At 50.0% G+C, this 138,232-nt stretch overlaps 15 protein-coding genes across 15 annotated transcripts; 5 read left to right on the forward strand and 10 right to left on the reverse strand.

Annotated features, from left to right (window-relative positions):
* The first annotated feature begins 4,683 nt into the window (after positions 1-4,683).
* On the forward strand, positions 4,684-5,577 carry LOC115946445 (mas-related G-protein coupled receptor member H-like). The gene has a single exon (XM_031048630.2). It carries the CDS (start codon positions 4,684-4,686, stop codon positions 5,575-5,577), a length of 894 nt encoding a protein of 297 aa, XP_030904490.2.
* Positions 5,578-10,171: 4,594 nt separating this feature from the next.
* Positions 10,172-11,077, reverse strand: LOC117436128 (mas-related G-protein coupled receptor member B2-like). The gene has a single exon (XM_034062331.1). The coding sequence runs from the start codon at positions 11,075-11,077 to the stop codon at positions 10,172-10,174; it is 906 nt and encodes a 301-aa protein (XP_033918222.1).
* A 4,779-nt stretch (positions 11,078-15,856) lies between these two features.
* Positions 15,857-16,741, reverse strand: LOC117436129 (proto-oncogene Mas-like). Its single transcript, XM_034062333.1, has one exon. The coding sequence runs from the start codon at positions 16,739-16,741 to the stop codon at positions 15,857-15,859; it is 885 nt and encodes a 294-aa protein (XP_033918224.1).
* A 7,925-nt stretch (positions 16,742-24,666) lies between these two features.
* Positions 24,667-26,212, reverse strand: LOC117436132 (proto-oncogene Mas-like). Its single transcript, XM_034062344.1, has 2 exons — positions 25,237-26,212; positions 24,667-24,677 (listed from the first exon to the last, which is right to left on the reverse strand). Exons 1-2 carry the CDS (start codon positions 26,210-26,212, stop codon positions 24,667-24,669), a joined length of 987 nt encoding a protein of 328 aa, XP_033918235.1.
* An 8,525-nt stretch (positions 26,213-34,737) lies between these two features.
* Positions 34,738-35,757, reverse strand: LOC117436133 (proto-oncogene Mas-like). The gene has a single exon (XM_034062346.1). The coding sequence runs from the start codon at positions 35,755-35,757 to the stop codon at positions 34,738-34,740; it is 1,020 nt and encodes a 339-aa protein (XP_033918237.1).
* Positions 35,758-48,111: 12,354 nt separating this feature from the next.
* LOC117436134 (proto-oncogene Mas-like) lies at positions 48,112-49,125 on the forward strand. The gene has a single exon (XM_034062348.1). It carries the CDS (start codon positions 48,112-48,114, stop codon positions 49,123-49,125), a length of 1,014 nt encoding a protein of 337 aa, XP_033918239.1.
* An 8,470-nt stretch (positions 49,126-57,595) lies between these two features.
* On the reverse strand, positions 57,596-58,501 carry LOC117436135 (mas-related G-protein coupled receptor member H-like). The gene has a single exon (XM_034062357.1). It carries the CDS (start codon positions 58,499-58,501, stop codon positions 57,596-57,598), a length of 906 nt encoding a protein of 301 aa, XP_033918248.1.
* Positions 58,502-61,562: 3,061 nt separating this feature from the next.
* LOC117436136 (mas-related G-protein coupled receptor member H-like) lies at positions 61,563-62,468 on the forward strand. Its single transcript, XM_034062358.1, has one exon. It carries the CDS (start codon positions 61,563-61,565, stop codon positions 62,466-62,468), a length of 906 nt encoding a protein of 301 aa, XP_033918249.1.
* Positions 62,469-66,771: 4,303 nt separating this feature from the next.
* On the reverse strand, positions 66,772-67,677 carry LOC117436138 (mas-related G-protein coupled receptor member H-like). Its single transcript, XM_034062361.1, has one exon. The coding sequence runs from the start codon at positions 67,675-67,677 to the stop codon at positions 66,772-66,774; it is 906 nt and encodes a 301-aa protein (XP_033918252.1).
* Positions 67,678-88,920: 21,243 nt separating this feature from the next.
* LOC117436139 (mas-related G-protein coupled receptor member B1-like) lies at positions 88,921-89,760 on the reverse strand. The gene has a single exon (XM_034062365.1). The coding sequence runs from the start codon at positions 89,758-89,760 to the stop codon at positions 88,921-88,923; it is 840 nt and encodes a 279-aa protein (XP_033918256.1).
* An 8,256-nt stretch (positions 89,761-98,016) lies between these two features.
* On the reverse strand, positions 98,017-98,873 carry LOC117436140 (mas-related G-protein coupled receptor member H-like). Its single transcript, XM_034062372.1, is given in 2 exon segments — positions 98,017-98,306; positions 98,309-98,873. Coding segments are annotated over 2 exon segments (855 nt in total).
* Positions 98,874-118,927: 20,054 nt separating this feature from the next.
* LOC117436141 (mas-related G-protein coupled receptor member H-like) lies at positions 118,928-119,833 on the forward strand. The gene has a single exon (XM_034062379.1). The coding sequence runs from the start codon at positions 118,928-118,930 to the stop codon at positions 119,831-119,833; it is 906 nt and encodes a 301-aa protein (XP_033918270.1).
* A 3,859-nt stretch (positions 119,834-123,692) lies between these two features.
* LOC117436142 (mas-related G-protein coupled receptor member B2-like) lies at positions 123,693-124,598 on the reverse strand. Its single transcript, XM_034062381.1, has one exon. It carries the CDS (start codon positions 124,596-124,598, stop codon positions 123,693-123,695), a length of 906 nt encoding a protein of 301 aa, XP_033918272.1.
* An 8,034-nt stretch (positions 124,599-132,632) lies between these two features.
* Positions 132,633-133,646, reverse strand: LOC117436144 (mas-related G-protein coupled receptor member X1-like). Its single transcript, XM_034062385.1, has one exon. The coding sequence runs from the start codon at positions 133,644-133,646 to the stop codon at positions 132,633-132,635; it is 1,014 nt and encodes a 337-aa protein (XP_033918276.1).
* Positions 133,647-136,491: 2,845 nt separating this feature from the next.
* LOC115946427 (mas-related G-protein coupled receptor member X1-like) lies at positions 136,492-137,505 on the forward strand. Its single transcript, XM_034062386.1, has one exon. It carries the CDS (start codon positions 136,492-136,494, stop codon positions 137,503-137,505), a length of 1,014 nt encoding a protein of 337 aa, XP_033918277.1.
* Positions 137,506-138,232: the final 727 nt, after the last annotated feature.

Consider the following 138,232-nt stretch of genomic DNA (forward strand, 5'->3'; position numbering starts at 1 on the left):
ATCGCAAAGTGAACACATGCTAGCTCTATAATCTGCAGAGTTTATTAAACAAGCACACTAAAGACAATGACACTAATGTGAATTAGGTAAATATCTCTCACTATCTAGAGTGAACAAGCACAGTAAAGCAAATCAGAGATATATGGATGTGTAAGGAAAGTACCAAAGAAACTTTGCAATGCATCAAATCATGACTGTATAGAGACAACAGAGATTAAGAAGAAATACATCACCAGCTACCACTGAATCATCATCCAGTGCCACACTTCCAGCTGGGAAGCCCCATTGCAGCTGATGCCAGGAGTCTCAGGTAATTGGGAAAATTCATATGCAGTGCGTCCACCCATAGGTGAGGCTTCTCCCATGGCCACCAGAGAGTCCTTCTTTTATACCCATACCAAAACAAGCGGCTTTATGCCAGATCTCTGATTGTTTACTCATGGGACTGTGCAGTTTCTCATGATCTCAGCATTGTCCACGCTGAGAGCGTTGTCCAGGCACCCCAGTGTGGCCAAGTGTGAAGGTCATAGAACAGCTGCACCCCTCTCTTTCCTGCCTCTTTCTGACAAACACTCACAATGAACATAAACGTGTGTACTCTACCGAACACCCTGCTGCAAACAACATCCTTTGTTCTGTCTCTCAGGCATGAGAGGGAGTCAACTCTCAGCTAGGTTCCCATCCATTACAGGGTCATTGCAAGGGGGAGCAGAGCTCAGGCCTCCCCCTGCCCAGCAGGGCCTTGGGCAGTGCTCTCCATGGGGATGCCCTCAGGCACGGGGCTCTCCTCCTTGCTCCTCGCTTTCTCTTCAAACACTCTGCGCAGGGCGGCTTGGATGGAGCCTTGGAAGCGGCGCTGCCGGCCAGCTTCCCCACCAGGAAGTAAATGACTGGATTGATGCTGCTGTTCAGCAGAGCCAGAACCAGAGTGGTGTTTTCTGGAAATAAATTACGCGAAAGGGACAAATCGAAGAAAACCTCAGCACTGAAAGGCATCCCAAAGGCAAAGAAGAAGATGACATTGAGCACAACAGCAACATAGAGTTTCCCCAGGCTCCGTCTCTGTGAGCCACATCGGAGCCTTATGACCATGGACGCGTTGGAAATCAACATCAATAATGACAATATCACGGAATAGGTAATGGCCACACTTTTAAATATTGTTACATGAATTTCATCAAATTTGAAGCAAAGATAAATGGACAACATGAAAGAGCCGATGCTGGCCCAGAGCACCCCACTCATGATGCCTGACAAGTGCTTTGGGCGGTGGCAGCGATACCAGATTGGGAAGATGACAGAGACAGAGCGCTCCGTGCTGATGGCTGTCAGGAGACCCAGGCTGCTAAGGACAAAGAAGTGGCACAGGAATTCAATTGCATCTACAAACTTTTCAAAGAAAGGATAAAAAGAATCCAAACCGTAACAAATGATTGTTAAGTTGAAATATGCCAATGTGAACAGAAAAAACAAGAGGAGCAGACAGCAGTCAGCAACAGCTACATTTAGGATGTAGACAGTGAAATGGTTCTGCTTCATCTGGAAACCCAGGAACCACAAGACTATCCCATTCCCCACCATTCCAAAGACACAGATCACCAAAAGGAAAGCTAGCAAGACCATAAGTCCACCCGATGCATGTAAACATTTACGTTCACCATGATCCACATTGCTCCAATTTCCATCACGTGTGTAATTCAGAGAGAGGTCTGTTGTGTTGGTGCCCTCCATGGAGAATGAGGCTGCTCTGGGTGGCCGCCTTCTCCCTCTGCCACCACCTCCTAGGAGACACAAGCAATGGGAAGGCAATGAGGGCCATCGGCGTTCCCCGCTCTCCCCATCTCTGCGCACAGCCCCACGCCAGCCCCAGGCTGCTCCAGGCAGGAGCCGTCCCCTGGCGTGGCCAGGACAGGCTCCCAGCCCTGCCCGCCTGGCCCTGCCCAGGAGCCATCTCCCACCTGCCCGTGCCCGCTCTCCTACCTCCTGCTGCTCCTGCCAACAGCGCTGCTGCAGGAGCTCCAGCACAGGGGCCTCCAGCCTCGGCAGCACAAAGCCTCTGGGGATGCTTGCGTGGCCACCGTGCTCTGCTCTGCCCTCTTCCTCGTGCCTGGGCACCACAGCTTTGCCCACACATCACAGCCCCTGCTCACCACACACCCCTCACAATCTGCCCCCATCGCTGACAGCTTCCCCTCACATGTCCCATGGCAGAGAGAGATCTTGTCACTAGGAGCTGGGCACCTCACCCCCTTCCTCTCTCTCCTCCCCACAGCTTTTCACCACCAGGGGAGGATCCTTTATGATCCCAGGACAAAGGCTCTCAGATTCCATAAAACAGCCTTTGGAACACCATTTGCTACATCCATACCTCTCAGGAAGGAGGGAATCGCTCACAGAATCTTATGCCCTTTTAGGTGTTGGGAACCCAGGATCTTGCACCATCAAACAGACCCATCCTGTCCATGGAACGTTATCCCATTCTGGGTGTCTGAGCTGTTACAGGGTTCCAGAAAGAAGAAGACAGCTCTTTCTACTGCCAAGCAAAACGGATGCTCACGTGAGAACTGCTGCAGCAGTCTCAGACATAGGCAAGCACACGCAGTGTGAGCTGCCTGCAGGCTGCCCTCTTGCCATCAGCCAAGAAGGTTTATTCCCGGCCAAGGCAGATGCACAGTGTGCACAGGCCTGGAACTGCTCAGCTTGGGTGTTCTGTGGATCACTCACTCCCTGAGGAACTCACGTGGGAAAGGTGGGATTGTAACACAGGAATGTCCATGAACCATTCCCAGGGATGGCGCATGGCAGAAAGGTGAGAGTGGGAGAGATCAACAGCGGGAGATCACTGAGGTGCAGACACGCAGCAGCATCAGGGCTCAGCTTCTTGTCTCTAATGCCATGGAAAGTGGTGCTCAAAGACTTCTTCCATCTTTCTTCCGGGAGGCAGCACCAGGAGCTAAAGGCTTTGCTTTAATGTGTCAAAGCATGGAACATAATACCTGTGGGACATTGGAGGCTACAAAGCCATAGAAGAAATCAATAAAGGGAAATGCCTTTCACAGTGGAGGTGAAGAAAGAAAAGCACATGCTGTCATTGTAGGACAAGCAGGAGCTGACATGTTATAGGCCCAAAAGTGATGGAAATGGGGATAAAGGGACCTCGTCTCCCGAGGCGTGACTGAGCAACACTGAACTGGCCATGTGCAGCTCTCTGATTCTCTTGCAGGCCCTGAAGGCTACAGCAGGCCTTATTTGCTCTGACCCACTGACTCATCCCTTGCCCCTTGCTGCAGGCCTGCACACCCACACTGCAGGACTTGTCCCTGCCTGAAGCCCTGTCTCCATCCCCTCTCATGGGTGGCCCTTCAGCCTGTGCTCCAGCCCTGATTCAAGCCTACCTTTAAGCCTTAACTCCTGCAGCTCCAGGCTGCAGCCCTGCAGAGACTGTGGAGCTTGCTCATTACCGTGTGTTCACCACATGAAATCAAGGGATACCCTTGGAAGACTCCAGCCTTGGGGGTGACAAGCACAGGCTTTGACTGCCAGAAAATGGTATTTAGAAGCTGGGAAACACAGCAAAGATGGAGAAAACTAAGCAATGAAAATGTTGTTCCATGTGCTGCTGAGGGAGGAGATTGTGTGGCAGGAACCACTTGTAGATAAAAGCTCATTTGCAACACTACAGACCCCACACAGTGTAATCTCAGAGGAGACACATGCACATCAGGGATGTGATTAGAGGCAGTGGGCAAAGCCCTTGTGATGTCCTCTATATGAGGAATGGTGATTTCTCATGGCAAGATGACACAAGGCCATGCTCTGCCTCATTGTCTGCATCTGCTGAAGGGATTCTCTTGACATCTCATTGCCAAATCTCTTCCCCATCATCTGCTTGCTGAAGGGACATAAGATTCTGTGAGCAATTCCCTCCTTCCTGAGAGCTATGGATGTAGTAAATGGTGTTCCAAAGGCTGTTTTATGGAATCTGAGAGCCTTTGTCCTGGGATCATAAAGGATCCTCCCCTGGTGGTGAAAAGCTGGGGGGAGGAGAGAGAGGAAGGGGGTGAGGTGCCCAGCTCCTAGTGACAAGATCTCCCTCTGCCATGGGACATGTGAGGGGAAGCTGTCAGCGATGGGGGCAGATTGTGAGGGGTGTGTGGTGAGCAGGGGCCGTGATGTGTGGGCAAAGCTGTGGTGCCCAGGCACGAGGAAGAGGGCAGAGCAGAGCGCGGTGGCCACGCAAGCATCCCCAGAGGCTTTGTGCTGCCGAGGCTGGAGGCCCCTGTGTTGGAGCTCCTGCAGCAGCGCTGTTGGCAGGAGCAGCAGGAGGTAGGAGAGCGGGCACGGGCAGGTGGGAGATGGCTCCTGGGCAGGGCCAGGCGGGCAGGGCTGGGAGCCTGTCCTGGCCACGCCAGGGGACGGCTCCTGCCTGGAGCAGCCTGGGGCTGGTTTGGGGCTGTGCGCAGAGATGGGGAGAGCGGGGAACGCCGATGGCCCTCATTGCCTTCCCATTGCTTGTGTCTCCTAGGAGGTGGTGGCAGAGGGAGAAGGTGGCCACCCAGAGCAGGCTCATTCTCCATGGAGGGCACCAACACAACAGACCTCTCTCTGAATTACACACATGATGGAAATTGGAGCTATGTGGAACATGGTGAACGTAAATGTTTACATGCACCGGGTGGACTTATGGTCTTGCTAGCTTTCCATTTGGTGATCTGTGTCTTTGGAATGGTGGGGAATGGAATAGTCTTGTGGTTCCTGGGTTTCCAGATGAAGCGGAATCCTTTCACTGTCTACATCCTAAATCTGGCTGTTGCTGACTGCTGTCTGCTCCTCTTGTTTTTTCTGTTATCATTGGGATATTTTATCTTAACAATCATTTGTTATGGTTTGATATCTTTTCATCCTTTCATCAATAACTTTGTATATGCAGTTGAATTCCTGTGCCACTTCTTTGTCCTTAGCAGCCTGGGTCTCCTGACAGCCATCAGCACGGAGCGCTCTTTCTCTGTCATCTTCCCAATCTGGTATCGCTGCCAGCGCCCAAAGCACTTGTCAGGCATCGTGAGTGGGGTGCTCTGGGCCAGCATCGGCTCTTTCATTTTGGCCATGTATCTTTGCTATCTCTTTCATCAAAGATATGGGACACTCTTTTCAAGTGTGATCACTGTCTACTCTGTGATTTTGTCATTACTGATGTTGATTTCCAACGTGTCCATGGTCATAAGGCTCCGATGTGGCTCACAGAGACGGCACCTGGGGAAACTCTATGTTGCTGTTGTGCTCAATGTCATCTTCTTCTTTGCCTTTGGGATGCCCTTCACCTTAAATGCTGTCCTTGCACTTTTACATAACGGTATTTCCGTTAATCAAAGAGTGGTTCTTGTTCTGGCTCTGCTGAACAGCAGCATCAATCCAGTCATTTACTTCCTGGTGGGGAGCTGGCGGCAGCGCCGCTTCCAAGGCTCCATCAAAGTCGCCCTGCGCAGAGTGTTTGAAGAGAAAGCAAGGAGCAAGGAAGAGAGCCCTGTGCCTGAGGGCATCCCCATGGAGAGCACTGCCCAAGGCCCTGCTGGGTAGGGGGAGGCCTGAGCTCTGCTCCCCCTTCCTATGAGGCTCCTGCCCCTGTCCCCCCCAAATAAACTGTGTGTGCTTTGGCTGAGCAGCCGAGTGTTGTGATGCTTTGGGGGAGCTCCTTGCGTGGGGAAGGTGTGAGAGAGAGGCCCTGGGGGAGCTGTGGCTGTTTCTCTGGTCCCAGGCAGGCAGGGCTCTGGCAAAGGGACTGCAAAGACAGGGAAGCCGAGGAGGACCACTGGGTTCATTCCTGAGGGACTTGGGGTGTGGAAGAGAAATCAAAGGGAAACCCTGCAAACTGGAGAGTGAGGCTGAAAGAGGGTAATGCAAGAGAAACTGAGAAAGAGAGAGAAAGAGAGAAGGCGACACAGGAAAACATATAAATTTGGAGAGTGGAAGAGAGAAGAAGAGGAACAGAAAAGGAGAAACAAGAAAAATTGAGAGTTAGAGAAAGAATGGAAGGAAGGAAGGAAGGAACAGGAAACAATCAACGAAAGGCAAAAATAAAGGAAAGGAATGGGAAAGGAAAAGGAAAAGGAAAGGAAAGTAAAGGGCAATGAAATGGAAGGAAGGCAAAGGAAGGAAGGCAACGAAAGGGTAGGAGAAATGTAAAGGTAAAGGCAAAGAGAACAGTGAAGGGAATGGCAAGGAACAGGAAGAAGACAAAAACGAAAAAAAAAGGAGAGGAAAGGGAAAGGAGGGAAAAGAAAGGGAAAGGAAGAGAAGGAAATGAAAGGCAAGGGAAGAGAAGGTAAAGCAAGGGAAGGAAAAGAAATGGAAGGGAATGGAAGGGAAGGGAAGAGAAGGGAAAGGAAGGCAAGGCAATGCAATGGAAAGGAAGGGAAGGGAAGACAATGGAAAGGAAGGGAAGACAATGGAAAGTAAAGGAAGGGAAGGCAATGGAAGAAAAGGAAATCAAGGGAAGGCAAGAGAAGGCAAGGCAAAGGAAAGGAAAGACAAAGAAGAAAAGGGTAGGGAAGGGAAGGCAAAACAAGGAAAGAGAAAGGAAGGAAAGGGAAGTCAAGGGAAGGAAAGACAAGGCAAAAGAAGGAAAAGGAAGGGAAGGGAGGGCAATGGAAAGGAAGAGAACGGAAGGCAAGGCAAGGCAATGGAAAGGAAAAGAAAGGAAGGCAATAGAAAGAAAAGGAAGGGAAGGGAAATCAAGGCAAGTTAATGGAACTGAAGGGAAAGGAAGGGAAGGGAAATCAAGGCAAGGCAAGGGAAAGGAAGGGAAAGGAAGAAAAGAGTAGGGAGGGGAAAGGAAAAAAGTGAAGGAAATGGAACTTAAAGGAAGGGAAGGCAAGGCAAGGCATGGGAAAGGAAGGGAAGATAATGGAAAGGGAAGGTAAGGATAGGAAGGGAAGAGAAGGCAAGGAAAGTGAAAGGTAGGGAAGTCAAGTTAAGGAAAGGGAAGGGAAGTCAAGGGAAGGAAAGACAAGGCTAGGCAAGTCTGGGCAAGGCAAGGCAAGAAAAGGAAAGGAAGGAAAGGGGAAATGAATGAAAAGAAAAAGGGGAAAGTTGAAATTAAGAAAAAGGGGAGGGAATAAGGGAACTAAGAAACAATGAAAGAGTGAATGTGAGAGGGACTCAGAGAAAGCAAACGAGAAGGAGAAACTGTCCCGAACAGGAGCCCCAGTCCCTCTGCTCACACAGACCCCGGGTTCAGGGGACGACAGGGTCACATCCAGCCCACGCCCGGCGCTGTTTGCACAGACATGTGCGGGGCTGGTGCCTCTAGATGGCAGGAGATGGGTTCTGATCACAAGGAGCATCCTTGCTCTTCTGCTCTGGTGTCCAAAGCAGCGGTGAGCAGAGCCGGCCGTGAGCTCCTGCCTGATGGAGAGGCACAAAGGCAGGCCGGGCTGGGCTGCAGAGCTGGGCAGGCAGCAAGAGCACGCTCCTTACATGGAAATGTGCCGCACTCTTCAGTGGCAGGGTTCGATCCCTCTGAGCAAAGGATGGGTTCAGCAGTGCCTCTGAGCAGAACGTTCCCGGGACTCCGGCTCGTGTACTCATAGTAACTCCACTGAATGCACCTCTGTGCCCATGACCAGTAAAAGCCTGAAATATGGAAATTAACATGAGCAGATGTATGGGCCACTTTATTTCGTACAAATCAGGAGCATCACACTTCTATTTGTGTGTACATTTGGTTCTCCAGCTCAGCATGAGGAGGAAGCCTGATGCTGCCACTCTGATCCTGGCCATGCCACGAGGTGCTGAACAGCTCTGCACAACTGTTTCAAGGCACGCAGCCACCAGGGGAGAGCAGCAACCAGCATGTGGCAGGGATCTGTGTTCACCCACCCATTTCCCTGCTTCTTTCCCTGTGGGAAGTTATCCATTCTTTCACCTCTGCATGAAGTCATGGAACCACAGACTGGTTTATGTTGGAAGGGAGCTTAAAGCTCATCCAGTTCCAAGCCCTGACATGGGCAGGGACACCTTCCACTAGAGCAGGTTGGATGATGCTCTGAACGCCATCCAAACTTTATTTAAACATTGTCAAGGACGGGGCAGCCACAGCTTTGTTTTCTTGTCTCCTTTTCCCCTCCTTTTCCCCTTTCTTTCTGCCTTCCTTTTCTCCAGTCTCCCACCGTCCCTTCCGTTCTCTCCCCACCTTTCTTTCTCCCTCCCTCCCTTCCTTTCTCTCTCCCTGCCTCCCTCCCTTCCTTTCTCCCTGCCTCCCTCCCTTCATTCATTCCTGCTTCTCTTTCTTTCTTTCTTTCTTTCTTTCTTTCTTTCTTTCTTTCTTTCTTTCTTTCTTTCTTTCTTTCTTTCTTTCTTTCTTTCTTTCTTTCTTTCTTTCTTTCTTTCTTTCTTTCTTTCTTTCTTTCTTTCTTTCTTTCTTTCTTTCTTTCTTTCTTTCTTTCTTCTTTCTTTCTTTCTTTCTTTCTTTCTTTCTTTCTTTCTTTCTTTCTTTCTTTCTTTCTTTCTTTCTTTCTTTCTTTCTTTCTTTCTTTCTCTTTCTTTCTTTCTTTCTTTCTTTCTTTCTTTCTTTCTTTCTTTCTTTCTTTTTCTTTCTTTCTTTCATTCTTTCTTTCTTTCTTTCTTTCTCTCTTTCTCTCTTTCCTTCTTTCTTTTTTTCCTTCTTTCCTTCTTCCTCCCTTCCTTCCTCCCTCCTTTCCTCCCTCCTTTCCTCCCTCCCTTCCTCCCTCCCTCCCTTCCTCCCTTCCTTTCTTCTTTCCTTCCTCCCTTCCTTCCTTCCATCCTTCCTCCCTTCCTTCCTCCCTCCCTTCCTCCCTCCCTTCCTCCCTCCCTCCCTCCCTCCCTCCCTCCCTCCCTCCCTCCCTCCCTCCCTCTCTTTCTTCCTTCCTTCCTTCCTTCCTTCTTTCGTTCCTTCCTTCCTTCCTTCCTTCCTTCCTTCCTTCCTTCCTTCCTTCCTTCCTTCCTTCCTTCCTTCCTTCCTTCCTTCCTTCCTTCCTTCCTTCCTTCCTTCCTTCTTCCCCACTTCCTTTCTTCATTCCTGGCTTAATTAATGGCTTTCTCTCTTGCCTTCTTCCTTTTCTTTCTATCTATCTCTTACTCTTTTCATTCCTCTTTTGCTTTTTTTCTCCCTCACAGTCCAATCTGCGATGCTTCCCTTTGCCTTCTCCTCTACACCACAAACCCCCCAGCACGCACCAGGGATCCTCCTTGTCTTCCCTGTCTTTGCAGTCCTTTCCAGAGCCCTGCTTGGCTGGGACAGGAGACACGGCCAGAACTCCCCCAGGGCTTCTCTCTCACACCTTCCCCACGCAAAGTGCTCCCCCAAAGTACCACAACACTCGGCTGCTCAGCCAAAGCACACACAGTTTATTTGAGGGGGACAGGGCCACAAGGGTCTCTTCTGCTGACAGGCAGGATACGTCGCAAAGTGACCACACGCTAGCTCTATAATCTGCAGAGTTTATTAAACAAGCACACTAAAGCCAATAAGCACACTAAAGACAATAAGCACACTAAAGACAATGACACTAATGTGAATTAGATAACTATCTCTCACTATCTAGAGTGAACAAGCACAGTAAAGCAAATCAGAGATATATGGATCTGTAAGGAAAGTACCAAAGAAACTTTGCAATGCATCAAATCATGACTGTATAGAGACCACAGAGATTAAGAAGAAATACATCACCAGCTACCACTGAATCATCATCCAGTGCCACACTTCCAGCTGGGAAGCCCCATTGCAGCTGATGCCAGGAGTCTCAGGTAACAGGGAAAATTCATATGCAGTGCGTCCACCCATAGGTGAGGCTTCTCCCATGGCCCCAAGAGAGTCCTTCTTTTATACCCATACCAAAACAAGCGGCTTTATGCCAGATCTCTGATTGTTTAATCATGGGACCGTGCAGTTTCTCATGATCTCAGCATTGTCCATGCTGAGAGCGTTGGCCAGGCACCCCAGTGTGGCCCAGTGTGAAGATCATAGAACAGCTGCACCCCTCTCTTTCCTGCCTCTTTCTGACAAACACTCACAATGAACATAAACGTGTGTACTCTACCGAACACACTGTGGCAAACAACATTCTTTGTTCTGTCTCTCAGGCATGAGAGGGAGTCAACTCTCAGCTAGGTTCTCATCCATTAGAGGGTCAATGCGAAGGGGGAGTAGAGCTCAGGCCTCCCCCTGCCCAGCAGGGCCTTGGGCAGTGCTCTCCATGGGGATGCCCTCAGGCACGGGGCTCTCCTCCTTGCTCCTCACTTTCTCTTCAAACACTCTGCGCAGGGCAGCTTGGATGGAGCCTTGGAAGCGGCGCTGCCGGCAGCTCCCCACCAGGAAGTAAATGACTGGATTGATGCTGCTGTTCAGCAGAGCCAGCACCAGAGTGGTGTTTTCGGGAAATAAATTACGTGAAAGGGACAGATCGAAGAAAACCTCAGCACTGAAAGGCATCCCAAAGGCAAAGAAGAAGATGACATTGAGCACAACAGCAACATAGAGATTCCCCAGGCTCCGTCTCTGTGAGCCACATCGGAGCCTTATGACCATGGACACGTTGGAAATCAACATCAATAATGACAATATCACGGAATAGGTAATGGCCACACTTTTAAATATTGTTACATGAATTTCATCAAATTTGAAGCAAAGATAAATGGACAACATTAAAGAGCCGACGCTGGCCCAGAGCACCCCACTCACGATGCCTGAGAAGTGCTTTGGGCGGTGGCAGCGATACCAGATTGGGAAGATGACAGAGACAGAGCGCTCCATGCTGAGGGCTGTCAGGAGACCCAGGCTGCTAAGGACAAAGAAGTGGCACAGGAATTCAATTGCATCTACAAACTTATCGAAGAAATAAGAAAAAGAATCCAAACCATAACAAATGATTGTTAAATTGAAATATGCCAATGTGAACAGAAAAAACAAGAGGAGCAGACAGCAGTCAGCAACAGCTACATTTAGGATGTAGTCAGTGAAATGGTTCTGCTTCATCTGGAAGCCCAGGAACCACAAGACTATACCATTCCCCAGCATTCCAAAGATACAGATCACCAAAAGGAAAGCTAGCAAGACCATAAGTCCACCCGATGCATGTAAACATTTACGTTCATCATGATCCACATTGCTCCAATTTCCATCACGTGTGTAATTCAGAGAGAGGTCTGTTGTGTTGGTGCCCTCCATGGAGAATGAGCTTGCTCTGGGTGGCCGCCTTCTCCCTCTGCCACCACCTCCTAGGAGACACAAGCAATGGGAAGGCAATGAGGGCCATCGGCGTTCCCCGCTCTCCCCATCTCTGCGCACAGCCCCACGCCAGCCCCAGGCTGCTCCAGGCAGGAGCCGTCCCCTGGCGTGGCCAGGACAGGCTCCCAGCCCCGCCCGCCTGGCCATTTGTTATGGTTTGGATTCTTTCCTGCCTTTCTTCTCTAAATACGTAGGTGCAGTTCCATTTATGTACCAATTGTTTGTCCTTAGCAGCCTGGGTCTCCTGACAGCCATCAGCACGGAGCGTTCTGTCTCTGTCATCTTCCCAATCTGGTATCGCTGCCACCGCCCAAAGCACTTGTCAGGCATCGTGAGTGGGGTGCTCTGGGCCAGCGTCGGCTCTTTCATGGTGTCCATTTATATTTGCTCTCGCTTAGATCAAAGGTATGGGACAGTCTCTGCAATTGTGGGCATTTTCTATTCCGTGATTTTGTCATTATTGATGTTGATTTCCAACGTGTCCATGGTCATAAGGCTCCGATGTGGCTCACAGAGACGGCGCCTGGGGAAACTCTATGTTGCTGTTGTGCTCAATGTCATCTTCTTCTTTGCCTTTGGGATGCCTTTCAGCATAAAAGCTTTCCATGATCTTTTGTATTATGGTTTTCTACGTGTCGAAAAAGTGACTCGTGTTCTGGCTCTGCTGAACAGCAGCATCAATCCAGTCATTTACTTCCTGGTGGGGAGCTGCCGGCAGCGCCGCTTCCAAGGCTCCATCCAAGCTGCCCTGCGCAGAGTGTTTGAAGAGAAAGTGAGGAGCAAGGAGGAGAACCCAGTGCCTGAGGGCATCCCCATGGAGAGCACTGCCCAAGGCCCTGCTGGGCAGGGGAGGCCTGAGCTCTGCTCCCCCTTGCAATGACCCTGTAATGGATGGGAACCTAGCTGAGAGTTGACTCCCTCTCATGCCTGAGAGACAGAACAAAGGATGTTGTTTGCCACAGTGTTCGGTAGAGTACACACGTTTATGTTCATTGTGAGTGTTTGTCAGAAAGAGGCAGGAAAGAGACGGGTTCAGCTGTTCTATGACCTTCACACTTGGCCACACTGGGGTGCCTGGCCAACGCTCTCAGCGTGGACAATGCTGAGATCATGAGAAACTGCACAGTCCCATGAGTAAAGAATCAGAGATCTGGCATAGAGCCGCTTTTTTTGGTATGGGTATAAAAGAAGGACCCTCTTGTGGCCATGGGAGAAGCCTCACCTATGGGTGGACGCACTGCATATGAATTTTCCCAATTACCTGAGACTCCTGGCATCAGATGCAATGGGGCTTCCCAGCTGGAAGTGTGGCACTGGATGATGATTCTGTGGTAGCTGGTGATGTATTTCTTCTTAATCTCTGTTGTCTCTATAAAGTCATGATTTGATGCATTGCAAAGTTTCTTTGGTACTTTCCTTACAGATCCATATATCTCTGATTTGCTTTACTGTGCTTGTTCACTCTAGATAGTGAGAGATATTTATCTAATTCACATTAGTGTCAGTGCAATAGTGTGATTATTGTCTTTAGTGTGCTTATTTAATAAACTGTGCAGATTATAGAGCTAGCATGTGGTCACTTTGCGACGTATCCTGCCTGTCAGCAGAAGAGACCCTTCTGGCCCTGTCCCCCCCAAATAAACTGCGTGTGCTTTGGCTGAGCAGCCGAGTGTTGTGGTGCTTTGGGGGAGCTCTTTGCGTGGGGAAGGCTTGAGAGAGAAACCCTGGGGGAGTTCTGGCCCTGTCTCCTGTCCCAGCCAAGCAGGGCTCTGGAAAGGACTGCAAAGACAGGGAAGACAAGGAGGACCCCTGCTGCGTGCTGGGGGGATTTGTGTTGTAGAGGAGAAGGCAAAGGGAAGCATTGCAAAATGGACTGTGAGGGAGAAAATAGTAAAAGAGGAATGAAAAGCGTAAGAGATAGAGAGAAAGAAAAGGAAGAAGGCAAGAGAGAAAGCCATTAATTAAGCCAGGAATGAAGAAAGGAAGTGGGGAAGGATGAAGGAAGGAAGGAAGGAAGGGAGGAAGGAAGGAAGGAAGGAAGGGAGGGAGGGAGGTAGGGAGGGAGGGAGGGAGGGAGGAAGGAAGGAAGGGAGGAAGGAAGGAAGGAAGGAAGGAAGGGAGGAAGGGAGGAAGGGAGGGAGGAAAGGAGGGAGGAAGGAAGGGAGAAAGGAAGAAAGGAAGAAGGAAAGAAGGAAAAAAAGAAAGAAGGAAAGAAGGAAAGAAGGAAAGAAGGAAAGAAGGAAAGAAGGAAAGAAGGAAAGAAGGAAAGAAGGAAAGAAAGAAAGAAAGAAAGAAAGAAAGAAAGAAAGAAAGAAAGAAAGAAAGAGAAAGAAAGAAAGAAAGAAAGAGAGAGAAGCAGGAATGAATGAAGGGAGGGAGGCGGGGAGAAAGGAAGGGAGGGAGGCAGGGAGAGAGAAAGGAAGGGACGAGGGAGAAAGAAGGGTGGGGAGAGAACGGATGGGACGGTGGGAAACTGGAGAAAAGGAAGGCAGAAAGAAAGAGGGAAAAGAAGGGAAAAGGAGACAAGAAAACAAAGCTGTGGCTGCCCCGTCCTTGACAATGTTTAAGGAAAGTTTGGATGGCGTTCAGAGCATCATCCAACCTGCTCTAGTGGAAGGTGTCCCTGCCCATGTCAGGGCTTGGAACTGGATGAGCTTTAAGCTCCCTTCCAACATAAACCAGTCTGTGGTTCCATGACTTCATGCAGAGGGGAAAGAATGGATAACTTCCCACAGGGAAAGAAGCAGGGAAATGGGTGGGTGAACACAGATCCCTGCCACATGCTGGTTGCTGCTCTTTCCTGGCGGCTGTGTGCCTTGAAACAGTTGTGCAGAGCTGCTCAGCACCTCGTGGTATGGCCAGGATCAGAGTGGCAGCATCAGGCTTCCTCCTCATGCTGAGCTGGAGAACCAAATGTACACACAAATAGAAGTGTGATGCTCCTGATTTGTACAGAAGAAAGTGGCCCATACATCTGCTCATGTTAATTTCCATATTTCAGGCTTTTACTGGTCATGGGCACAGAGGTGCATTCAGTGGAGTTACTATGAGTACACGAGCAGGAGTGCCGGGAACGTGCTGCTCAGGGGCACTGCTGAACCCATCCTTTGCTCAGAGGGATCGAACCCTGCCACTGAAGAGTGCGGCACATTCCCATGTAAGGAGCGTGCTCTTGCTGCCTGCCCAGCTCTGCAGCCCAGCCCGGCCTGCCTTTGTGCCCCTCCATCAGGCAGGAGCTCAGGGCCGGCTCTGCTCACCACTGCTTTGGACACCAGAGCAGAAGAGCAAGGATGCTCCGTGTGATCAGAACCCATCTCCTGCCATCTAGAGGCACCAGCCCCGCACATGTCTGTGCAAACAGCACTGGGAGTGGGCTGGATGTGACCCTGTAGTCCCTTGAACCCGGGGTCTGTGTGAGCAGAGGGACTGGGGCTCCTGTTCGACGCAGTTTCTCCTTCTCGTTTGCTTTCTCTGCATTCCTCTCTCACCTTCATTCTTCTTTGTGTCTTAGTTCCCTTCCTCCTTCCCCCTTTCCTTCATTTCCTCTTGTCTTTCTTCTTTCCTTTTCCTTCATTACCCCTTGACTTGCCTTGTCTTGCCTTTCCTTTCATTGACTTCCCTTCCCTTAACTTTCCTTGCCTTGTCTTGCCCTGCCTTGCCTTGCCTTGGATTCCCTTCCCTTCCTTTCCCTTCCCTCTTCTTTTCTTCCCTTTCCTTCCCTTCCCCTTAGCCATTCCCTTTGCCTTTCCTTTTTCCCTTCCTTTTCCCTTATAATTCCTTGCCTTTCCCTTCCTTCATTTCCCTTCCCTTCCCTTTCCTTTCCTTCCTTTCCCTTCCCTTCCCTTCCCTTCCCTTCCCTTCCCTTCCCTTCCCTTCCCTTCCCTTCCCTTCCCTTCCCTTCCCTTCCCTTCCCTTCCCTTCCCTTCCCTTCCCTTTCCTTCCTTTCTCTTCCTTCCCCTTTCTTCTTTTCTTCACATTCCTTGCCTTTCCCTTTGCTGCTCCCTTTGCCATTCTCTTTGCCTTCCCTTGCCTTTCCTTCCCTTCTCTTGTATTCCCTTGCTTTCCATCATTTTTCCTTTGCATTTCCTTCCCTTTCTTATTGCCTTTCTTTTTGCCTTCACTTCTGCCTTTTCTTTTAGGCTTTCTTTGATTTTTAAATTATCCTTCCTTCCTTCCTTCCTTCACTAATTCTCTCATTTTCTTCTTTCACTTTTTCATTTCCTTTTCAACTCTCTCTCACTCTCCATTATTGCAGTGTTTTCCAGTGCCTTCTCTCTTTCTCAATTTCTCTCACATCCCCTCCCTCTCTCTCTAATTTGCAGTGCTTCCCTGTGACCTGCTCTTCACACCACAAATCCCCCCACGACCTAACACAACCCCTTGGCTCACCAGGGGCTTTCCATCTCTTCCCCATCTTTGCAGTCCCTTTACCAGAGCCCTGCTTGCCTGGGACCAGAGACACGGCCACAGCTCCCCCAGGGCCTCTCTCTCCCACCTTCCCCACGCAAGGAGCTCCCCTAAAGTACCACAACACTCGGCTGCTCAGCCAAAGCACACACAGTTTATTTGGGGACACAGGGACAGGAGCCTCATAGGAAGGGGGAGCAGAGCTCAGGCCTCCCCCTGCCCAGCAGGGCCTTGGGCAGTGCTCTCCATGGGGATGCCCTCAGGCACGGGGCTCTCCTCCTTGCTCCTCGCTTTCTCTTCAAACACTCTGCGCAGGGCAACTTTGATGGAGCCTTGGAAGCGGCGCTGCCGGCAGCTCCCCACCAGGAAGTAAATGACTGGATTGATGCTGCTGTTCAGCAGAGCCAGAACAAGAACCATTTCTTCATTAAAGAAAATATCGTTATGTAAAAGTAGAAGGATAGCATTTACGCTGAAAGGCATCCCAAAGGCAAAGAAGAAGATGATATTGAGCACAACAGCAACATAGAGTTTCCCCAGGCGCCGTCTCTGTGAGCCACATCGGAGCCTTATGACCATGGACACGTTGGAAATCAACATCAAGAATGACAAAATCACAGAGTAGACAGTGATCAGACTTCCAAAGAGTGTCCCATATCTTTGACGAAAGACATAGCAAAGATAAATGGACACCATGAAAGAGCCGACGCTGGCCCAGAGCACCCCACTCACGATGCCTGACAAGGGCTTTGGGCGGTGGCAGCGATACCAGATTGGGAAGATGACAGAGACAGAGCGCTCCGTGCTGATGGCTGTCAGGAGACCCAGGCTGCTAAGGACAAAGAAGTGGCACAGGAATGGAACTGTATGTATGTACTTCCTGAAGAAAGGCAGGAAAGAATACAAACCAAAACAAATTATTGATGTGTTGAGAAACCCCAATATGAACAGAAAATACACAAGGAGCATAGAGCAGTCAGCAACAGCCAGATTTAGGATGTAGACAGTGAAAGGATTCCGCTTCATCTGGAAGCCCAGGAACCACAAAACTATCCCATTCCCCACCATTCCAAAGACACAGATCACCATACAGGCAAGGAAAAAGACCACATATCCATCAAATGAATCTCCACAACTATTTTCAGCATCCCACTCGTAGCTCCAATTTCCATCATATGTGTAATTCAGAGAGAGGTCTGTTGTGTTGGTGCCCTCCATGGAGAATGAGCCTGCTCTGGGTGGCCGCCTTCTCCCTCTGCCACCACCTCCTAGGAGACACAAGCAATGGGAAGGCAATGAGGGCCATCGGCGTTCCCCGCTCTCCCCATCTCTGCGCACAGCCCCACGCCAGCCCCAGGCTGCTCCAGGCAGGAGCCGTCCCCTGGCGTGGCCAGGACAGGCTCCCAGCCCTGCCCGCCTGGCCCTGCCCAGGAGCCATCTCCCACCTGCCCGTGCCCGCTCTCCTACCTCCTGCTGCTCCTGCCAACAGCGCTGCTGCAGGAGCTCCAGCACAGGGGCCTCCAGCCTCGGCAGCACAAAGCCTCTGGGGATGCTTGCGTGGCCACCGCGCTCTGCTCTGCCCTCTTCCTCGTGCCTGGGCACCACAGCTTTGCCCACACATCACGGCCCCTGCTCACCACACACCCCTCACAATCTGCCCCCATCGCTGACAGCTTCCCCTCACATGTCCCATGGCAGAGAGAGATCTTGTCACTAGGAGCTGGGCACCTCACCCCCTTCCTCTCTCTCCTCCCCCCAGCTTTTCACCACCAGGGGAGGATCCTTTATGATCCCAGGACAAAGGCTCTCAGATTCCATAAAACAGCCTTTGGAACACCATTTGCTACATCCATAGCTCTCAGGAAGGAGGGAATCGCTCACAGAATCTTATGCCCTTTTAGGTGTTGGGAACCCGGGATCTTGCACCATCCAACAGACCCATCCTGTCCATGGAACGTTATCCCATTCTGGGTGTCTGAGCTGTTACAGGGGTTCCAGAAAGAAGAAGACAGCTCTTTCTACTGCCAAGCAAAACGGATGCTCACGTGAGAACTGTTGCAGCAGTCTCAGACATAGGCAAGCACACGCAGTGTGAGCTGCCTGCAGGCTGCCCTCTTGCCATCAGCCAAGAAGGTTTATCCGTGGCCAAGGCAGATGCACAGTGTGCACAGGCCTGGAACTGCTCAGCTTGGGTGTTCTGTGGATCACTCACTCCCTGAGGAACTCACGTGGGAAAGGTGGGATTGTAACACAGGAATGTCCATGAACCATTCCCAGGGATGGCGCATGGCAGAAAGGTGAGAGTGGGAGAGATCAACAGCGGGAGATCACTGAGGTGCAGCAGCAGCAGCATCAGGGCTCAGCTTCTTGTCTCTAATGCCATGGAAACTGGTGCTCAAAGACTTCTTCCATCTTTCTTCCGGGAGGCAGCACCAGGAGCTAAAGGCTTTGCTTTAATGTGTCAAAGCATGGAACATAATACCTGTGGGACAATGGAGGCTACAAAGCCATAGAAGAAATCAATAAAGGGAAATGCCTTTTACAGTGGAGGTGAAGAAAGAAAAGCACATGCTGTCATTGTAGGACAAGCAGGAGCTGACATGTCATAGGCCCAAAAGTGATGGAAATGTGGATAAAGGGACCTCGTCTCCCGAGGCGTGACTGAACAACACTGAACTGTCCGTGTGCAGCTCTCTGATTCTCTTGCAGGCCCTGAAGGCTACAGCAGGCCTTATTTGCTCTGACCCACTGACTCATCCCCTGCCCCTTGCTGCAGGCCTGCACACCCACACTGCAGGACTTGTCCCTGCCTGAAGCCCTGTCTCCATCCCCTCTCATGGGTGGCCCTTCAGCCTGTGCTCCAGCCCTGCTTCAAGCCTACCTTTAAGCCTTAACTCCTGCAGCTCCAGGCTGCAGCCCTGCAGAGACTGTGGAGCTTGCTCATTACCGTGTGTTCACCACATGAAATCAAGGGATACCCTTGGAAGACTCCAGCCTTGGGGGTGACAAGCACAGGCTGTGACTCCCAGAAAATGGTATTTAGAAGCTGGGAAACACAGCAAAGATGGAGAAAACTAAGCAATGAAAATGTTGTTCCGTGTGCTGCTGAGGGAGGAGATTGTGTGACAGGAACCACTTGTAGATAAAAGCACATTTGCAACACTACGTACCCCACACAGTGTAATCTCAGAGGAGACACATGCACATCAGGGATGCACATGTGCATCAGGATGTGATTAGATGCAGTGGGCAAAGCCCTTGTGATATTCTCTATATGCTTCTATATGCTTCTGCTGAAGGGATTCTCTTGACATCTCATTGCCAAATCTCTTCCCCGTCATCCTCTTGCTGAAGGGACATAAGATTCTGTGAGCGATTCCCTCCTTCCGGAGAGCTATGGATGTAGTAAATGGTGTTCCAAAGGCTGTTTTCTGGAATCTGAGAGCCTTTGTCCTGGGATCATAAAGGATCCTCCCCTGGTGGTGAAAAGCTGGGGGGAGGAGAGACAGGAAGGGGGTGAGGTGCCCAGCTCCTAGTGACAAGATCTCTCTCTGCCATGGGACATGTGAGGGGAAGCTGTCAGCGATGGGGGCAGATTGTGAGGGGTGTGTGGTGAGCAGGGGCCGTGATGTGTGGGCAAAGCTGTGGTGCCCAGGCACGAGGAAGAGGGCAGAGCAGAGCGCGGTGGTCACGCAAGCATCCCCAGAGGCTTTGTGCTGCCGAGGCTGGAGGCCTCTGTGCTGGAGCTCCTGCAGCAGCGCTGTTGGCAGGAGCAGCAGGAGGTAGGAGAGCGGGCACGGGCAGGTGGGAGATGGCTCCTGGGCAGGGCCAGGCGGGCAGGGCTGGGAGACTGTCCTGGCCACGCGAGGGGACGACTCCTGCCTGGAGCAGCCTGGGGCTGGCGTGGGGCTGTGCGCAGAGATGGGGAGAGCGGGGAACGCCGATGGCCCTCATTGCCTTCCCATTGCTTGTGTCTCCTAGGAGGTGGTGGCAGAGGGAGAAGGCGGCCACCCAGAGCAGCCTCATTCTCCATGGAGGGCACCAACACAACAGACCTCTCTCTGAATTACACACATGATGGAAATTGGAGCTATGTGGAACATGGTGAACGTAAATGTTTACATGCACCGGGTGGACTTATGGTCTTGCTAGCTTTCCATTTGGTGATCTGTGTCTTTGGAATGGTGGGGAATGGAATAGTCCTGTGGTTCCTGGGTTTCCAGATGAAGCGGAATCCTTTCACTGTCTACATCCTAAATCTGGCTGTTGCTGACTGCTCTATGCTCCTCTTGTTTTTTCTGTTATCATTGGGATATTTGATCTTAACAATCATTTGTTATGGTTTGATATCTTTTCATCCTTTCATCAATAACTTTGTATATGCAGTTGAATTCCTGTGCCACTTCTTTGTCCTTAGCAGCCTGGGTCTCCTGACAGCCATCAGCACGGAGCGCTCTTTCTCTGTCATCTTCCCAATCTGGTATCGCTGCCAGCGCCCAAAGCACTTGTCAGGCATCGTGAGTGGGGTGCTCTGGGCCAGCATCGGCTCTTTCATTTTGGCCATGTATCTTTGCTATCTCTTTCATCAAAGATATGGGACACTCTTTTCAAGTGTGATCACTGTCTACTCTGTGATTTTGTCATTACTGATGTTGATTTCCAACGTGTCCATGGTCATAAGGCTCCGATGTGGCTCACAGAGACGGCACCTGGGGAAACTCTATGTTGCTGTTGTGCTCAATGTCATCTTCTTCTTTGCCTTTGGGATGCCCTTCACCTTAAATGCTGTCCTTGCACTTTTACATAACAGTATTTCCGTTAATCAAAGAGTGGTTCTTGTTCTGGCTCTGCTGAACAGCAGCATCAATCCCGTCATTTACTTCCTGGTGGGGAGCTGGCGGCAGCGCCGCTTCCAAGGCTCCATCAAAGTCGCCCTGCGCAGAGTGTTTGAAGAGAAAGCAAGGATCAAGGAAGAGAGCCCCGTGCCTGAGGGCATCCCCACGGAGAGCACTGCCCAAGGCCCTGCTGGGCAGGGGGAGGCCTGAGCTCTGCTCCCCCTTCCTATGAGGCTCCTGCCCCTGTCCCCCCCCAAATAAACTGTGTGTGCTTTGGCTGAGCAGCCGAGTGTTGTGGTACTTTGGGGGAGCTCCTTGCGTGGGGAAGGTGTGAGAGAGAGGCCCTGGGGGAGCTGTGGCTGTTTCTCTGTTCCCAGGCAGGCAGGGCTCTGGCAAAGGGACTGCAAAGACAGGGAAGCCGAGGAGGACCCCTGGGTTCATTCCTGAGGGACTTGGGGTGAGGAAGAGAAATCAAAGGGAAACCTGCAAACTGGAGAGTGAGTCTGAAAGAGGGGAATGCGAGAGAAACTGAGAAAGAGAGAGAAAGAGAGAAGGCGACACAGGAAAACACATAAATTTGGAGAGTGCAAGAGAGAAGAAGAGGAACAGAAAAGGAGAAACAAGAAAAATTGAGGGTTAGAGAAAGAATGGAAGGAAGGAAGGAAGGAACAGGTAACAATCAACGAAAGGCAAAAATAAAGGAAAGGAAAGGGAAAGGAAAAGGAAAAGGAAAGGAAAGGGCAATGAAATGCAAGGAAGGCAAAGGAAGGAAGGCAATGAAAGGCAAGGAGAAATGTAAAGGTAAAGGCAAAGAGAACAGTGAAGGGAATGGCAAGGAAAAGGAAGAAGACAAAAACGAAAAAAAAGGAGAGGAAAGGGAAAGGAGGGAAAAGAAAGGGAAAGGAAGAGAAGGAAATGAAAGGCAAGGGAAGGGAAGGTAAAGCAAGGGAAAGAAAAGAAATGGAAGGGAATGGAAAGGAAGGGAAGAGAAGGGAAAGGAAGGCAAGGCAATGCAATGGAAAGGAAGGGAAGGGAAGACAATGGAAGAAAAGGAAATCAAGGGAAGGCAAGAGAAGGCAAGGCAAAGGAAAGGAAAGACAAAGAAGAAAAGGGTAGGGAAGGGAAGGCAAAACAAGGAATGAGAAAGGAAGGAAAGGGAAGTTAAGGGAAGGAAAGACAAGGCAAACGAAGGAAAAGGAAGGGAAGGGAGGGCAATGGAAAGGAAGAGAACGGAAGGCAAGGCAAGGCAATGGAAAGGAAAAGAAAGGAAGGCAATAGAAAGAAAAGGAAGGGAAGGGAAATCAAGGCAAGTTAATGGAACTGAAGGGAAAGGAAGGGAAGGGAAATCAAGGCAAGGCAAGGGAAAGGAAGGGAAAGGAAGAAAAGAGTAGGGAGGGGAAAGGAAAATGTGAAGGAAATGGAACTTAAAGGAAGGGAAGGCAAGGCAAGGCATGGGAAAGGAAGGGAAGATAATGGAAAGGGAAGGTAAGGATAGGAAGAGAAGACAAGGCAAGGAAAGTGAAAGGTAGGGAAGTCAAGTTAAGGAAAGGGAAGGGAAGTCAAGGGAAGGAAAGACAAGGCTAGGGAAGTCTGGGCAAGGCAAGGCAAGAAAAGGAAAGGAAGGAAAGGGGAAATGAATGAAAAGGAAAAGGGGAAAGTTGAAATTAAGAAAAAGGGGAGGGAATAAGGGAACTAAGAAACAATGAAAGAGTGAATGTGAGAGGGACTCAGAGAAAGCAAATGAGAAGGAGAAACTGTCCCGAACAGGAGCCCCAGTCCCTCTGCTCACACAGACCCCGGGTTCAGGGGACGACAGGGTCACATCCAGCCCATGCCCGGCGCTGTTTGCACAGACATGTGCGGGGCTGGTGCCTCTAGATGGCAGGAGATGGGTTCTGATCACACGGAGCATCCTTGCTCTTCTGCTCTGGTGTCCAAAGCAGCGGTGAGCAGAGCCGGCCGTGAGCTCCTGCCTGATGGAGAGGCACAAAGGCAGGCCGGGCTGGGCTGCAGAGCTGGGCAGGCAGCAAGAGCACGCTCCTTACATGGGAATGTGTCGCACTCTTCAGTGGCAGGGTTCGATCCCTCTGAGCAAAGGATGGGTTCAGCAGTGCCCCTGAGCAGCACGTTCCCGGCACTCCTGCTCGTGTACTCATAGTAACTCCACTGAATGCACCTCTGTGCCCATGACCAGTAAAAGCCTGAAGTATGGAAATTAACATGAGCAGATGTATGGGCCACTTTCTTCTGTACAAATCAGGAGCATCACACTTCTATTTGTGTGTACATTTGGTTCTCCAGCTCAGCATGAGGAGGAAGCCTGATGCTGCCACTCTGATCCTGGCCATGCCACGAGGTGCTGAGCAGCTCTGCACAACTGTTTCAAGGCACGCAGCCACCAGGGGAGAGCAGCAACCAGCATGTGGCAGGGATCTGTGTTCACCCACCCATTTCCCTGCTTCTTTCCCTGTGGGAAGTTATCCATTCTTTCACCTCTGCATGAAGTCATGGAACCACAGAGTGGTTTATGTTGGAAGGGAGCTTAAAGCTCATCCAGTTCCAACCCTTGACATGGGCAGTGACACCTTCCACTAGAGCAGGTTGGATGATGCTCTGAACGCCATCCAAACTTTATTTAAACATTGTCAAGGACGGGGCAGCCACAGCTTTGTTTTCTTGTCTCCTTTTCCCTTCCTTTTCCCCTTTCTTTCTGCCTTCCTTTTCTCCAGTCTCCCACCCTCCCTTCCGTTCTCTCCCCCTCCCTTCTTTCTCCCTCCTTCCCTCACTCCCTCCTTCCCTCACTCCCTACTTCCCTCCTCCCTCCCTTCATTCATCTCTTTCTTTCCTTCTTTCTTTCTTTCTTTCTTTCTTTCTTTCTTTCTTTCTTTCTTTCTTTCTTTCTTTCTTTCTTTCTTTCTTTCTTTCTTTCTTTCTTTCTTTCTTTCTTTCTTTCTTCTTTCTTTCTTTCTTTCTTTCTTTCTTTCTTTCTTTCTTTCTTTCTTTCTTTCTTTCTTTCTTTCTTTCTTTCTTTCTTTCTTTCTTTCTTTCTTTCTTTCTTTCTTTCTTTCTTTCTTTCTTTTTCTTTCTTTCTTTCTTTCTTTCTTTCTTTCTTTCTTTCTTTCTTTCTTTCTTTCTTTCTTTCTTTCTTTCTTTCTTTCTTTCTTTCTTTCTCTCTTTCTCTCTTTCTCTCTTTCCTTCTTTCTTTTTTTCCTTCTTTCCTTCTTCCTCCCTTCCTTCCTCCCTCCTTTCCTCCCTCCTTACCTCCCTCCCTTCCTCCCTCCCTCCCTTCCTCCCTTCCTCCCTTCCTTTCTTCTTTCCTTCCTCCCTTCCTTCCTTCCATCCTTCCTCCCTTCCTTCCTCCCTCCCTTCCTCCCTCCCTCCCTCCCTCCCTCTCTCCCTCTCTCCCTCTCTCCCTCCCTCCCTCCCTCCCTCTCTCTCTCCCTTCCTTCCTTCCTTCCTTCCTTCCTTCCTTCCTTCCTTCCTTCCTTCCTTCCTTCCTTCCTTCCTTCCTTCCTTCCTTCCTTCCTTCCTTCCTTCCTTCCTTCCTTCCTTCCTTCCTTCCTTCCTTCCTTTTTCCCCACTTCCTTTCTTCATTCCTGGCTTTATTAATGGCTTTCTCTCTTGCCTTCTTCCTTTTCTTTCTCTATATCTCTTACTCTTTTCATTCCTCTTTTGCTTTTTTTCTCTCTCACAATCCAATCTTCGATGCTTCCCTTTGCCTTCTCCTCTACACCACAAACCCCCCAGCACGCACCAGGGGTCCTCCTTGTCTTCCCTGTCATTGCAGTCCTTTCCAGAGCCCTGCTTGGCTGGGACAGGAGACACGGCCAGAACTCCCCCAGGGCTTCTTTCTCACACCTTCCCCACGCAAAGTGCTCCCCCAAAGTACCACAACACTCGGCTGCTCAGCCAAAGCACACACAGTTTATTTGAGGGGGACAGGGCCAGAAGGGTCTCTTCTGCTGACAGGCAGGATACGTCGCAAAGTGACCACACGATAGCTCTATAATCTGCAGAGTTTATTAAACAAGCACACTAAAGACAATAAGCACACTAAAGACAATGACACTAACGTGAATTAGATAAATATCTCTCACTATCTAGAGTGAACAAGCACAGTAAAGCAAATCAGAGATATATGGATCTGTAAGGAAAGTACCAAAGAAACTTTGCAATGCATCAAATCATGACTGTATAGAGACAACAGAGATTAAGAAGAAATACATCAGCAGCTACCACTGAATCATCATCCAGTGCCACACTTCCAGCTGGGAAGCCCCATGGCAGCTGATGCCAGGAGTCTCAGGTAACAGGGAAAATTCATATGCAGTGCGTCCACCCATAGGTGAGGCTTCTCCCATGGCCCCAACAGAGTCCTTCTTTTATACCCATACCAAAACAAGCGGCTTTATGCCAGATCTCTGATTGTTTACTCATGGGACTTTGCAGTTTCTCATGATCTCAGCATTGTCCACGCTGAGAGCGTTGTCCAGGCACCCCAGTGTGGCCCAGTGTGAAGATCATAGAACAGCTGCACCCCTCTGTTTCCTGCCTCTTTCTGACAAACACTCACGATGAACATAAACGTGTGTACTCTACCGAACACCCTGCTGCAAACAACATCCTTTGTTCTGTCTCTCAGGCATGAGAGGGAGTCAACTCTCAGCTAGGTTCCCATCCATTACAGGGTCATTGCAATGGGGAGCAGAGCTCAGGCCTCCCCCTGCCCAGCAGGGCCTTGGGCAGTGCGCTCCATGGGGATGCCCTCAGTCACGGGGCTCTCCTCCTTGCTCCTCGCTTTCTCTTCAAACACTCTGCGCAGGGCGGCTTGGATGGAGCCTTGAAAGCGGCGCTGCCGGCAGCTCCCCACCAGGAAGTAAATGACTGGATTGATGCTGCTGTTCAGCAGAGCCAGAACCAGAGTCACAGTATTAGGAAAACGAAAAACATAAAATAAAAGATTAAGGAAGGCATCTACAGTGTAAGGCATCCCAAAGGCAAAGAAGAAGATGACATTGAGCACAACAGCAACATAGAGTTTCCCCAAGTGCCATCTCTGTGAGCCACATCGGAGTCTTATGACCATGGACACATTGGAAATCAACATCAATACTGACAATATCACGGAATACGCAATGCCCACATTTCTAAATATTGTTACATTAATTTCAAAAAGTTTGAAGCAAAGATAAATGGACAACATGAAAGAGCTGACGCTGGCCCAGAGCACCCCACTCACGATGCCTGACAAGTGCTTTGGGCGGTGGCAGCGATACCAGATTGGGAAGATGACAGAGACAGAACGCTCCGTGCTGAGGGCTGTCAGGAGACCCAGGCTGCTAAGGACAAAGAAGTGGCACAGGAATGGAACTGTATGTACGTAATTAAAGAAGAAAATAAGAAAAATATCCAAACCATAACAAATTATTGATGTCTTGAGAAACCACAATATGAACAGAAAATACACGAGGAGTATAGAGCAGTCAGCAACAGCCAGATTTAGGATGTAGACAGTGAAAGGATTCCGCTTCATCTGGAAGCCCAGGAACCACAAGACTATCCCATTCCCCACCATTCCAAAGACACAGATCACCATACAGACAAGGAAAAAGACCACATATCCATCAAATGAATCCCCACAACTATTTTCAGTAAACCAATCGTACATCCAATTTCCATCATGTGTGTAATTCAGAGAGAGGTCTGTTGTGTTGGTGTCCTCCATGGAGAATGAGCCTGCTCTGGGTGGCTGCCTTCTCCCTCTGCCACCACCTCCTAGGAGACACAAGCAATGGGAAGGCAATGAGGGCCATCGGCGTTCCCCGCTCTCCCCATCTCTGCGCACAGCCCCACGCCAGCCCCAGGCTGCTCCAGGCAGGAGCCGTCCCCTGGCGTGGCCAGGACAGGCTCCCAGCCCTGCCCGCCTGGCCCTGCCCAGGAGCCATCTCCCACCTGCCCGTGCCCGCTCTCCTACCTCCTGCTGCTCCTGCCAACAGCGCTGCTGCAGGAGCTCCAGCACAGGGGCCTCCAGCCTCGGCAGCACAAAGCCTCTGGGGATGCTTGCGTGGCCACCGCGCTCTGCTCTGCCCTCTTCCTCGTGCCTGGGCACCACAGCTTTGCCCACACATCACGGCCCCTGCTCACCACACACCCCTCACAATCTGCCCCCATCGCTGACAGCTTCCCCTCACATGTCCCATGGCGGAGAGAGATCTTGTCACTAGGAGCTGGGCACCTCACCCCCTTCCTCTCTCTCCTCCCCCCAGGTTTTCACCACCAGGGGATGATCCTTTATGACCCCAGGACAAAGTCTCTCAGATTCCATAAAATAGCCTTTGGAACACCATTTACTACATCCATAGCTCTCAGGAAGGAGGGAATCGCTCACAGAATCTTATGCCCCTTCAGCAAGCGGATGATGGGGAAGAGATTTGGCAATGAGATGTCAAGAGAATCCCTTCAGCAGAAGCAGACAATGAGGCAGAGCATGGCCTTGTGTCATCTTGCCATGAGAAATCACCATTCCTCATATAGAGGACATCACAAGGGCTTTGCCCACTGCCTCTAATCACATCCCTGATGTGCATGTGTCTCCTCTGAGATTACACTGTGTGGGGTACGTAGTGTTGCAAATGAGCTTTTATGTACAAGTGGTTCCTGTCACACAATCTACTCCCTCAGCAGCACACGGAACGACATTTTCATTGCTTAGTTTTCTCCATCTTTGCTGTGTTTCCCAGCTTCTAAATACCATTTTCTGGGAGTCACAGCCTGTGCTTGTCACCCCCAAGGCTGGAGTCTTCCAAGGGTATCCCTTGATTTCATGTGGTGAACACACGGTAATGAGCAAGCTCCACAGTCTCTGCAGGGCTGCAGCCTGGAGCTGCAGGAGTTAAGGCTTAAAGGTAGGCTTGAAGCAGGGCTGGAGCACAGGCTGAAGGGCCACCCATGAGAGGGGATGGAGACAGGGCTTCAGGCAGGGACAAGTCCTGCAGTGTGGGTGTGCAGGCCTGCAGCAAGGGGCAGGGGATGAGTCAGTGGGTCAGAGCAAATAAGGCCTGCTGTAGCTTCAGGACCTGCAAGAGAATCAGAGAGCTGCACATGGACAGTTCAGTGTTGTTCAGTCACGCCTCGGGAGACGAGGTCCCTTTACCCTCATTTCCATCACTTTTGGGCCTATAGCATGTCAGCTCCTGCTTGTCCTACAATGACAGCATGTGCTTTTCTTTCTTCACCTCCACTGTGAAAGGCATTTCCCTTTATTGATTTCTTCTATGGCTTTGTAGCCTCCAATGTCCCACAGGTATTATGTTCCATGCTTTGACACATTAAAGCAAAGCCTTTAGCTCCTGGTGCTGCCTCCCGGAAGAAAGATGGAAGAAGTCTTTGAGCACCAGTTTCCATGGCATTAGAGACAAGAAGCTGAGCCCTGATGCTGCTGCGTGTCTGCACCTCAGTGATCTCCCGCTGTTGATCTCTCCCACTCTCACCTTTCTGCCATGCGCCATCCCTGGGAATGGTTCATGTACATTCCTGTGTTACAATCCCACCTTTCCAAACGTGAGTTCCTCAGGGAGTGAGTGATCCACAGAACACCCAAGCTGAGCAGTTCCAGGCCTGTGCACACTGTGCATCTGCCTTGGCCGCGGACAAACCTTCTTGGCTGATGGCAAGAGGGCAGCCTGCAGGCAGCTCACACTGCGTGTGCTTGCCTATGTCTGAGACTGCTGCAACAGTTCTCACGTGAGCATCCATTTTGCTTGGCAGTAGAAAGAGCTGTCTTCTTCTTTCTGGAACCCTGTAACAGCTCAGACACCCAGAATGGGTTAATGTTCCATGGACAGGATGGGTCTGTTTGATGACGCAAGATCCCGGGTTCCCAACACCTAAAAGGACATAAGATTCTGTTAGCAATTCCCTCCTTCCTGAGAGCTATGGATGTAGTAAATGGTGTTCCAAAGGCTGTTTTATGGAATCTGAGAGCCTTTGTCCTGGGGTCATAAAGGATCATCCCCTGGTGGTAAAAAGCTGGGAAGAGGAGAGAGAGGAAGGGGGTGAGGTGCCCAGCTCCTAGTGACAAGATCTCTCTCCGCCATGGGACATGTGAGGGGAAGCTGTCAGCGATGGGGGCAGATTGTGAGGGGTGTGTGGTGAGCAGGGGCCGTGATGTGTGGGCAAAGCTGTGGTGCCCAGGCACGAGGAACAGGGCAGAGCAGAGCGCGGTGGCCACGCAAGCATCCCCAGAGGCTTTGTGCTGCCGAGGCTGGAGGCCCCTGTGCTGGAGCTCCTGCAACAGTGCTGTTGGCAGGAGCAGCAGGAGGTAGGAGAGCGGGCACGGGCAGGTGGGAGATGGCTCCTGGGCAGGGCCAGGCGGGCAGGGCTGGGAGCCTGTCCTGGCCACGCCAGGGGACGGCTCCTGCCTGGAGCAGCCTGGGGCTGGCGTGGGGCTGTGCGCAGAGATGGGGAGAGCGGGGAATGCCGATGGCCCTCATTGCCTTCCCATTGCTTGTGTCTCCTAGGAGGTGGTGGCAGAGGGAGAAGGCAGCCACCCAGAGCAGGCTCATTCTCCATGGAGGGCACCAACACAACAGACCTCTCTCTGAATTACACACGTGATGGAAATTGGAGCTATATGGAACATGGTGAACGTAAATGTTTACATTCATCGGATGGAGTTATGGTCTTGCTAGCTTTCCATTTGGTGATCTGTGTCTTTGGAATGGTGGGGAATGGGATAGTCTTGTGGTTCCTGGGCTTCAGGATGAAGCGGAATCCTTTCACTGTCTACATCCTAAATCTGGCTGTTGCTGACTGCTGTCTGCTCCTCTTGTTTTTTCTGTTCGCATTGGGATATTTGATCTTAACAATCATCTGTTATGATTTGATATCTTTTCATCCTTTCATCAATAACTTTGCATATGCAGTTCAATTCCTGTGCCACTTCTTTGTCCTTAGCAGCCTGGGTCTCCTGACAGCCATCAGCACGGAGCGTTCTGTCTCTGTCATCTTCCCAATCTGGTATCGCTGCCAGCGCCCAAAGCACTTGTCAGGCATCGTGAGTGGGGTGCTCTGGGCCAGCGTCAGCTCTTTCATGTTGTCCATTTATCTTTGCTATCTCTTTCATCAAAGATATGGGACACTTATTTCAAGTGTGATCACTGTCTACTCTGTGATTTTGTCATTACTGATGTTGATTTCCAATGTGTCCATGGTCATAAGGCTCCGATGTGGCTCACAGAGACGGCACCTGGGGAAACTCTATGTTGCTGTTGTGCTCAATGTCATCGTCTTCTTTGCGTTTGGGATGCCCTTCACCTTAAATGCTGTCCTTCCACTTTTACATATCGGTATTTTCGTTAATCAAGGAGTGGTTCTTGTTCTGGCTCTGCTGAACAGCAGCATCAATCCCGTCATTTACTTCCTGGTGGGGAGCTGGCGGCAGCGCCGCTTCCAAGGCTCCATCAATGTTGCCCTGCGCAGAGTGTTTGAAGAGAAAGCGAGGAGCAAGGAGGAGAGCCCCGTGCCTGAGGGCATCCCCATGGAGAGCACTGCCCAAGGCCCTGCTGGGCAGGGAGAGGCCTGAGCTCTGCTCCCCCTTCCTATGAGGCTCCTGTCCCTGTCCCCCCCAAATAAACTGTGTGTGCTTTGGCTGAGCAGCCGAGTGTTGTGGTGCTTTGGGGGAGCTCCTTGCGTGGGGAAGGTGGGAGAGAGAGGCCCTGGGGGAGCTTTGGTCTTGTTTCTGGTCCCAGGCAGGCAGGGCTGTGCAAAGACAGGGAAGCCAAGTAGGACCCCTGGGTTTGTTCTTGGGGGACTTGGGGTGTGGAAGAGAAATCAAAGGGAAACCTGCAAACTGGAGAGTGAGGCTGAAAGAGGGGAATGTGAGAGAAACGGAGAAAAATAGAGAAAGAGAGAAAGTAGCACAGGAAAACATATATTTGGAGAGTGCGAGAGAGATGAATAGTAACTGAAAGAGAGAAAGAAGAAAAATTAAGGGTTAGAGAAAGAATGGAAGGAAGGAAGGAAGAGGAAACAATCAATTAAAGTAAAAAAAAGAAAGTAAAGAGAAAGGAAAAACAAAGGAAAGGCAAATGAAATGCAAGGAAGGCAAATGAAGGAAGGCAATGAAAGGCAAGGAGAAATGTGAAGGCAAAAGTAAAGGCAAAGGGAACTGCAAATGGAAAGGCAAGGAAAAGGAAGAAAGGAAGAAAAAAGGGGAAAAAGGAAGAAGAAAGGGAAAGGAAGGAATAGAAAGGGAAAGGAAGTGAAGGAAATGAAAGGCAAGGGAAGGGAAGGTAAAGCAAGGGAAGGAAAGGAAAGTGAAGGGAAGGCAAGGCATTGCAATGGAAAGGAAGGTAAAGTAATGGAAGGGAGTGCAATGGAAAGGAAGAGAAGGGAAGACAAGGCAAGGCAATAGAAAAGAAGGGAAGGGAAAACAATGGAAAGGAAAGGAAGGGAGGGCAAGGCAAGGCAATGGAAAGGACAGAAAGGGAAGGCAAGGCAAGGCAATGGAAAGAAAGGAAAGGGAAGGGAAATCAAGGCAAGGCAAGGGAAAGGAAGGGAAAGAAGAAAAGTGTAGGGAAGGGAAGGGAAATAAAGGAAAGGAAGGGAAGGCAATGGACAAGAAGGGAAGGGAATGCAGTGGAAACAAAAGGAAGGGAAGGGAAAGGATGGGAAGGAATGGAAGGGAAGGCAAAACAAGGCAAGAGAAAGGAAGGAAAAGGAAGTCAAAGTAAGGAAAGACAAAGGAAGGGAAAGCAAGGGAAGGTAAGGGAAGGCAATGGGAAGGAAGAGAAGGGAAGGCAAGGCAAGGAAATGGAAAGAGAAATAAAGGCAATGGAAAGGAAGAGAAAGAAAGGGAAGAGAAATCAAGACAAAGCAATGGAAAGGAAGGGAAGGCAATGGAAAGGAACGAAAGGGAAATCAAGGCAAGGCAAAGCAAGGCAAGGGAAAGGAAGGGAAAGGAAGAAAAGGGTAGGGAGGGGAAGGGAAAAAAGTGAAGGGAATGAAACTTAAAGGAAGGGAAGGCAAAGGAAAGGAAGGGAAGGGTAGGGAAGGGAATGGAAGGTTAGGGAAGGGAAGTGAAGGGAAGGCAATGGAAAGGAAGGCAATGGAAGGCAATAGGAAGGAAGGCAAAGCAAGGCAAGGCAAGGCAATGGAAAGGAAGTCAAGGCAAGGCAAATTAAGGCAAGAGAAAGGAAAAAAAGGGAAGTCAAGGGAAGGAAAGACAAGGCAGGGGAAGGGAAGGAAGGCAAGACAAAAGAAAGTAAGGCAAGTCAAGGCAAGGAAAGTGAAAGGTAGGGAGATCGTGGGAAGGAAATGAGAAGGAGAAACTGTCCCGAACAGGAGCCCCAGTCCCTCTGCTCACACAGACACCGGGCTCAGGGGACTACGGGGTCACATCCAGCCCATGCCCGGCGCTGTTTGCACAGACATGTGCGGGGCTGGTGCCTCTAGATAGCAGGAGATGGGTTCTGATCACACGGAGCATCCTTGCTCTTCTGCTCTGGTGTCCAAAGCAGCGGTGAGCAGAGCCGGCCCTGAGCTCCTGCCTGATGGAGAGGCACAAAGGCAGGCCGGGCTGGGCTGCAGAGCTGGGCAGGCAGCAAGAGCACGCTCCTTACATGGGAATGTGCCGCACTCTTCAGTGGCAGGGTTCGATCCCTCTGAGCAAAGGATGGGTTCAGCAGTGCCTCTGAGCAGCACGTTCCCGGCACTCCTGCTCGTGTACTCATAGTAACTCCACTGAATGCACCTCTGTGCCCATGACCAGTAAAAGCCTGAAATATGGAAATTAACATGAGCAGATGTATGGGCCACTTTATTTCGTACAAATCAGGAGCATCACACTTCTATTTGTGTGTACATTTGGTTCTCCAGCTCAGCATGAGGAGGAAGCCTGATGCTGCCACTCTGATCCTGGCCATGCCACGAGGTGCTGAGCAGCTCTGCACAACTGTTTCAAGGTACGCAAGCCACCAGGGGAGAGCAGCAACCAGCATGTGGCAGGGATCTGTGTTCACCCACCCATTTCCCTGCTTCTTCCCCTGTGGGAAGTTATCCATTCTTTCCCCTCTGCATGAAGTCATGGAACCACAGACTGGTTTATGTTGGCAGGGAGCTTAAAGCTCATCCAGTTCCAACCCTTGACATGGGCAGGGACACCTTCCACTAGAGCAGGTTGGATGATGCTCTGAACGCCATCCAAACTTTATTTAAACATTGTCGAGGACGGGGCAGCCACAGCTTTGTTTTCTTGTCTCCTTTTCCCTTCCTTTTCCCCTTTCTTTCTGCCTTCCTTTTCTTCAGTCTCCCACCCTCCCTTCCGTTCTCTCCCCCTCCCTTCTTTCTCCCTCCTTCCCTCACTCCCTACTTCCCTCCTCCCTCCCTTCATTCATCTCTTTCTTTCTTTCTTTCTTTCTTTCTTTCTTTCTTTCTTTCTTTCTTTCTTTCTTTCTTTCTTTCTTTCTTTCTTTCTTTCTTTCTTTCTTTCTTTCTTTCTTTCTTTCTTTCTTTCTTTCTTTCTTTCTTTCTTTCTTTCTTTCTTTCTTTCTTTCTTTCTTTCTTTCTTTCTTTCTTTCTTTCTTTCTTTCTTTCTTTCTTTCCTTCCTTCCTTCCTTCCTTCCTTCCTTCCTTCCTTCCTTCCTTCCTTCCTTCCTTCCTTCCTTCCTTCCTTCCTTCCTTCCTTCCTCACTTCCTCACTTCCTCACTTCCTCCCTCCCTCCCTCCCTCCCTTTCTTCTTCCCTTCCTCCCTTCCTCCTTTCCTCCTTTCCTTCCTTCCTTCCTTCCTTCCTTCCTTCTTTCCTTCTTTCCTTCTTTCCTTCCTTCTTTCCTTCCTTCCTTCCTCCCTTCCTCACTTCCTCACTTCCTCACTTCCTCCCTCCCTCCCTCACTTTCTTCTTCCCTTCCTCCCTTCCTCCCTTCCTCCTTTCCTCCTTTCCTTCCTTCCTTCCTTCCTTCCTTCCTATCTTCCTTCCTTCCATCCTTCCTTCCTTCCTTTTTTCCTTCCTTCCTTCCTTCCTTCCTTCCTTCCTTCCTTCCTTCCTTCCTTCCTTCCTTCCTTCCTTCCTTCCTTCCTTCCTTCCTTCCTTCCTTCCTTCCTTCCTTCCTTCCTTCCTTCCTTCCTTCCTTCCTTCCTTCCTTCCTTCCTTCCTTTCTTCTTTCTTCCTCAATTCCTTTCTTCATTCCTGGCTTAATTAATGGCTTTCTCTCTTGCCTTCCTCCTTTTCTTTCTATCTATCTCTTACTCTTTTCATTCCTGTTTTGCTTTTTTTCTCCCTCACAATCCAATCTTCGATGCTTCCCCTTGCCTTCTCCTCTACACCACAAACCCCCCCAGCACGCAGCAGGGGTCCTCCTTGGCTTCCCTGTCTTTGCAGTCCTTTCCAGAGCCCTGCTTGGCTGGGACAGGAGACAGGGCCAGAACTCCCCCAGGGCTTCTCTCTCACACCTTCCCCACACAAAGAGCTCCCCAAAGCACCACAACACTCGGCTGCTCATCCAAAGCACGCACAGTTTATCTGGGGGATACAGGGCCACAAGGGTCTCTTCTGCTGACAGGCAGGATACGTCGCAAAGTGACCACACGATAGCTCTATAATCTGCAGAGTTTCTTAAACAAGCACACTAAAGACAATAAGCACACTATTGCACTGACACTAATGTGAATTAGATAAATATCTCTCACTATCTAGAGTGAACAAGCACAGTAAAGCAAATCAGACATATATGGATCTGTAAGGAAAGTACCAAAGAAACTTTGCAATGCATTAAATCATGACTGTATAGAGACAACAGAGATTAAGAAGAAATACATCACCAGCTACCACTGAATCATCATCCAGTGCCACACTTCCAGCTGGGAAGCCCCATTGCAGCTGATGCCAGGAGTCTCAGGTAACAGGGAAAATTCATATGCAGTGCGTCCACCCATAGGTGAGGCTTCTCCCATGGCCACAAGAGGGTCCTTCTTTTATACCCATACCAAAACAAGCGGCTTTATGCCAGATCTCTGATTGTTTACTCATGGGACTGTGCAGTTTCTCATGATCTCAGCATTGTCCACGCTGAGAGCATTGTCCAGGCACCCCAGTGTGGCCAAGTGTGAAGATCATAGAACAGCTGCACCCCTCTCTTTCCTGCCTCTTTCTGACAAACACTCACAATGAACATAAACGTGTGTACTCTACCGAACACACTGTGGCAAACAACATCCTTTGTTCTGTCTCTCAGGCATGAGAGGGAGTCAACTCTCAGCTAGGTTCCCTCCCCTGCCCAGCAGGGCCTTGGGCAGTGCGCTCCATGGGGATGCCCTCAGTCACGGGGCTCTCCTCCTTGCTCCTCGCTTTCTCTTCAAACACTCTGCGCAGGGCGGCTTGGATGGAGCCTTGAAAGCGGCGCTGCCGGCAGCTCCCCACCAGGAAGTAAATGACTGGATTGATGCTGCTGTTCAGCAGAGCCAGAACCAGAGTCACAGTATTAGGAAAACGAAAAACATAAAATAAAAGATTAAGGAAGGCATCTACAGTGTAAGGCATCCCAAAGGCAAAGAAGAAGATGACATTGAGCACAACAGCAACATAGAGTTTCCCCAAGTGCCATCTCTGTGAGCCACATCGGAGTCTTATGACCATGGACACATTGGAAATCAACATCAATACTGACAATATCACGGAATACGCAATGCCCACATTTCTAAATATTGTTACATTAATTTCAAAAAGTTTGAAGCAAAGATAAATGGACAACATGAAAGAGCTGACGCTGGCCCAGAGCACCCCACTCACGATGCCTGACAAGTGCTTTGGGCGGTGGCAGCGATACCAGATTGGGAAGATGACAGAGACAGAACGCTCCGTGCTGAGGGCTGTCAGGAGACCCAGGCTGCTAAGGACAAAGAAGTGGCACAGGAATGGAACTGTATGTACGTAATTAAAGAAGAAAATAAGAAAAATATCCAAACCATAACAAATTATTGATGTCTTGAGAAACCACAATATGAACAGAAAATACACGAGGAGTATAGAGCAGTCAGCAACAGCCAGATTTAGGATGTAGACAGTGAAAGGATTCCGCTTCATCTGGAAGCCCAGGAACCACAAGACTATCCCATTCCCCACCATTCCAAAGACACAGATCACCATACAGACAAGGAAAAAGACCACATATCCATCAAATGAATCCCCACAACTATTTTCAGTAAACCAATCGTACATCCAATTTCCATCATGTGTGTAATTCAGAGAGACGTCTGTTGTGTTGGTGTCCTCCATGGAGAATGAGCCTGCTCTGGGTGGCTGCCTTCTCCCTCTGCCACCACCTCCTAGGAGACACAAGCAATGGGAAGGCAATGAGGGCCATCGGCGTTCCCCGCTCTCCCCATCTCTGCGCACAGCCCCACGCCAGCCCCAGGCTGCTCCAGGCAGGAGCCGTCCCCTGGCGTGGCCAGGACAGGCTCCCAGCCCTGCCCGCCTGGCCCTGCCCAGGAGCCATCTCCCACCTGCCCGTGCCCGCTCTCCTACCTCCTGCTGCTCCTGCCAACAGCGCTGCTGCAGGAGCTCCAGCACAGGGGCCTCCAGCCTCGGCAGCACAAAGCCTCTGGGGATGCTTGCGTGGCCACCGCGCTCTGCTCTGCCCTCTTCCTCGTGCCTGGGCACCACAGCTTTGCCCACACATCACGGCCCCTGCTCACCACACACCCCTCACAATCTGCCCCCATCGCTGACAGCTTCCCCTCACATGTCCCATGGCGGAGAGAGATCTTGTCACTAGGAGCTGGGCACCTCACCCCCTTCCTCTCTCTCCTCCCCCCAGGTTTTCACCACCAGGGGATGATCCTTTATGACCCCAGGACAAAGTCTCTCAGATTCCATAAAATAGCCTTTGGAACACCATTTACTACATCCATAGCTCTCAGGAAGGAGGGAATCGCTCACAGAATCTTATGCCCCTTCAGCAAGCGGATGATGGGGAAGAGATTTGGCAATGAGATGTCAAGAGAATCCCTTCAGCAGAAGCAGACAATGAGGCAGAGCATGGCCTTGTGTCATCTTGCCATGAGAAATCACCATTCCTCATATAGAGGACATCACAAGGGCTTTGCCCACTGCCTCTAATCACATCCCTGATGTGCATGTGTCTCCTCTGAGATTACACTGTGTGGGGTACGTAGTGTTGCAAATGAGCTTTTATGTACAAGTGGTTCCTGTCACACAATCTACTCCCTCAGCAGCACACGGAACGACATTTTCATTGCTTAGTTTTCTCCATCTTTGCTGTGTTTCCCAGCTTCTAAATACCATTTTCTGGGAGTCACAGCCTGTGCTTGTCACCCCCAAGGCTGGAGTCTTCCAAGGGTATCCCTTGATTTCATGTGGTGAACACACGGTAATGAGCAAGCTCCACAGTCTCTGCAGGGCTGCAGCCTGGAGCTGCAGGAGTTAAGGCTTAAAGGTAGGCTTGAAGCAGGGCTGGAGCACAGGCTGAAGGGCCACCCCTGAGAGGGGATGGAGACAGGGCTTCAGGCAGGGACAAGTCCTGCAGTGTGGGTGTGCAGGCCTGCAGCAAGGGGCAGGGGATGAGTCAGTGGGTCAGAGCAAATAAGGCCTGCTGTAGCTTCAGGACCTGCAAGAGAATCAGAGAGCTGCACATGGACAGTTCAGTGTTGTTCAGTCACGCCTCGGGAGACGAGGTCCCTTTACCCTCATTTCCATCACTTTTGGGCCTATAGCATGTCAGCTCCTGCTTGTCCTACAATGACAGCATGTGCTTTTCTTTCTTCACCTCCACTGTGAAAGGCATTTCCCTTTATTGATTTCTTCTATGGCTTTGTAGCCTCCAATGTCCCACAGGTATTATGTTCCATGCTTTGACACATTAAAGCAAAGCCTTTAGCTCCTGGTGCTGCCTCCCGGAAGAAAGATGGAAGAAGTCTTTGAGCACCAGTTTCCATGGCATTAGAGACAAGAAGCTGAGCCCTGATGCTGCTGCGTGTCTGCACCTCAGTGATCTCCCGCTGTTGATCTCTCCCACTCTCACCTTTCTGCCATGCGCCATCCCTGGGAATGGTTCATGTACATTCCTGTGTTACAATCCCACCTTTCCAAACGTGAGTTCCTCAGGGAGTGAGTGATCCACAGAACACCCAAGCTGAGCAGTTCCAGGCCTGTGCACACTGTGCATCTGCCTTGGCCGCGGACAAACCTTCTTGGCTGATGGCAAGAGGGCAGCCTGCAGGCAGCTCACACTGCGTGTGCTTGCCTATGTCTGAGACTGCTGCAACAGTTCTCACGTGAGCATCCATTTTGCTTGGCAGTAGAAAGAGCTGTCTTCTTCTTTCTGGAACCCTGTAACAGCTCAGACACCCAGAATGGGTTAATGTTCCATGGACAGGATGGGTCTGTTTGATGACGCAAGATCCCGGGTTCCCAACACCTAAAAGGACATAAGATTCTGTTAGCAATTCCCTCCTTCCTGAGAGCTATGGATGTAGTAAATGGTGTTCCAAAGGCTGTTTTATGGAATCTGAGAGCCTTTGTCCTGGGGTCATAAAGGATCATCCCCTGGTGGTAAAAAGCTGGGAAGAGGAGAGAGAGGAAGGGGGTGAGGTGCCCAGCTCCTAGTGACAAGATCTCTCTCCGCCATGGGACATGTGAGGGGAAGCTGTCAGCGATGGGGGCAGATTGTGAGGGGTGTGTGGTGAGCAGGGGCCGTGATGTGTGGGCAAAGCTGTGGTGCCCAGGCACGAGGAACAGGGCAGAGCAGAGCGCGGTGGCCACGCAAGCATCCCCAGAGGCTTTGTGCTGCCGAGGCTGGAGGCCCCTGTGCTGGAGCTCCTGCAACAGTGCTGTTGGCAGGAGCAGCAGGAGGTAGGAGAGCGGGCACGGGCAGGTGGGAGATGGCTCCTGGGCAGGGCCAGGCGGGCAGGGCTGGGAGCCTGTCCTGGCCACGCCAGGGGACGGCTCCTGCCTGGAGCAGCCTGGGGCTGGCGTGGGGCTGTGCGCAGAGATGGGGAGAGCGGGGAATGCCGATGGCCCTCATTGCCTTCCCATTGCTTGTGTCTCCTAGGAGGTGGTGGCAGAGGGAGAAGGCAGCCACCCAGAGCAGGCTCATTCTCCATGGAGGGCACCAACACAACAGACCTCTCTCTGAATTACACACGTGATGGAAATTGGAGCTATATGGAACATGGTGAACGTAAATGTTTACATTCATCGGATGGAGTTATGGTCTTGCTAGCTTTCCATTTGGTGATCTGTGTCTTTGGAATGGTGGGGAATGGGATAGTCTTGTGGTTCCTGGGCTTCAGGATGAAGCGGAATCCTTTCACTGTCTACATCCTAAATCTGGCTGTTGCTGACTGCTGTCTGCTCCTCTTGTTTTTTCTGTTCGCATTGGGATATTTGATCTTAACAATCATCTGTTATGATTTGATATCTTTTCATCCTTTCATCAATAACTTTGCATATGCAGTTCAATTCCTGTGCCACTTCTTTGTCCTTAGCAGCCTGGGTCTCCTGACAGCCATCAGCACGGAGCGTTCTGTCTCTGTCATCTTCCCAATCTGGTATCGCTGCCAGCGCCCAAAGCACTTGTCAGGCATCGTGAGTGGGGTGCTCTGGGCCAGCGTCAGCTCTTTCATGTTGTCCATTTATCTTTGCTATCTCTTTCATCAAAGATATGGGACACTTATTTCAAGTGTGATCACTGTCTACTCTGTGATTTTGTCATTACTGATGTTGATTTCCAATGTGTCCATGGTCATAAGGCTCCGATGTGGCTCACAGAGACGGCACCTGGGGAAACTCTATGTTGCTGTTGTGCTCAATGTCATCGTCTTCTTTGCGTTTGGGATGCCCTTCACCTTAAATGCTGTCCTTCCACTTTTACATATCGGTATTTTCGTTAATCAAGGAGTGGTTCTTGTTCTGGCTCTGCTGAACAGCAGCATCAATCCCGTCATTTACTTCCTGGTGGGGAGCTGGCGGCAGCGCCGCTTCCAAGGCTCCATCAATGTTGCCCTGCGCAGAGTGTTTGAAGAGAAAGCGAGGAGCAAGGAGGAGAGCCCCGTGCCTGAGGGCATCCCCATGGAGAGCACTGCCCAAGGCCCTGCTGGGCAGGGAGAGGCCTGAGCTCTGCTCCCCCTTCCTATGAGGCTCCTGTCCCTGTCCCCCCCAAATAAACTGTGTGTGCTTTGGCTGAGCAGCCGAGTGTTGTGGTGCTTTGGGGGAGCTCCTTGCGTGGGGAAGGTGGGAGAGAGAGGCCCTGGGGGAGCTTTGGTCTTGTTTCTGGTCCCAGGCAGGCAGGGCTGTGCAAAGACAGGGAAGCCAAGTAGGACCCCTGGGTTTGTTCTTGGGGGACTTGGGGTGTGGAAGAGAAATCAAAGGGAAACCTGCAAACTGGAGAGTGAGGCTGAAAGAGGGGAATGTGAGAGAAACGGAGAAAAATAGAGAAAGAGAGAAAGTAGCACAGGAAAACATATATTTGGAGAGTGCGAGAGAGATGAATAGTAACTGAAAGAGAGAAAGAAGAAAAATTAAGGGTTAGAGAAAGAATGGAAGGAAGGAAGGAAGAGGAAACAATCAATTAAAGTAAAAAAAAGAAAGTAAAGAGAAAGGAAAAACAAAGGAAAGGCAAATGAAATGCAAGGAAGGCAAATGAAGGAAGGCAATGAAAGGCAAGGAGAAATGTGAAGGCAAAAGTAAAGGCAAAGGGAACTGCAAATGGAAAGGCAAGGAAAAGGAAGAAAGGAAGAAAAAAGGGGAAAAAGGAAGAAGAAAGGGAAAGGAAGGAATAGAAAGGGAAAGGAAGTGAAGGAAATGAAAGGCAAGGGAAGGGAAGGTAAAGCAAGGGAAGGAAAGGAAAGTGAAGGGAAGGCAAGGCATTGCAATGGAAAGGAAGGTAAAGTAATGGAAGGGAGTGCAATGGAAAGGAAGAGAAGGGAAGACAAGGCAAGGCAATAGAAAAGAAGGGAAGGGAAAACAATGGAAAGGAAAGGAAGGGAGGGCAAGGCAAGGCAATGGAAAGGACAGAAAGGGAAGGCAAGGCAAGGCAATGGAAAGAAAGGAAAGGGAAGGGAAATCAAGGCAAGGCAAGGGAAAGGAAGGGAAAGAAGAAAAGTGTAGGGAAGGGAAGGGAAATAAAGGAAAGGAAGGGAAGGCAATGGACAAGAAGGGAAGGGAATGCAGTGGAAACAAAAGGAAGGGAAGGGAAAGGATGGGAAGGAATGGAAGGGAAGGCAAAACAAGGCAAGAGAAAGGAAGGAAAAGGAAGTCAAAGTAAGGAAAGACAAAGGAAGGGAAAGCAAGGGAAGGTAAGGGAAGGCAATGGGAAGGAAGAGAAGGGAAGGCAAGGCAAGGAAATGGAAAGAGAAATAAAGGCAATGGAAAGGAAGAGAAAGAAAGGGAAGAGAAATCAAGACAAAGCAATGGAAAGGAAGGGAAGGCAATGGAAAGGAACGAAAGGGAAATCAAGGCAAGGCAAAGCAAGGCAAGGGAAAGGAAGGGAAAGGAAGAAAAGGGTAGGGAGGGGAAGGGAAAAAAGTGAAGGGAATGAAACTTAAAGGAAGGGAAGGCAAAGGAAAGGAAGGGAAGGGTAGGGAAGGGAATGGAAGGTTAGGGAAGGGAAGTGAAGGGAAGGCAATGGAAAGGAAGGCAATGGAAGGCAATAGGAAGGAAGGCAAAGCAAGGCAAGGCAAGGCAATGGAAAGGAAGTCAAGGCAAGGCAAATTAAGGCAAGAGAAAGGAAAAAAAGGGAAGTCAAGGGAAGGAAAGACAAGGCAGGGGAAGGGAAGGAAGGCAAGACAAAAGAAAGTAAGGCAAGTCAAGGCAAGGAAAGTGAAAGGTAGGGAGATCGTGGGAAGGAAATGAGAAGGAGAAACTGTCCCGAACAGGAGCCCCAGTCCCTCTGCTCACACAGACACCGGGCTCAGGGGACTACGGGGTCACATCCAGCCCATGCCCGGCGCTGTTTGCACAGACATGTGCGGGGCTGGTGCCTCTAGATAGCAGGAGATGGGTTCTGATCACACGGAGCATCCTTGCTCTTCTGCTCTGGTGTCCAAAGCAGCGGTGAGCAGAGCCGGCCCTGAGCTCCTGCCTGATGGAGAGGCACAAAGGCAGGCCGGGCTGGGCTGCAGAGCTGGGCAGGCAGCAAGAGCACGCTCCTTACATGGGAATGTGCCGCACTCTTCAGTGGCAGGGTTCGATCCCTCTGAGCAAAGGATGGGTTCAGCAGTGCCTCTGAGCAGCACGTTCCCGGCACTCCTGCTCGTGTACTCATAGTAACTCCACTGAATGCACCTCTGTGCCCATGACCAGTAAAAGCCTGAAATATGGAAATTAACATGAGCAGATGTATGGGCCACTTTATTTCGTACAAATCAGGAGCATCACACTTCTATTTGTGTGTACATTTGGTTCTCCAGCTCAGCATGAGGAGGAAGCCTGATGCTGCCACTCTGATCCTGGCCATGCCACAAGGTGCTGAGCAGCTCTGCACAACTGTTTCAAGGTACGCAAGCCACCAGGGGAGAGCAGCAACCAGCATGTGGCAGGGATCTGTGTTCACCCACCCATTTCCCTGCTTCTTCCCCTGTGGGAAGTTATCCATTCTTTCCCCTCTGCATGAAGTCATGGAACCACAGACTGGTTTATGTTGGCAGGGAGCTTAAAGCTCATCCAGTTCCAACCCTTGACATGGGCAGGGACACCTTCCACTAGAGCAGGTTGGATGATGCTCTGAACGCCATCCAAACTTTATTTAAACATTGTCGAGGACGGGGCAGCCACAGCTTTGTTTTCTTGTCTCCTTTTCCCTTCCTTTTCCCCTTTCTTTCTGCCTTCCTTTTCTTCAGTCTCCCACCCTCCCTTCCGTTCTCTCCCCCTCCCTTCTTTCTCCCTCCTTCCCTCACTCCCTACTTCCCTCCTCCCTCCCTTCATTCATCTCTTTCTTTCTTTCTTTCTTTCTTTCTTTCTTTCTTTCTTTCTTTCTTTCTTTCTTTCTTTCTTTCTTTCTTTCTTTCTTTCTTTCTTTCTTTCTTTCTTTCTTTCTTTCTTTCTTTCTTTCTTTCTTTCTTTCTTTCTTTCTTTCTTTCTTTCTTTCTTTCTTTCTTTCTTTCTTTCTTTCTTTCTTTCTTTCTTTCTTTCTTTCTTTCTTTCTTTCTTTCCTTCCTTCCTTCCTTCCTTCCTTCCTTCCTTCCTTCCTTCCTTCCTTCCTTCCTTCCTTCCTTCCTTCCTTCCTTCCTTCCTTCCTCACTTCCTCACTTCCTCCCTCCCTCCCTCCCTCCCTTTCTTCTTCCCTTCCTCCCTTCCTCCTTTCCTCCTTTCCTTCCTTCCTTCCTTCCTTCCTTCCTTCTTTCCTTCTTTCCTTCTTTCCTTCCTTCTTTCCTTCCTTCCTTCCTCCCTTCCTCACTTCCTCACTTCCTCACTTCCTCCCTCCCTCCCTCACTTTCTTCTTCCCTTCCTCCCTTCCTCCCTTCCTCCTTTCCTTCTTTCCTTCCTTCCTTCCTTCCTTCCTATCTTCCTTCCTTCATTCCATCCTTCCTTCCTTCCTTTTTTCCTTCCTTCCTTCCTCCCTTCCTTCCTTCCTTCCTTCCTTCCTTCCTTCCTTCCTTCCTTCCTTCCTTCCTTCCTTCCTTCCTTCCTTCCTTCCTTCCTTCCTTCCTTTCTTCTTTCTTCCTCAATTCCTTTCTTCATTCCTGGCTTAATTAATGGCTTTCTCTCTTGCCTTCCTCCTTTTCTTTCTATCTATCTCTTACTCTTTTCATTCCTGTTTTGCTTTTTTTCTCCCTCACAATCCAATCTTCGATGCTTCCCCTTGCCTTCTCCTCTACACCACAAACCCCCCCAGCACGCAGCAGGGGTCCTCCTTGGCTTCCCTGTCTTTGCAGTCCTTTCCAGAGCCCTGCTTGGCTGGGACAGGAGACAGGGCCAGAACTCCCCCAGGGCTTCTCTCTCACACCTTCCCCACACAAAGAGCTCCCCAAAGCACCACAACACTCGGCTGCTCATCCAAAGCACGCACAGTTTATCTGGGGGATACAGGGCCACAAGGGTCTCTTCTGCTGACAGGCAGGATACGTCGCAAAGTGACCACACGATAGCTCTATAATCTGCAGAGTTTCTTAAACAAGCACACTAAAGACAATAAGCACACTATTGCACTGACACTAATGTGAATTAGATAAATATCTCTCACTATCTAGAGTGAACAAGCACAGTAAAGCAAATCAGACATATATGGATCTGTAAGGAAAGTACCAAAGAAACTTTGCAATGCATTAAATCATGACTGTATAGAGACAACAGAGATTAAGAAGAAATACATCACCAGCTACCACTGAATCATCATCCAGTGCCACACTTCCAGCTGGGAAGCCCCATTGCAGCTGATGCCAGGAGTCTCAGGTAACAGGGAAAATTCATATGCAGTGCGTCCACCCATAGGTGAGGCTTCTCCCATGGCCACAAGAGGGTCCTTCTTTTATACCCATACCAAAACAAGCGGCTTTATGCCAGATCTCTGATTGTTTACTCATGGGACTGTGCAGTTTCTCATGATCTCAGCATTGTCCACGCTGAGAGCATTGTCCAGGCACCCCAGTGTGGCCAAGTGTGAAGATCATAGAACAGCTGCACCCCTCTCTTTCCTGCCTCTTTCTGACAAACACTCACAATGAACATAAACGTGTGTACTCTACCGAACACACTGTGGCAAACAACATCCTTTGTTCTGTCTCTCAGGCATGAGAGGGAGTCAACTCTCAGCTAGGTTCCCTCCCCTGCCCAGCAGGGCCTTGGGCAGTGCACTCCATGGGGATGCCCTCAGGCACGGGGTTCTCCTCCTTGCTCCTCCCTTTCTCTTCAAACACCCTGCGCAGGGCGGCTTGGATGGAGCCTTGGAAGCGGCGCTGCCGCCAGCTCCCCACCAGGAAGTAAATGACTGGATTGATGCTGCTGTTCAGCAGAGACAGAACCAGAGTCACATTTTCTACAAGTAGAAAACCATTATACAAAAGATCATGGAAAGCTTTTATGCTGAAAGGCATCCCAAAGGCAAAGAAGAAGATGACATTGAGCACAACAGCAACATAGAGTTTCCCCAGGCTCCGTCTCTGTGAGCCACATCGGAGCCTTATGACCATGGACACGTTGGAAATCAACATCAATAATGACAAAATCACGGAATAGAAAATACCCACAATTGCAGAGACTGTCCCATACCTTTGACCTAAGCGAGAGCAAATATAAATGGACAACATGAAAGAGCCGACGCTGGCCCAGAGCACCCCACTCACGATGCCTGACAAGTGCTTTGGGCGGTGGCAGCGATACCAGATTGGGAAGATGACAGAGAAAGAGCGCTCCGTGCTGATGGCTGTCAGGAGACCCAGGCTGCTAAGGACAAACAATTGGCACATAAATGGAACTGCACCTACGTACTTAAAGAAGAAAGGCAGGAAAGAATCCAAACCATAACAAATCATTGTTAAATTGATATACCCCGGTATGAGCAGAAAATAAACAATGAGCACACAGCAGTCAGCAACAGCCAGATTTAGGATGTAGACGGTGAAAGGATTCCGCTTCATCTGGAAACCCAGGAACCACAAGACTATTCCATTCCCCACCATTCCAAAGATACAGATCACCATACACACAAAATATAAGGTCATTTCTCCATCAGGAAGAAAGAAACATGGGTTTTGAACATTTCGATCTTTGCTCCAGTTTCCATCACGTGTGTAATTCAGAGAGAGGTCTGTTGTGTTGGTGCCCTCCATGGAGAATGAGGCTGGTCTGGGTGGCCGCCTTCTCCCTCTGCCACCACCTCCTAGGAGGCACAAGCAATGGGAAGGCAATGAGGGCCATCGGCGTTCCCCGCTCTCCCCATCTCTGCGCACAGCCCCACGCCAGCCCCAGGCTGCTCCAGGCAGGAGCCGTCCCCTGGCGTGGCCAGGACAGGCTCCCAGCCCTGCCCGCCTGGCCCTGCCCAGGAGCCATCTCCCACCTGCCCGTGCCCGCTCTCCTACCTCCTGCTGCTCCTGCCAACAGCGCTGCTGCAGGAGCTCCAGCACAGGGGCCTCCAGCCTCGGCAGCACAAAGCCTCTGGGGATGCTTGCGTGGCCACCGCGCTCTGCTCTGCCCTCTTCCTCGTGCCTGGGCACCACAGCTTTGCCCACACATCACGGCCCCTGCTCACCACACACCCCTCACAATCTGCCCCCATCGCTGACAGCTTCCCCTCACATGTCCCATGGCAGAGAGAGATCTTGTCATTAGGAGCTGGGCACCTCACCCCCTTCCTGTCTCTCCTCCCCCCAGCTTTTCACCACCAGGGGAGGATCCTTTATGACCCCAGGACAAAGGCTCTCAGATTCCATAAAACAGCCTTTGGAACACCATTTACTACATCCATAGCTCTCCGGAAGGAGGGAATCACTCACACAATCTTATGCCCCTTCAGCAAGCGGATGATGGGGAAGAGATTTGGCAATGAGATGTCAAGAGAATCCCTTCAGTAGATGCAGACAATGAGGCAGAGCATGGCCTTGTGTCAACTTGCCATGAGAAATCACCATTCCTCATATAGAGAACATCACAAGGGCTTTGCCCACTGCCTCTAATCACATCCCTGATGTGCATGTGTCTCCTCTGAGATTACACTGTGTGGGGTACGTAGTGTTGCAAATGAGCTTTTATGTACAAGTGGTTCCTGTCACACAATCTACTCCCTCAGCAGCACACGGAACGACATTTTCATTGCTTAGTTTTCTCCATCTTTGCTGTGTTTCCCAGCTTCTAAATACCATTTTCTGGGAGTCACAGCCTGTGCTTGTCACCCCCAAGGCTGGAGTCTTCCAAGGGTATCCCTTGATTTCATGTGGTGAACACACGGTAATGAGCAAGCTCCACAGTCTCTGCAGGGCTGCAGCCTGGAGCTGCAGGAGTTAAGGCTTAAAGGTAGGCTTGAAGCAGGGCTGGAGCACAGGCTGAAGGGCCACCCCTGAGAGGGGATGGAGACAGGGCTTCAGGCAGGGACAAGTCCTGCAGTGTGGGTGTGCAGGCCTGCAGCAAGGGGCAGGGGATGAGTCAGTGGGTCAGAGCAAATAAGGCCTGCTGTAGCTTCAGGACCTGCAAGAGAATCAGAGAGCTGCACATGGACAGTTCAGTGTTGTTCAGTCACGCCTCGGGAGACGAGGTCCCTTTACCCTCATTTCCATCACTTTTGGGCCTATAGCATGTCAGCTCCTGCTTGTCCTACAATGACAGCATGTGCTTTTCTTTCTTCACCTCCACTGTGAAAGGCATTTCCCTTTATTGATTTCTTCTATGGTTTTGTAGCCTCCATTGTCCCACAGGTATTATGTTCCATGCTTTGACACATTAAAGCAAAGCCTTTAGCTCCTGGTGCTGCCTCCCGGAAGAAAGATGGAAGAAGTCTTTGAGCACCAGTTTCCATGGTATTAGAGACAAGAAGCTGAGCCCTGATGCTGCTGCGTGTCTGCACCTCAGAGATCTCCCGCTGTTGATCTCTCCCACTCTCACCTTTCTGCCATGCGCCATCCCTGGGAATGGTTCATGTACATTCCTGTGTTACAATCCCACCTTTCCAAACGTGAGTTCCTCAGGGAGTGAGTGATCCACAGAACACCCAAGCTGAGCAGTTCCAGGCCTGTGCACACTGTGCATCTGCCTTGGCCGCGGACAATCCTTCTTGGCTGATGGCAAGAGGGCAGCCTGCAGGCAGCTCACACTGCGTGTGCTTGCCTATGTCTGAGACTGCTGCAACAGTTCTCACGTGAGCATCCATTTTGCTTGGCAGTAGAAAGAGCTGTCTCCTTCTTTCTGGTACCCCTGTAACAGCTCAGACACCCAGAATGGGATTACGTTCCATGCACAGGGTGGGTCTGTTTGATGACGCAAGATCCCGGGTTCCCAACACCTAAAAGGACATAAGATTCTGTTAGCAATTCCCTCCTTCCTGAGAGCTATGGATGTAGTAAATGGTGTTCCAAAGGCTGTTTTATGGAATCTGAGAGACTTTGTCCTGGGATCATAAAGGATCCTCCCCTGGTGGTGAAAAGCTGGGGGGAGGAGAGAGAGGAAGGGGGTGAGGTGCCCAGCTCCTAATGACAAGATCTCTCTCTGCCATGGGACATGTGAGGGGAAGCTGTCAGCGATGGGGGCAGATTGTGAGGGGTGTGTGGTGAGCAGGGGCCGTGATGTGTGGGCAAAGCTGTGGTGCCCAGGCACGAGGAAGAGGGCAGAGCAGAGCGCGGTGGCCACGCAAGCATCCCCAGAGGCTTTGTGCTGCCGAGGCTGGAGGCCCCTGTGCTGGAGCTCCTGCTGCAGCGCTGTTGGCAGGAGCAGCAGGAGGTAGGAGAGCGGGCACGGGCAGGGGGGAGATGGCTCCTGGGCAGGGCCAGGCGGGCAGGGCTGGGAGCCTGTCCTGGCCACGCCAGGGGACGGCTCCTGCCTGGAGCAGCCTGGGGCTGGCGTGGGGCTGTGCGCAGAGATGGGGAGAGCGGGGAACGCCGATGGCCCTCATTGCCTTCCCATTGCATGTGTCTCCTAGGAGGTGGTGGCAGAGGGAGAAGGCAGCCACCCAGAGCAGGCTCATTCTCCATGGAGGGCACCAACACAACAGACCTCTCTCTGAATTACACATATGATGGAAATTGGAGCTATGGGGAAGATAGTGAACTTCCATGTGTCCATACGTCGGCCACAGAGATGATCTTGACACCTTTTCTCACAGGGATCTGTATCTTTGGAATGGTGGGGAATGGAATAGTCTTGTGGTTCCTGGGCTTCCAGATGAAGCGGAATCCTTTCACCGTCTACATCCTAAATCTGGCTGTTGCTGACTGCTGTGTGCTCCTCTTGTTTTTTCTTTTCTCATTGGCATTTTTCAATTTAACAGTCATTTGTTATGGTTTGAAATCTTTTTTTCCTTTCTTCATTAATTTTGTAGTTGCAGTTGAATTCCTGTGCCACTTCTTTGTCCTTAGCAGCCTGGGTCTCCTGACAGCCATCAGCACGGAGCGCTCTGTCTCTGTCATCTTCCCAATCTGGTATCGCTGCCACCGCCCAAAGCACTTGTCAGGCATCGTGAGTGGGGTGCTCTGGGCCAGCATCGGCTCTTTCATTTTGGCCTTTTACCTTTGCTTCAAATTTGATGTAATTCATGTAACAATATTTAAAAGTGTGGCCATTGCCTATTCCTTGATATTGTCATTATTGATGTTGATTTCCAACGTGTCCATGGTCATGAGGCTCCGATGTGGCTCACAGAGACGGCGCCTGGGGAAACTCTATGTTGCTGTTGTGCTCAATGTCATCTTCTTCTTTGCCTTTGGGATGCCTTTCAGTGTTAAGGTTTTCCTCGATCTGTCCGTTTCGAGTATTTTATTTCCAGAAAAAACCACTCTGGTTCTGGCTCTACTGAACAGCAGCATCAATCCAGTCATTTACTTCCTGGTGGGGAGCTGCCGGCAGCGCCGCTTCCAAGGCTCCATCCAAGCCGCCCTGCGCAGAGTGTTTGAAGAGAAAGCGAGGAGCAAGGAGGAGAGCCCCGTGCCTGAGGGCATCCCCATGGAGAGCACTGCCCAAGGCCCTGCTGGGCAGGGGGAGGCCTGAGCTCTGCTCCCCCTTCCTATGAGGCTCCTGTCCCTGTCCCCCCAAATAAACTGTGTGTGCTTTGGCTGAGCAGCCGAGTGTTGTGGTGCTTTGGGGGAGCTCCTTGCGTGGGGAAGGTGGGAGAGAGAGGCCCTGGGGGAGCTGTGGCCGTGTCTCTGGTCTCAGGCAGGCAGGGCTCCTGCAAAGGGACTGCAAAGACAGCGAAGCCGAGGAGGACCCCTGGGTTCATTCCTGAGGGACTTGGGGTGAGGAAGAGAAATCAAAGGGAAACCTGCAAACTGGAGAGTGAGGCTGAAAGAGGGGAATGTGAGAGAAACTGAGAAAAAGAGAGAAAGAGAGAGAAAGAGAGAAGGCGGCACAGGAAAACACATAAATTTGGAGAGTGTTAGAGAGAAGAAGAGGAACAGAAAAGGAGAAACAAGAAAAATTGAGGGTTAGAGAAAGAATGGAAGGAAGGAAGGAAGGAACAGGAAACAATCAATGAAAGGCAAAAATGAAGGAAAGGAAAGGAAAGCAAAAGAAAGGAAAGGAAAGGAAAAGGAAAAGGAAAGGAAAGGGCAATGAAATGCAAGGAAGGCAAAGGAAGGAAGGCAATGAAAGGCAAGGAGAAATGTAAAGGTAAAGGCAAAGAGAACAGTGAAGGGAATGGCAAGGAACAGGAAGAAGACAAAAACGAAAAAAAGGAGAGGAAATGGAAAGGAAGAGAAGGAAATGAAAGGCAAGGGAAGAGAAGGTAAAGCAAGGGAAGGAAAAGAAATGGAAGGGAATGGAAGGGAAGGGAAGAGAAGGGAAAGGAAGGCAAGGCAATGCAATGGAAAGGAAGGGAAGACAATGGAAAGGAAGGGAAGACAATGGAAAGTAAAGGAAGGGAAGGCAATGGAAGAAAAGGAAATCAAGGGAAGGCAAGAGAAGGCAAGGCAAAGGAAAGGAAAGACAAAGAAGAAAAGGGTAGGGAAGGGAAGGCAAAACAAGGAAAGAGAAAGGAAGGAAAGGGAAGTCAAGGGAAGGAAAGACAAGGCAAAAGAAGGAAAAGGAAGGGAAGGGAGGGCAATGGAAAGGAAGAGAACGGAAGGCAAGGCAAGGCAATGGAAAGGAAAAGAAAGGAAGGCAATAGAAAGAAAAGGAATGGAAGGGAAATCAAGGCAAGGTAATGGAACTGAAGGGAAAGGAAGGGAAATCAAGGCAAGGCAAGGGAAAGGAAGGGAAAGGAAGAAAGGGGTAGGGAGGGGAAAGGAAAAAAGTGAAGGAAATGGAACTTAAAGGAAGGGAAGATAATGGAAAGGGAAGGTAAGGATAGGAAGGGAAGAGAAGGCAAGGAAAGTGAAAGGTAGGGAAGTCAAGTTAAGGAAAGGGAAGGGAAGTCAAGGGAAGGAAAGACAAGGCTAGGCAAGTCCGGGCAAGGCAAGGCAAGAAAAGGAAAGGGGAAATGAATGAAAAGGAAAAGGGGAAAGTTGAAATTAAGAAAAAGGGGAGGGAATAAGGGAACTAAGAAACAATGAAAGAGTGAATGTGAGAGGGACTCAGAGAAAGCAAATGAGAAGGAGAAACTGTCCCAAACAGGAGCCCCAGTCCCTCTGCTCACACAGACCCCGGGTTCAGGGGACTACGGGGTCACATCCAGCCCACACCCGGCGCTGTTTGCACAGACATGTGCGGGGCTGGTGCCTCTAGATGGCAGGAGATGGGTTCTGATCACACGGAGCATCCTTGCTCTTCTGCTCTGGTGTCCAAAGCAGCGGTGAGCAGAGCCAGCCCTGAGCTCCTGCCTGATCGAGAGGCACAAAGACAGGCTGGGCTGGGCTGCAGAGCTGGGCAGGCAGCAAGAGCACGCTCCTTACATGGGAATGTGCCGCACTCTTCAGTGGCAGGGTTCGATCCCTCTGAGCAAAGGATGGGTTCAGCAGTGCCTCTGAGCAGCACGTTCCCGGCACTCCTGCTCGTGTACTCATAGTAACTCCACTGAATGCACGTCTGTGCCCATGACCAGTAAAAGCCTGAAATATGGAAATTAACATGAGCAGATGTATGGGTCACTTTCCTCTGTACAAATCAGGAGCATCACACTTCTATTTGTGTGTACATTTGGTTCTCCAGCTCAGCATGAGGAGGAAGCCTGATGCTGCCACTCTGATCCTGGCCATACCACGAGGTGCTGAGCAGCTCTGCACAACTGTTTCAAGGCACGCAGCCACCAGGGGAGAGGAGCAACCAGCATGTGGCAGGGATCTGTGTTCACCCACCCATTTCCCTGCTGCTTTCCCTGTGGGAAGTTATCCATTCTTTCCCCTCTGCATGAAGTCATGGAACCACAGAGTGGTTTATGTTGGAAGGGAGCTTAAAGCTCATCCAGTTCCAACCGCTGACATGGGCAGGGACACCTTCCACTAGAGCAGGTTGGATGATGCTCTGAACGCCATCCAAACTTTATTTAAACATTGTCGAGGACGGGGCAGCCACAGCTTTGTTTTCTTGTCTCCTTTTCCCTTCCTTTTCCCCTTTCTTTCTGCCTTCCTTTTCTCCAGTCTCCCACCCTCCCTTCCGTTCTCTCCCCCTCCCTTCTTTCTCCCTCCCTCCCTCACTCCCTACTTCCCTCCTCCCTCCCTTCTTTCTCCTTCCCTCCCTCACTCCCTACTTCCCTCCTCCCTCCCTTCATTCATCTCTTTCTTTCTTTCTTTCTTTCTTTCTTCCTTTCTTTCTTTCTTTCTTTCCTTCTTTCTTTCTTTCTTTCTTTCTTTCTTTCTTTCTTTCTTTCTTTCTTTCTTTCTTTCTTTCTTTCTTTCTTTCTTTCTTTCTTTCTTTCTTTCTTTCTTTCTTTCTTTCTTTCTTTCTTTCTTTCTTTCTTTCTTTCTTTCTTTCTTTCTTTCTTTCTTTCTTTCTTTCTTTCTTTCTTTCTTTCTTTCTTTTTCTTTCTTTCTTCTTTCCTTCTTTCTTTCCTTCCTTCCTTCTTTCTTTCCGTCTTTCCTTCCTTCCTTCCTTCCTTGCTTCCTTCCTTTCTTCCTTCCTTCCTTCCTTCCTGCCGCGGCCAGGTGGAGGGGAGAAAACACCGATACGATGTAGGTTCACAAAATGCTCCGTTTATTGATTACAAGTCTGCTCTTAATATACTGTCTTACACGTGATCACGCATTACTTGATTGGCTCCTTCGCTTTGCCCACGAGGGATACACGCTCCCCTTTACCTCTCCTGATTGGTTTCACACCTTCGCTTCAGCTTAGCGTTACATCATGCTTCTGCAATTACTGGCATCCTGTTATTGCATTCCTGTTTTGCTGATCTTGACACTTCTTCTTCTTTTAACCTGGGGTCATAATTTCACTTTCTCACAGCTTGCTGTAGGCCTGTTCAAGCGCCCATGCTCGACCCCCAACATCTCCCCCTCTTTTTTCAAATAAAGCATTACTCATCTGCTGCACGCGTTGCATAATACATTGTAACAAACAAGGTCCAAAAAACAAAATTAACAACATAATCATTATTGGTCCGCTAAACATCATGATTAAACTCCTTAACCAACTACTTATTCCTAACGATTTTAACCAAGAGTCTATAGGATTTGTTTCTACAGCAAGTTCTTTTATATTTTCTTTAAGTTCAAACATTTTCTTGTGAATAGATTCAGAATGATCAGAAAGATTCATACAACACATGCCCAGAAGCATTCTAATGCAAAGGGGATGTGAAGCAGCTGCAGGATTAAACTGTACAGTGTTAACAGTCAAGGAGTTACACTCCCCCTTTTTTTTTTTTTATCAGACAAAAAGCCATTTATTGCAAAGCATTAACTCCTTATATACTATTGCTTACACACACCTACAGCAATTTGGCATATCATGATTGGATACTTGTCTTGAAGACCCTTAGTGACTAACATATAATTGGTTAAGCACAGGTGTGAGAACTTGACCTCAAAAACTTGCCAACAGTCCACAGTTCTCATAACTCAGTGAATTACAGCTTCTTCTTATCTTGCTTGCTTAGGCTTCCTCGGGCCTCCCATGGCCTTGCTGTATCCCTCGGAGTTATTCAGAGCTCATGTACCAAATATTAATTTTCCTGTGAGAACACTGTCTCCACATCTCCCCCTTTTTAGTTTTACTAAAAGTTTTTTACAATTTGGTTTGTCTGCTCTGTCACTGCTTGACTTGTGTAACATTACAACCCACTACTCTAGGCAGCATTATTTCAGTCAGATTAGTCTGATTTGAAGTCACTTGATGTCACCTTTATAACATGTGGCATACCAGTGAATCCTACACACCATGTAACAGGATGGAATAATGAGGATTTAACACATGTGCTCAGTATACTTGTCCATTACCGATGGTCACACATAATAGAACAGATATTACAAAGGTTTTACACAGATTTCTATCATTGCTGTTTCTTTATGTTGTTCTGCGGCTTTATACTTTTCGCTGGCAGTCAGTATGGTCCTGTTGATAGCTGTACACAGCTGGGCCTTCCCTTTTTCTCCTGTATGGCTCTCTGATAACAGTGGAGGCCATCCCTCACATCAAGGTCTGGCATGGCATGTGTCTCCACCGCTCTACACCTGCTGGGTTGCAGCCAGCAGTGGAGCTAAAGGTTCTTCCTTGGTGGCAAGCACAGAGGCCAACCCAGTCTTGCCCTTGACTGTGGTAGCAGGCATTGGGTCAATCTCTGTCCTTGCACCTTGTTGTCAATGCAGAGTTTCACCTGCTTAACCCAGTAACAAGTCACTACTATAGCAAAGCACACACAGATTTACATTAGCAGAGTAACTATCACAGAGTGCATCAGCATGTTGAAGATGCTGATGACAGTGAGGGACTAACCAAAGAAATTTCTTACAGTGGAGTTTTCCCACCCTCTTAATTTGTTCAATTACCTGCTTTATAACACTACCATCATATTAGAATTTTTCTAGCTTTTGCCTTAGCATTTTCTAGCAGCTGCTGCAAATTTGCATATTCTAATATTTCTTTTACAAGTGACAAATCCATACAATACAAGGTATAGTTTCTTGTTAGCAACTGGCTAGTAAATACAGGTGGTTTTATATGCAAAATCACAGCCTCTAATAATAGCTACTTTACAAGCATGCATATTCAAGCTGTTAATTTTCAGTTGCCCTCAAGTGATTTTTTTTTTTGTATTACACATGCATATTGTCTGGAAAACAAGCTTTAAGCAATATACATCAAAACTACAGTCATTAATAACAGCTAGAATGTGTTATCATTACTCATTTTTTTTTTTTTTTTTTTTTCAAAGTCGCTCACCTTGCTTTGCACAGCTAAAACCACCGGCTATCGGCAGCAGCCTTCTCAGCAGCAGAAACAAATACCTGCCGCATTTCTGCATTAACCCTTTCTTTCCCAAAGTGTTAAACTGCTACCCATTAAAAACTTTTATATGAACCTGACAACAAAAAATACACAGAAAACTGTCTGCCCTCATCACACACACACACATATGGGATCCCACAAGCACATTCCACACAACTACAATATTTGAAACACAAAATCCAGACAATCATTGCTCCCACTGCACAGTCCCACATACAGGATGTGGCACAAGGACCCTGTAAAGACTACCAGGAAACCAGCTCCAAGAAGCATCATCACAGTGCAAGGTGGCAGGCTCAACCTTAGCGGGCATCCACGCAGAGGCTCTGCCTCCCTCACATCGCATGAGGCTTGGGCTTTTATACTGACCAAAATGCACACTCGTTCCAACACAGGTGGCCAGCCTATATCGGAAGAAGTTGCCAGCAATACCTCTAAAGGTTTCCAAGGGTCGATAGAAACATGGACATACTTATATTTACCAACTTCTAGTACATGAGTATCACAGAGAGACTGTATCAAAGGAGTTGTATACGGGGTCCCAACTCCACAATCTGACACATTCTGCCCGTTACCCCTGATAAGAGCATACAAGAGACCTTCCCATCTCGGGTGGGAAGCACACACACCATGGGAAACCGTGCAATACATCCACATCCCCCACCCATCTCACTTCTCCCTTTACAGCTACCCATTTATCATGAGGATATGGGGGATATAAATCAGGCTTCTTTTCCGGATGAATAGGCTCCAGGTCAAGAGCACCATCCAGGTCAGCACTGGCATTATCAGGCGTCAGAATCTCAGGATCAGCAACAGCAAACTGATGAATGTGCACAGGCTCCTTCTCGGGGTCAATAGGGTCTGAATCAAAAGGATCATCTTCATCCCCGACATCAATCTTCGCAGAAATAGCGGCAACAGGTGGAGATTCGGGGGGGGGGGGGGCACTGGTTTCCATGATCTCATTTTTTTTTGACTTTAACATCTCTAAAACAGTTCTCCAACTTACTAACAAACTTTTCACAGCTTCATTGCCTTTCGTGGCTGCATTCCACAGCTTAACTCCTGCCCCATTCCACAAGGATATCTCAAATCTGGTAGACTCATAAATCTCTGGGTAACGTGTCTTCGACCATTTCAACATTAACTTTAGGTCTGTCTCTTTAAGGGTTGCTCCCTTCACCTTAGGAAGGACTGAAAACATCCATAAATCAGGGGCTTCTTCCTTAGTAATTTTCTCCCAAGTCTCGAGATTAAAAGCTTCACCGTCTCCCACAATTCTTCCCCTATCTTACGCCATTGATCTTTGGAGAATAACTGTCCCGTATTTTCTAACAACCCCCTTCGTCGGCACCAAAATAAAAAGTCCACAAGTTCCTGTCGGGGTATCGAGTACCCTGTTTTCTTCGCTACGCATAGCAGTCCCTCTATCGTAGCCTTTTCTATCGCTGATACAGCGGAACCCATCCCGAACCAGACCGCAGTCTGCCTGACTCACTGGTCAGCCGTGGCCACGTAATTTGAGCTCCTTTCCTGCCTCTTTTGGAAAACCTGCCGCTCTCGGGCAGCCGGGATCTCCACCTTCTCTCGTCCGCGGTCTCTCTCTCTCCTGGTATCACGTCGGGGTCACCAGAATGCCGCGGCCAGGTGGAGGGGAGAAAACACCGATACGATGTAGGTTCACAAAATGCTCCGTTTATTGATTACAAGGCTGCTCTTAATATACTGTCTTACATGTGATCACGCATTACTTGATTGGCTGCTTTGCTTTGCCCACGAGGGATACACGCTCCCCTTTACATCTCCTGATTGGTTTCACACCTTCGCTTCAGCTTAGCATTACATCATGCTTCTGCAATTACTGGCATCCTGTTACTGCATTCCTGTTTTGCTGATCTTGACACTTCTTCATCTTTTAACCTGGGGTCATAATTTCACTTTCTCACAGCTTGCTGTAGGCCTGTTCAAGCGCCCATGCTCGACCCCAACACCTTCCTTCCTTCCTTCCTTCCTTCCTTCCTTCCTGGCTTACTTAAGGGCTTTCTCTCTTGCCTTCTTCTTTTTCTTTCTCTCTATCTCTTACTCTTTTCATTCCTCTTTTACTTTTTTATCCCTCACACTCCAATCTGTGATGCTTCCCTTTGTCTTCTCCTCTACAACACAAATCCCCCCAGCACGCACCAGAGGTCCTCCTTGGCTTCCCTGTCTTTGCAGTCCCTTTCCAGAGCCCTGCTTGGCTCGGACAGGAGACACGGCCAGAACTCCCCCAGGGCTTCTCTCTCACACCTTCCCCACGCAAAGTGCTCCCCCAAAGTACCACAACACTCGGCTGCTCAGCCAAAGCACACACAGTTTATTTGAGGGGGACAGGGCCACAAGGGTCTCTTCTGCTGACAGGCAGGATACGTCGCAAAGTGACCACACGCTAGCTCTATAATCTGCAGAGTTTATTAAACAAGCACACTAAAGACAATAAGCACACTAAAGACAATGACACTAATGTGAATTAGATAAATATCTCTCACTATCTAGAGTGAACAAGCACAGTAAAGCAAATCAGAGATATATGGATCTGTAAGGAAAGTACCAAAGAAACTTTGCAATGCATCAAATCATGACTGTATAGAGACAACAGAGATTAAGAAGAAATACATCACCAGCTACCACTGAATCATCATCCAGTGCCACACTTCCAGCTGGGAAGCCCCATTGCAGCTGATGCCAGGAGTCTCAGGTAACAGGGAAAATTCATATGCAGTGCGTCCACCCATAGGTGAGGCTTCTCCCATGGCCACAAGAGGGTCCTTCATTTATACCCATACCAAAACAAGCGGCTTTATGCCAGATCTCTGATTGTTTACTCATGGGACCGTGCAGTTTCTCATGACCTCAGCATTGTCCACGCTGAGAGCGTTGTCCAGGCACCCCAGTGTGGCCAAGTGTGAAGGTCATAGAACAGCTGCACCCCTCTGTTTCCTGCCTCTTTCTGACAAACACTCACAATGAACATAAACGTGTGTAGTATACCGAACACACTGCGGCAAACAACATCCTTTGTTCTGTCTCTCAGGCATGAGAGGGAGTCAACTCTCAGCTAGGTTCCCATCCATTACAGGGTCATTGCAAGGGGGAGCAGAGCTCAGGCCTCGCCCTGCCCAGCAGGGCCTTGGGCAGTGCTCTCCATGGGGATGCCCTCAGGCACGGGGCTCTCCTCTTTGCTCCTCACTTTCTCTTCAAACACTCTGCGCAGGGCGGCTTGGATGGAGCCTTGGAAGCGGCGCTGCCGGCAGCTCCCCACCAGGAAGTAAATGACTGGATTGATGCTGCTGTTCAGCAGAGCCAGAACCAGAGTGGTGTTTTCTGGAAATAAATTACGCGAAAGGGACAGATCGAAGAAAACCTCAGCACTGAAAGGCATCCCAAAGGCAAAGAAGAAGATGACATTGAGCACAACAGCAACATAGAGTTTCCCCAGGCTCCGTCTCTGTGAGCCACATCGGAGCCTTATGACCATGGACACGTTGGAAATCAACATCAATAATGACAATATCACGGAATAGGTAATGGCCACACTTTTAAATATTGTTACATGAATTTCATCAAATTTGAAGCAAAGATAAATGGACAACATGAAAGAGCCGATGCTGGCCCAGAGCACCCCACTCATGATGCCTGACAAGTGCTTTGGGCGGTGGCAGCGATACCAGATTGGGAAGATGACAGAGACAGAGCGCTCCGTGCTGAGGGCTGTCAGGAGACCCAGGCTGCTAAGGACAAAGAAGTGGCACAGGAATTCAATTGCATCTACAAACTTTTCAAAGAAAGGATAAAAAGAATCCAAACCATAACAAATCATTGTTAAGTTGAAATATGCCAATGTGAACAGAAAAAACAAGAGGAGCAGACAGCAGTCAGCAACAGCTACATTTAGGATGTAGACAGTGAAATGGTTCTGCTTCATCTGGAAGCCCAGGAACCACAAGACTATCCCATTCCCCACCATTCCAAAGACACAGATCACCAAAAGGAAAGCTAGCAAGACCATAAGTCCACCCGATGCATGTAAACATTTACGTTCACCATGATCCACATTGCTCCAATTTCCATCATGTGTGTAATTCAGAGAGAGGTCTGTTGTGTTGGTGTCCTCCATGGAGAATGAGGCTGCTCTGGGTGGCCGCCTTCTCCCTCTGCCACCACCTCCTAGGAGACACAAGCAATGGGAAGGCAATGAGGGCCATCGGCGTTCCCCGCTCTCCCCATCTCTGCGCACAGCCCCACGCCAGCCCCAGGCTGCTCCAGGCAGGAGCCGTCCCCTGGCGTGGCCAGGACAGGCTCCCAGCCCTGCCCGCCTGGCCCTGCCCAGGAGCCATCTCCCACCTGCCCGTGCCCGCTCTCCTACCTCCTGCTGCTCCTGCCAACAGCGCTGCTGCAGGAGCTCCAGCACAGGGGCCTCCAGCCTCGGCAGCACAAAGCCTCTGGGGATGCTTGCGTGGCCACCGCGCTCTGCTCTGCCCTGTTCCTCGTGCCTGGGCACCACAGCTTTGCCCACACATCACGGCCCCTGCTCACCACACACCCCTCACAATCTGCCCCCATCGCTGACAGCTTCCCCTCACGTGTCCCATGGCAGAGAGAGATCTTGTCACTAGGAGCTGGGCACCTCACCCCCTTCCTCTCTCTCCTCCCCCCAGCTTTTCACCACCAGGGGAGGATCCTTTATGATCCCAGGACAAAGGCTCTCAGATTCCATAAAACAGCCTTTGGAACACCATTTACTACATCCATAGCTCTCCGGAAGGAGGGAATCACTCACACAATCTTATGCCCCTTCAGCAAGCGGATGATGGGGAAGAGATTTGGCAATGAGATGTCAAGAGAATCCCTTCAGCAGAAGCAGACAATGAGGCAGAGCATGGCCTTGTGTCAACTTGCCATGAGAAATCACCATTCCTCATATAGAGAACATCACAAGGGCTTTGCCCACTGCCTCTAATCACATCCCTGATGTGCATGTGTCTCCTCTGAGATTACACTGTGTGGGGTACGTAGTGTTGCAAATGAGCTTTTATCTACAAGTGGTTCCTGTCACACAATCTCCTCCCTCAGCAGCCCAAGGAACAACATTTTCATTGCTTAGTTTTCTCCATCTTTGCTGTGTTTCCCAGCTCGTAAATACCATTTTCTGGGAGTCACAGCCTGTGCTTGTCACCCCCAAGGCTGGAGTCTTCCAAGGGTATCCCTTGATTTCATGTGGTGAACGCACGGTAATGAGCAAGCTCCACAGTCTCTGCAGGGCTGCAGCCTGGAGCTGCAGGAGTTAAGGCTTAAAGGTAGGCTTGAAGCAGGGCTGGAGCACAGGCTGAAGGGCCACCCATGAGAGGGGATGGAGACAGGGCTTCAGGCAGGGACAAGTCCTGCAGTGTGGGTGTGCAGGCCTGCAGCAAGGGGCAGGGGATGAGTCAGTGGGTCAGAGCAAATAAGGCCTGCTGTAGCCTTCAGGGCCTGCAAGAGAATCAGAGAGCTGCACATGGCCAGTTCAGTGTTGTTCAGTCACGCCTCGGGAGACGAGGTCCCTTTAACCCCATTTCCATCACTTTTGGGCCTATAACATGTCAGCTCCTGCTTGTCCTACAATGACAGCATGTGCTTTTCTTTCTTCACCTCCACTGTGAAAGGCATTTCCCTTTATTGATTTCTTCTATGGCTTTGTAGCCTCCAATGTCCCACAGGTATTATGTTCCATGCTTTGACACATTAAAGCAAAGCCTTTAGCTCCTGGTGCTGCCTCCCGGAAGAAAGATGGAAGAAGTCTTTGAGCACCAGTTTCCATGGCATTAGAGACAAGAAGCTGAGCCCTGATGCTGCTGTGTGTCTGCACCTCAGTGATCTCCCGCTGTTGATCTCTCCCACTCTCACCTTTCTGCCATGCGCCATCCCTGGGAATGGTTCATGTACATTCCTGTGTTACAATCCCACCTTTCCCACGTGAGTTCCTCAGGGAGTGAGTGATCCACAGAACACCCAAGCTGAGCAGTTCCAGGCCTGTGCACACTGTGCATCTGCCTTGGCCGCGGATAAACCTTCTTGGCTGATGGCAAGAGGGCAGCCTGCAGGCAGCTCACACTGCGTGTGCTTGCCTATGTCTGAGACTGCTGCAACAGTTCTCACATGAGCATCCATTTTGCTTGGCAGTAGAAAGAGCTGTCTTCTTCTTTCTGGAACCCCTGTAACAGCTCAGACACCCAGAATGGGATAACGTTCCATGGACAGGATGGGTCTGTTTGATGGTGCAAGATCCCGGGTTCCCAACACCTAAAAGGACATAAGATTCTGTGAGCGATTCCCTCCTTCCGGAGAGCTATGGATGTAGCAAATGGTGTTCCAAAGGCTGTTTTATGGAATCTGAGAGCCTTTGTCCTGGGATCATAAAGGATCCTCCCCTGGTGGTGAAAAGCTGGGGGGAGGAGAGAGAGGAAGGGGGTGAGGTGCCCAGCTCCTAGTGACAAGATCTCTCTCTGCCATGGGACACGTGAGGGGAAGCTGTCAGCGATGGGGGCAGATTGTGAGGGGTGTGTGGTGAGCAGGGGCCGTGATGTGTGGGCAAAGCTGTGGTGCCCAGGCACGAGGAAGAGGGCAGAGCAGAGCGCGGTGGCCACGCAAGCATCCCCAGAGGCTTTGTGCTGCTGAGGCTGGAGGCCCCTGTGCTGGAGCTCCTGCAGCAGCGCTGTTGGCAGGAGCAGCAGGAGGTAGGAGAGCGGGCACGGGCAGGTGGGAGATGGCTCCTGGGCAGGGCCAGGCGGGCAGGGCTGGGAGCCTGTCCTGGCCACGCCAGGGGACGGCTCCTGCCTGGAGCAGCCTGGGGCTGGCGTGGGGCTGTGCGCAGAGATGGGGAGAGCGGGGAACGCCGATGGCCCTCATTGCCTTCCCATTGCTTGTGTCTCCTAGGAGGTGGTGGCGGAGGGAGAAGGCGGCCACCCAGAGCAGGCTCATTCTCCATGGAGGGCACCAACACAACAGACCTCTCTCTGAATTACACACATGATGGAAATTGGAGCTATGTGGATCATGGTGAACGTAAATGCTTGCATGCACTGATTGGTCTTATGGTCTTTCTAGCTTTCCTTTTGGTGATCTGTGTCTTTGGAATGGTGGGGAATGGGATAGTCTTGTGGTTCCTGGGTTTCCAGATGAAGCGGAATCCTTTCACTGTCTACATCCTAAATCTGGCTGTTGCTGACTGCTGTCTGCTCCTCTTGTTTTTTCTGTTAACATTGGGACATTTGATCTTAACAATCATTTGCTACGGTTTGATATCTTTTCATCCTTTCATCAATAACTTTGTATATGCAGTTGAATTCCTGTGCCACTTCTTTGTCCTTAGCAGCCTGGGTCTCCTGACAGCCATCAGCACGGAGCGCTCTGTCTCTGTCATCTTCCCAATCTGGTATCGCTGCCACCGCCCAAAGCACTTGTCAGGCATCGTGAGTGGGGTGCTCTGGGCCAGCATCGGCTCTTTCATTTTGGCCATGTATCTTTGCTATCTCTTTCATCAAAGATATGGGACACTCTTTTCAAGTGTGATCACTGTCTACTCTGTGATTTTGTCATTATTGATGTTGATTTCCAACGCGTCCATGGTCATAAGGCTCCGATGTGGCTCACAGAGACGGCACCTGGGGAAACTCTATGTTGCTGTTGTGCTCAATGTCATCTTCTTCTTTGCCTTTGGGATGCCCTTCACCTTAAATGCTGTCCTTGCACTTTTACATAACGGTATTTACGTTAATCAAAGTGTGGTTCTTGTTCTGGCTCTGCTGAACAGCAGCATCAATCCAGTCATTTACTTCCTGGTGGGGAGCTGGCGGCAGCGCCGCTTCCAAGGCTCCATCAAAGTCGCCCTGCGCAGAGTGTTTGAAGAGAAAGCGAGGAGCAAGGAGGAGAGCCCCGTGCCTGAGGGCATCCCCATGGAGAGCACTGCCCAAGGCCCTGCTGGGCAGGGGGAGGCCTGAGCTCTGCTCCCCCTTCCTATGAGGCTCCTGTCCCTGTCCCCCCAAATAAACTGTGTGTGCTTTGGCTGAGCAGCCGAGTGTTGTGGTGCTTTGGGGGAGCTCCTTGCATGGGGAAGGTGTGAGAGAGAGGCCCTGGGGCAGCTGTGGCTGTTTCTCTGGTCCCAGGCAGGCAGGGCTCTGGCAAAGGGACTGCAAAGACAGGGAAGCTGAGGAGGACCACTGGGTTCATTCCTGAGGGACTTGGGGTGAGGAAGAGAAATCAAAGGGAAACCCTGCAAACTGGAGAGTGAGGCTGAAAGAGGGGAATGCAAGAGAAACTGAGAAAGAGAGAGAAAGAGAGAAGGCGACACAGGAAAACATATAAATTTGGAGAGTGCAAGAGAGAAGAAGAGGAACAGAAAAGGAGAAACAAGAAAAATTGAGAGTTAGAGAAAGAATGGAAGGAAGGAAGGAAGGAACAGGAAACTATTAACGAAAGGCAAAAATAAAGGAAAGGAAAGGGAAAGGAAAAGGAAAGGAAAGTAAAGGGCAATGAAATGCAAGGAAGGCAAAGGAAGGAAGGCAATGAAAGGCAAGGAGAAATGTAAAGGTAAAGGCAAAGAGAACAGTGAAGGGAATGGCAAGGAACAGGAAGAAGACAAAAACGAAAAAAAAAGGAGAGGAAAGGGAAAGGAGGGAAAAGAAAGGGAAAGGAAGAGAAGGAAATGAAAGGCAAGGGAAGAGAAGGTAAAGCAAGGGAAGGAAAAGAAATGGAAGGGAATGGAAGGGAAGGGAAGGGAAGAGAAGAGAAAGGAAGGCAAGGCAAGGCAATGCAATGGAAAGGAAGGGAAGGGAAGACAATGGAAAGGAAGGGAAGACAATGGAAAGGAAAGGAAGGGAAGGCAATGGAAGAAAAGGAAATCAAGGGAAGGCAAGAGAAGGCAAGGCAAAGGAAAGGAAAGACAAAGAAGAAAAGGGTAGGGAAGGGAAGGCAAAACAAGGAAAGAGAAAGGAAGGAAAGGGAAGTCAAGGGAAGGAAAGACAAGGCAAAAGAAGGAAAAGGAAGGGAAGGGAGGGCAATGGAAAGGAAGAGAACGGAAGGCAAGGCAAGGCAATGGAAAGGAAAAGAAAGGAAGGCAATAGAAAGAAAAGGAAGGGAAGGGAAATCAAGGCAAGTTAATGGAACTGAAGGGAAAGGAAGGGAAGGGAAATCAAGGCAAGGCAAGGGAAAGGAAGGGAAAGGAAGAAAAGAGTAGGGAGGGGAAAGGAAAAAAGTGAAGGAAATGGAACTTAAAGGAAGGGAAGGCAAGGCAAGGCATGGGAAAGGAAGGGAAGATAATGGAAAGGGAAGGTAAGGATAGGAAGGGAAGACAAGGCAAGGAAAGTGAAAGGTAGGGAAGTCAAGTTAAGGAAAGGGAAGGGAAGTCAAGGGAAGGAAAGACAAGGCTAGGCAAGTCTGGGCAAGGCAAGGCAAGAAAAGGAAAGGAAGGAAAGGGGAAATGAATGAAAAGAAAAAGGGGAAAGTTGAAATTAAGAAAAAGGGGAGGGAATAAGGGAACTAAGAAACAATGAAAGAGTGAATGTGAGAGGGACTCAGAGAAAGCAAACGAGAAGGAGAAACTGTCCCAAACAGGAGCCCCAGTCCCTCTGCTCACCCAGACCCCGGGTTCAGGGGACTACAGGGTCACATCCAGCCCACGCCCGGCACTGTTTGCACAGACATGTGCGGGGCTGGTGCCTCTAGATGGCAGGAGATGGGTTCTGATCACAAGGAGCATCCTTGCTCTTCTGCTCTGGTGTCCAAAGCAGTGGTGAGCAGAGCCGGCCCTGAGCTCCTGCCTGATGGACAGGCACAAAGGCAGGCCGGGCTGGGCTGCAGAGCTGGGCAGGCAGCAAGAGCACGCTCCTTACATGGGAATGTGCCGCACTCTTCAGTGGCAGGGTTCGATCCCTCTGAGCAAAGGATGGGTTCAGCAGTGCCCCTGAGCAGCACATTCCCGGCACTCCTGCTCGTGTACTCATAGTAACTCCACTGAATGCACCTCTGTGCCCATGACCAGTAAAAGCCTGAATTATGGAAATTAACATGAGCAGATGTATGGGCCACTTTCTTCTGTACAAATCAGGAGCATCACACTTCTATTTGTGTGTACATTTGGTTCTCCAGCTCAGCATGAGGAGGAAGCCTGATGCTGCCACTCTGATCCTGGCCATGTCACGAGGCGCTGAGCAGCTCTGCACAACTGTTTCAAGGTACACAAGCCACCAGGGGAGAGCAGCAACCAGCATGTGGCAGGGATCTGTGTTCACCCACCCATTTCCCTGCTTCTTCCCCTGTGGGAAGTTATCCATTCTTTCCCCTCTGCATGAAGTCATGGAACCACAGACAGGTTTATGTTGGAAGGGAGCTTAAAGCTCATCCAGTTCCAACCCCTCACATGGGCAGGGACACCTTCCACTAGAGCAGGTTGGATGATGCTCTGAACGCCATCCAAACTTTATTTAAACATTGTCAAGGACGGGGCAGCCACAGCTTTGTTTTCTTGTCTCCTTTTCCCTTCCTTTTCCCCTTTCTTTCTGCCTTCCTTTTCTCCAGTCTCCCACCCTCCCTTCCGTTCTCTCCCCCTCCCTTCTTTCTCCCTCCCTCCCTCACTCCCTACTTCCCTCCTCCCTCCCTTCTTTCTCCCTCCCTCCCTCACTCCCTACTTCCCTCCTCCCTCCCTTCATTCATCTCTTTCTTTCTTTCCTTCTTTCCTTCTTTCTTTCTTTCTTTCTTTCTTTCTTTCTTTCTTTCTTTCTTTCTTTCTTTCTTTCTTTCTTTCTTTCTTTCTTTCTTTCTTTCTTTCTTTCTTTCTTTCTTTCTTTCTTTCTTTCTTTCTTTCTTTCTTTCTTTCTTTCTTTCTTTCTTTCTTTCTTTCTTTCTTTCTTTCTTTCTTTCTTTCTTTCTTTCTTTCTTTCTTTCTTTCTTTCTTTCTTTCTTTCTTTCTTTCTTTCTTCCCTCCCTCCCTCCCTCCCTCCCTCCCTCCCTCCCTTCCTTCCTTCCTTCCTTCCTTCCTTCTCTCCTTCTTTCCTTCGTCCCTCCCTTCCTCCCTCCCTTCCTCACTCCCTTCCTTCCTCCCTCCCTTCCTTCCTCCCTCCCTTCCTCCTTTCCTCCCTTCCTCCCTCCCGCCCTTCCTTCCTTCCTTCCTTCTTTCCTTCTTTCTTTCCCACTTTTTTTCTTCATTCCTGGCTTAATTAATGGCTTTCTCTCTTGCCTTCTTCCTTTTCTTTCTCTCTATCTCTTACTCTTTTCATTCCTCATTTTATATTTTCTCCCTCACAATCCAATCTGCGATGCTTCTCTTTGCCTTCTCCTTTAAACCACAAATCCCCCCAGCACGCACCAGGGGTCCTCCTTGGCTTCCCTGTCTTTGCAGTCCCTTTCCAGAGCCCTCCTTGGCTGGGACAGGAGACACGGCCAGAACTCCCCCAGGGTTTCTCTCTCACACCTTTCCCATGCAAAGTGCTCCCCCAAAGTACCACAACACTCGGCTGCTCAGCCAAAGCACACACAGTTTATTTGGGGGATACAGGGCCACAAGGGTCTCTTCTGCTGACAGGCAGGATACGTCGCAAAGTGACCACACGCTAGCTCTATAATCTGCAGAGTTTATTAAACAAGCACACTAAAGACAATGACACTAATGTGAATTAGGTAAATATCTCTCACTATCTAGAGTGAACAAGCACAGTAAAGCAAATCAGAGATATATGGATCTGTAAGGAAAGTACCAAAGAAACTTTGCAATGCATCAAATCATGACTGTATCGAGACAACAGAGATTAAGAAGAAATACATCACCAGCTACCACTGAATCATCATCCAGTGCCACACTTCCAGCTGGGAAGCCCCATTGCAGCTGATGCCAGGAGTCTCAGGTAACACAGAAAATTCATATGCAGTGCGTCCACCCATAGGTGAGGCTTCTCCCATGGCCACAAGAGGGTCCTTCATTTATACCCATACCAAACAAAGCGGCTTTATGCCAGATCTCTGATTGTTTACTCATGGGACCGTGCAGTTTCTCATGACCTCAGCATTGTCCACGCTGAGAGCGTTGTCCAGGCACCCCAGTGTGGCCAAGTGTGAAGGTCATAGAACAGCTGCACCCCTCTCTTTCCTGCCTCTTTCTGACAAACACTCAGAATGAACATAAACGTGTGTACTCTACCGAACACACTGCGGCAAACAACATCCTTTGTTCTGTCTCTCAGGCATGAGAGGGAGTCAACTCTCAGCTAGGTTCCCATCCATTAGAGGGTCAATGCGAAGGGGGAGGAGAGGTCAGGCCTCCTCCTGCCCAGCAGGGCCTTGGGCAGTGCTCTCCATGGGGATGCCCTCAGTCACGGGGCTCTCCTCTTTGCTCCTCACTTTCTCTTCAAACACTCTGCGCAGGGCGGCTTGGATGGAGCCTTGGAAGCGGCGCTGCCGGCAGCTCCCCACCAGGAAGTAAATGACTGGATTGATGCTGCTGTTCAGCAGAGCCAGAACCAGAGTGGTGTTTTCTGGAAATAAATTACGCGAAAGGGACAGATCGAAGAAAACCTCAGCACTGAAAGGCATCCCAAAGGCAAAGAAGAAGATGACATTGAGCACAACAGCAACATAGAGTTTCCCCAGGCTCCGTCTCTGTGAGCCACATCGGAGCCTTATGACCATGGACACGTTGGAAATCAACATCAATAATGACAATATCACGGAATAGGTAATGGCCACACTTTTAAATATTGTTACATGAATTTCATCAAATTTGAAGCAAAGATAAATGGACAACATGAAAGAGCCGATGCTGGCCCAGAGCACCCCACTCACGATGCCTGACAAGTGCTTTGGGCGCTGGCAGCGATACCAGATTGGGAAGATGACAGAGACAGAGCGCTCCGTGCTGAGGGCTGTCAGGAGACCCAGGCTGCTAAGGACAAAGAAGTGGCACAGGAATTCAATTGCATCTACAAACTTTTCAAAGAAAGGATAAAAAGAATCCAAACCATAACAAATTATTGTTAAGTTGAAATATGCCAATGTGAACAGAAAAAACAAGAGGAGCAGACAGCAGTCAGCAACAGCTACATTTAGGATGTAGACAGTGAAATGGTTCTGCTTCATCTGGAAGCCCAGGAACCACAAGACTATCCCATTCCCCACCATTCCAAAGACACAGATCACCAAAAGGAAAGCTAGCAAGACCATAAGTCCACCCGATGCATGTAAACATTTACGTTCACCATGATCCACATTGCTCCAATTTCCATCACGTGTGTAATTCAGAGAGAGGTCTGTTGTGTTGGTGTCCTCCATGGAGAATGAGCCTGCTCTGGGTGGCCACCTTCTCCCTCTGCCACCACCTCCTAGGAGACACAAGCAATGGGAAGGCAATGAGGGCCATCGGCATTCCCCGCTCTCCCCATCTCTGCGCACAGCCCCACGCCAGCCCCAGGCTGCTCCAGGCAGGAGCCGTCCCCTGGTGTGGCCAGGACAGGCTCCCAGCCCTGCCCGCCTGGCCCTGCCCAGGAGCCATCTCCCCCCTGCCCGTGCCCGCTCTCCTACCTCCTGCTGCTCCTGCCAACAGCGCTGCTGCAGGAGCTCCAGCACAGGGGCCTCCAGCCTCGGCAGCACAAAGCCTCTGGGGATGCTTGCGTGGCCACCGCGCTCTGCTCTGCCCTGTTCCTTGTGCCTGGGCACCACAGCTTTGCCCACACATCACGGCCCCTGCTCACCACACACCCCTCACAATCTGCCCCCATCGCTGACAGCTTCCCCTCACATGTCCCATGGCGGAGAGAGATCTTGTCACTAGGAGCTGGGCACCTCACCCCCTTCCTCTCTCTCCTCCCCCCAGCTTTTCACCACCAGGGGATGATCCTTTATGATCCCAGGACAAAGGCTCTCAGATTCCATAAAACAGCCTTTGGAACACCATTTGCTACATCCATAGCTCTCAGGAAGGAGGGAATCGCTCACAGAATCTTATGTCCCTTCAGCAAGCGGATGACGGGGAAGAGATTTGGCAATGAGATGTCAAGAGAATCCCTTCAGCAGAAGCATATAGAAGCATATAGAGAACATCACAAGGGCTTTGCCCACTGCCTCTAATCACATCCCTGATGTGCATGTGTCTCCTCTGAGATTACACTGTGTGGGGTATGTAATGTTGCAAATGTGCTTTTATCTACAAGTGGTTCCTGTCACACAATCTCCTCCCTCAGCAGCCCAAGGAACAACATTTTCATTGTTTAGTTTTTCTCCATTTTGCTGTGTTTCCCAGCTTCTAAATACCATTTTCTGGGAGTCAAAGCCTGTGCTTGTCACCCCCAAGGCTGGAGTCTTCCAAGGGTATCCCTTGATTTCATGTGGTGAACGCATGGTAATGAGCAAGCTCCACAGTCTCTGCAGGGCTGCAGCCTGGAGCTGCAGGAGTTAAGGCTTAAAGGTAGGCTTGAAGCAGGGCTGGAGCACAGGCTGAAGGGCCACCCATGAGAGGGGATGGAGACAGGGCTTCAGGCAGGGACAAGTCCTGCAGTGTGGGTGTGCAGGCCTGCAGCAAGGGGCAGGGGATGAGTCAGTGGGTCAGAGCAAATAAGGCCTGCTGTAGCCTTCAGGGCCTGCAAGAGAATCAGAGAGCTGCACATGGCCAGTTCAGTGTTGTTCAGTCACGCCTCGGGAGACGAGGTCCCTTTATCCCCATTTCCATCACTTTTGGGCCTATAACATGTCAGCTCCTGCTTGTCCTACAATGACAGCATGTGCTTTTCTTTCTTCACCTCCACTGTGAAAGGCATTTCCCTTTATTGATTACTTCTATGGCTTTGTAGCCTCCAATGTCCCACAGGTATTATGTTCCATGCTTTGACACATTAAAGCAAAGCCTTTAGCTCCTGGTGCTGCCTCCCGGAAGAAAGATGGAAGAAGTCTTTGAGCACCAGTTTCCATGGCATTAGAGACAAGAAGCTGAGCCCTGATGCTGCTGCGTGTCTGCACCTCAGTGATCTCCTGCTGTTGATCTCTCCCACTCTCACCTTTCTGCCACGCGCCATCCCTGGGAATGGTTCATGTACATTCCTGTGTTACAATCCCACCTTTCCCACGTGAGTTCCTCAGGGAGTGAGTGATCCACAGAACACCCAAGCTGAGCAGTTCCAGGCCTGTGCACACTGTGCATCTGCCTTGGCCATGGATAAACCTTCTTGGCTGATGGCAAGAGGGCAGCCTGCAGGCAGCTCACACTGCGTGTGCTTGCCTATGTCTGAGACTGCTGCAACAGTTCTCACGGGAGCATCCATTTTGCTTGGCAGTAGAAAGAGCTGTCTTCTTCTTTCTGGAACCCCTGTAACAGCTCAGACACCCAGAAAGGGATAACGTTCCATGGACAGGATGGGTCTGTTTGATGGTGCAAGATCCCGGGTTCCCAACACATAAAAAAACATAAGATTCTGTGAGCGATTCCCTCCTTCCTGAGAGCTATGGATGTAGCAAATGGTGTTCCAAAGGCTGTTTTATGGAATCTGAGAGCCTTTGTCCTGGGATCATAAAGGATCCTCCCCTGGTGGTGAAAAGCTGGGGGGAGGAGAGAGAGGAAGGGGGTGAGGTGCCCAGCTCCTAATGACAAGATCTCTCTCTGCCATGGGACATGTGAGGGGAAGCTGTCAGCGATGGGGGCAGATTGTGAGGGGTGCGTGGTGAGCAGGGGCCGTGATGTGTGGGCAAAGCTGTGGTGCCCAGGCACGAGGAAGAGGGCAGAGCAGAGCGCGGTGGCCACGCAAGCATCCCCAGAGGCTTTGTGCTGCCGAGGCTGGAGGCCCCTGTGCTGGAGCTCCTGCAGCAGCGCTGTTGGCAGGAGCAGCAGGAGGTAGGAGAGCGGGCACGGGCAGGTGGGAGATGGCTCCTGGGCAGGGCCAGGCGGGCAGGGCTGGGAGCCTGTCCTGGCCACGCCAGGGGACGGCTCCTGCCTGGAGCAGCCTGGGGCTGGCGTGGGGCTGTGCGCAGAGATGGGGAGAGCAGGGAACCCCGATGGCCCTCATTGCCTTCCCATTGCTTGTGTCTCCTAGGAGGTGGTCCAGAGGGAGAAGGCGGCCACCCAGAGCAGGCTCCTTCTCCATGGAGGGCACCAACACAACAGACCTCTCTCTGAATTACACACATGATGGAAATTGGAGATATGTGGAACATGGTGAACGTAAATGTTTACATGCACCGGATCGACTTACAGTCTTGCTAGCTTTCCTTTTGGTGATTTGTGTCATTGGAATGGTGGGGAATGGGATAGTCTTGTGGTTCCTGGGTTTCCAGATGAAGCGGAATCCTTTCACCATCTACATCCTAAATCTGGCTATTGCTGACTGCTGTCTGCTCCTCCTTTTTGTTCTGTTCACATTGGCACATTTCTACTTAACAATCATTTGTTATGGTTTGAAATCTTTTTATCCTTTCTTCAATAAGTTTGTAGAGGCAGCTCCATTCCTTAGCAACATCTTTGTCCTTAGCAGCCTGGGTCTCCTGACAGCCATCAGCGCGGAGCGCTCTGTCTCTGTCATCTTCCCAATCTGGTATCGCTGCCACCGCCCAAAGCACTTGTCAGGCATCGTGAGTGGGGTGCTCTGGGCCAGCATCGGCTCTTTCATGTTGTCCATTTATCTTTGCTATCTCTTTCGTCAAAGATATGGGACACTCTTTTCAAGTGTGATCACTGTCTACTCTGTGATTTTGTCAGTATTGATGTTGATTTCCAACGTGTCCATGGTCATAAGGCTCCGATGTGGCTCACAGAGACGGAGCCTGGGGAAACTCTATGTTGCTGTTGTGCTCAATGTCATCTTCTTCTTTGCCTTTGGGATGCCCTTCACCTTAAATGCTGTCCTTCCACTTTTACATAACGGTATTTCCGTTAATCAAGGAGTGGTTCTTCTTCTGGCTCTGCTGAACAGCAGCATCAATCCAGTCATTTACTTCCTGGTGGGGAGCTGGCGGCAGCGCCGCTTCCAAGGCTCCATCAAAGTCGCCCTGCGCAGAGTGTTTGAAGAGAAAGCGAGGAGCAAGGAGGAGAGCCCCGTGTCTGAGGGCATCCCCATGGAGAGCACTGCCCAAGGCCCTGCTGGGCAGGGGGAGGCCTGAGCTCTACTCCCCCTTCCTATGAGGCTCCTATCCCTGTGTCCCCAAATAAACTTTGTGTGCTTTGGCTGAGCAGCCGAGTGTTGTGTTGCTTTGGGGGAGCTCCTTGCGTGGGGAAGGTGGGAGAGAGAGGCCCTGGGGGAGCTGTGGCCGTGTCTCTGGTCCCAGGCAAGCAGGGCTCTGGTAAAGGGACTGCAAAGACAGGGAAGCCGAGGAGGACCACTGGGTTCATTCCTGAGGGACTTGGGGTGAGGAAGAGAAATCAAAGGGAAACCTGCAAAATGGACAGTGAGGCTGAAAGAGGGGAATGTGAGAGAAACGGAGAAAGAGAGAGAAAGAGAGAAGGCGGCACAGGAAAACACATAAATTTGGAGAGTGTGACAGAGAAGAAGAGCAACAGAAAAGGAGAAACAAGAAAAATTGAGGGTTAGAGAAAGAATGGAAGGAAGGAAGGAAGGAACAGGAAACAATCAACGAAAGGCAAAAATAAAGGAAAGGAAAGGGAAAGGAAAAGGAAAAGGAATGGCAAATGAAATGCAAGGAAGGCAAATGAAGGAAGGCAATGAAAGGCAAGGAGAAATGTGAAGGCAAAAGTAAAGGCAAAGGGAACTGCAAATGGAAAGGCAAGGAAAAGGAAGAAAGGAAGAAAAAAGGGGAAAAAGGAAGAAGAAAGGGAAAGGAAGGAAAAGAACGGGAAAGGAAGAGAAGGAAATGAAAGGCAAGGGAAGGGAAGGTAAAGTAAGGGAAGGAAAGGAAAGTGAAGGGAAAGGAAGGGAAGACAAGGCAATGCAATGGAAAGGAAGGTAAAGTAATGGAAGGGAGTGCAATGGAAAGGAAGAGAAGGGAAGACAAGGCAAGGCAATAGAAAAGAAGGGAAGGGAAAACAATGGAAAGGAAAGGAAGGGAGGGCAAGGCAAGGCAATGGAAAGGAAAGAAAGGGAAGGCAAGGCAAGGCAATGGAAAGAAAGGAAAGGGAAGGGAAATCAAGGCAAGGCAAGACAAAGCAAGGCAAGGGAAAGGAAGGGAAAGAAGAAAAGTGTAGGGAAGGGAAATAAAGGAAAGGAAGGGAAGGCAATGGACAAGAAGGGAAGGGAATGCAGTGGAAACGAAAGGAAGGGAAAGGATGGGAAGGAATGGAAGGGAAGGCAAAACAAGGCAAGAGAAAGGAAGGAAAGGGAAGTCAAAGTAAGGAAAGACAAGGGAAGGGAAGTCAAGGCAAGGCAAGGGAAGGGAAAGCAAGGGAAGGTAAGGGAAGGCAATGGAAAGGAAAGAAGGGAAGGCAAGGCAAGGCAAGGCAATGGAAACGAAGGGAATGGAAGGCAATGGGAAGGAAGGCAAAGCAAGGTAAGGCAAGGCAATGGAAAGGAAGGGAAGGCAATTGAAAGGAAGGCAAGACAAGGCAAATTAAGGCAAGAGAAGGGAAAGAAAGGGAAGTCAAGGGAAGGACAGACAAGGCAAGGCAAGGGAAGAGAAGGAATGCAAGACAAAAGAAAGTAAGGCGAGTCAAGGCAAGGAAAGGTAGGGAGGTCGTGGGAAGGAAATGAGAAGGAAAAACTGCCTCAAACAGGAGCTCCAGTCCCTCTGCTCACACAGATCCCGGGCTCAGGGGACTACAGGGTCACATCCAGCCCACTCCCAGCGCTGGTTGCACAGACATGTGCGGGGCTGGTGCCTCTAGATGGCAGGAGATGGGTTCTGATCACAAGGAGCATCCTTGTTCTTCTGCTCTGGTGTCCAAAGCAGCGGTGAGCAGAGCCGGCCCTGAGCTCCTGCCTGATGGAGAGGCACAAAGGCAGGCCGGGCTGGGCTGCAGAGCTGGGCAGGCAGCAAGAGCACGCTCCTTACATGGGAATGTGCCGCACTCTTCAGTGGCAGGGTTCGATCCCTCTGAGCAAAGGATGGGTTCAGCAGTGCCTATGAGCAGAACGTTCCCGGCATTCCTGCTCGTGTACTCATAGTAACTCCACTGAATGCACCTCTGTGCCCATGACCAGTAAAAGCCTGAATTATGGAAATTAACATGAGCAGATGTATGGGCCACTTTCTTCTGTACAAATCAGGAGCATCACACTTCTATTTGTGTGTACATTTGGTTCTCCAGCTCAGCATGAGGAGGAAGCCTGATGCTGCCACTCTGATCCTGGCCATGCCACGAGGTGCTGAGCAGCTCTGCACAACTGTTTCAAGGCACGCAGCCACCAGGGGAGAGCAGCAACCAGCATGTGGCAGGGATCTGTGTTCACCCACCCATTTCCCTGCTTCTTTCCCTGTGGGAAGTTATCCATTCTTTCCCCTCTGCATGAAGTCATGGAACCACAGACTGGTTTATGTTGGAAGGGAGCTTAAAGCTCATCCAGTTCCAACCCCTCACATGGGCAGGGACACCTTCCACTAGAGCAGGTTGGATGATGCTCTGAACGCCATCCAAACTTTATTTAAACATTGTCAAGGACGGGGCAGCCACAGCTTTGTTTTCTTGCCTCCTTTTCCCTTCCTTTTCCCCTTTCTTTCTGCCTTCCTTTTCTCCAGTCTCCCACCGTCCCTTCCGTTCTCTCCCCACCCTTCTTTCTCCCTCCCTCCCTTCCTTTCTCTCTCCCTGCCTCCCTCCCTTCATTCATTCCTGCTTCTCTCTCTTTCTTTCTTTCTTTCTTTCTTTCTTTCTTTCTTTCTTTCTTTCTTTCTTTCTTTCTTTCTTTCTTTCTTTCTTTCTTTCTTTCTTTCTTTCTTTCTTTCTTTCTTTCTTTCTTTCTTTCTTTCTTTCTTTCTTTCTTTCTTTCTTTCTTTCTTTCTTTCTTTCTTTCTTTCTTTCTTTCTTTTCCTTCCTTCCTTCCTTCCTTCCTTCCTTCCTTCCTTCCTTCCTTCCTTCCTTCCTTCCTTCCTTCCTTCCTTCCTTCCTTCCTTCCTTCCTTCCTTCCTTCCTTCCTTCCTTCCTTCCTTCCTTCTTTCCTTCTTTCCTTCCTTCCTCCCTTCCTCCCTTCCTCCCTTCCTCCCTTCCTCCCTTCCTCCCTTCCTCCATTCCTTCCTTCCTTCCTTCCTTCCTTCCTTCCTTCCTTCCTTCCTTCCTTCCTTCCTTCCTTCCTTCCTTCTTCCTCAATTCCTTTCTTCATTCCTGGCTTAATTAATGGCTTTCTCTCTTGCCTTCCTCCTTTTCTTTCTATCTATCTCTTACTCTTTTCATTCCTGTTTTGCTTTTTTTCTCCCTCACAGTCCAATCTGCGATGCTTCCCTTTGCCTTCTCCTCTACACCACAACCCCCCCCAGCACGCAGCAGGGGTCCTCCTTGGCTTCCCTGTCTTTGCAGTCCTTTCCAGAGCCCTGCTTGGCTGGGACAGGAGACACGGCCAGAACTCCCCCAGGGCTTCTCTCTCACACCTTCCCCACACAAAGAGCTCCCCAAAGCACCACAACACTCGGCTGCTCAGCCAAAGCACGCACAGTTTATCTGGGGGATACAGGGCCACAAGGGTCTCTTCTGCTGGCAGGCAGGATACGTCGCAAAGTGACCACACGCTAGCTCTATAATCTGCAGAGTTTATTAAACAAGCACACTAAAGACAATAATCACACTATTGCACTGACACTAATGTGATTTAGATAAATATCTCTCACTATCTAGAGTGAACAAGTACAGTAAAGCAAATCAGACATATATGGATCTGTAAGGAAAGTACCAAAGAAACTTTGCAATGCATCAAATCATGACTGTAGAGAGACAACAGAGATTAAGAAGAAATACATCAGCAGCTACCACTGAATCATCATCCAGTTCCACACTTCCAGCTGGGAAGCCCCATGGCAGCTGATGCCAGGAGTCTCATGTAAATGGGACCATTCCTGTGCAGTATGTCCACCCATAGGTGAGGCTTCTCCCATGGCCACCAGAGAGTCCTTCTTTTATACCCATACCAAAACAAGCGGCTTTATGCCAGATCTCTGATTGTTTACTCATGGGACTGTGCAGTTTCTCATGATCTCAGCATTGTCCACGCTGAGAGCGTTGTCCAGGCACCCCAGTGTGGCCCAGTGTGAAGGTCATAGAACAGCTGCACCCCTCTCTTTCCTGCCTCTTTCTGACAAACACTCACAATGAACATAAACGTGTGTACTCTACCGAACACACTGCGGCAAACAACATCCTTTGTTCTGTCTCTCAGGCATGAGAGGGAGTCAACTCTCAGCTAGGTTCCCATCCATTACAGGGTCATTGCAAGGGGGAGCAGAGCTCAGGCCTCCCCTGCCCAGCAGGGCCTTGGGCAGTGCTCTCCATGGGGATGCCCTCAGGCACGGGGTTCTCCTCCTTGCTCCTCGCTTTCTCTTCAAACACTCTGCGCAGGGCGGCTTGGATGGAGCCTTGGAAGCGGCGCTGCCGGCAGCTCCCCACCAGGAAGTAAATGACTGGATTGATGCTGCTGTTCAGCAGAGACAGAACCAGAGTCACATTTTCGACAAGTAGAAAACCATTATACAAAAGATCATGGAAAGCTTTTATTCTGAAAGGCATCCCAAAGGCAAAGAAGAAGATGACATTGAGCACAACAGCAACTTAGAGTTTCCCCAGGCTCCGTCTCTGTGAGCCACATCGGAGCCTTATGACCATGGACACGTTGGAAATCAACATCAATTATGACAAAATCACGGAATAGAGAATGCCCACAATTGCAGAGACTGTCCCATATCCTTGACGAAAGACATAGCAAAGATAAATGGACACCATGAAAGAGCCGACGCTGGCCCAGAGCACCCCACTCACGATGCCTGACAAGTGCTTTGGGCGGTGGCAGCGATACCAGATTGGGAAGATGACAGAGACAGAGCGCTCCGTGCTGATGGCTGTCAGGAGACCCAGGCTGCTAAGGACAAACAATTGGCACATAAATGGAACTGCACCTACGTACTTAAAGAAGAAAGGCAGGAAAGAATCCAAACCATAACAAATCATTGTTAAATTGATATACCCCGGTATGAGCAGAAAATAAACAATGAGCACACAGCAGTCAGCAACAGCCAGATTTAGGATGTAGACGGTGAAAGGATTCCGCTTCATCTGGAAACCCAGGAACCACAAGACTATTCCATTCCCCACCATTCCAAAGACACAGATCACCATACACACAAAATATAAGGTCATTTCTCCATCAGGAAGAAAGAAACATGGGTTTTGAACATTTCGATCTTTGCTCCAGTTTCCATCACGTGTGTAATTCAGAGAGAGGTCTGTTGTGTTGGTGCCCTCCATGGAGAATGAGGCTGCTCTGGGTGGCCGCCTTCTCCCTCTGCCACCACCTCCTAGGAGACACAAGCAATGGGAAGGCAATGAGGGCCATCGGCATTCCCTGCTCTCCCCATCTCTGCGCACAGCCCCACGCCAGCCCCAGGCTGCTCCAGGCAGGAGCCGTCCCCTGGCGTGGCCAGGACAGGCTCCCAGCCCTGCCCGCCTGGCCCTGCCCAGGAGCCATCTCCCCCCTGCCCGTGCCCGCTCTCCTACCTCCTGCTGCTCCTGCCAACAGCGCTGCTGCAGGAGCTCCAGCACAGGGGCCTCCAGCCTCGGCAGCACAAAGCCTCTGGGGATGCTTGCGTGGCCACCGCGCTCTGCTCTGCCCTCTTCCTCGTGCCTGGGCACCACAGCTTTGCCCACACATCACGGCCCCTGCTCACCACACACCCCTCACAATCTGCCCCCATCGCTGACAGCTTCCCCTCACATGTCCCATGGCAGAGAGAGATCTTGTCACTAGGAGCTGGGCACCTCACCCCCTTCCTCTCTCTCCTCCCCCCAGCTTTTCACCACCAGGGGAGGATCCTTTATGATCCTAGGACAAAGTCTCTCAGATTCCATAAAACAGCCTTTGAAACACCATTTGCTACATCCATAGCTCTCCAGAAGGAGGGAATCGCTCACAGAATCTTATGTTTTTTTATGTGTTGGGAACCCGGGATCTTGCACCATCAAACAGACCCATCCTGTCCATGGAACGTTATCCCTTTCTGGGTGTCTGAGCTGTTACAGGGGTTCCAGAAAGAAGAAGACAGCTCTTTCTACTGCCAAGCAAAATGGATGCTCCCGTGAGAACTGTTGCAGCAGTCTCAGACATAGGCAAGCACACGCAGTGTGAGCTGCCTGCAGGCTGCCCTCTTGCCATCAGCCAAGAAGGATTATCCGCGGCCAAGGCAGATGCACAGTGTGCACAGGCCTGGAACTGCTCAGCTTGGGTGTTCTGTGGATCACTCACTCCCTTAGAAACTCACGTGGGAAAGGTGGGATTGTAACACAGGAATGTACATGAACCATTCCCAGGGATGGCGCGTGGCAGAAAGGTGAGAGTGGGAGAGATCAACAGCGGGAGATCACTGAGGTGCAGACACGCAGCAGCATCAGGGCTCAGCTTCTTGTCTCTAATGCCATGGAAACTGGTGCTCAAAGACTTCTTCCATCTTTCTTCCGGGAGGCAGCACCAGGAGCTAAAGGCTTTGCTTTAATGTGTCAAAGCATGGAACATAATACCTGTGGGACATTGGAGGCTACAAAGCCATAGAAGAAATCAATAAAGGGAAATGCCTTTCACAGTGGAGGTGAAGAAAGAAAAGCACATGCTGTCATTGTAGGACAAGCAGGAGCTGACATGTTATAGGCCCAAAAGTGATGGAAATGGGGTTAAAGGGACCTCGTCTCCCGAGGCGTGACTGAACAACACTGAACTGGCCATGTGCAGCTCTCTGATTCTCTTGCAGGCCCTGAAGGCTACAGCAGGCCTTATTTGCTCTGACCCACTGACTCATCCCTTGCCCCTTGCTGCAGGCCTGCACACCCACACTGCAGGACTTGTCCCTGCCTGAAGCCCTGTCTCCATCCCCTCTCATGGGTGGCCCTTCAGCCTGTGCTCCAGCCCTGCTTCAAGCCTACCTTTAAGCCTTAACTCCTGCAGCTCCAGGCTGCAGCCCTGCAGAGACTGTGGAGCTTGCTCATTACCGTGTGTTCACCACATGAAATCAAGGGATACCCTTGGAAGACTCCAGCCTTGGGGGTGACAAGCACAGGCTGTGACTCCCAGAAAATGGTATTTAGAAGCTGGGAAACACAGCAAAGATGGAGAAAACTAAGCAATGAAAATGTTGTTCCGTGTGCTGCTGAGGGAGGAGATTGTGTGGCAGGAACCACTTGTAGATAAAAGCTCATTTGCAACACTACATACCCCACACAGTGTAATCTCAGAGGAGACACATGCACATCAGGGATGTGATTAGAGGCAGTGGGCAAAGCCTTTGTGATGTCCTCTATATGAGGAATGGTGATTTCTCATGGCAAGATGACACAAGGCCATGCTCTGCCTCATTGTCTGCTTCTGCTGAAGGGATTCTCTTGACATCTCATTGCCAAATCTCTTCCCCATCATCTGCTTGCTGAAGAGGCATAAGATTCTGTGAGCAATTCCCTCCTTCCTGAGAGCTATGGATGTAGTAAATGGTGTTCCAAAGGCTGTTTTCTGGAATCTGAGAGACTTTGTCCTGGGGTCATAAAGGATCATCCCCTGGTGGTGAAAAGCTGGGGGGAGGAGAGAGAGGAAGGGGGTGAGGTGCCCAGCTCCTAGTGACAAGATCTCTCTCCGCCATGGGACATGTGAGGGGAAGCTGTCAGCGATGGGGGCAGATTGTGAGGGGTGTGTGGTGAGCAGGGGCCGTGATGTGTGGGCAAAGCTGTGGTGCCCAGGCACGAGGAACAGGGCAGAGCAGAGCGCGGTGGCCACGCAAGCATCCCCAGAGGCTTTTTGCTGCCGAGGCTGGAGGCCCCTGTGCTGGAGCTCCTGCAGCAGCGCTGTTGGCAGGAGCAGCAGGAGGTAGGAGAGCGGCACGGGCAGGGGGGAGACGGCTCCTGGGCAGGGCCAGGCGGGCAGGGCTGGGAGCCTGTCCTGGCCACGCCAGGGGACGGCTCCTGCCTGGAGCAGCCTGGGGCTGGCGTGGGGCTGTGCGCAGAGATGGGGAGAGCGGGGAACGCCGATGGCCCTCATTGCCTTCCCATTGCTTGTGTCTCCTAGGAGGTGGTGGCAGAGGGAGAAGGCAGCCACCCAGAGCAGCCTCATTCTCCATGGAGGACAACAACGCAACAGACCTCTCTCTGAATTACACATATGATGGAAATTGGAGCTACGAGTGGGATACTGAAAATAGTTGTGGGGATTCATTTGATTTATATGTGGTCTTTTTCCTTGTCTGTATGGTGATCTGTGTCTTTGGAATGGTGGGGAATGGGATAGTCTTGTGTTTCCTGGGTTTCCAGATGAAGCGGAATCCTTTCATTGTCTACATCCTAAATCTGGCTGTTGCTGACTGCTCTATGCTCCTCGTGTATTTTCTGTTCATATTGGGGTTTCTCAAGACATCAATAATTTGTTATGGTTTGGATATTTTTCTTATTTTCTTCTTTAATTACGTGCATACAGTTCCATTCCTGTGCCACTTCTTTGTCCTTAGCAGCCTGGGTCTCCTGACAGCCCTCAGCACGGAGCGCTCTGTCTCTGTCATCTTCCCAATCTGGTATCGCTGCCACCGCCCAAAGCACTTGTCAGGCATCGTGAGTGGGGTGCTCTGGGCCAGCGTCGGCTCTTTCATGTTGTCCATTTATCTTTGCTATGTCTTTCGTCAAAGATATGGGACACTCTTTGGAAGTCTGATCACTGTCTACTCTGTGATTTTGTCATTATTGATGTTGATTTCCAACGTGTCCATGGTCATAAGGCTCCGATGTGGCTCACAGAGACGGAGCCTGGGGAAACTCTATGTTGCTGTTGTGCTCAATGTCATCTTCTTCTTTGCCTTTGGGATGCCTTTCAGCGTAAATGCTTTCCTTCTACTTTTACATAACGATATTTTCTTTAATGAAGAAATGGTTCTTGTTCTGGCTCTGCTGAACAGCAGCATCAATCCAGTCATTTACTTCCTGGTGGGGAGCTGCCGGCAGCGCCGCTTCCACGGCTCCATCAAAGTCGCCCTGCGCAGAGTGTTTGAAGAGAAAGCGAGGAGCAAGGAGGAGAGCCCCGTGTCTGAGGGCATCCCCATGGAGAGCACTGCCCAAGGTCCTGCTGGGCAGGGGGAGGCCTGAGCTCTGCTCCCCCTTCCTATGAGGCTCCTGTCCCTGTCCCCCCCAGATAAACTGTGTGTGCTTTGGCTGAGCAGCCGAGTGTTGTGGTGCTTTGGGGGAGCTCCTTGCGTGGGGAAGGTGGGAGGGAGAGGCCCTGGGGGAGCTGTGGCTGTGCCTCTGGTCCCAGGCAGGCAGGGCTCTGGCAAAGGGACTGCAAAGATGGGGAAGAGATGGAAAGCCCCTGGTGAGCCAAGGGGTTCTGTTAGTTCGTGGGGGGATTTGTGGTGTGAAGAGCAGGTCACAGGGAAGCACTGCAAATTAGAGAGAGAGGGAGGGGATGTGAGAGAAATTGAGAAAGAGAGAAGGCACAGGAAAACACTGCAATAATGGAGAGTGAGAGAGAGTTGAAAAGGAAATGAAAAAGTGAAAGAAGAAAATGAAAGAATTAGTGAAGGAAGGAAGGAAGGAAGGAAGGAAGGAAGGATAATTTAAAAATCAATGAAAGCCTAAAAGAAAAGGCAGAAGTGAAGGCAAAAAGAAAGGCAATAAAAAGGGAAGGAAATGCAAAGGAACAATCATGGAAAGCAAGGGAAGTCAAGGGAAGGGAAGGGAAGGAAAGGCAAGGGAAGGCAAAGAGAATGGCAAAGGGAGCAGCGAAGTGAAAGGCAAGGAATGTGAAGAAAGAAGAAAGGGGAAGGAAGAGAAAGGAAGGATAGGGAAGGAATGGAAAGGAAGGGAAAGGAAGGAGAAGAAAGGGAAGGGAAAGGAAGGAGAGGAAAGGGAAGGGAAGGGAAGGAATTGTAAGGAAAAAGGAAGGGAAAAGGGAAAGGCAAAGGGAATGGCTAAGGGGAAGGGAAGGAAAGGGAAGAAAAGAAGAGGGAAGGGAAAGGAAGGGAAGGGAATCCAAGGCAAGGAAGGTCAAGGCAAAGCAAGGCAAGACAAGGCAAGGAAAGTTAAGGGAAGGGAAGTCAATGAAAGGAAAGGCAAGACAAGGCAAGTCAAGGGGTAATGAAGGAAAAGGAAAGAAGAAAGACAAGAGGAAATGAAGGAAAGGGGGAAGGAGGAAGGGAACTAAGACACAAAGAAGAATGAAGATGAGAGAGGAATGCAGAGAAAGCAAACGAGAAGGAGAAACTGTCCCGAACAGGAGCCCCAGTCCCTCTGCTCACACAGACCCCGGGCTCAGGGGACTACGGGGTCACATCCAGTCCACTCCCAGCTCTGGTCGCACAGACATGTGCGGGGCTGGTGCCTCTAGATGGCAGGAGATGGGTTCTGATCACATGGAGCATCCTTGCTCTTCTGCTCTGGTGTCCAAAGCAGCGGTGAGCAGAGCCGGCCCTGAGCTCCTGCCTGATGGAGAGGCACAAAGGCAGGCCGGGCTGGGCTGCAGAGCTGGGCAGGCAGCAAGAGCACGCTCCTTACATGGGAATGTGCCGCACTCTTCAGTGGCAGGGTTCGATCCCTCTGAGCAAAGGATGGGTTCAGCAGTGCCTCTGAGCAGCACGTTCCCGGCACTCCTGCTCGTGTACTCATAGTAACTCCACTGAATGCACCTCTGTGCCCATGACAAGTAAAAGCCTGAATTATGGAAATTAACATGAGCAGATGTATGGGCCACTTTCTTCTGTACAAATCAGGAGCATCACACTTCTATTTGTGTGTACATTTGGTTCTCCAGCTCAGCATGAGGAGGAAGACTGATGCTGCCACTCTGATCCTGGCCATGCCACGAGGTGCTGAGCAGCTCGGCACAACTGTTTCAAGGTACGCAAGCCACCAGGGGAGAGCAGCAACCAGCATGTGGCAGGGATCTGTGTTCACCCACCCATTTCCCTGCTTCTTCCCCTGTGGGAAGTTATCCATTCTTTCCCCTCTGCCTGAAGTCATGGAACCACAGACTGGTTTATGTTGGCAGGGAGCTTAAAGCTCATCCAGTTCCAAGCCCTGACATGGGCAGGGACACCTTCCACTAGAGCAGGTTGGATGATGCTCTGAACGCTATCCAAACTTTATTTAAACATTGTCAAGGACGGGGCAGCCACAGCTTTGTTTTCTTGTCTCCTTTTCCCTTCCTTTTCCTCTTTCCTTCTGCCTTCCTTTTCTCCAGTCTCCCACCCTCGCTTCCGTTCTCTCTCCCTCCCTTCTTTCTCCCTCCCTTCCTTTCTCCCTGCCTCCCTCCGTTCATTCCTGCCTCCCTCTTTCTTTCTTTCTTTCTTTCTTTCTTTCTTTCTTTCTTTCTTTCTTTCTTTCTTTCTTTCTTTCTTTCTTTCTTTCTTTCTTTCTTTCTTTCTTTCTTTCTTTCTTTCTTTCTTTCTTTCTTTCTTTCTTTCTTTCTTTCTTTCTTTCTTTCTTTCTTTCTTTCTTTCTTTCTTTCTTTCTTTCTTTCTTTCTTTCTTTTCTTTCTTTCTTTCTTTCTTTCTTTCTTTCTTTCTTTCTTTCTTTCTTTCTTTCTTTCTTTCTTTCTTTCTTTCTTTCTTTCTTTCTTTCTTTCTTTCTTTTCTTTCTTTCTTTTTCTTTCTTTCTTTCTTCTTTCCTTCTTTCTTTCCTTCCTTCCTTCTTTCTTTCCGTCTTTCCTTCCTTCCTTCCTTCCTTCCTTGCTTCCTTCCTTTCTTCCTTCCTTCCTTCCTTCCTGCCACGGCCAGGTGGAGGGGAGAAAACACCGATACGATGTAGGTTCACAAAATGCTCCGTTTATTGATTACAAGTCTGCTCTTAATATACTGTCTTACACGTGATCACGCATTACTTGATTGGCTCCTTCGCTTTGCCCACGAGGGATACACGCTCCCCTTTACCTCTCCTGATTGGTTTCACACCTTCGCTTCAGCTTAGCGTTACATCATGCTTCTGCAATTACTGGCATCCTGTTATTGCATTCCTGTTTTGCTGATCTTGACACTTCTTCTTCTTTTAACCTGGTGTCATAATTTCACTTTCTCACAGCTTGCTGTAGGCCTGTTCAAGCGCCCATGCTCGACCCCCAACATCTCCCCCTCTTTTTTCAAATAAAGCATTACTCATCTGCTGCACGCGTTGCATAATACATTGTAACAAACAAGGTCCAAAAAACAAAATTAACAACATAATCATTATTGGTCCGCTAAACATCATGATTAAACTCCTTAACCAACTACTTATTCCTAACGATTTTAACCAAGAGTCTATAGGATTTGTTTCTACAGCAAGTTCTTTTATATTTTCTTTAAGTTCAAACATTTTCTTGTGAATAGATTCAGAATGATCAGAAAGATTCATACAACACATGCCCAGAAGCATTCTAATGCAAAGGGGATGTGAAGCAGCTGCAGGATTAAACTGTACAGTGTTAACAGTCAAGGAGTTACACTCCCCCTTTTTTTTTTTTATCAGACAAAAAGCCATTTATTGCAAAGCATTAACTCCTTATATACTATTGCTTACACACACCTACAGCAATTTGGCATATCATGATTGGATACTTGTCTTGAAGACCCTTAGTGACTAACATATAATTGGTTAAACACAGGTGTGAGAACTTGACCTCAAAAGCTTGCCAACAGTCCACAGTTCTCATAACTCAGTGAATTACAGCTTCTTCTTATCTTGCTTGCTTAGGCTTCCTCGGGCCTCCCATGGCCTTGCTGTATCCCTCGGAGTTATTCAGAGCTCATGTACCAAATATTAATTTTCCTGTGAGAACACTGTCTCCACATCTCCCCCTTTTTAGTTTTACTAAAAGTTTTTTACAATTTGGTTTGTCTGCTCTGTCACTGCTTGACTTGTGTAACATTACAACCCACTACTCTAGGCAGCATTATTTCAGTCAGATTAGTCTGATTTGAAGTCACTTGATGTCACCTTTATAACATGTGGCATACCAGTGAATCCTACACACCATGTAACAGGATGGAATAATGAGGATTTAACACATGTGCTCAGTATACTTGTCCATTACCGATGGTCACACATAATAGAACAGATATTACAAAGGTTTTACACAGATTTCTATCATTGCTGTTTCTTTATGTTGTTCTGCGGCTTTATACTTTTCGCTGGCAGTCAGTATGGTCCTGTTGATAGCTGTACACAGCTGGGCCTTCCCTTTTTCTCCTGTATGGCTCTCTGATAACAGTGGAGGCCATCCCTCACATCAAGGTCTGGCATGGCATGTGTCTCCACCGCTCTACACCTGCTGGGTTGCAGCCAGCAGTGGAGCTAAAGGTTCTTCCTTGGTGGCAAGCACAGAGGCCAACCCAGTCTTGCCCTTGACTGTGGTAGCAGGCATTGGGTCAATCTCTGTCCTTGCACCTTGTTGTCAATGCAGAGTTTCACCTGCTTAACCCAGTAACAAGTCACTACTATAGCAAAGCACACACAGATTTACATTAGCAGAGTAACTATCACAGAGTGCATCAGCATGTTGAAGATGCTGATGACAGTGAGGGACTAACCAAAGAAATTTCTTACAGTGGAGTTTTCCCACCCTCTTAATTTGTTCAATTACCTGCTTTATAACACTACCATCATATTAGAATTTTTCTAGCTTTTGCCTTAGCATTTTCTAGCAGCTGCTGCAAATTTGCATATTCTAATATTTCTTTTACAAGTGACAAATCCATACAATACAAGGTATAGTTTCTTGTTAGCAACTGGCTAGTAAATACAGGTGGTTTTATATGCAAAATCACAGCCTCTAATAATAGCTACTTTACAAGCATGCATATTCAAGCTGTTAATTTTCAGTTGCCCTCAAGTGATTTTTTTTTTTTGTATTACACATGCATATTGTCTGGAAAACAAGCTTTAAGCAATATACATCAAAACTACAGTCATTAATAACAGCTAGAATGTGTTATCATTACTCATTTTTTTTTTTTTTTTTTTCAAAGTTGCTCACCTTGCTTTGCACAGCTAAAACCACCGGCTATCGGCAGCAGCCTTCTCAGCAGCAGAAACAAATACCTGCCGCATTTCTGCATTAACCCTTTCTTTCCCAAAGTGTTAAACTGCTACCCATTAAAAACTTTTATATGAACCTGACAACAAAAAATACACAGAAAACTGTCTGCCCTCATCACACACACACACATATGGGATCCCACAAGCACATTCCACACAACTACAATATTTGAAACACAAAATCCAGACAATCATTGCTCCCACTGCACAGTCCCACATACAGGATGTGGCACAAGGACCCTGTAAAGACTACCAGGAAACCAGCTCCAAGAAGCATCATCACAGTGCAAGGTGGCAGGCTCAACCTTAGCGGGCATCCACGCAGAGGCTCTGCCTCCCTCACATCGCATGAGGCTTGGGCTTTTATACTGACCAAAATGCACACTCGTTCCAACACAGGTGGCCAGCCTATATCGGAAGAAGTTGCCAGCAATACCTCTAAAGGTTTCCAAGGGTCGATAGAAACATGGACATACTTATATTTACCAACTTCTAGTACATGAGTATCACAGAGAGACTGTATCAAAGGAGTTGTATACGGGGTCCCAACTCCACAATCTGACACATTCTGCCCGTTACCCCTGATAAGAGCATACAAGAGACCTTCCCATCTCGGGTGGGAAGCACACACACCATGGGAAACCGTGCAATACATCCACATCCCCCACCCATCTCACTTCTCCCTTTACAGCTACCCATTTATCATGAGGATATGGGGGATATAAATCAGGCTTCTTTTCCGGATGAATAGGCTCCAGGTCAAGAGCACCATCCAGGTCAGCACTGGCATTATCAGGCGTCAGAATCTCAGGATCAGCAACAGCAAATTGATGAATGTGCACAGGCTCCTTCTCGGGGTCAATAGGGTCTGAATCAAAAGGATCATCTTCATCCCCGACATCAATCTTCGCAGAAATAGCGGCAACCGGTGGAGATTCGGGGGGGGGGGGGCACTGGTTTCCATGATCTCATTTTTTTTTGACTTTAACATCTCTAAAACAGTTATCCAACTTACTAACAAACTTTTCACAGCTTCATTGCCTTTCGTGGCTGCATTCCACAGCTTAACTCCTGCCCCATTCCACAAGGATATCTCAAATCCGGTAGACTCATAAATCTCTGGGTAACGTGTCTTCGACCATTTCAACATTAACTTTAGGTCTGTCTCTTTAAGGGTTGCTCCCTTCACCTTAGGAAGGACTGAAAACATCCATAAATCAGGGGCTTCTTCCTTAGTAATTTTCTCCCAAGTCTCGAGATTAAAAGCTTCACCGTCTCCCACAATTCTTCCCCTATCTTACGCCATTGATCTTTGGAGAATAACTGTCCCGTATTTTCTAACAACCCCCTTCGTCGGCACCAAAATAAAAAGTCCACAAGTTCCTGTCGGGGTATCGAGTACCCTGTTTTCTTCGCTACGCATAGCAGTCCCTCTATCGTAGCCTTTTCTATCGCTGATACAGGGGAACCCATCCCGAACCAGACCGCAGTCTGCCTGACTCACTTGTCAGCCGTGGCCACGTAATTTGAGCTCCTTTCCTGCCTCTTTTGGACAACCTGCCGCTCTCGGGCAGCCGGGATCTCCACCTTCTCTCGTCCGCGGTCTCTCTCTCTCCTGGTATCACGTCGGGGTCACCAGAATGCCGCGGCCAGGTGGAGGGGAGAAAACACCGATACGATGTAGGTTCACAAAATGCTCCGTTTATTGATTACAAGGCTGCTCTTAATATACTGTCTTACACGCGATCACGCATTACTTGATTGGCTGCTTTGCTTTGCCCATGAGGGATACACGCTCCCCTTTACCTCTCCTGATTGGTTTCACACCTTCGCTTCAGCTTAGCATTACATCATGCTTCTGCAATTACTGGCATCCTGTTATTGCATTCCTGTTTTGCTGATCTTGACACTTCTTCTTCTTTTAACCTGGGGTCATAATTTCACTTTCTCACAGCTTGCTGTACGCCTGTTCAAGCGCCCATGCTCGACCCCAACACCTTCCTTCCTTCCTTCCTTCCTTCCTTCCTTCCTTCCTTCCTTCCTTCCTTCCTTCCTTCCTTCCTTCCTTCCTTCCTTCCTTCCTTCCTTCCTTCCTTCCTTCCTTCCTTCCTTCCTTCCTTCCTTCCTGGCTTACTTAAGAGCTTTCTCTCTTGCCTTCTTCTTTTTCTTTCTAACTATCTCTTACTCTTTTCATTCCTCTTTTACTTTTTTATCCCTCACACTCCAATCTTCGATGCTTCCCTTTGCCTTCTCCTCTACACCACAAACCCCCCCAGCACGCACCAGGGGTCCTCCTTGGCTTCCCTGTCTTTGCAGTCCCTTTCCAGAGCCCTGCTTGGCTGGGACAGGAGACACGGCCAGAACTCCCCCAGGGCTTCTCTCTCACACCTTCCCCACGCAAAGAGCTCCCCCAAAGTACCACAACACTCGGCTGCTCAGCCAAAGCACACACAGTTTATCTGGGGGGTACAGGGCCAAAAGGGTCTCTTCTGCTGACAGGCAGGATACGTCGCAAAGTGACCACACGCTAGCTCTATAATCTGCAGAGTTTATTAAACAAGCACACTAAAGACAATAAGCACACTATTGCACTGACACTAATGTGAATTAGGTAAATATCTCTCACTATACAGAGTGAACAAGTGCAACAAAGCAAATCAGAGATATATGGATCTGTAAGGAAAGTACCAAAGAAACTTTGCAATGCATCAAATCATGACTTTATAGAGACAACAGAGATTAAGAAGAAATACATCAGCAGCTACCACTGAATCATCATCCAGTGCCACACTTCCAGCTGGGAAGCCCCATTGCAGCTGATGCCAGGAGTCTCAGGTAATTGGGAAAATTCATATGCAGTGCGTCCACCCATAGGTGAGGCTTCTCCCATGGCCACAAGAGAGTCCTTCTTTTATACCCATACCAAAACAAGCGGCTTTATGCCAGATCTCTGATTGTTTACTCATGGGACCGTGCAGTTTCTCATGATCTCAGCATTGTCCACGCTGAGAGCGTTGGCCAGGCACCCCATTGTGGCCAAGTGTGAAGGTCATAGAACAGCTGCACCCCTCTCTTTCCTGCCTCTTTCTGACAAACACTCACAATGAACATAAACGTGTGTACTCTACCGAACACCCTGCTGCAAACAACATCCTTTGTTCTGTCTCTCAGGCATGAGAGGGAGTCAACTCTCAGCTAGGTTCTCATCCATTAGAGGGTCAATGCGAAGGGGGAGTAGAGCTCAGGCCTCGCCCTGCCCAGCAGGGCCTTGGGCAGTGCTCTCCATGGGGATGCCCTCAGGCACGGGGCTCTCCTCATTGCTCCTTGCTCCTCGCTTTCTCTTCAAACACTCTGCGCAGGGCGGCTTGGATGGAGCCTTGGAAGCGGCGCTGCCGCCAGCTCCCCACCAGGAAGTAAATGACTGGATTGATGCTGCTGTTCAGCAGAGCCGGAAACAGAGTGATGGAGTTGGGAAATAAATTACGTGAAAGGGACAGACCGAAGAAAACCTCAGCACTGAAAGGCATCCCAAAGGCAAAGAAGAAGATGACATTGAGCACAACAGCAACATAGAGTTTCCCCAGGCGCCGTCTCTGTAAGCCACATCGGAGCCTTATGACCATGGACGCGTTGGAAATCAACATCAATAATGACAATATCACGGAATAGGTAATGGCCACACTTTTAAATATTGTTACATGAATTTCATCGAATTCTAAGCAAAGATAAATGGACAACATGAAAGAGCCGATGCTGGCCCAGAGCACCCCACTCACGATGCCTGACAAGTGCTTTGGGCGGTGGCAGCGATACCAGATTGGGAAGATGACAGAGACAGAGCGCTCTGTGCTGATGGCTGTCAGGAGACCCAGGCTGCTAAGGACAAAGAAGTGGCACAGGAATTCAACTGCATATAAAAAATTATTGTAGAAAGAAAAAAAAGAATCCAAACCATAACAAATTATTGTTACGTTGAAATACGCAAGTGTTAACAGAAAAAACAGGAGGAGCAAACAGCAGTCAGCAACAGCCAGATTTAGGATGTACACGGTGAAAGGATTCCGCTTCATCTGGAAGCCCAGGAACCACAAGACTATCCCATTCCCCACCATTCCAAAGACACAAATCAACAAGAGGAAAGCTAGCAGAATCATCTCTGCGGGTGATATATAAAAACATTCACGTTCACCATGTTCCACATAGCTCCAATTTCCATCACGTGTGTAATTCAGAGAGAGGTCTGTTGTGTTGGTGCCCTCCATGGAGAATGAGGCTGCTCTGGGTGGCCGCCTTCTCCCTCTGCCACCACCTCCTAGGAGACACAAGCAATGGGAAGGCAATGAGGGCCATCGGCATTCCCCGCTCTCCCCATCTCTGCGCACAGCCCCATGCCAGCCCCAGGCTGCTCCAGGCAGGAGCCGTCCCCTGGCGTGGCCAGGACAGGCTCCCAGCCCTGCCTGCCTGGCCCTGCCCAGGAGCCATCTCCCACCTGCCCGTGCCCGCTCTCCTACCTCCTGCTGCTCCTGCCAACAGCGCTGCTGCAGGAGCTCCAGCACAGGGGCCTCCAGCCTCGGCAGCACAAAGCCTCTGGGGATGCTTGCGTGGCCACCGCGCTCTGCTCTGCCCTCTTCCTCGTGCCTGGGCACCACAGCTTTGCCCACACATCACGGCCCCTGCTCACCACATACCCCTCACAATCTGCCCCCATCGCTGACAGCTTCCCCTCACATGTCCCATGGCGGAGAGAGATCTTGTCACTAGGAGCTGGGCACCTCACCCCCTTCCTCTCTCTCCTCCCCCCAGCTTTTCACCACCAGGGGATGATCCTTTATGACCCCAGGACAAAGGCTGTCAGATTCCATAAAACAGCCTTTGGAACACCATTTACTACATCCATAGCTCTCAGGAAGGAGGGAATTGCTCACAGAATCTTATGCCTCTTCAGCAAGCAGATGATGGGGAAGAGATTTGGCAATGAGATGTCAAGAGAATCCCTTCAGCAGATGCAGACAATGAGGCAGAGCATGGCCTTGTGTCAACTTGCCATGAGAAATCACCATTCCTCATATAGAGAACATCACAAGGGCTTTGCCCACTGCCTCTAATCACATCCCTGATGTGCATGTGTCTCCTCTGAGATTACACTGTGTGGGGTACGTAGTGTTGCAAATGTGCTTTTATCTACAAGTGGTTCCTGTCACACAATCTCCTCCCTCAGCAGCCCAAGGAACAACATTTTCATTGCTTAGTTTTCTCCATCTTTGCTGTGTTTCCCAGCTTCTAAATACCATTTTCTGGGAGTCAAAGCCTGTGCTTGTCATCCCCAAGGCTGGAGTCTTCCAAGGGTATCCCTTGATTTCATGTGGTGAACGCATGGTAATGAGCAAGCTCCACAGTCTCTGCAGGGCTGCAGCCTGGAGCTGCAGGAGTTAAGGCTTAAAGGTAGGCTTGAAGCAGGGCTGGAGCACAGGCTGAAGGGCCACCCATGAGAGGGGATGGAGACAGGGCTTCAGGCAGGGACAAGTCCTGCAGTGTGGGTGTGCAGGCCTGCAGCAAGGGGCAGGGGATGAGTCAGTGGGTCAGAGCAAATAAGGCCTGCTGTAGCCTTCAGGGCCTGCAAGAGAATCAGAGAGCTGCACATGGCCAGTTCAGTGTTGTTCAGTCACGCCTCGGGAGACGAGGTCCCTTTATCCCCATTTCCATCACTTTTGGGCCTATAACATGTCAGCTCCTGCTTGTCCTACAATGACAGCATGTGCTTTTCTTTCTTCACCTCCACTGTGAAAGGCATTTCCCTTTATTGATTTCTTCTATGGCTTTGTAGCCTCCAATGTCCCACAGGTATTATGTTCCATGCTTTGACACATTAAAGCAAAGCCTTTAGCTCCTGGTGCTGCCTCCCGGAAGAAAGATGGAAGAAGTCTTTGAGCACCACTTTCCATGGCATTAGAGACAAGAAGCTGAGCCCTCATGCTGCTGCGTGTCTGCACCTCAGTGATCTCCCGCTGTTGATCTCTCCCACTCTCACCTTTCTGCCATGCGCCATCCCTGGGAATGGTTCATGGACATTCCTGTGTTACAATCCCACCTTTCCCACGTGAGTTCCTCAGGGAGTGAGTGATCCACAGAACACCCAAGCTGAGCAGTTCCAGGCCTGTGCACACTGTGCATCTGCCTTGGCAGTGGATAAACCTTCTTGGCTGATGGCAAGAGGGCAGCCTGCAGGCAGCTCACACTGCGTGTGCTTGCCTATGTCTGAGACTGCTGCAACAGTTCTCACGGGAGCATCCGTTTTGCTTGGCAGTAGAAAGAGCTGTCTTCTTCTTTCTGGAACCCCTGTAACAGCTCAGACACCCAGAATGGGATAACGTTCCATGGACAGTATGGGTCTGTTTGATGGTGCAAGATCCCGGGTTCCCAACACCTAAAAGGACATAAGATTCTGTGAGCGATTCCCTCCTTCCTGAGAGCTATGGATGTAGTAAATGGTGTTCCAAAGGCTGTTTTATGGAATCTGAGAGCCTTTGTCCTGGGATCATAAAGGATCATCCCCTGGTGGTGAAAAGCTGGGGGGAGGAGAGAGAGGAAGGGGGTGAGGTGCCCAGCTCCTAGTGACAAGATCTCTCTCTGCCATGGGACATGTGAGGGGAAGCTGTCAGCGATGGGGGCAGATTGTGAGGGGTGTGTGGTGAGCAGGGGCTGTGATGTGTGGGCAAAGCTGTGGTGCCCAGGCACGAGGAAGAGGGCAGAGCAGAGCGCGGTGGCCACGCAAGCATCCCCAGAGGCTTTGTGCTGCCGAGGCTGGAGGCCCCTGTGCTGGAGCTCCTGCAGCAGCGCTGTTGGCAGGAGCAGCAGGAGGTAGGAGAGCGGGCACGGGCAGGTGGGAGATGGCTCCTGGGCAGGGCCAGGCGGGCAGGGCTGGGAGCCTGTCCTGGCAACGCCAGGGGACGGCTCCTGCCTGGAGCAGCCTGGGGCTGGCTTGGGGCTGTGCGCAGAGATGGGGAGAGCGGGGAATGCCGATGGCCCTCATTGCCTTCCCATTGCTTGTGTCTCCTAGGAGGTGGTGGCAGAGGGAGAAGGCGGCCACCCAGAGCAGGCTCATTCTCCATGGAGGGCACCAACACAACAGACCTCTCTCTGAATTACACACATGATGGAAATTGGAGATATGTGGAACATGGTGAACGTAAATGTTTACATGCACCGGATCGACTTACAGTCTTGCTAGCTTTCCTTTTGGTGATTTGTGTCATTGGAATGGTGGGGAATGGGATAGTCTTGTGGTTCCTGGGTTTCCAGATGAAGCGGAATCCTTTCACAATCTACATCCTAAATCTGGCTATTGCTGACTCCTGTGTGCTCCTCCTTTTTGTTCTGTTCACATTGGCACATTTCTACTTAACAATCATTTGTTATGGTTTGAAATCTTTTTATCCTTTCTTCAATAAGTTTGTAGAGGCAGCTCCATTCCTTAGCAACATCTTTGTCCTTAGCAGCCTGGGTCTCCTGACAGCCATCAGCACGGAGCGCTCTGTCTCTGTCATCTTCCCAATTTGGTATCGCTGCCACCGCCCAAAGCACTTGTCAGGCATCGTGAGTGGGGTGCTCTGGGCCAGCATCGGCTCTTTCATGTTGTCCATTTATCTTTGCTATCTCTTTCGTCAAAGATATGGGACACTCTTTTCAAGTGTGATCACTGTCTACTCTGTGATTTTGTCAGTATTGATGTTGATTTCCAACGTGTCCATGGTCATAAGGCTCCGATGTGGGTCACAGAGACGGAGCCTGGGGAAACTCTATGTTGCTGTTGTGCTCAATGTCATCTTCTTCTTTGCCTTTGGGATGCCCTTCACCTTAAATGCTGTCCTTCCACTTTTACATAACGGTATTTCCGTTAATCAAGGAGTGGTTCTTGTTCTGGCTCTGCTGAACAGCAGCATCAATCCAGTCATTTACTTCCTGGTGGGGAGCTGGCGGCAGCGCCGCTTCCAAGGCTCCATCAAAGTCGCCCTGCGCAGAGTGTTTGAAGAGAAAGCGAGGAGCAAGGTGGAGAGACCCATGCCTGAGGGCATCCCCATGGAGAGCACTGCCCAAGGCCCTGCTGGGCAGGGGGAGGCCTGAGCTCTGCTCCCCCTTCCTATGAGCCTCCTGTCCCTGTCCCCCCAAATAAACTGTGTGTGCTTTGCCTGAGCAGCCGAGTGTTGTGATGCTTTGGGGGAGCTCCTTGCGTGGGGAAGGTGGGAGAGAGAGGCCCTGGGGGAGCTGTGGCCGTGTCTGTGGTCCCAGGCAAGCAGGGCTCTGGTAAAGGGACTGCAAAGACAGGGAAGCCAAGTAGGACCCCTGGGTTTGTTCTTGGGGGACTTGGGGTGTGGAAGAGAAATCAAAGGGAAACCTGCAAACTGGAGTGTGAGGCTGAAAGAGGGGAATGTGAGAGAAACTGAGAAAAATAGAGAAAGAGAGAAAGTAGCACAGGAAAACATGTATTTGGAGAGTGCGAGAGAGATGCATAGTAACTGAAAGAGAGAAAGAAGAAAAATTAAGGGTTAGAGAAAGAATGGAAGGAAGGAAGGAAGAGGAAACAATCAATTAAAGTAAAAAAAAAGAAAGTAAAGGGAAAGGAAAAACAAAGGAATGGCAAATGAAATGCAAGGAAGGCAAATGAAGGAAGGCAATGAAAGGCAAGGAGAAATGTGAAGGCAAAAGTAAAGGCAAAGGGAACTGCAAATGGAAAGGCAAGGAAAAGGAAGAAAGGAAGAAAAAAGGGGAAAAAGGAAGAAGAAAGGGAAAGGAAGGAAAAGAACGGGAAAGGAAGAGAAGGAAATGAAAGGCAAGGGAAGGGAAGGTAAAGTAAGGGAAGGAAAGGAAAGTGAAGGGAAAGGAAGGGAAGACAAGGCAATGCAATGGAAAGGAAGGTAAAGTAATGGAAGGGAGTGCAATGGAAAGGAAGAGAAGGGAAGACAAGGCAAGGCAATAGAAAAGAAGGGAAGGGAAAACAATGGAAAGGAAAGGAAGGGAGGGCAAGGCAAGGCAATGGAAAGGAAAGAAAGGGAAGGCAAGGCAAGGCAATGGAAAGAAAGGAAAGGGAAGGGAAATCAAGGCAAGGCAAGACAAAGCAAGGCAAGGGAAAGGAAGGGAAAGAAGAAAAGTGTAGGGAAGGGAAGGGAAATAAAGGAAAGGAAGGGAAGGCAATGGACAAGAAGGGAAGGGAATGCAGTGGAAACGAAAGGAAGGGAAGGGAAAGGATGGGAAGGAATGGAAGGCAAAACAAGGCAAGAGAAAGGAAGGAAAGGGAAGTCAAAGTAAGGAAAGACAAGGGAAGGGAAGTCAAGGCAAGGCAAGGGAAGGGAAAGCAAGGGAAGGTAAGGGAAGGCAATGGAAAGGAAAGAAGGGAAGGCAAGGCAAGGCAAGGCAATGGAAACGAAGGGAATGGAAGGCAATGGGAAGGAAGGCAAAGCAAGGTAAGGCAAGGCAATGGAAAGGAAGGGAAGGCAATTGAAAGGAAGGCAAGACAAGGCAAATTAAGGCAAGAGAAGGGAAAGAAAGGGAAGTCAAGGGAAGGAAAGACAAGGCAAGGTAAGGGAAGAGAAGGAATGCAAGACAAAAGAAAGTAAGGCGAGTCAAGGCAAGGAAAGGTAGGGAGGTCGTGGGAAGGAAATGAGAAGGAAAAACTGCCTCAAACAGGAGCTCCAGTCCCTCTGCTCACACAGACCCCGGGTTCAAGGGACTACAGGGTCACATCCAGCCCACTCCCAGCGCTGGTTGCACAGACATGTGTGGGGCTGGTGCCTCTAGATGGCAGGAGATGGGTTCTGATCACAAGGAGCATCCTTGCTCTTCTGCTCTGGTGTCCAAAGCAGCGGTGAGCAGAGCCGGCCCTGAGCTCCTGCCTGATGGAGAGGCACAAAGGCAGGCCGGGCTGGGCTGCAGAGCTGGGCAGGCAGCAAGAGCACGCTCCTTACATGGGAATGTGCCGCACTCTTCAGTGGCAGGGTTCGATCCCTCTGAGCAAAGGATGGGTTCAGCAGTGCCTCTGAGCAGCACATTCCCGGCACTCCTGCTCGTGTACTCATAGTAACTCCACTGAATGCACCTCTGTGCCCATGACCAGTAAAAGCCTGAATTATGGAAATTAACATGAGCAGATGTATGGGCCACTTTCTTCTGTACAAATCAGGTGCATCACACTTCTATTTGTGTGTACATTTGGTTCTCCAGCTCAGCATGAGGAGGAAGCCTGATGCTGCCACTCTGATCCTGGCCATGCCACGAGGTGCTCAGCAGCTCTGCACAACTGTTTCAAGGCACGCAGCCACCAGGGGAGAGCAGCAACCAGCATGTGGCAGGGATCTGTGTTCACCCACCCATTTCCCTGCTTCTTTCCCTGTGGGAAGTTATCCATTCTTTCCCCTCTGCATGAAGTCATGGAACCACAGACTGGTTTATGTTGGAAGGGAGCTTAAAGCTCATCCAGTTCCAACCCCTCACATGGGCAGGGACAACTTCCACTAGAGCAGGTTGGATGATGCTCTGAACGCCATCCAAACTTTATTTAAACATTGTCAAGGACGGGGCAGCCACAGCTTTGTTTTCTTGCCTCCTTTTCCCTTCCTTTTCCCCTTTCTTTCTGCCTTCCTTTTCTCCAGTCTCCCACCCTTCATTCATTCCTGCCTCTTTTTCTTTTTCTTTTTCTTTTTTCTTTCTTTCTTTCTTTCTTTCTTTCTTTCTTTCTTTCTTTCTTTCTTTCTTTCTTTCTTTCTTTCTTTCTTTCTTTCTTTCTTTCTTTCTTTCTTTCTTTCTTTCTTTCTTTCTTTCTTTCTTTCTTTCTTTCTTTCTTTCTTTCTTTCTTTCTTTCTTTCTTTCTTTCTTTCTTTCTTTCTTTCTTTCTTTCTTTCTTTCTTTCTTTCTTTCTTTCTTTCTTTCTTTTCCTTCCTTCCTTCCTTCCTTCCTTCCTTCCTTCCTTCCTTCCTTCCTTCCTTCCTTCCTTCCTTCCTTCCTTCCTTTCTTCCTTCCTTCCTTCCTTCCTTTTTTCCTTCCTTCCTTCCTTCCTTCTTTCCTTCTATCCTTCTTTCCTTCTTTCCTTCTTCCTCCCTCCCTTCCTCCCTTCCTCCCTCCCTCCCTGCCTCCCTTCCTCCCTTCCTCCCTTCCTGCCTTCCTCCCTTCCTCCCTTCCTCCCTTCCTTCCTTCCTCCCTTCCTTCCTTCCTTCCTTCCTTCTTTCTTCCTCAACTCCTTTCTTCATTCCTGGCTTACTTAAGGGCTTTCTCTCTTGCCTTCTTCTTTTTCTTTCTATCTATCTCTTACTCTTTTCATTCCTCTTTTACTTTTTTATCCCTCACACTCCAATCTGCGATGCTTCCCTTTGTCTTCTCCTCTACAACACAAATCCCCCCAGCACGCACCAGAGGTCCTCCTTGGCTTCCCTGTCTTTGCAGTCCCTTTCCAGAGCCCTGCTTGGCTCGGACAGGAGACACGGCCAGAACTCCCCCAGGGCTTCTCTCTCACACCTTCCCCACGCAAAGTGCTCCCCCAAAGTACCACAACACTCGGCTGCTCAGCCAAAGCACACACAGTTTATTTGAGGGAGACAGGGCCACAAGGGTCTCTTCTGCTGACAGGCAGGATACGTCGCAAAGTGACCACACGCTAGCTCTATAATCTGCAGAATTTATTAAACAAGCACACTAAAGACAATAAGCACACTAAAGACAATGACACTAATGTGAATTAGATAAATATCTCTCACTATCTAGAGTGAACAAGCACAGTAAAGCAAATCAGAGATATATGGATCTGTAAGGAAAGTACCAAAGAAACTTTGCAATGCATCAAATCATGACTGTATAGAGACAACAGAGATTAAGAAGAAATACATCACCAGCTACCACTGAATCATCATCCAGTGCCACACTTCCAGCTGGGAAGCCCCATTGCAGCTGATGCCAGGAGTCTCAGGTAACAGGGAAAATTCATATGCAGTGCGTCCACCCATAGGTGAGGCTTCTCCCATGGCCACAAGAGAGTCCTTCTTTTATACCCATACCAAAACAAGCGGCTTTATGCCAGATCTCTGATTGTTTACTCATGGGACCGTGCAGTTTCTCATGATCTCAGCATTGTCCACGCTGAGAGCGTTGGCCAGGCACCCCATTGTGGCCAAGTGTGAAGGTCATAGAACAGCTGCACCCCTCTCTTTCCTGCCTCTTTCTGACAAACACTCACAATGAACATAACCGTGTGTACTCTACCGAACACCCTGCTGCAAACAACATCCTTTGTTCTGTCTCTCAGGCATGAGAGGGAGTCAGCTCTCAGCTGGGTTCCCATCCATTACAGGGTCATTGCAAGGGGGAGCAGAGCTCAGGCCTCCCCCTGCCCAGCAGGGCCTTGGGCAGTGCTCTCCATGGGGATGCCCTCAGGCACGGGGCTCTCCTCCTTGCTCCTTGCTCCTCGCTTTCTCTTCAAACACTCTGCGCAGGGCAGCTTGGATGGAGCCTTGGAAGCGGCGCTGCCGGCAGCTCCCCACCAGGAAGTAAATGACTGGATTGATGCTGCTGTTCAGCAGAGCCAGAACCAGAGTGGTGTTTTCTGGAAATAAATTACGCGAAAGGGACAGATCGAAGAAAACCTCAGCACTGAAAGGCATCCCAAAGGCAAAGAAGAAGATGACATTGAGCACAACAGCAACATAGAGTTTCCCAGGCTCCGTCTCTGTGAGCCACATCGGAGCCTTATGACCATGGACAAGTTGGAAATCAACATCAATAATGACAATATCACGGAATAGGTAATGGCCACACTTTTAAATACTGTTACATGAATTTCATCAAATTTGAAGCAAAGATAAATGGACAACATGAAAAAGCCGATGCTGGCCCAGAGCACCCCACTCATGATGCCTGACAAGTGCTTTGGGCGCTGGCAGCGATACCAGATTGGGAAGATGACAGAGACAGAGCGCTCCGTGCTGAGGGCTGTCAGGATACCCAGGCTGCTAAGGACAAAGAAGTGGCACAGGAATTCAATTGCATCTACAAACTTTTCAAAGAAAGGATAAAAAGAATCCAAACCATATCAAATGATTGTTAAGTTGAAATATGCCAATGTGAACAGAAAAAACAAGAGGAGCAGACAGCAGTCAGCAACAGCTACATTTAGGATGTAGACAGTGAAATGGTTCTGCTTCATCTGGAAGCCCAGGAACCACAAGACGATCCCATTCCCCACCATTCCAAAGACACAGATCACCAAAAGGAAAGCTAGCAAGACCATAAGTCCACCCGATGCATGTAAACATTTACGTTCACCATGATCCACATTGCTCCAATTTCCATCACGTGTGTAATTCAGAGAGAGGTCTGTTGTGTTGGTGCCCTCCATGGAGAATGAGCCTGCTCTGGGTGGCCGCCTTCTCCCTCTGCCACCACCTCCTAGGAGACACAAGCTATGGGAAGGCAATGAGGGCCATCGGCGTTCCCCGCTCTCCCCATCTCTGTGCACAGCCCCACGCCAGCCCCAGGCTGCTCCAGGCAGGAGCCGTCCCCTGGCGTGGCCAGGACAGGCTCCCAGCCCTGCCCGCCTGGCCCTGCCCAGGAGCCATCTCCCACCTGCCCGTGCCCGCTCTCCTACCTCCTGCTGCTCCTGCCAACAACGCTGCCGCAGGAGCTCCAGCACAGGGGCCTCCAGCCTCGGCAGCACAAAGCCTCTGGGGATGCTTGCGTGGCCACCGCGCTCTGCTCTGCCCTCTTCCTCGTGCCTGGGCACCACAGCTTTGCCCACACATCACGGCCCCTGCTCACCACACACCCCTCACAATCTGCCCCCATCGCTGACAGCTTCCCCTCACATGTCCCATGGCAGAGAGAGATCTTGTCACTAGGAGCTGGGCACCTCACCCCCTTCCTCTCTCTCCTCCCCACAGCTTTTCACCACCAGGGGAGGATCCTTTATGATCCTAGGACAAAGTCTCTCAGATTCCATAAAACAGCCTTTGAAACACCATTTGCTACATCCATAGCTCTCCGGAAGGAGGGAATCGCTCACAGAATCTTATGTCCTTTTAGGTGTTGGGAACCCGGGATCTTGCACCATCAAACAGACCCATCCTGTCCATGGAACGTTATCCCATTCTGGGTTTCTGAGCTGTTACAGGGGTTCCAGAAAGAAGAAGACAGCTCTTTCTACTGCCAAGCAAAATGGATGCTCCCGTGAGAACTGTTGCAGCAGTCTCAGACATAGGCAAGCACACGCAGTGTGAGCTGCCTGCAGGCTGCCCTCTTGCCATCAGCCAAGAAGGATTGTCCACGGCCAAGGCAGATGCACAGTGTGCACAGGCCTGGAACTGCTCAGCTTGGGTGTTCTGTGGATCACTCACTCCCTGAGGAACTCACGTGGGAAAGGTGGGATTGTAACACAGGAATGTACATGAACCATTCCCAGGGATGGCGCGTGGCAGAAAGGTGAGAGTGGGAGAGATCAACAGCGGGAGATCACTGAGGTGCAGACACGCAGCAGCATGAGGGCTCAGCTTCTTGTCTCTAATGCCATGGAAAGTGGTGCTCAAAGACTTCTTCCATCTTTCTTCCGGGAGGCAGCACCAGGAGCTAAAGGCTTTGCTTTAATGTGTCAAAGCATGGAACATAATACCTGTGGGACATTGGAGGCTACAAAGCCATAGAAGAAATCAATAAAGGGAAATGCCTTTCACAGTGGAGGTGAAGAAAGAAAAGCACATGCTGTCATTGTAGGACAAGCAGGAGCTGACATGTCATAGGCCCAAAAGTGATGGAAATGGGGATAAAGGGACCTCGTCTCCCGAGGCGTGACTGAACAACACTGAACTGTCCATGTGCAGCTCTCTGATTCTCTTGCAGGCCCTGAAGGCTACAGCAGGCCTTATTTGCTCTGACCCACTGACTCATCCCCTGCCCCTTGCTGCAGGCCTGCACACCCACACTGCAGGACTTGTCCCTGCCTGAAGCCCTGTCTCCATCCCCTCTCATGGGTGGCCCTTCAGCCTGTGCTCCAGCCCTGCTTCAAGCCTACCTTTAAGCCTTAACTCCTGCAGCTCCAGGCTGCAGCCCTGCAGAGACTGTGGAGCTTGCTCATTACCGTGTGTTCACCACATGAAATCAAGGGATACCCTTGGAAGACTCCAGCCTTGGGGGTGACAAGCACAGGCTGTGACTCCCAGAAAATGGTATTTAGAAGCTGGGAAACACAGCAAAGATGGAGAAAACTAAGCAATGAAAATGTTGTTCCGTGTGCTGCTGAGGGAGGAGATTGTGTGGCAGGAACCACTTGTAGATAAAAGCTCATTTGCAACACTACATACCCCACACAGTGTAATCTCAGAGGAGACACATGCACATCAGGGATGTGATTAGAGGCAGTGGGCAAAGCCCTTGTGATGTCCTCTATATGAGGAATGGTGATTTCTCATGGCAAGTTGACACAAGGCCATGCTCTGCCTTATTGTCTGCTTCTGCTGTAGGGATTCTCTTGACATCTCATTGCCAAATCTCTTCCCCATCATCTGCTTGCTGAAGAGGCATAAGATTCTGTGAGCAATTCCCTCCTTCCTGAGAGCTATGGATGTAGTAAATGGTGTTCCAAAGGCTGTTTTATGGAATCTTAGAGACTTTGTCCTGGGATCATAAAGGATCCTCCCCTGGTGGTGAAAAGCTGGGGGGAGGAGAGAGAGGAAGGGGGTGAGGTGCCCAGCTCCTAGTGACAAGATCTCTCTCCGCCATGGGACATGTGAGGGGAAGCTGTCAGCGATGGGGGCAGATTGTGAGGGGTGTGTGGTGAGCAGGGGCCGTGATGTGTGGGCAAAGCTGTGGTGCCCAGGCACGAGGAACAGGGCAGAGCAGAGCGCGGTGGCCACGCAAGCATCCCCAGAGGCTTTGTGCTGCCGAGGCTGGAGGCCCCTGTGCTGGAGCTCCTGCAGCAGCGCTGTTGGCAGGAGCAGCAGGAGGTAGGAGAGCGGGCACGGGCAGGTGGGAGATGGCTCCTGGGCAGGGCCAGGCGGGCAGGGCTGGGAGCCTGTCCTGGTCACGCCAGGGGACGGCTCCTGCCTGGAGCAGCCTGGGGCTGGCGTGGGGCTGTGCGCAGAGATGGGGAGAGCGGGGAACGCCGATGGCCCTCATTGCCTTCCCATTGCTTGTGTCTCCTAGGAGGTGGTGGCAGAGGGAGAAGGCGGCCACCCAGACCAGCCTCATTCTCCATGGAGGGCACCAACACAACAGACCTCTCTCTGAATTACACACGTGATGGAAATTGGAGCTATGGGGAAGATAGTGAACTTCCATGTGTCCATACATCGGCCACAGAGATGATCTTGACACCTTTTCTCACAGGGATCTGTATCTTTGGAATGGTCGGGAATGGAATAGTCTTGTGGTTCCTGGGCTTCCAGATGAAGCGGAATCCTTTCACTGTCTACATCTTAAATCTGGCTGTTGCTGACTCCTGTGTGCTCCTCTTGTTTTTTCTGTTCTCATTGGCATTTTTCTATTTAACTGTAATTTGTTATGATTTGGAATCTTTTTATCCTTTCTTCATTAATTTTGTAAATGCAGTTGAATTCCTGTGCTACTTCTTTGTCTTTAGCAGCCTGGGTATCCTGACAGCCCTCAGCACGGAGCGCTCTGTCTCTGTCATCTTCCCAATCTGGTGTCGCTGCCACCGCCCAAAGCACTTGTCAGGCATTGTGAGTGGGGTGCTCTAGGCCAGCATCGGCTCTTTCATTTTGGCCTTTTATCTTTGCTTCGAATTTGATGTAATTCATGTAACACTATTTAAAGGTGTGGCCATTACCTATTCCTTGATATTGTCATTATTGATGTTGATTTCCAACGCGTCCATGGTCATGAGGCTCCGATGTGGCTCACAAAGATGGCGCCTGGGGAAACTCTATGTTGCTGTTGTGCTCAATGTCATCTTCTTCTTTGCCTTTGGGATGCCTTTCAGTGTTAAGGTTTTCCTCGATCTGTCCCTTTCAAGTATTTTATTTCCAGAAAAAACCACTCTGGTTCTGGCTCTGCTGAACAGCAGCACCAATCCAGTCATTTACTTCCTGGTGGGGAGCTGGCGGCAGTGCCGCTTCCAAGGCTCCATCCAAGCCGCCCTGCGCAGAGTGTTTGAAGAGAAAGTGAGGAACAAGGAGGAGAGCCCCGTGCCTGAGGGCATCCCCATGGAGAGCACTGCCCAAGGCCCTGCTGGGCAGGGGGAGGCCTGAACTCTGCTCCCCCTTCTTATGAGGTTCCTGTCCCTGTCCCCCCCAAAGAAACTGTGTGTGCTTTGTCTGAGCAGCCGAGTGTTGTGGTGCTTTGTGGGAGCTCCTTGTGTGGGGAAGTGTCATGGGTTCAGCAGTAGCTCATGCTCTGCCAGGGAGGAGGGAGAGATAGGGCGCCTGGTCTGGGCTAGTTGGGGAGGTATTCCATACCATAGCAGGTCCTGCTCGGGGAGGGAACTGGAAGCTGGCCAGGAGGGGAGGGGGGAAGCTCTCTCTCTCTGCCGGGCTGGCCTCGTGGCGGCGGGTGGTATCGTATTCTCTCCCCCTGTTTGTCTCCTCTAACATTGATTTGTTATTGGTACCGGTAGTTGTTTCCGTTATACCTTGATTGTTGGACTGATTTTACCTCGATCCGTGGGAGTTGTATTCCTCCGGCTCTCCTTCCCATCCCTCCGGGAGCGAGAAGGTGAGGGGGGGAGGGGAAACAAAGGGGGAACTGTGCAGATTTAGTTTAAACCACGACAGGAAGGTGGGAGAGAGAGGCCCTGGGGGAGCTGTGGCCGTGTCTCTGGTCCCAGGCAGGCAGGGCTCTGGCAAAGGGACTGCAAAGACAGGGAAGCCGAGGAGGACCCCTGGGTTCATTCCTGAGGGACTTGGGGTGAGGAAGAGAAATCAAAGGGAAACCTGCAAACTGGAGAGTGAGGCTGAAAGAGGGGAATGCGAGAGAAACTGAGAAAAAGAGAGAAAGAGAGAAGGCGGCACAGAAAAACACATAAATTTGGAGAGTGCGAGAGAGAAGAAGAGGAACAGAAAAGGAGAAGGAAGAAAAATTGAGGGTTAGAGAAATAATAGAAGGAAGGAAGGAAGGAACAGGAAACAATCAACGAAAGGCAAAAATAAAGGAAAGGAAAGGGAAAGGAAAAGGAAAGGAAAGGGCAGTGAAATGCAAGGAAGGCAAAGGAAGGAAGGCAATGAAAGGCAAGGAGAAATGTAAAGGTAAAGGCAAAGAGAACAGCGAAGGTAATGGCAAGGAAAAGGAAGAAGACAAAAACGAAAAAAAAGGAGAGGAAAGGGAAAGGAGGGAAAAGAAAGGGAAAGGAAGAGAAGGAAATGAAAGGCAAGGGAAGAGAAGGTAAAGCAAGGGAAGGAAAAGAAATGGAAGGGAATGGAAGGGAAGGGAAGAGAAGGGAAAGGAAGGCAAGGCAATGGAATGGAAAGGAAGGCAAGGCAATGGAATGGAAAGGAAGGGAAGACAATGGAAAGGAAAGGAAGGGAAGGCAATGGAAGAAAGGGAAGGGAAATCAAGGGAAGGCAAGACAAGGCAAGGCAAGGGAAAGGAAAGACAAAGAAGAAAAGGGTAGGGAAGGGAAGGCAAAACAAGGAAAGAGATAGGAAGGAAAGGGAAGTCAAGGGAAGGAAAGACAAGGCAAAATAAGGAAAAGGAAGGGAAGGGAGGGCAATGGAAAGGAAGAGAACGGAAGGCAAGGCAAGGCAATGGAAAGGAAAAGAAAGGCAGGCAATAGAAAAAACGAAGGGAAGGGAAATCAAGGCAAGGCAATGGAAAGGAAGGGAAGGGAAAGGAAGGGAAGGGAAATCAAGGCAAGGCAAGGGAAAGGAAGGGAAAGGAAGGAAAGGGTAGGGAGGGGAAAGGAAAAAAAGTGAAGGAAATGGAACTTAAAGGAAGGGAAGGCAAGGCAAGGCAAGGGAAGGCAAGACAAGAGAAGGGAAGATAATGAAAAGGGAAGGTAAGGATAGGAAGGGAAGACAAGGCAAGGAAAGTGAAGGTTAGGGAAGTCAAGGAAAGGGAAGGGAAGTCAAGGGAAGGAAAGACAAGGCTAGGCAAGTCTGGGCAAGGCAAGGCAAGAAAAGGAAAGGAAGGAAAGGGGAAATGAATGAAAAGAAAAAGGGGAAAGTTGAAATTAAGAAAAAGGGGAGGGAATAAGGGAACTAAGAAACAATGAAAGAGTGAATGTGAGAGAGAGATTCATTGAAAGCAAATGAGAAGGAGAAACTGTCCCGAACAGGAGCCCCAGTCCCTCTGCTCACACAGACCCCGGGTTGAGGGGACTACGGGGTCACATCCAGCCCATGCCCGGAGCTGTTTGCACAGACATGTGCGGGGCTGGTGCCTCTAGATGGCAGGAGATAGGTTCTGATCACACGGAGCATCCTTGCTCTTCTGCTCTGGTGTCCAAAGCAGCGGTGAGCAGAGCCGGCCCTGAGCTCCTGCCTGATGGAGAGGCACAAAGGCAGGCTGGGCTGGGCTGCAGAGCTGGGCAGGCAGCAAGAGCACGCTCCTTACATGGGAATGTGCCGCACTCTTCAGTGGCAGGGTTCGATCCCTCTGAGCAAAGGATGGGTTCAGCAGTGCCCCTGAGCAGCACGTTCCCAGCACTCCTGCTCGTGTACTCATAGTAACTCCACTGAATGCACCTCTGTGCCCATGACCAGTAAAAGCCTGAATTATGGAAGTTAACATGAGCAGATGTATGGGCCACTTTCTTCTGTACAAATCAGGAGCATCACACTTCTATTTGTGTGTACATTTGGTTCTCCAGCTCAGCATGAGGAGGAAGCCATGCCACGAGGTGCTGAGCAGCTCTGCACAACTGTTTCAGGGCACGCAGCCGCCAGGGGAGAGCAGCAACCAGCATGTGGCAGGGATCTGTGTTCACCCACCCATTTCCCTGCTTCTTCCCCTGTGGGAAGTTATCCATTCTTTCCCCTCTGCATGAAGTCATGGAACCACAGACTGGTTTATGTTGGCAGGGAGCTTAAAGCTCATCCAGTTCCAACCCCTGACATGGGCAGGGACACCTTCCACTAGAGCAGGTTGGATGATGCTCTGAACGCCATCCAAACTTTATTTAAACATTGTCAAGGACGGGGCAGCCACAGCTTTGTTTTCTTGTCTCCTTTTCCCTTCCTTTTCCCCTTTCCTTCTGCCTTCCTTTTCTCCAGTCTCCCACCCTCGCTTCCGTTCTCTCTCCCTCCCTTCTTTCTCCCTCCCTTCTTTCTCCCTCCCTTCCTTTCTCCCTGCCTCCCTCCCTTCATTCCTGCCTCCCTCTCTTTCTTTCTTTCTTTCTTTCTTTCTTTCTTTCTTTCTTTCTTTCTTTCTTTCTTTCTTTCTTTCTTTCTTTCTTTCTTTCTTTCTTTCTTTCTTTCTTTCTTTCTTTCTTTCTTTCTTTCTTTCTTTCTTTCTTTCTTTCTTTCTTCTTTCTTTCTTTCTTGACCTCAAAAACTTGCCAACAGTCCACAGTTCTCATAACTCAGTGAATTACAGCTTCTTCTTATCTTGCTTGCTTAGGCTTCCTCGGGCCTCCCATGGCCTTGCTGTATCCCTCGGAGTTATTCAGAGTTCATGTACCAAATATTCATTTTCCTGTGAGAACACTGTCTCCACATCTCCCCCTTTTTAGTTTTACTAGAAGTTTTTTACAATTTGGTTTGTCTGCTCTGTCACTGCTTGACTTGTGTAACATTACAACCCACTACTCTAGGCAGCATTATTTCAGTCAGATTAGTCTGATTTGAAGTCACTTGATGTCACCTTTATAACATGTGGCATACCAGTGAATCCTACACACCATGTAACAGGATGGAATAATGAGGATTTAACACATGTGCTCAGTATACTTGTCCATTACCGATGGTCACACATAATAGAACAGATATTACAAAGGTTTTACACAGATTTCTATCATTGCTGTTTCTTTATGTTGTTCTGCGGCTTTATACTTTTCGCTGGCAGTCAGTATGGTCCTGTTGATAGCTGTACACAGCTGGGCCTACCCTTTTTCTCCTGTATGGCTCTCTGATAACAGTGGAGGCCATCCCTCACATCAAGGTCTGGCATGGCATGTGTCTCCACCGCTCTACACCTGCTGGGTTGCAGCCAGCAGTGGAGCTAAAGGTTCTTCCTTGGTGGCAAGCACAGAGGCCAACCCAGTCTTGCCCTTGACTGTGGTAGCAGGCATTGGGTCAATCTCTGTCCTTGCACCTTGTTGTCAATGCAGAGTTTCACCTGCTTAACCCAGTAACAAGTCACTACTATAGCAAAGCACACACAGATTTACATTAGCAGAGTAACTATCACAGAGTGCATCAGCATGTTGAAGATGCTGATGACAGCGAGGGACTAACCAAAGAAATTTCTTACAGTGGAGTTTTCCCACCCTCTTAATTTGTTCAATTACCTGCTTTATAACACTACCATCATATTAGAATTTTTCTAGCTTTTGCCTTAGCATTTTCTAGCAGCTGCTGCAAATTTGCATATTCTAATATTTCTTTTACAAGTGACAAATCCATACAATACAAGGTATAGTTTCTTGTTAGCAACTGGCTAGTAAATACAGGTGGTTTTATATGCAAAATCACAACCTCTAATAATAGCTACTTTACAAGCATGCATATTCAAGCTGTTAATTTTCAGTTGCCCTCAAGTGATTTTTTTTTTTTTTTGTATTACACATGCATATTGTCTGGAAAACAAGCTTTAAGCAATATACATCAAAACTACAGTCATTAATAACAGCTAGAATGAGTTATCATTACTCTTTTTTTTTTTTTTTTTTCAAAGTTGCTCACCTTGCTTTGCACAGCTAAAACCACCGGCTATCGGCAGCAGCCTTCTCAGCAGCAGAAACAAATACCTGCCGCATTTCTGCATTAACCCTTTCTGTCCCAAAGTGTTAAACTGCTACCCATTAAAAACTTTTATATGAACCTGACAACAAAAAATACACAGAAAACTGTCTGCCCTCATCACACACACACACATATGGGATCCCACAAGCACATTCCACACAACTACAATATTTGAAACACAAAATCCAGACAATCATTGCTCCCACTGCACAGTCCCACATACAGGATGTGGCACAAGGACCCTGTAAAGACTACCAGGAAACCAGCTCCAAGAAGCATCATCGCAGTGCAAGGTGGCAGGCTCAACCTTAGCGGGCATCCACGCAGAGGCTCTGCCTCCCTCACATCGCATGAGGCTTGGGCTTTTATACTGACCAAAATGCACACTCGTTCCAACACAGGTGGCCAGCCTATATCGGAAGAAGTTGCCAGCAATACCTCTAAAGGTTTCCAAGGGTCGATAGAAACATGGACATACTTATATTTACCAACTTCTAGTACATGAGTATCACAGAGAGACTGTATCAAAGGAGTTGTATACGGGGTCCCAACTCCACAATCTGACACATTCTGCCCGTTACCCCTGATAAGAGCATACAAGAGACCTTCCCATCTCGGGTGGGAAGCACACACACCATGGGAAACCGTGCAATACATCCACATCCCCCACCCATCTCACTTCTCCCTTTACAGCTACCCATTTATCATGAGGATATGGGGGATATAAATCAGGCTTCTTTTCTGGATGAATAGGCTCCAGGTCAAGAGCACCATCCAGGTCAGCACTGGCATTATCAGGCGTCAGAATCTCAGGATCAGCAACAGCAAATTGATGAATGTGCACAGGCTCCTTCTCGGGGTCAATAGGGTCTGAATCAAAAGGATCATCTTCATCCCCGACATCAATCTTCGCAGAAATAGCGGCAACCGGCGGAGATTCGGGGGGGGGGGGGGGGGGCACTGGTTTCCATGATCTCATTTTTTTTTGACTTTAACATCTCTAAAACAGTTCTCCAACTTACTAACAAACTTTTCACAGCTTCATTGCCTTTCGTGGCTGCATTCCACAGCTTAACTCCTGCCCCATTCCACAAGGATATCTCAAATCCGGTAGACTCATAAATCTCTGGGTAACGTGTCTTCGACCATTTCAACATTAACTTTAGGTCTGTCTCTTTAAGGGTTGCTCCCTTCACCTTAGGAAGGACTGAAAACATCCATAAATCAGGGGCTTCTTCCTTAGTAATTTTCTCCCAAGTCTCGAGATTAAAAGCTTCACCGACTCCCACAATTCTTCCCCTATCTTACGCCATTGATCTTTGGAGAATAACTGTCCCGTATTTTCTAACAACCCCCTTCGTCGGCACCAAAATAAAAAGTCCACAAGTTCCTGTCGGGGTATCGAGTACCCTGTTTTCTTCGCTACGCATAGCAGTCCCTCTATCGTAGCCTTTTCTATCGCTGATACAGCGGAACCCATCCCGAACCAGACCGCAGTCTGCCTGACTCACTGGTCAGCCGTGGCCACGTAATTTGAGCTCCTTTCCTGCCTCTTTTGGACAACCTGCCGCTCTCGGGCAGCCGGGATCTCCACCTTCTCTCGTCTGCGGTCTCTCTCTCTCCTGGTATCACGTCGGGGTCACCAGAATGCCGCGGCCAGGTGGAGGGGAGAAAACACCGATACGATGTAGGTTCACAAAATGCTCCATTTATTGATTACAAGGCTGCTCTTAATATACTGTCTTACACGCGATCACGCATTACTTGATTGGCTGCTTTGCTTTGCCCACGAGGGATACACGCTCCCCTTTACCTCTCCTGATTGGTTTCACACCTTCGCTTCAGCTTAGCATTACATCATGCTTCTGCAATTACTGGCATCCTGTTACTGCATTCCTGTTTTGCTGATCTTGACACTTCTTCATCTTTTAACCTGGGGTCATAATTTCACTTTCTCACAGCTTGCTGTAGGCCTGTTCAAGCGCCCATGCTCGACCCCAACACCTTCCTTCCTTCCTTCCTTCCTTCCTTCCTTCCTTCCTTCCTTCCTTCCTTCCTTCCTTCCTTCCTTCCTGGCTTACTTAAGGGCTTTCTCTCTTGCCTTCTTCTTTTTCTTTCTCTCTATCTCTTACTCTTTTCATTCCTCTTTTACTTTTTTATCCCTCACACTCCAATCTGCGATGCTTCCCTTTGTCTTCTCCTCTACAACACAAATCCCCCCAGCACGCACCAGAGGTCCTCCTTGGCTTCCCTGTCTTTGCAGTCCCTTTCCAGAGCCCTGCTTGGCTCGGACAGGAGACACGGCCAGAACTCCCCCAGGGCTTCTCTCTCACACCTTCCCCACGCAAAGTGCTCCCCCAAAGTACCACAACACTCGGCTGCTCAGCCAAAGCACACACAGTTTATTTGAGGGGGACAGGGCCAGAAGGGTCTCTTCTGCTGACAGGCAGGATACGTCGCAAAGTGACCACACGCTAGCTCTATAATCTGCAGAGTTTATTAAACAAGCACACTAAAGACAATAAGCACACTAAAGACAATGACACTAATGTGAATTAGATAAATATCTCTCACTATCTAGAGTGAACAAGCACAGTAAAGCAAATCAGAGATATATGGATCTGTAAGGAAAGTACCAAAGAAACTTTGCAATGCATCAAATCATGACTGTATAGAGACAACAGAGATTAAGAAGAAATACATCACCAGCTACCACTGAATCATCATCCAGTGCCACACTTCCAGCTGGGAAGCCCCATTGCAGCTGATGCCAGGAGTCTCAGGTAACAGGGAAAATTCATATGCAGTGCGTCCACCCATAGGTGAGGCTTCTCCCATGGCCACCAGAGAGTCCTTCTTTTATACCCATACCAAAACAAGCGGCTTTATGCCAGATCTCTGATTGTTTACTCATGGGACTGTGCAGTTTCTCATGATCTCAGCATTGTCCACGCTGAGAGCGTTGTTCAGGCACCCCAGTGTGGCCCAGTGTGAAGGCCATAGAACAGCTGCACCCCTCTGTTTCCTGCCTCTTTCTGACAAACATTCACGATGAACATAAACGTGTGTACTCTACCGAACACCCTGCTGCAAATAACATCCTTTGTTCTGTCTCTCAGGCATGAGAGGGAGTCAACTCTCAGCTGGGTTCCCATCCATTACAGGGTCATTGCAAGGGGGAGCAGAGCTCAGGCCTCCCCCTGCCCAGCAGAGCCTTGGGCAGTGCTCTCCATGGGGATGCCCTCAGGCACGGGGCTCTCCTCCTTGCTCCTCGCTTTCTCTTCAAACACTCTGCGCAGGGCGGCTTGGATGGAGCCTTGGAAACGGCGCTGCCGCCAGCTCCCCACCAGGAAGTAAATGACTGGATTGATGCTGCTGTTCAGCAGAGCCAGAACAAGAACCATTTCTTCATTAAAGAAAATATCGTTATGTAAAAGTAGAAGGATAGCATTTATGCTGAAAGGCATCCCAAAGGCAAAGAAGAAGATGACATTGAGCACAACAGCAACATAGAGTTTCCCCAGGCGCCGTCTCTGTGAGCCACATCGGAGCCTTATGACCATGGACGCGTTGGAAATCAACATCAAGAATGACAAAATCACAGAGTAGACAGTGATCAGACTTCCAAAGAGTGTCCCATATCTTTGACGAAAGACATAGCAAATATAAATGGACACCATGAAAGACCCGACGCTGGCCCAGAGCACCCCACTCACGATGCCTGACAAGTGCTTTGGGCGGTGGCAGCGATACCAGATTGGGAAGATGACAGAGACAGAACGCTCCGTGCTGATGGCTGTCAGGAGACCCAGGCTGCTAAGGACAAAGAAGTGGCACAGGAATGGAACTGTATGTATGTACTTCCTGAAGAAAGGCAGGAAAGAATACAAACCAAAACAAATTATTGATGTGTTGAGAAACCCCAATATGAACAGAAAATACACGAGGAGCATAGAGCAGTCAGCAACAGCCAGATTTAGGATGTAGACAGTGAAAGGATTCCGCTTCATCTGGAAGCACAGGAAACACAAAACTATCCCATTCCCCACCATTCCAAAGACACAGATCACCATACAGGCAAGGAAAAAGACCACATATCCATCAAATGAATCCCCACAACTATTTTCAGCATCCCACTCGTAGCTCCAATTTCCATCATATGTGTAATTCAGAGAGAGGTCTGTTGTGTTGGTGCCCTCCATGGAGAATGAGCCTGCTCTGGGTGGCCGCCTTCTCCCTCTGCCACCACCTCCTAGGAGACACAAGCAATGGGAAGGCAAAGAGGGCCATCGGCGTTCCCCGCTCTCCCCATCTCTGCGCACAGCCCCACGCCAGCCCCAGGCTGCTCCAGGCAGGAGCTGTCCCCTGGCGTGGCCAGGACAGGCTCCCAGCCCTGCCTGCCTGGCCCTGCCCAGGAGCCATCTCCCACCTGCCCGTGCCCGCTCTCCTACCTCCTGCTGCTCCTGCCAACAGCGCTGCTGCAGGAGCTCCAGCACAGGGGCCTCCAGCCTCGGCAGCACAAAGCCTCTGGGGATGCTTGCGTGGCCACCGCGCTCTGCTCTGCCCTCTTCCTCGTGCCTGGGCACCACAGCTTTGCCCACACATCACGGCCCCTGCTCACCACACACCCCTCACAATCTGCCCCCATCGCTGACAGCTTCCCCTCACATGTCCCATGGCAGAGAGAGATCTTGTCACTAGGAGCTGGGCACCTCACCCCCTTCCTCTCTCTCCTCCCCACAGCTTTTCACCACCAGGGGAGGATCCTTTATGATCCCAGGACAAAGGCTCTCAGATTCCATAAAACAGCCTTTGGAACACCATTTACTACATCCATAGCTCTCAGGAAGGAGGGAATCGCTCACAGAATCTTATGCCCTTTTAGGTGTTGGGAACCCGGGATCTTGCGCCATCAAGCAGACACATCCTGTCCATGGAACGTTATCCCATTCTGGGTGTCTGAGCTGTTACAGGGGTTCCAGAAAGAAGAAGACAGCTCTTTCTACTGCCAAGCAAAACGGATGCTCACGTGAGAACTGCTGCAGCAGTCTCAGACATAGGCAAGCACACGCAGTGTGAGCTGCCTGCAGGCTGCCCTCTTGCCATCAGCCAAGAAGGTTTATCCGTGGCCAAGGCAGATGCACAGTGTGCACAGGCCTGGAACTGCTCAGCTTGGGTGTTCTGTGGATCACTCACTCCCTGAGGAACTCACGTGGGAAAGATGGGATTGTAACACAGGAATGTACATGAACCATTCCAGGGATGGCGCATGGCAGAAAGGTGAGAGTGGGAGAGATCAACAGCGGGAGATCACTGAGGTGCAGACACGCAGCAGCATCAGGGCTCAGCTTCTTGTCTCTAATGCCATGGAAACTGGTGCTCAAAGACTTCTTCCATCTTTCTTCCGGGAGGCAGCACCAGGAGCTAAAGGCTTTGCTTTAATGTGTCAAAGCATGGAACATAATACCTGTGGGACATTGGAGGCTACAAAGCCATAGAAGAAATCAATAAAGGGAAATGCCTTTCACAGTGGAGGTGAAGAAAGAAAAGCACATGCTGTCATTGTAGGACAAGCAGGAGCTGACATGTCATAGGCCCAAAAGTGATGGAAATGGGGATAAAGGGACCTCGTCTCCCGAGGCGTGACTGAACAACACTGAACTGTCCGTGTGCAGCTCTCTGATTCTCTTGCAGGCCCTGAAGGCTACAGCAGGCCTTATTTGCTCTGACCCACTGACTCATCCCCTGCCCCTTGCTGCAGGCCTGCACACCCACACTGCAGGACTTGTCCCTGCCTGAAGCCCTGTCTCCATCCCCTCTCATGGGTGGCCCTTCAGCCTGTGCTCCAGCCCTGCTTCAAGCCTACCTTTAAGCCTTAACTCCTGCAGCTCCAGGCTGCAGCCCTGCAGAGACTGTGGAGCTTGCTCATTACCGTGTGTTCACCACATGAAATCAAGGGGTACCCTTGGAAGACTCCAGCCTTGGGGGTGACAAGCACAGGCTGTGACTCCCAGAAAATGGTATTTAGAAGCTGGGAAACACAGCAAAGATGGAGAAAACTAAACAATGAAAATGTTGTTCCTTGGGCTGCTGAGGGCGGAGATTGTGTGTCAGGAACCACTTGTAGATAAAAGCACATTTGCAACACTACGTACCCCACACAGTGTAATCTCAGAGGAGACACATGCACATCAGGGATGTGATTAGAGGCAGTGGGCAAAGCCCTTGTGATGTTCTCTATATGAGGAATGGTGATTTCTCATGGCAAGTTGACACAAGGCCATGCTCTGCCTCATTGTCTGCTTCTGCTGAAGGGATTCTCTTGACATCTCATTGCCAAATCTCTTCCCCATCATCCGCTTGCTGAAGGGGCATAAGATTGTGTGAGTGATTCCCTCCTTCCTGAGAGCTATGGATGTAGCAAATGGTGTTTCAAAGGCTGTTTTATGGAATCTGAGAGCCTTTGTCCTGGGATCATAAAGGATCCTCCCCTGGTGGTGAAAAGCTGGGGGGAGGAGAGAGAGGAAGGGGGTGAGGTGCCCAGCTCCTAGTGACAAGATCTCTCTCTGCCATGGGACATGTGAGGGGAAGCTGTCAGCGATGGGGGCAGATTGTGAGGGGTGCGTGGTGAGCAGGGGCCGTGACGTGTGGGCAAAGCTGTGGTGCCCAGGCACGAGGAAGAGGGCAGAGCAGAGCGCGGTGGCCACGCAAGCATCCCCAGAGGCTTTGTGCTGCCGAGGCTGGAGGCCCCTGTGCTGGAGCTGCTGCAGCAGCGCTGTTGGCAGGAGCAGCAGGAGGTAGGAGAGCGGGCACGGGCAGGTGGGAGATGGCTCCTGGGCAGGGCCAGGCGGGCAGGGCTGGGAGCCTGTCCTGGCCACGCCAGGGGACGGCTCCTGCCTGGAGCAGCCTGGGGCTGGCATGGGGCTGTGCGCAGAGATGGGGAGAGCAGGGAATGCCGATGGCCCTCATTGCCTTCCCATTGCTTGTGTCTCCTAGGAGGTGGTGGCAGAGGGAGAAGGCGGCCACCCAGACCAGCCTCATTCTCCATGGAGGGCACCAACACAACAGACCTCTCTCTGAATTACACATGTGATGGAAATTGGAGCAAAGATCGAGATGTTCAAAACCCATGTTTCTTTCTTCCTGATGGAGAAATGACCTTATATTTTGTGTGTATGGTGATCTGCATCTTTGGAATGGTGGGGAATGGAATAGTCTTGTGGTTCCTGGGTTTCCAGATGAAGCGAAATCCTTTCACCGTCTACATCCTAAATCTGGCTGTTGCTGACTGCTGTGTGCTCATTGTTTATTTTCTGCTCATACCAGGGTATATCAATTTAACAATGATTTGTTATGGTTTTGATTCTTTCCTGCCTTTCTTCTTTAAGTACGTAGGTGCAGTTCCATTTATGTGCCAATTGTTTGTCCTTAGCAGCCTGGGTCTCCTGACAGCCATCAGCACGGAGTGCTCTGCCTCTGTCATCTTCCCAATCTGGTATCGCTGCCACCGCCCAAAGCACTTGTCAGGCATCGTGAGTGGGGTGCTCTGGGCCAGCATCGGCTCTTTCATGTTGTCCATTTATATTTGCTATGTCTTTCGTCAAAGATACGGGACAGTCTCTGCAATTGTGTGCATTTTCTATTCCGTGATTTTGTCCTTATTGATGTTGATTTCCAACGTGTCCATTGTCATAAGGCTCCAATGTGGCTCACAGACGGAGCTCGTGTACTCATAGTAACTCCACTGAATGCACCTCTGTGCCCATGACTAGTAAAAGCCTGAAATATGGAAATTAACATGAGCAGATGTATGGGCCACTTTCTTCTGTACAAATCAGGAGCATCACACTTCTATTTGTGTGTACATTTGGTTCTCCAGCTCAGCATGAGGAGGAAGCCTGATGCTGCCACTCTGATCCTGGCCATGCCACGAGGTGCTGAGCAGCTCTGCACAACTGTTTCAAGGCACGCAGCCACCAGGGGAGAGCAGCAACCAGCATGTGGCAGGGATCTGTGTTCACCCACCCATTTCCCTGCTTCTTTCCCTGTGGGAAGTTATCCATTCTTTCCCCTCTGCATGAAGTCATGGAACCACAGACTGGTTTATGTTGGAAGGGAGCTTAAAGCTCATCCAGTTCCAAGCCCTGACATGGGCAGGGACACCTTCCACTAGAGCAGGTTGGATGATGCTCTGAACACCGTCCAAACTTTATTTAAACATTGTCAAGGACGGGGCAGCCACAGCTTTGTTTTCTTGCCTCCTTTTCCCTTCCTTTTCTCCAGTCTCCCTCCCTCCCTTCCTCACTTTCTTTCTCACTTTCTATTTTTACTTTCTTCTTTTCTTTTTTTCTTTGCTTCCTCCCTTCTTTCTTCCTTTCTTTCTTTCTCTTTCTTCTTCTTTCTCTCTTTCTCCCTTTCTCCCTGTCTTTCTTTCCTTCTTTCTTTCCTTCCTTCCTTATTTCCTCCCTTCCTTCCTTTCTTCCTTCCTGACTCTCTCCCTCCCTCCCTCCTTCCCCTTCTTTCCTTCCTTCAATCCTTCTTCCTTACTTTCTTTCTTCTTTCTTTCTGTCTTTCTCTCTTTTTCTCCTCGCTTTCTCCCTTTCTCCCTTTTCTTCCTTCCTTCCTCCCTTCCTTCCTTCCTTCCTTCCTTTCTTCCTTCTTTCCTTCCTTCCTTCCTTCTTCCCCACTTCCTTTCTTCATTCCTGGCTTACTTAATGGCTTTCTCTCTTGTCTTCTTCCTTTTCTTTCTCTCTATCTCTTACTTTTTTCATTCCTCTTTTGCTTTTTTTCTCCCTCACAATCCAATCTTCGATGCTTCCCTTTGCCTTCTCCTCTACACCACAAATCCCCCCAGCATGCACCAGGGGTCCTCCTTGGCTTCCCTGTCTTAGCAGACCCTTTCCAGAGCCCTGCTTGGCTGGGACAGGAGACATGGCCACAGCTCTCCCAAGGCTTCTCTCTCACACCTTCCCCACACAAATAGCTCCCCCAAAGCACCACAACACTCGGCTGCTCAGCCAAAGCACACACAGTTTATTTGAGGGGGTGTCGTGGTTTAAACCAAGCCCCCCACCACCCGGAGAGTTAGGAAGGAAAATCCAAAGAATGTAGCCCCCACGGGTTGAGACAAGAACAGTTTAATAGCTAAGGCATAACACAGAATCACCACTGCCATTACCACTACAAATAATAATGATACAGCAAACAACAAGTGAAGAGAATACAACACCCCACCAGCCACCAACCCATAACTCACTCCACCCGCGTGCTCCCTCCTCCATTTTCCTCCAGAGCTCCACCCCTCCAGCTCTCTCTCTCCCAGTATCCATCCTGGGCATCACATGCTACGGTATGGAATATATCATTGGCTAGCCTGGGTCAGGTGTCCTGTCTCCCCTTCCTTCCGGCCTCCCCTCCTCCACCTGGCTGGAGCATGTGCTCAGAAAAAACCTTGAACAAAAACACCCTCAAAACATGCTATCAGAAACTGTTCCCAGCCCAGAAGTCAAAACACAGAACTGCACACATACAAGAAGGAGAAAAAATGACTGCCACGGCTGAACCCATGACAGAGGGACAGGGCTACAAGGGTCTCTCCTGCTCACAGGCAGGATACGTCGCAAAGTGACCACACGCTAGCTCTATAATCTGCAGAGTTTATTAAACAAGCACACTAAAGACAATAAGTGCACTAACGCAATGACACTAATGTGAATCAGGTATATATCTTTCACTATCTAGAGTGAAAAAGTACAACAAAGCAAATCAGAAATATAGATATGTAAAGAAAGTACTGAAGAAACTTTGCAATGCATCAAATCATGACTGTATAGAGACAACAGAGATTAAGAAGAAATACATCAGCAGCTACCACAGAATCATCATCCAGTGCCACACTTCCAGTTGGGAAGCCCCATTGCAGCTGATGCCAGGAGTCTCAAGTAATTGGGAAAATTCATATGCAGTGCGTCCACCCATAGGTGAGGCTTCTCCCATGTCCACAAGAGGGTCCTTCTTTTATACCCATACCAAAACAAGCAGCTTTATGCCAGATCTCTGATTGTTTATTCATGAAACCGTGCAGTTTCTCATGATCTCAGCACTGACAGCTGCTGGTGCTGCCTCCCGGAAGAAAGATGGAAGAAGTCTTTGAGCACCAGTTTCCATGGCATTAGAGACAAGAAGCTGAGCCCTGATGCTGCTGCGTGTCTGCACCTCAGTGATCTCCCGCTGTTGATCTCTCCCACTCTCACCTTTCTGCCATGCGCCATCCCTGGGAATGGTTCATGGACATTCCTGTGTTACAATCCCACCTTTCCCACGTGAGTTCCTCAGGGAGTGAGTGATCCACAGAACACCCAAGCTGAGCAGTTCCAGGCCTGTGCACACTGTGCATCTGCCTTGGCCGCGGATAAACCTTCTTGGCTGATGGCAAGAGGGCAGCCTGCAGGCAGCTCACACTGCGTGTGCTTGCCTATGTCTGAGACTGCTGCAACAGTTCTCACGTGAGCATCCGTTTTGCTTGGCAGTAGAAAGAGCTGTCTTCTTCTTTCTGGAACCCCTGTAACAGCTCAGACACCCAGAATGGGATAACGTTCCATGGACAGGGTGGGTCTGTTTGATGGTGCAAGATCCGGGGTTCCCAACACCTGAAATGACATAAGATTCTGTGAGCAATTTCCTCCTTCCTGAGAGCTATGGATGTAGTAAATGGTGTTCCAAAGGCTGTTTTATGGAATCTGAGAGCCTTTGTCCTGGGATCATAAAGGATCCTCCCCTGGTGGTGAAAAGCTGGGGGGAGGAGAGAGAGGAAGGGGGTGAGATGCCCAGCTCCTAGTGACAAGATCTCTCTCTGCCATGGGACATGTGAGGGGAAGCTGTCAGCGATGGGGGCAGATTGTGAGGGGTGTGTGGTGAGCAGGGGCCGTGATGTGTGGGCAAAGCTGTGGTGCTCAGGCACGAGGAAGAGGGCAGAGCAGAGCGCGGTGGCCACGCAAGCATCCCCAGAGGCTTTGTGCTGCCGAGGCTGGAGGCCCCTGTGCTGGAGCTCCTGCAGCAGCGCTGTTGGCAGGAGCAGCAGGAGGTAGGAGAGCGGGCACGGGCAGGTGGGAGATGGCTCCTGGGCAGGGCCAGGCGGGCAGGGCTGGGAGCCTGTCCTGGCCACGCCAGGGGACGGCTCCTGCCTGGAGCAGCCTGGGGCTGGCGTGGGGCTGTGCGCAGAGATGGGGAGAGCGGGGAACGCCGATGGCCCTCATTGCCTTCCCATTGCTTGTGTCTCCTAGGAGGTGGTGGCGGAGGGAGAAGGCGGCCACCCAGAGCAGCCTCATTCTCCATGGAGGGCACCAATACAACAGACCTCTCTCTGAATTACCCATATGATGGAAATTGGAGCTATGGGGAAGATAGTGAACTTCCATGTGTCCATACATCACCCGCAGATATGATTCTGCTAGCTTTCCTTTTGGTGATCTGTGTCTTTGGAATGGTGGGGAATGGGATAGTCTTGTGGTTCCTGGGCTTCCAGATGAAGCGGAATCCTTTCACCATCTACATCCTAAATCTGGCTGTTGCTGACTGCTGTGTACTCCTCTTGTTTTTTCTGTTCACATTGGCATTTTTCAATTTAACAGTCATTTGTTATGGTTTGAAATCTTTTTTTCCTTTCTTCATTCATTTTTTATATGCAGTTGAATTCCTGTGCCACTTCTTTGTCCTTAGCAGCCTGGGTCTCCTGACAGCCATCAGCACGGAGCGCTCTGTCTCTGTCATCTTCCCAATCTGGTATCGCTGCCACCGCCCAAAGCACTTGTCAGGCATCATGAGTGGGGTGCTCTGGGCCAGCATCGGCTCTTTCATGTTGTCCATTTATCTTTGCTTAGAATTTGATGAAATTCATGTAACAATATTTAAAAGTGTGGCCATTGCCTATTCCTTGATATTGTCATTATTGATGTTGATTTCCAACGTGTCCATGGTCATGAGGCTCCGATGTGGCTCACAAAGACGGAGCCTGGGGAATCTCTATGTTGCTGTTGTGCTCAATGTCATCTTCTTCTTTGCCTTTGGGATGCCTTTCAGTGCTGAGGTTTTCTTCGATCTGTCCCTTTCACGTAATTTATTTCCCGAAAACACCACTCTGGTTCTGGCTCTGCTGAACAGCAGCATCAATCCAGTCATTTACTTCCTGGTGGGGAGCTGGCGGCAGCGCCGCTTCCAAGGCTCCATCCAAGCCGCCCTGCGCAGAGTGTTTGAAGAGAAAGCGAGGAGCAAGGAGGAGAGCCCCGTGCCTGAGGGCATCCCCATGGAGAGCACTGCCCAAGGCCCTGCTGGGCAGGGGGAGGCCTGAGCTCTGCTCCCCCTTCCTATGAGGCTCCTGTCCCTGTCCCCCCAAATAAACTGTGTGTGCTTTGGCTGAGCAGCCGAGTGTTGTGGTACTTTGGGGGAGCTCCTTGCGTGGGGAAGGTGGGAGAGAGAGGCCCTGGGGGAGCTGTGGCCGTGTCTCTGGTCCCAGGCAGGCAGGGCTCTGGCAAAGGGACTGCAAAGATGGGGAAGAGATGGAAAGCCCCTGGTGAGCCAAGGGGTTGTGTTAGGTCGTGGGGGGATTTGTGGTGTGAAGAGCAGGTCACAGGGAAGCACTGCAAATTAGAGAGAGAGGGAGGGGATGTGAGAGAAATTGAGAAAGAGAGAAGGCACAGGAAAACACTGCAATAATGGAGAGTGAGAGAGAGTTGAAGAGGAAATGAAAAAGTGAAAGAAGAAAATGAAAGAATTAGTGAAGGAAGGAAGGAAGGAAGGAAGGAAGGATAAGTTAAAAATCAAAGAAAGCCTAAAAGAAAAGGCAGAAATGAAGGCAAAAAGAAAGGCAATAAGAAAGGGAAGGAAATGCAAAGGAAAAATGACGGAAAGCAAGGGAAGTCAAGGGAAGGGAAGGAAAGGCAAGGGAAGGCAAAGAGAACGGCAAAGGGAGCAGCAAAGGGAGAGGCAAGGAATGTGAAGAAAAGAAGAAAGGGGAAGGAAGAGAAAGGAAGGAAAGGGAAGGGAAGGGAAATGAAGGAAAGGAAAGGGAAGGGAAATGAAGGAAAGGAAAGGCAAGGAATTGTAAGGGAAAAGGAAGGGAAAAAGGAAAGGCAAAGGGAATGGCTAAGGGGAAGGGAAGGAAAGGGAAGAAAAGAAGAGGGAAGGGAAAGGAAGGGAAGGGAATCCAAGGCAAGGCAAGGCAGGGCAAGACAAGGCAAGGAAAGTTAAGGGAAGGGAAGTCAATGAAAGGAAAGGCAAGACAAGGCAAGTCAAGGGGTAATGAAGGAAAAGGAAAGAAGAAAGACAAGAGGAAATGAAGGAAAGGGGGAAGGAGGAAGGGAACTAAGAAATAAAGAAGAATGAAGGTGAGAGAGGAATGCAGAGAAAGCAAACGAGAAGGAGAAACTGTCCCGAACAGGAGCCCCAGTCCCTCTGCTCACCCAGACCCCGGGTTCAAGGGACTACAGGGTCACATCCAGCCCACGCCCGGCGCTGTTTGCACAGACATGTGCAGGGCTGGTGCCTCTAGATGGCAGGAGATGGGTTCTGATCACACGGAGCATCCTTGCTCTTCTGCTCTGGTGTCCAAAGCAGCGGTGAGCAGAGCCGGCCCTGAGCTCCTGCTGATGGAGAGGCACAAAGGCAGGCCGGGCTGGGCTGCAGAGCTGGGCAGGCAGCAAGAGCACGCTCCTTACATGGGAATGTGCCGCACTCTTCAGTGGCAGGGTTCGATCCCTCTGAGCAAAGGATGGGTTCAGCAGTGCCCCTGAGCAGCACGTTCCCGGCACTCCTGCTCGTGTACTCATAGTAACTCCACTGAATGCACCTCTGTGCCCATGACCAGTAAAAGCCTGAATTATGGAAATTAACATGAGCAGATGTATGGGCCACTTTCTTCTGTACAAATCAGGAGCATCACACTTCTATTTGTGTGTACATTTAGTTCTCCAGCTCAGCATGAGGAGGAAGCCTGATGCTGCCACTCTGACCCTGGCCATGCCACGAGGCGCTGAGCAGCTCTGCACAACTGTTTCAAGGTACGCAAGCCACCAGGGGAGAGCAGCAACCAGCATGTGGCAGGGATCTGTGTTCACCCACCCATTTCCCTGCTTCTTTCCCTGTGGGAAGTTATCCATTCTTTCCCCTCTGCATGAAGTCATGGAACCACAGAGTGGTTTATGTTGGAAGGGAGCTTAAAGCTCATCCAGTTCCAACCGCTGACATGGGCAGGGACACCTTCCACTAGAGCAGGTTGGATGATGCTCTGAACGCCATCCAAACTTTATTTAAACATTGTCAAGGACGGGGCAGCCACAGCTTTGTTTTCTTGTCTCCTTTTCCCTTCCTTTTCCCCTTTCTTTCTGCCTTCCTTTTCTCCAGTCTCCCACCCTCCCTTCCGTTCTCTCCCCCTCCCTTCTTTCTCCCTCCCTCCCTCACTCCCTACTTCCCTCCTCCCTCCCTTCTTTCTCCCTCCCTCCCTCACTCCCTACTTCCCTCATCCCTCCCTTCATCCCTCCCTTCATTCATCTCTTTCTTTCTTTCTTTCTTTCTTTCTTTCTTTCTTTCTTTCTTTCTTTCTTTCTTTCTTTCTTTCTTTCTTTCTTTCTTTCTTTCTTTCTTTCTTTCTTTCTTTCTTTCTTTCTTTCTTTCTTTCTTTCTTTCTTTCTTTCTTTCTTTCTTTCTTTCTTTCTTTCTTTCTTTCTTTCTTTCTTTCTTTCTTTCTTTCTTTCTTTCTTTCTTTCTTTCTTTCTTCCTTCCTTCCTTCCTTCCTTCCTTCCTTCCTTCCTTCCTTCCTTCCTTCCTTCCTTCCTTCCTTCCTTCCTTCCTTCCTTCCTTCCTTCCTTCCTTCCTTCCTTCCTTCCTTCCTTCCTTCCTTCCTTCTCTTCTTCTTTCCTTCGTCCCTCCCTTCCTCCCTCCCTTCCTCACTCCCTTCCTTCCTCCCTCCCTTCCTTCCTCCCTCCCTTCCTCCTTTCCTCCCTTCCTCCCTCCCTTCCTTCCTCCCATCCTTCTTCCTTCCTCCCTTCCTCCCTCCCGCCCTTCCTTCCTTCCTTCCTTCTTTCCTTCTTTCTTTCCCACTTCCTTTCTTCATTCCTGGCTTAATTAATGGCTTTCTCTCTTGCCTTCTTCCTTTTCTTTCTCTCTATCTCTTACGCTTTTCATTCCTCTTTTACTATTTTCTCCCTCACAGTCCATTTTGCAATGCTTCCCTTTGCCTTCTCCTCTACAACACAAATCCCCCCAGCACGCACCAGGGGTCCTCCTTGGCTTCCCTGTCTTTGCAGTCCTTTCCAGAGCCCTGCTTGGCTGGGACAGGAGACAGGGACAGAACTCCCCCAGGGTTTCTCTCTCACGCCTTCCCCATGCAAAGAGCTCCCCCAAAGCACCACAACACTCGGCTGCTCAGCCAAAGCACACGCAGTTTATCTGGGGGATACAGGGCCACAAGGGTCTCTTCTGCTGACAGGCAGGATACATCGCAAAGTGAACACATGCTAGCTCTATAATCTGCAGAGTTTATTAAACAAGCACACTAAAGACAATGACACTAATGTGAATTAGGTAAATATCTCTCACTATCTAGAGTGAACAAGCACAGTAAAGCAAATCAGAGATATATGGATCTGTAAGGAAAGTACCAAAGAAACTTTGCAATGCATCAAATCATGACTGTATAGAGACAACAGAGATTAAGAAGAAATACATCACCAGCTACCACTGAATCATCATCCAGTGCCACACTTCCAGCTGGGAAGCCCCATTGCAGCTGATGCCAGGAGTCTCAGGTAACTGGGAAAATTCATATGCAGTGCGTCCACCCATAGGTGAGGCTTCTCCCATGGCCACCAGAGAGTCCTTCTTTTATACCCATACCAAAACAAGCGGCTTTATGCCAGATCTCTGATTGTTTACTCATGGGACTGTGCAGTTTCTCATGCTCTCAGCATTGTCCACGCTGAGAGCGTTGTCCAGGCACCCCAGTGTGGCCAAGTGTGAAGGTCATAGAACAGCTGCACCCCTCTGTTTCCTGCCTCTTTCTGACAAACATTCACGATGAACATAAACGTGTGTACTCTACCGAACACCCTGCTGCAAACAACATCCTTTGTTCTGTCTCTCAGGCATGAGAGGGAGTCAACTCTCAGCTAGGTTCCCATCCATTACAGGGTCATTGCAAGGGGGAGCAGAGCTCAGGCCTCCCCCTGCCCAGCAGGGCCTTGGGCAGTGCTCTCCATGGGGATGCCCTCAGGCACGGGGCTCTCCTCCTTGCTCCTCGCTTTCTCTTCAAACACTCTGCGCAGGGCGGCTTGGATGGAGCCTTGGAAGCGGCGCTGCCGGCAGCTCCCCACCAGGAAGTAAATGACTGGATTGATGCTGCTGTTCAGCAGAGCCAGAACCAGAGTGGTGTTTTCTGGAAATAAATTACGCGAAAGGGACAAATCGAAGAAAACCTCAGCACTGAAAGGCATCCCAAAGGCAAAGAAGAAGATGACATTGAGCACAACAGCAACATAGAGTTTCCCCAGGCTCCGTCTCTGTGAGCCACATCGGAGCCTTATGACCATGGACGCGTTGGAAATCAACATCAATAATGACAATATCACGGAATAGGTAATGGCCACACTTTTAAATATTGTTACATGAATTTCATCAAATTTGAAGCAAAGATAAATGGACAACATGAAAGAGCCGATGCTGGCCCAGAGCACCCCACTCATGATGCCTGACAAGTGCTTTGGGCGGTGGCAGCGATACCAGATTGGGAAGATGACAGAGACAGAGCGCTCCGTGCTGAGGGCTGTCAGGAGACCCAGGCTGCTAAGGACAAAGAAGTGGCACAGGAATTCAATTGCATCTACAAACTTTTCAAAGAAAGGATAAAAAGAATCCAAACCGTAACAAATTATTGTTAAGTTGAAATATGCCAATGTGAACAGAAAAAACAAGAGGAGCAGACAGCAGTCAGCAACAGCTACATTTAGGATGTAGACAGTGAAATGGTTCTGCTTCATCTGGAAGCCCAGGAACCACAAGACTATCCCATTCCCCACCATTCCAAAGACACAGATCACCAAAAGGAAAGCTAGCAAGACCATAAGTCCACCCGATGCATGTAAACATTTACGTTCATCATGATCCACATTGCTCCAATTTCCATCACGTGTGTAATTCAGAGAGACGTCTGTTGTGTTGGTGCCCTCCATGGAGAATGAGGCTGGTCTGGGTGGCCACCTTCTCCCTCTGCCACCACCTCCTAGGAGACACAAGCAATGGGAAGGCAATGAGGGCCATCGGCGTTCCCCGCTCTCCCCATCTCTGCGCACAGCCCCACGCCAGCCCCAGGCTGCTCCAGGCAGGAGCCGTCCCCTGGCGTGGCCAGGACAGGCTCCCAGCCCTGCCCGCCTGGCCCTGCCCAGGAGCCATCTCCCACCTGCCCGTGCCCGCTCTCCTACCTCCTGCTGCTCCTGCCAACAGCGCTGCTGCAGGAGCTCCAGCACAGGGGCCTCCAGCCTCGGCAGCACAAAGCCTCTGGGGATGCTTGCGTGGCCACCGCGCTCTGCTCTGCCCTGTTCCTCGTGCCTGGGCACCACAGCTTTGCCCACACATCACGGCCCCTGCTCACCACACACCCCTCACAATCTGCCCCCATCGCTGACAGCTTCCCCTCACATGTCCCATGGCAGAGAGAGATCTTGTCACTAGGAGCTGGGCACCTCACCCCCTTCCTCTCTCTCCTCTCCCCAGCTTTTCACCACCAGGGAATGATCCTTTATGACCCCAGGACAAAGGCTCTCAGATTCCATAAAACAGCCTTTGGAACACCATTTGCTACATCCATAGCTCTCAGGAAGGAGGGAATAGCTCACAGAATCTTATGTCCCTTCAGCAAGCGGATGACGGGGAAGAGATTTGGCAATGAGATGTCAAGAGAATCCCTTCAGCAGAAGCATATAGAAGCATATAGAGAATATCACAAGGGCTTTGCCCACTGCATCTAATCACATCCTGATGCACATGTGCATCCCTGATGTGCATGTGTCTCCTCTGAGATTACACTGTGTGGGGTACGTAGTGTTGCAAATGTGCTTTTATCTACAAGTGGTTCCTGTCACACAATCTCCTCCCTCAGCAGCACATGGAACAACATTTTCATTGTTTAGTTTTCTCCATCTTTGCTGTGTTTCCCAGCTTCTAAATACCATTTTCTGGGAGTCACAGCCTGTGCTTGTCAACCCCAAGGCAGGAGTCTTCCAAGGGTATCCCTTGATTTCATGTGGTGAACACACGGTAATGAGCAAGCTCCACAGTCTCTGCAGGGCTGCAGCCTGGAGCTGCAGGAGTTAAGGCTTAAAGGTAGGCTTGAAGCAGGGCTGGAGCACAGGCTGAAGGGCCACCCATGAGAGGGGATGGAGACAGGGCTTCAGGCAGGGACAAGTCCTGCAGTGTGGGTGTGCAGGCCTGCAGCAAGGGGCAGGGGATGAGTCAGTGGGTCAGAGCAAATAAGGCCTGCTGTAGCCTTCAGGGCCTGCAAGAGAATCAGAGAGCTGCACATGGACAGTTCAGTGTTGTTCAGTCACGCCTCGGGAGACGAGGTCCCTTTAACCCCATTTCCATCAATTTTGGGCCTATAACATGTCAGCTCCTGCTTGTCCTACAATGACAGCATGTGCTTTTCTTTCTTCACCTCCACTGTGAAAGGCATTTCCCTTTATTGATTTCTTCTATGGCTTTGTAGCCTCCAATGTCCCACAGGTATTATGTTCCATGCTTTGACACATTAAAGCAAAGCCTTTAGCTCCTGGTGTTGCCTCCCGGAAGAAAGATGGAAGAAGTCTTTGAGCACCAGTTTCCATGGCATTAGAGACAAGAAGCTGAGCCCTGATGCTGCTGCGTGTCTGCACCTCAGTGATCTCCCGCTGTTGATCTCTCCCACTCTCACCTTTCTGCCATGTGCCATCCCTGGGAATGGTTCATGTACATTCCTGTGTTACAATCCCACCTTTCCCACGTGAGTTCCTCAGGGAGTGAGTGATCCACAGAACACCCAAGCTGAGCAGTTCCAGGCCTGTGCACACTGTGCATCTGCCTTGGCCGCAGATAAACCTTCTTGTGTGATGGCAAGAGGGCAGCCTGCAGGCAGCTCACACTGCGTGTGTTTGCCTATGTCTGAGACTGCTGCAACAGTTCTCACGTGAGCATCCGTTTTGCTTGGCAGTAGAAAGAGCTGTCTTCTTCTTTCTGGAACCCTGTAACAGCTCAGACACCCAGAATGGGATAACGTTCCATGGACAGGATGAGTCTGTTTGGTGACGCAAGATCCCGGGTTCCCAGCACCTAAAAGGACATAAGATTCTGTGAGCGATTCCCTCCTTCCGGAGAGCTATGGATGTAGCAAATGGTGTTCCAAAGGCTGTTTTCTGGAATCTGAGAGCCTTTGTCCTGGGATCATAAAGGATCCTCCCCTGGTGGTGAAAAGCTGTGGGGAGGAGAGAGAGGAAGGGGGTGAGGTGCCCAGCTCCTAGTGACAAGATCTCTCTCTGCCATGGGACACGTGAGGGGAAGCTGTCAGCGATGGGGGCAGATTGTGAGGGGTGTGTGGTGAGCAGGGGCCGTGATGTGTGGGCAAAGCTGTGGTGCCCAGGCACGAGGAAGAGGGCAGAGCAGAGCGCGGTGGCCACGCAAGCATCCCCAGAGGCTTTTTGCTGCCGAGGCTGGAGGCCCCTGTGCTGGAGCTCCTGCAGCAGCGCTGTTGGCAGGAGCAGCAGGAGGTAGGAGAGCGGGCACGGGCAGGTGGTGGATGGCTCCTGGGCAGGGCCAGGCGGGCAGGGCAGGGAGCCTGTCCTGGCCACGCCAGGGGACGGCTCCTGCCTGGAGCAGCCTGGGGCTGGCGTGGGGCTGTGCGCAGAGATGGGGAGAGCGGGGAACGCCGGTGGCCCTCATTGCCTTCCCATTGCTTGTGTCTCCTAGGAGGTGGTGGCAGAGGGAGAAGGCGGCCACCCAGAGCAGGCTTATTCTCCATGGAGGGCACCAACACAACAGACCTCTCTCTGAATTACACACGTGATGGAAATTGGAGCAAAGATCGAAATGTTCAAAACCCATGTTACTTTTTTCGTGATGGAGTAATGACCTTATATTTTGTTTGTATGGTGATCTGTGTCTTTGGAATGGTGGGGAATGGAATAGTCTTGTGGTTCCTGGGTTTCCAGATGAAGCGGAATCCTTTCACCGTCTACATCCTAAATCTGGCTGTTGCTGACTGCTGTGTGCTCATTGTTTATTTTCTGCTCATACTAGGGTATATCAATTTAACAATGATTTGTTATGGTTTGGATTCTTTCGCGCCTTTCTTCTTTAAGTACGTAGGTGCAGTTCCATTTATGTGCCAATTGTTTGTCCTTAGCAGCCTGGGTCTCCTGACAGCCATCAGCACAGAGCGCTCTGTCTCTGTCATCTTCCCAATCTGGTATCGCTGCCACCGCCCAAAGCACTTGTCAGGCATCGTGAGTGGGGTTCTCTGGGCCAGTGTCGGCTCTTTCATGGTGTCCATTTATATTTGCTCTCGCTTAGATCAAAGATATGGGACAGTCTCTGCAATTGTGGGCATTTTCTATTCCGTGATTTTGTCAGTATTGATGTTGATTTCCAATGTGTCCATGGTCATAAGGCTCCGATGTGGCTCACAGAGACGGAGCCTGGGGAAACTCTATGTTGCTGTTGTGCTCAATGTCATCTTCTTCTTTGCCTTTGGGATGCCTTTCAGCATAAAAGCTTTCCACGATCTTTTGTATGATGGTTTTCTAGTTGCCGAAAATGTGACTGGGGTTCTGGCTCTGCTGAACAGCAGCATCAATCCAGTCATTTACTTCCTGGTGGGGAGCTGGCGGCAGCGCCGCTTCCAAGGCTCCATCCAAGCCGCCCTGCGCAGAGTGTTTGAAGAGAAAGTGAGGAGCAAGGAGGAGAACCCAGTGCCTGAGGGCATCCCCATGGAGTGCACTGCCCAAGGCCCTGCTGGGCAGGGGAGGCCTGAGCTCTGCTCCCCCTTGCAATGACCCTGTAATGGATGGGAACCTAGCTGAGAGTTGACTCCCTCTCATGCCTGAGAGACAGAACAAAGGATGTTGTTTGCAGCAGGGTGTTCGGTAGAGTACACACGTTTATGTTCATTGTGAGTGTTTGTCAGAAAGAGGCAGGAAAGAGAGGGGTGCAGCTGTTCTATGATCTTCACACTTGGCCACACTGGGGTGCCTGGACAACGCTCTCAGCGTGGACAATGCTGAGAGCATGAGAAACTGCACAGTCCCATGAGTAAACAATCAGAGATCTGGCATAAAGCCGCTTGTTTTGGTATGGGTATAAAAGAAGGACTCTCTGGTGGCCATGGGAGAAGCCTCACCTATGGGTGGACGCACTGCATATGAATTTTCCCTGTTACCTGAGACTCCTGGCATCAGCTGCAATGGGGCTTCACAGCTGGAATTGTGGCACTGGATGATGATTCTGTGGTAGCTGGTGATGTATTTCTTCTTAATCTCTGTTGTCTCTATACAGTCATGATTTGATGCATTGCAAAGTTTCTTTGGTACTTTCCTTACACATCCATATATCTCTGATTTGCTTTACTGTGCTTGTTCACTCTAGATAGTGACAGATATTTATCTAATTCACATTAGTGTCAGTGCAATAGTGTGCTTATTGTCTTTAGTGTGCTTGTTTAATAAACTCTGCAGATTATAGAGCTAGCATGTGGTCACTTTGCGATGTATCCTGCCTGTCAGCAGAAGAGACCCTTGTGGCCCTGTATCCCCCAGATAAACTGCGTGTGCTTTGGCTGAGCAGCCGAGTGTTGTGGTGCTTTGGGGGAGCTCTTTGCGTGGGGAAGGCGTGAGAGAGAAACCCTGGGGGAGTTCTGTCCCTGTCTCCTGTCCCAGCCAAGCAGGGCTCTGGAAAGGACTGCAAAGACAGGGAAGCCAAGGAGGACCCCTGGTGCGTGCTGGGGGGATTTGTGTTGTAGAGGAGAAGGCAAAGGGAAGCATTGCAAAATGGACTGTGAGGGAGAAAATAGTAAAAGAGGAATGAAAAGCGTAAGAGATAGATAGAAAGAAAAGGAAGAAGGCAAGAGAGAAAGCCATTAATTAAGCCAGGAATGAAGAAAGGAAGTGGGGAAGGAAGGAAGGAAGGAAGGAAGGAAGGAAGGAAGGAAGGAAGGGAGGGAGGAAGGGAGGAAGGGAGGGAGGAAAGGAGGGAGGAAGGAAGGGAGAAAGGAAGAAAGGAAGAAGGAAAGAAGGAAAAAAAGAAAGAAGGAAAGAAGGAAAGAAGGAAAGAAGGAAAGAAGGAAAGAAGGAAAGAAGGAAAGAAGGAAAGAAGGAAAGAAGGAAAGAAGGAAAGAAGGAAAGAAAGAAAGAAAGAAAGAAAGAAAGAAAGAAAGAAAGAAAGAAAGAAAGAAAGAAAGAAAGAAAGAAAGAAAGAAAGAAAGAAAGAAAGAAAGAAAGAAAGAAAGAAAGAAAGAAAGAAAGAAAGAAAAAGAAAAAGAGAGGCAGGAACGAATGAAGGGTGGGAGACTGGAGAAAAGGAAGGCAGAAAGAAAGGGGAAAAGGAAGGGAAAAGGAGGCAAGAAAACAAAGCTGTGGCTGCCCCGTCCTTGACAATGTTTAAATAAAGTTTGGATGGCGTTCAGAGCATCATCCAACCTGCTCTAGTGGAAGGTGTCCCTGCCCATGACAGGGGTTGGAACTGGATGAGCTTTAAGCTCCCTTCCAACATAAACCATTCTGTGGTTCCATGACTTCATGCAGAGGGGAAAGAATGGATAACTTCCCACAGGGAAAGAAGCGGGGTAATGGGTGGGTGAACACAGATCCCTGCCACATGTTGGTTGCTGCTCTCCCCTGGTGGCTGCGTGCCTTGAAACAGTTGTGCAGAGCTGCTCAGCACCTCGTGGTATGGCCAGGATCAGAGTGGCAGCATCAGGCTTCCTCCTCATGCTGAGCTGGAGAACCAAATGTACACACAAATAGAAGTGTGATGCTCCTGATTTGTACAGAGGAAAGTGACCCATACATCTGCTCATGTTAATTTCCATATTTCAGGCTTTTACTGGTCATGGGCACAGAGGTGCATTCAGTGGAGTTACTATGAGTACACGAGCAGGAGTGCTGGGAATGTACTGCTCAGGGGCACTGCTGAACCCATCCTTTGCTCAGAGGGATCGAACCCTGCCACTGAAGAGTGCGGCACATTCCCATGTAAGGAGCATGCTCTTGCTGCCTGCCCAGCTCTGCAGCCCAGCCCGGCCTGCCTTTGTGCCCCTCCATCAGGCAGGAGCTCAGGGCCGGCTCTGCTCACCGCTGCTTTGGACACCAGAGCAGAAGAGCAAGGATGCTCCTTGTGATCAGAACCCCTCTCCTGCCATCTACAGGCACCAGCCCCGCACATGTCTGTGCAACCAGCGCTGGGAGTGGGCTGGATGTGACCCTGTTGTCCCCTGAGCCCGGGGTCTGTGTGAGCAGAGGGACTGGGGCTCCTGTTCGGGACAGTTTCTCCTTCTCATTTGCTTTCTCTGAGTCCATCTCACATTCACTCTTTCATTGTTTCTTAGTTCCCTTATTCCCTCCCCTTTTTCTTAATTTCAACTTTCCCCTTTTTCTTTTCATTCATTTCCCCTTTCCTCCCTTTCCTTTTCTTGCCTTGCCTTGCCCAGACTTGCCTAGCCTTGTCTTTCCTTCCCTTGACTTCCCTTCCCTTTCCTTGACTTCCCTACCTTTCACTTTCCTTGCCTTCTCTTCCCTTCCTATCCTTACCTACCCTTTTCATTATCTTCCCTTCCCTTGACTTGCCTTCCCTTGCCTTGCCTTCCCTTCCTTTAAGTTCCATTTCCTTCACTTTTTTCCCTTCCCCTCCCTACTCTTTTCTTCCTTTCCCTCCCTTTCCCTTGCCTTGCCTTGATTTCCCTTCCCTTCCTTTCCCTTCCCTTCCTTTCCATTGCCTTGCCTTGATTTCCGTTCCCTTCCCTTCCTTTTCTTTCTATTGCCTTCCTTTCTTTTCCTTTCCATTGCCTTGCCTTGCCTTCCATTCTCTTCCTTTCCATTGCCCTCCCTTCCCTTCCTTTTCCTTCGTTTGCCTTGTCTTTCCTTCCCTTGACTTCCCTTTCCTTCCTTTCTCTTTCCTTGTTTTGCCTTCCCTTCCCTACCCTTTTCTTCTTTGTCTTTCCCTTGCCTTGCCTTGTCTTGCCTTCCCTTGATTCCCTTCCCTTTCTTCCATTGCCTTCCCTTCCTTTCCTTTCCATTGTCTTCCCTTCCTTTCCATTGTCTTCCCTTCCTTTCCCTTCTCTTGACTTGCCTTCCTTTCCCTTCTCTTCCCTTCCCTTCCATTCCCTTCCATTTCTTTTCCTTCCCTTGCTTTACCTTCTCTTCCCTTGCCTTTCATTTCCTTCTTTTCCTTTCCCTTTCTTTTCCTTCCTTTCCATTTCCTCTCCTTTTTTTTTCGTTTTTGTCTTCTTCCTTTTCCTTGCCATTCCCTTCGTTGTTCTCTTTGCCTTTACCTTTACATTTCTCCTTGCCTTTCATTGCCTTCCTTCCTTGGCCTTCCTTGCATTTCATTGCCCTTTCCTTTCCTTTTCCTTTTCCTTTCCCTTTCCTTTCCTTTATTTTTGCCTTTCGTTGATTGTTTCCTGTTCCTTCCTTCCTTCCTTCCATTCTTTCTCTAACCCTCAATTTTTCTTGTTTCTCCTTTTCTGTTGCTCTTCTTCTCTGTCACACTCTCCAAATTTATGTGTTTTCCTGTGCTGCCTTCTCTCTTTCTCTCTCTTTCTCCATTTCTCTCGCATTCCCCTCTTTCAGCCTCACTGTCCATTTTGCAGGTTTCCCTTTGATTTCTCTTCCTCACCCCAAGTCCCTCAGGAATGAACACAGTGGTCCTCCTCGGCTTCCCTGTCTTTGCAGTCCCTTTACCAGAGCCCTGCTTGCCTGGGACCAGAGACACAGCCACAGCTCCCCCAGGGCCTCTCTCTCCCACCTTCCCCACGCAAGGAGCTCCCCCAAAGCACCACAACACTCGGCTGCTCAGCCAAAGCACACACAGTTTATTTGGGGACACAGGGACAGGAGCCTCATAGGAAGGGGGAGTAGAGCTCAGGCCTCCCCCTGCCCAGCAGGGCCTTGGGCAGTGCTCTCCATGGGGATGCCCTCAGGCACGGGGCTCTCCTCCTTGCTCCTCGCTTTCTCTTCAAACACCCTGCGCAGGGCGGCTTGGATGGAGCCTTGGAAGCAGCGCTGCCGCCAGCTCCCCACCAGGAAGTAAATGACTGGATTGATGCTGCTGTTCAGCAGAGCCAGAACCAGAGTGGTTTTTTCTGGAAATAAAATACTTGAAAGGGACAGACCGAGGAAAACCTTAACACTGAAAGGCATCCCAAAGGCAAAGAAGAAGATGACATTGAGCACAACAGCAACATAGAGTTTCCCCAGGCGCCGTCTTTGTGAGCCACATCGGAGCCTCATGACCATGGACGCGTTGGAAATCAACATCAATAATGACAATATCAAGGAATAGGCAATGGCCACACTTTTAAATATTGTTACATGAATTTCATCAAATTTGAAGCAAAGATAAAAGGCCAAAAAGAAAGAGCCGATGCTGGCCCAGAGCACCCCACTCACGATGCCTGACAAGTGCTTTGGGCGGTGGCAGCGATACCAGATTGGGAAGATGACAGAGACAGAGCGCTCCGTGCTGATGGCTGTCAGGAGACCCAGGCTGCTAAGGACAAAGAAGTGGCACAGGAATTCAACTGCATCTACAAAATTAATGAAGAAAGGAAAAAAAGATTTCAAATCATAACAAATTACTGTTAAATTAAAAAATGCCAATGTGAACAGAAAAAACAAGAGGAGCACACAGCAGTCAGCAACAGCCAGATTTAGGATGTAGATGGTGAAAGGATTCCGCTTCATCTGGAAGCCCAGGAACCACAAGACTATTCCATTCCCCACCATTCCAAAGACACAGATCTCTGTGAGAAAAGGTGTCAGGATCATCTCTGTGGCCGATGTATGGACACATGGAAGTTCACTATCTTCCCCATAGCTCCAATTTCCATCATATGTGTAATTCAGAGAGAGGTCTGTTGTGTTGGTGTCCTCCATGGAGAATGAGGCTGCTCTGGGTGGCCGCCTTCTCCCTCTGCCACCACCTCCTAGGAGACACAAGCAATGGGAAGGCAATGAGGGCCATCGGTGTTCCCTGCTCTCCCCATCTCTGCGCACAGCCCCACGCCAGCCCCAGGCTGCTCCAGGCAGGAGCCGTCCCCTGGCGTGGCCAGGACAGGCTCCCAGCCCTGCCCGCCTGGCCCTGCCCAGGAGCCATCTCCCACCTGCCCGTGCCCGCTCTCCTACCTCCTGCTGCTCCTGCCAACAGCGCTGCTGCAGGAGCTCCAGCACAGGGGCCTCCAGCCTCGGCAGCACAAAGCCTCTGGGGATGCTTGCGTGGCCACCGCGCTCTGCTCTGCCCTCTTCCTCGTGCCTGGGCACCACAGCTTTGCCCACACATCACGGCCCCTGCTCACCACACACCCCTCACAATCTGCCCCCATCACTGACAGCTTCCCCTCACATGTCCCATGGCAGAGAGAGATCTTGTCACTAGGAGCTGGGCACCTCACCCCCTTCCTCTCTCTCCTCCCCCCAGCTTTTCACCACCAGGGGAGGATCCTTTATGACCCCAAGACAAAGTCTCTAAGATTCCATAAAACAGCCTTTGGAACACCATTTACTACATCCATAGCTCTCAGGGAGGAGGAAATCACTCACAGAATCTTATGTCCCTTCAGCAAGCGGATGATGGGGAAGAGATTTGGCAATGAGATGTCAAGAGAATCCCTTCAGCAGATGCAGACAATGAGGCAGAGCATGGCCTTGTGGCAACTTGCCATGAGAAATCACCATTCCTCATATAGAGAACATCACAAGGGCTTTGCCCACTGCCTCTAATCACATCCTGATGCACATGTGTCTCCTCTGAGATTACACTGTGTGGGGTACGTAGTGTTGCAAATGAGCTTTTATCTACAAGTGGTTCCTGTCACACAATCTCCTCCCTCAGCAGCACACGGAACGACATTTTCATTGCTTAGTTTTCTCCATCTTTGCTGTGTTTCCCAGCTTCTAAATACCATTTTCTGGGAGTCACAGCCTGTGCTTGTCACCCCCAAGGCTGGAGTCTTCCAAGGGTATCCCTTGATTTCATGTGGTGAACACACGGTAATGAGCAAGCTCCATAGTCTCTGCAGGGCTGCAGCCTGGAGCTGCAGGAGTTAAGGCTTAAAGGTAGGCTTGAAGCAGGGCTGGAGCACAGGCTGAAGGGCCACCCATGAGAGGGGATGGAGACAGGGCTTCAGGCAGGGACAAGTCCTGCAGTGTGGGTGTGCAGGCCTGCAGCAAGGGGCAGGGGATGAGTCAGTGGGTCAGAGCAAATAAGGCCTGCTGTAGCCTTCAGGGCCTGCAAGAGAATCAGAGAGCTGCACATGGACAGTTCAGTGTTGTTCAGTCACGCCTCGGGAGACGAGGTCCCTTTACCCTCATTTCCATCACTTTTGGTCCTATAGCATGTCAGCTCCTGCTTGTCCTACAATGACAGCATGTGCTTTTCTTTCTTCACCTCCACTGTGAAAGGCATTTCCCTTTATTGATTTCTTCTATGGCTTTGTAGCCTCCATTGTCCCACAGGTATTATGTTCCATGCTTTGACACATTAAAGCAAAGCCTTTAGCTCCTGGTGCTGCCTCCCGGAAGAAAGATGGAAGAAGTCTTTGAGCACCACTTTCCATGGCATTAGAGACAAGAAGCTGAGCCCTGATGCTGCTGCGTGTCTGCACCTCAGTGATCTCCCGCTGTTGATCTCTCCCACTCTCACCTTTCTGCCATGCGCCATCCCTGGGAATGGTTCATGTACATTCCTGTGTTACAATCCCACCTTTCCCACGTGAGTTCCTCAGGGAGTGAGTGATCCACAGAACACCCAAGCTGAGCAGTTCCAGGCCTGTGCACACTGTGCATCTGCCTTGGCCGCGGACAATCCTTCTTGGCTGATGGCAAGAGGGCAGCCTGCAGGCAGCTCACACTGCGTGTGCTTGCCTATGTCTGAGACTGCTGCAACAGTTCTCACGTGAGCATCCATTTTGCTTGGCAGTAGAAAGAGCTGTCTTCTTCTTTCTGGCACCCCTGTAACAGCTCAGACACCCAGAATGGGATTACGTTCCATGGACAGGGTGGGTCTGTTTGATGACGCAAGATCCCGGGTTCCCAACACCTAAAAGGACATAAGATTCTGTGAGCGATTCCCATCCTTCCGGAGAGCTATGGATGTAGTAAATGGTGTTCCAAAGGCTGTTTTCTGGAATCTGAGAGCCTTTGTCCTGGGATCATAAAGGATCCTCCCCTGGTGGTGAAAAGCTGGGGGGAGGAGAGAGAGGAAGGGGGTGAGGTGCCCAGCTCCTAATGACAAGATCTCTCTCCGCCATGGGACTTGTGAGGGGAAGCTGTCAGCGATGGGGGCAGATTGTGAGGGGTGTGTGGTGAGCAGGGGCCGTGATGTGTGGGCAAAGCTGTGGTGCCCAGGCACGAGGAAGAGGGCAGAGCAGAGCGCGGTGGCCACGCAAGCATCCCCAGAGGCTTTGTGCTGCCGAGGCTGGAGGCCCCTGTGCTGGAGCTCCTGCAGCAGCGCTGTTGGCAGGAGCAGCAGGAGGTAGGAGAGCGGGCACGGGCAGGTGGGAGATGGCTCCTGGGCAGGGCCAGGCGGGCAGGGCTGGGAGCCTGTCCTGGCCACGCCAGGGGACGGCTCCTGCCTGGAGCAGCCTGGGGCTGGTGTGGGGCTGTGCGCAGAGATGGGGAGAGCGGGGAACGCCGATGGCCCTCATTGCCTTCCCATTGCTTGTGTCTCCTAGGAGGTGGTGGCAGAGGGAGAAGGCGGCCACCCAGAGCAGGCTCATTCTCCATGGAGGGCACCAACACAACAGACCTCTCTCTGAATTACACATATGATGGAAATTGGAGCTATGGGGAAGATAGTGAACTTCCATGTGTCCATACGTCGGCCACAGAGATGATCTTGACACCTTTTCTCACAGGGATCTGTATCTTTGGAATGGTGGGGAATGGAATAGTCTTGTGGTTCCTGGGCTTCCAGATGAAGCGGAATCCTTTCACCGTCTACATCCTAAATCTGGCTGTTGCTGACTGCTGTGTGCTCCTCTTGTTTTTTCTGTTCTCATTGGCATTTTTCAATTTAACAGTCATTTGTTATGGTTTGAAATCTTTTTTTCCTTTCTTCATTAATTTTGTAGATGCAGTTGAATTCCTGTGCCACTTCTTTGTCCTTAGCAGCCTGGGTCTCCTGACAGCCATCAGCACGGAGCGCTCTGTCTCTGTCATCTTCCCAATCTGGTATCGCTGCCACCGCCCAAAGCACTTGTCAGGCATCGTGAGTGGGGTGCTCTGGGCCAGCATCGGCTCTTTCATTTTGGCCTTTTACCTTTGCTTCGAATTTGATGTAATTCATGTAACAATATTTAAAAGTGTGGCCATTGCCTATTCCTTGATATTGTCATTATTGATGTTGATTTCCAACGTGTCCATGGTCATGAGGCTCCGATGTGGCTCACAGAGACGGCGCCTGGGGAAACTCTATGTTGCTGTTGTGCTCAATGTCATCTTCTTCTTTGCCTTTGGGATGCCTTTCAGTGTTAAGGTTTTCCTCGATCTGTCCGTTTCGAGTATTTTATTTCCAGAAAAAACCACTCTGGTTCTGGCTCTGCTGAACAGCAGCATCAATCCAGTCATTTACTTCCTGGTGGGGAGCTGCCGGCAGCGCCGCTTCCAAGGCTCCATCCAAGCCGCCCTGCGCAGAGTGTTTGAAGAGAAAGCGAGGAGCAAGGAGGAGAGCCCCGTGCCTGAGGGCATCCCCATGGAGAGCACTGCCCAAGGCCCTGCTGGGCAGGGGGAGGCCTGAGCTCTGCTCCCCCTTCCTATGAGGCTCCTGTCCCTGTCCCCCCAAATAAACTGTGTGTGCTTTGGCTGAGCAGCCGAGTGTTGTGGTGCTTTGGGGGAGCTCCTTGCGTGGGGAAGGTGGGAGAGAGAGGCCCTGGGGGAGCTGTGGCCGTGTCTCTGGTCCCAGGCAAGCAGGGCTCTGGCAAAGGGACTGCAAAGACAGGGAAGCTGAGGAGGACCCCTGGGTTCATTCCTGAGGGACTTGGGGTGAGGAAGAGAAATCAAAGGGAAACCTGCAAACTGGAGAGTGAGGCTGAAAGAGGGGAATGTGAGAGAAACTGAGAAAAAGAGAGAAAGAGAGAGAAAGAGAGAAGGCGGCACAGGAAAACACATAAATTTGGAGAGTGTTAGAGAGAAGAAGAGGAACAGAAAAGGAGAAACAAGAAAAATTGAGGGTTAGAGAAAGAATGGAAGGAAGGAAGGAAGGAACAGGAAACAATCAATGAAAGGCAAAAATGAAGGAAAGGAAAGGAAAGGAAAGCAAAAGAAAGGAAAGGAAAGGAAAAGGAAAAGGAAAGGAAAGGGCAATGAAATGCAAGGAAGGCAAAGGAAGGAAGGCAATGAAAGGCAAGGAGAAATGTAAAGGTAAAGGCAAAGAGAACAGTGAAGGGAATGGCAAGGAACAGGAAGAAGACAAAAACGAAAAAAAGGAGAGGAAATGGAAAGGAAGAGAAGGAAATGAAAGGCAA

The sequence above is a fragment of the Melopsittacus undulatus genome, chromosome 4, assembly GCF_012275295.1.
Source record: "Melopsittacus undulatus isolate bMelUnd1 chromosome 4, bMelUnd1.mat.Z, whole genome shotgun sequence".
Lineage (NCBI taxonomy): Eukaryota > Metazoa > Chordata > Aves > Psittaciformes > Psittaculidae > Melopsittacus > Melopsittacus undulatus.

Bases quoted from the DNA above. Each gene is read 5' to 3' on its own strand.
- LOC117436139 (XM_034062365.1), bottom strand. From the start codon at position 89,760: ATGATTCTGCTAGCTTTCCTCTTGTTGATTTGTGTCTTTGGAATGGTG.
- LOC117436142 (XM_034062381.1), bottom strand. From the start codon at position 124,598: ATGGTCTTGCTAGCTTTCCTTTTGGTGATCTGTGTCTTTGGAATGGTG.
- LOC117436135 (XM_034062357.1), bottom strand. From the start codon at position 58,501: ATGGTCTTGCTAGCTTTCCTTTTGGTGATCTGTGTCTTTGGAATGGTG.
- LOC117436144 (XM_034062385.1), bottom strand. From the start codon at position 133,646: ATGGAGGACACCAACACAACAGACCTCTCTCTGAATTACACATATGAT.
- LOC117436138 (XM_034062361.1), bottom strand. From the start codon at position 67,677: ATGGTCTTGCTAGCTTTCCTTTTGGTGATCTGTGTCTTTGGAATGGTG.
- LOC115946427 (XM_034062386.1), top strand. From the start codon at position 136,492: ATGGAGGGCACCAACACAACAGACCTCTCTCTGAATTACACATATGAT.
- LOC117436136 (XM_034062358.1), top strand. From the start codon at position 61,563: ATGGTCTTTCTAGCTTTCCTTTTGGTGATCTGTGTCTTTGGAATGGTG.
- LOC117436141 (XM_034062379.1), top strand. From the start codon at position 118,928: ATGATTCTGCTAGCTTTCCTTTTGGTGATCTGTGTCTTTGGAATGGTG.
- LOC117436133 (XM_034062346.1), bottom strand. From the start codon at position 35,757: ATGGAGGACACCAACACAACAGACGTCTCTCTGAATTACACACATGAT.
- LOC117436132 (XM_034062344.1), bottom strand. From the start codon at position 26,212: ATGGAGGACACCAACACAACAGACCTCTCTCTGAATTACACACATGAT.
- LOC117436134 (XM_034062348.1), top strand. From the start codon at position 48,112: ATGGAGGGCACCAACACAACAGACCTCTCTCTGAATTACACATATGAT.
- LOC115946445 (XM_031048630.2), top strand. From the start codon at position 4,684: ATGGTCTTGCTAGCTTTCCATTTGGTGATCTGTGTCTTTGGAATGGTG.
- LOC117436129 (XM_034062333.1), bottom strand. From the start codon at position 16,741: ATGGTGATCTGTGTCTTTGGAATGGTGGGGAATGGGATAGTTTTGTGG.
- LOC117436128 (XM_034062331.1), bottom strand. From the start codon at position 11,077: ATGGTCTTGCTAGCTTTCCTTTTGGTGATCTGTATCTTTGGAATGCTG.